At 41.0% G+C, this 144,179-nt stretch overlaps 1 long non-coding RNA gene across 1 annotated transcript; it reads left to right on the top strand.

Moving 5' to 3' along the window:
* Positions 1-79,805: 79,805 nt before the first annotated feature.
* LOC122549576 (uncharacterized) lies at positions 79,806-129,153 on the top strand. Its single transcript, XR_015756840.1, has 5 exons — positions 79,806-79,992; positions 80,440-80,625; positions 82,602-82,741; positions 97,739-97,856; positions 127,998-129,153. It is a non-coding gene; the product is annotated as an uncharacterized LOC122549576 (long non-coding RNA).
* The last annotated feature ends 15,026 nt before the right edge of the window (positions 129,154-144,179 follow it).

Genomic DNA, 144,179 nt, shown 5'->3' with positions numbered 1-144,179 from the left:
GTCACCTTCAAGAATTAACAATATTGTTCATTTTCTCTGGCATTTAATATACTTTGCAACAAATTTTAATAATGAAATATTGTACTACTTCCTTTCAGAAGTTACTCTGTGTCAGGTTCACAATCAGAGTTTGTGTCTGATGCAGCAATTGCTAACAACATTGTTGTCACAAAGCTTTATCTAGTTGGTCCACATTATATGATGAAAAGGTGTTCTTTTTCACAAATTCCTGTTGTTGGATCAGGATTAAATTTGGCTAAGAAGACAACTGATCTAGAGTGAAGTAATGCTCCCTTTCACCGATGAATGACAACCCCTTATGTATTACAAAGTGCTGCTCAACATTCATACATTTTTTCCCCCTCGTATTGAAAATCTGCTACTTGTTGCATTACTTGCTGGCTACTATTCAGGGTTTATATTTGTATTGATACAATACACATTCCTTCATTGAAAATTACAAAAGCCAAGAGAACATTCCAAAGGATTTCTGTGAAATGTTAGTTCTATTTTCAATGTTCAGTGCCAATTTGCAGCATTCAGTCTTTTTTTATTTTGTATCTGGCAATGGATAATTTCAGCTGTTTGAGCTTCCAATCAATTAGTACCAGGGTACATTGATCTTGACCCACTGTTCTTCAAGAATTCCTCTGTGTTCCTGCACAAATGTTCTGAAGAATGGATCCCTGCTGCTTCTCTTGCTTTGAGATTAACAACCTCCTTTATTCCCTGAGACAAGCCTATCCATTATCATTGCTTTCAATGCAGTACCAATCACACAATGTCCTCTGCGGGGAGTTTGCTTATTATAAGGATTCTTTAAAAAGCCTAGACTGATGCTAGTAGAATTTCAATTCAGTTTGGACTCAAATCTAGAAATGCTTGTTTTTAGCAGAGGAAGCTTAATTCTGCATCTATAGAGTTAAACACTAAACAATTTGATTGGATGACAAAAATAGTTAAGTCCTTTGGGGAAGAATGGAGGAACGGCTTGTTTGTATAATTTGAAACCACAAAAATATATATTACTGTTCAATCTGAGGCATGTTGGTGACTGAACAGCATTGTGGCTGCCTTGCATCACCCTCAGCTAAAACTGGAGTGAAGTAATTGCTATTGGCTATCAGATGTTGAACATCCATTATGCATACCTGTTATTTTCTATCAAAATAATCCTTAAAAATCTAAAACTGCATTTATCACTGTTCGCTACTTTAGGAGGTTATTTGACATGAATAATGTGTATGGTTCATATTTTAGATCAGAGTAATGAACTATCTCATTTGTATTTAATTACGTTCTGAAAAGTCCCAACTCTCCAGAAATGATGATAAGCATCCTTGAAAGATCGGATGCAAGCCAGCTGGAGGCCGGTGTGCTAATAGTACAGTTATGACATGACATATGACGCTTTATTGGACCCCACTATAAGCTCCACATGGGCAATTAGTTTATCTGTACCACCATATGCAGGTTGCCTTAATCCAGGAAGGCAGCCAAGGTGATGTGGCGTGGGGCAAAATTCATTGAGTTCCAGCCCTGATTGCTCCCCAAGCAGAGCTAAGCGAGCGGTGGGTGGAGGTGGGGGAGGTGCGGCTATTTGGGGTTAGGGGGCCAAGGAGCTGTCTATGTGATATGTATTCTTTGGCGAGGGTGATTAGCTGTGGCATGCAACAGCCTTGTGCTATTAAGACTATAGAGTCAAAGCGTCTACAGCCCAGAAACCGATCATTTGGTCCAAATTAACCATGCCGACCAAGCTTCCCAAGCTAAAGTAGTCCCACTTGCTTGTGTTTGACCCTTATCCCTCTAAACCTGACTTTTAAATGTTGTAACTGTCCTTCATTGACTACTTTTTCTACAGTGTATTCCACATACACACCACCTTCTGCGTAAAGGCATTTCCCTCATGTCCCTTTTAAATTTGCTCCTCTCACCTTAAAATTATACTGTCTAATTTTGAACTCCCCACCCTAAGGAAAAGTCCTTATCTGCACCCCTCATGATTTTATAAACCTCTATAAGGTCACCCCTCAACCTGCTATGCTCCAGTGAAAAAAGTCCCAGCCCTGGTGCTAGGTACATTAGTTAGAGGGAAATGGGTCTGGATGGGTTACTCTTCGGAGGGCCGGTGTGGACTGGTTGGACTGAAGGGTCTGTTTCCACACTGTAGGGAATTTAATCTGAGGAGCCAATTTAACCAGGCTTTCTTGAGTTAACAAAATAGTTATTAGATATTAAATTTAAAAGAACATTAAGGATGGAGGACGGGAAAAATTTCTGGCTGTAATAGCTGCTCCTTTTTTTGAGGTATTTTAGGTGCTGGAGGTGATTTCCTCGAGTACCAGGAGCAGCAATGACTGTTTTATATGCTGTTGCATTGTTTTGGAACTTTGGAAAAGAAAAGTCAAAACAACAGCAATTTTTAAAGGGAGAAGAACAGACAAAGGAAGCATGATGGTGAGGTTATTGCAGGAGAGAGAGAAAGAGAGAGAGAGAGAACCTGCACAGTTACTGCCTTTGCTGTTTTGAATTCATGTATCGCTGGACATCGGAGTGCATCTGGGAAAATTAACAAACAGTGAAATTCACAACTAATCTTGGAGGAACCTGTTTGGACGAAGTTCACAGCACAGAATCAGATCAGTTAATTGTTGTTTTAAGTCTGTCCAATAGAAAGGCTGCAGTAGTGATTGGAGTTGGTTCTTTCTTGATTATATGTTTTTGGAGATATGTCTCTTGATTAAACTTAAAATATAAGCCATAGCTATTAATTTAACCTGGGGCAGTGTTTTGTAGAGGAATAAGACGGTGTTATTTTCTGGGTTTGTAGATTGTGAAGGAGCAAAAATGGCCTTTGCAGTGATATGTACTTCTTGTCAGATGTGGGAGCTTAAAGAGAGTTTAAGGGTTACTGCGGATTATATCTGACATAAATGCTGTTGGACGCGAATCTTATCAGATCAAATGGATCTGTTGGAGAGACAGTTAGAAGCAATGAGGAATTTGCAACAGCAACAGTATGTGATGGATGACATTTATAGGAAGGGGGGGAAAGTCTCAGATACAGTCACATAGATGGGTTAACTCCAGGAAAAGTAAGAGAGGGGGACCTAGTGCAGGAGTGTTTTGTGGATATACCCATTTCAAACAGGGATGCTGTTTTGGAAAATGTAGGGGGTGATGGATTCTCAAGGGAACGTAGCACAAACAGCCAAGTTTCTGGTATTGAGACTGGCTGTAATGCAACGAGGGGTATGTCGGGTTCTAAGAGATCAGTTGTGTTCGGGGATTCTCTAATCCAAGGTACAGACAGACGTTTCTGTGGCCAGTCGCGAAAAATCAGAATGGTGTGTTGCTTCCCTGATGCCAGGATCAAGGATGTCTCAGAGAGGGTGCAGAATGTTCTCACGGGGGAGAGGGGCCAGCAGGAGGTCATTGTCTACATTGGAACCAACGACATAGGAAGGGAAAAGGTTGAGATTCTGAAGGGAGATTACAGAGAGTTAGGCAGAAATTTAAAAAGGAGGTCCTCAAGGGTAGTAATATCTGGATTACTCCCAGTGCTATGAGCTAGTGAGGGCAGGAATAGGAGGATAGAGCAGATGAATGGATGGCTGAGGAGCTGGTGTATGGGAGAAGGATTCAAATTTTTGGATCATTGTAATCTCTTTTGAGATAGAAGTGACCTGTACAAGAAGGATGGATTGCACCTAAATTGGAAGGGAACTAATATACTGGCAGGGAAATTTGCTAGAGCCCGCTCAGGAGGATTTAAACTAATAAGGTGGGACCCAGGGAGATAGTGAGGAAAGAGATCATCTGAGATGGGTACAGTTGAGAACAGAAGCGAGTCAAACAGTCAGGGCAGGCAGGGAAAAGGTTGGATTAAAAAATTAAACTGCATTTATTTCAATGCAAGGGGCCTAACAAGAAAGGCAGATGAACTCAGGGCATGGTTAGGAACATGGGACTGGGATATCATAGCAATTACAGAACTATGGCTCAGGGATGGGCAGGACTGGCAGCTTAATGTTCCAGGATACAAATGCGACAGGAAGGATAGAAAGGGAGGCAAGAGAGGAGGGGGAGTGGCATTTTTGATAAGGGATAGCATTACAGCTGTGCTGAGGGAGGATATTCCCAGAAATACATCCAGAGAAGTTATTTGGGTGGAACTGAGAAATAAGAAAGGGATGATCACCTTTTTGGGATTGTATTATAGACCCCCTAATAGTCAGAGGGAAATTGAGAAACATACTTGTAAGGAGATCTCAGCTATCTGTAAGAATAATAGGGTGGTTATGGTAGGGGATTTTAACTTTCCAAACATCGACTGGGACTGCCATAGTGTTAAAGGTTTAGATGTAGAGGAATGTGTACAAGACAATTTTCTGATTCAGTATGTGGATATACTTACTAGAGAAGGTGCAAAACTTGACCTACTCTTGGGAAATCAGACAGGGCAGGTGACTGAGGTGTCAGTGGGGGAGCACTTTGGTGTCAGCGACCATAATTCTATTAGATTTAAAATAGTGACAGGTGAGGTGCCAGAAGACTGGAGGTTGGCTAACGTGGTGCCACTGTTTAAGAAGGGTGGTAAAGACAAGCCAGAGAACTATAGACCAGTGAGCCTGACGTTGATGGTGGGCAAGTTGTTGGAGGGAATCCTGAGGGACAGGATATACATGTATTTGGAAAGGCAAGGACTGATTAGGGATAGTCAACATAGCTGTGTGCGTGGGAAATCATGTCTCATAAACTTGATTGAGTTTTTTGATGAAGTAACAAAGAGGATTGACGAGGGCAGAGCAGTAGATGTGATCTATATGGACTTCAGTAAGGCGTTCGACAAGGTTCCCCATGGGAGACTGATTAGCAAAGTTAGATCTCATGGAATACAGGGAGAACTAGCCATTTGGATACAGAACTGGCTCAAAGGTAGAAGATAAAGGATGGTGGTGGAGGGTTGTTTTTCAGACTGGAGGCCTGTGACCCGTGCTGGGTCCACTACCTTTTGTCATTTAAATAAATGATTTGGATGCGAGCTTAAGAGGTATAGTTAGTAAGTTTGCAGGTGCCACCAAAATTGGAGGTGTAGTGGTCAGTGAAGGAGGTTACCTCAGATTACAATAGGATCTTGACCAGATGGGCCACTGGGCTGAGAAGTTTGATTCAGATAAATGTGAGGTGCTGCATTTTGGGAAAGCAAATCTTAGCAGGACTTATACACTTAATGGTATGGTCCTAGGGAGTGTTGCTGAACAAAGAGACCTTGAAGTGCAGGTTCCTAGCTCCTTGATAGTGGAGTTGCAGGTAGATAGGATCATGAAGAAGGCGTTTGGTATGCCTTCCTTTATTAGTCAGAGTATTGAGTACAGGAGTTGGGAGGTCATGTTGTGGCTGTACAGGGCATTGGTGAGGCCACTGTTGGAAAGATGTTATGAAACTTGAAAGGGTTCAGAGAAAATTTATAAGGATGTTGCCAGGGTTGGAGGATTTGAGCTATAGGGAGACGCTAAACAGGCTGGGGCTGTTTTCCCTGGAGCATCGGAGGCTGAGGGGTGACCTTATAGAGGTTTACAAAATTATGAGGGGCATGGATTGGGTAAATAGGCAAAGTCTTTTCCCTGGGGTTGGGGAGTCCCGAACTAGAGGGCATAGATTTAGGGTGAGAGGGGAAAGATACAAAAGACACCTTCGGGCCAACTTTTTCACACAGAGGGTGGTACGGGTATGGAATGAGCTGCCAGAGGAAGTGGTGGAGGCTGGTACAATTGCAACATTTAAGAGGCATCTGGATGGGTATATGAATAGGAAGGGTTTGGAGTGATATGGGCCAGGTGCTGGCAGGTGGGACTAGATTGGGTTGGGATATCTGGTTGGCATGGACTAGTTGGACCGAAGGGTCTGTTTCATGCTGTATATCTCTATGACTCTATTCAAACTCTCCTGATAACTCAAACCCTCTCGTCACAGTAACACTTCAGTAAATGTTTTCTGAACCCTGTGCAATTTAATAATATCCTTCCTATAACAGGCAGCCAGAACTGTATACAGTACTCGAAAAGTGATCTCACCGACATCCCATAAAACCTAAACAAGGTGTTCCAACTCCCAGACTCAATGCTCTGAGCAATGAAGGCAAGCATTCTGAATGCCTTCTTCACCACCCTGCCTACCTGTGATGCAACCTTCAAAGAATTATGTACCTGAACCCCTAGATCCCTCTGTTTGATAATACTCCCCAGGGCCGTACCATTAACTGTATAAGTCCTGCCCTTGTTAGCTTTACCAAAATGCAATACTTTGCATTTATTCTAATTAAATTCCATTTGCCACTCCTCAGCCCACTTGCCCAATTGATCAAGAGCCATTTGTATCCTTAGATAACCTTCTTTGCTGTTGACTTTACCACCAATTTTGATGTTATCTGCAAGCTTACTGACCATACCTCTTAAATTCTCATCCAAATCATTTATATAGATGACAAACAACAGCAGGCCCAGCACTAATCCTGTGAACCATTGTTGGTCATAGGTCTCCAGTCCGAAAAACAACCCTCTACCACCACGCTCTGTCTCCTCCCATCAAGTCAATTTTGCATCCAATTGGCAAGCTCTCCCTGAATCCATGCTATCTATCTTTACTAATCAGTTTACTGTGCGGAAAACTATGTCAAAGGCTTTACTAAAGTCCATATCGACAACCTATCCCGCGCAGCCCTCATCAATGTTTTCTCCTCAAGAAAGCTCAATCAAGCTTGTGAGACACGATTTCCCATGCACAGAACCATGCTGTCAGTCCCTAATCAGTCCTCACCTCTCCAATGCATGTAAATCCTATCTCTCAGGATCCCCCTCCAACAACTTATGCCAGGCTCAAAGGTCTATACTTACCAGGCTTCTTCTCACAGCCTTTCTTTAATACAGGAATAATATTAGTCACCCTCCAGTCCTCCACACCTCACTGTGGCTATAGATAATACAAATATCTCTGCTCGGGATGTGCAATTTCTTCCCTAACTTCCCACAATGTAAAGATGTTCAGTAACCACCAAAGCAACAGGGTAAATTTTATTCTTCTTCACCCAATCCTTGCAGACTTTGCCAATATCTGACACTCCTTCATTCAGAGGAGTCAGAGATGTAAGTGAGATCTAACAGTGGAAAGGGACCCTCTACACAAATCACCTCCATTTACCACACTAATTTCAGGGTTTCTGCTCAAAACAAAGGAAGCAATGAAAACCTCACTGTAGTCAAATCTCTCAAAGCCACCATTGATGACCAGATCCACCCCCAGAATCAGCTGTGCCAACCCTGCCTACAACAATCATGAAAGACATATACAGGGTGAACAAAAAAGGTCTTTATATAAAGTTCAAAACTAGGAGGCATATTTTTAAGGTGAGAGGAGAAATATTTAAAAGGACCTGAGAGCCAACTTTTTCACACAGAGGATGGTTCATGTGTGGAATGAACTGCCAGAGGCAGTGGTAGATGCAGGTACAGATACAACATTTAAAAGACATTTGGAAGTGTATGTGAATAGGAAAGGTTGAGGAAATTATGGTCCAAAACCACGGAAGTGGGACTAGTTCAGCGTGGGAAACTTAGTCAGCGCAGATGAGATGGACTGAAGAGTCGGTTTCCATGCTGTATGACTCTATGACTCTATAAATGACATTAGCCAGTGTTTGACAACAAAAACATTCACTGGTCAACAAAAGCCCTAGTGTATGGAACAATATTTATCCTAACATCACTAAAATACCTCATCATGGTCACATTGTCATTTGTGGGATCTTGCTCAAAATTGGCTGTTTTGTTTCCTACACTATGACAATACTTCATTTAGTTGTAAAGTGCTCTGTGATGCCCTGAGGTCATGACTGATACAATGTGAATGAAAAGCATTTCATTTTCTAACAGAGGACACTGTGTATAAAGTGGGTGCCTTGGGGGCAGTTTGGAGGCACATAGGGGCATTCCTTTCTGATAGGGCTGGTCCACAACCCCTCAGGATCTGCTAGATCAAACAAATGCCATCAGGCCTCCATTCCTGCTGATGAGGGGCCCTCAAATCCAGAACCCAGCAAAATTAGCATTTCCAGCAGTCTTTCAATTGTGTCCTTTACGCTGATGGTAGGTTCTGCAACTATGTCAGCCATCCTTTTAAAGAGTTGACCTTGGTTTCCAACGCCTTCAGAAGAAACCTGCCTGGGTCTTGAGTGGCTCATCATATCACCACAGCCCAATAAGTCCTGATCCCAAGATAACAAGCATCAAGATAGGCACAGCACAGAAATGCACTATGATATGAATATATAACACGTAATGAATACAACACAGGAGCCATTTGGGCTATTGAGTATGTGCAGATCTCTATGTGAACAATTATATGCATAATTTAAATAGTTTTATAATTATAGAGTCCAGAGCTATGAACTATGCCTTGGTTTTTCAGTATACGAGGTTTAGAGGTCTGTTTGCAAAAGACTGTACATCTCCTTCTATATCACCCTCTGGTACTGTGATAGAACTAGGAAACAACCTGTTCTTGTGATAACTGCTGAATTTCTGAGATATTGGATACTTGTTACTTTAAATAAAAATTGTTACATTTATCATTTTCTCACCCTATGAGGGTATTAACCTTGCAAACAGCGTCATTCACCCTCAGTTTCTCCTAATTTTTCTTTTAGAAAGAACAAAAGACTTGCATTATGTAGCACGTTTCACAACCACCAGATGTTGCAAAGTTTTTCCGAGCCAGTGAAGTGTTTTTGAAGTGGTAACTAAATTTAGCACAGTTACCTTGCAGAAGATGCAATGTTAAAATGACCAGATCATCTGTTTACTTTCTATTAATTGATGACTGGGACACCGGGAAAAAACAGCCCCCTACTCTTCTCGAAACTTGAGCCATAGGTTCTTTAAGCTCACCTGAGAGGGAGCCAGGTTCTGAATTTACTCTCACATCGGTAAGTTGCTGCTTTCAACAGCATAGAACTTTCGTAATACTCTGGAACTAATGTGGACTGGGTTGGAAACAATGTTATTCAGAACATTTTTTTTATTTCTCTAATTTACTTTCTCTGAACAATTTGTACTTAAAATCTGTAATCTAGGTACCTATATACTTAAGACGGAGCCATAAGTGGTGACTTATAAATTTTCACTGTATACGTTTGAGCACAAGTGACAATAAAGTTAGTTTTAAGTTTGAGTGCCTGGTATTTTGTGCTCAAATTCTGGAAAGGGACTTGAACCCACAACTTTACATTCTGAAGAAGGATCACTGGACCCGCGACGTTAACTCTATTTTCTCTCCACAAATGCTGCCAGATCTACTGAGCTTTTCCAGCAATTGTTGCTGTTGTTTCCTGACTTAGGGGTGGGTATACTACCAACTGAGACATAGCTGCCACCTGAAAGCTGGTATCTGTGTGACCAATATCCACCAATGCCAGTATTGCCCAGCCAGCAGTAGATACAGAATGCAGTGTCAGGAAAGAGCAATCAGGGGTACACAATCTGGCGGACATCTCTACTTTTTGTTGTGTGAGGGCTTCAAGGCTGCAGTTACGTAGCTAGTTAAGATCACCTTCATCATAGAATCCATATAGTGTGGAAATAGGCCCTTCGGCCCATCAAGCCCACATCAACCTTCCGAAGGGTAACCCATCCAGACCCATTCCCCAAACCTATTACTCTACATTTACCCCTGACTAATGCATCTAACCTCCACATCCCTGAACACTATGGGCAATTTAGCACAGCTAATTCACCTAACCTGCACAAGTTTGGACTATGGGAGGAAACTGGAGCATCCAAAGGAAACCCAAGCAGACACGAGCAGAATGTGCAAACTCCACACAGACAGTCGCCTGAGTGTGGAATCAAACCCGGATCACTGGTGCTGTGAAACAGCGGTGCTAACCACTGAGCCACCATGCCATCCTCCTTATTCAGCAGAGACAAAGTGTTCAGCCTGGAACATTCAAGTCTATACTGATCACTCAAATACTTCCTTTAATTCAATTCTACAGTCTTCTTGTAGTTATTCTGTTGATTTAAAATGCTTTTTTGAAAGGACTTAATTTTACCTGAACATATTATTTGTGTTCTTGCTTCTTAGATACATAAGAAAACTCTCCTTTCCAACACAAAATCGATAACAAAAAAAAAGTTTCAAGGCACTTCCCATGTGACAAAGCTCTAATCTTTCTTGAAAAAGAAATTATCTAAACTGTTTTCAACAAAATGTATTATCCTCTCCCTCTCCTTATGCTTAACCTCTCCTGGCTCAAACGTTCAGTGAATGGGAGAGGGAGGGAGTGAAGAGCTTATTATTAACTGTGTAAGTACTGAAAACTTTTGGGATTGTTCAAATCACCTGGCAGCTTTGATGTTACATTTGGAGTCAGAATGCAACCATCAGCTCCCAGCAAAGAGTATTAGGCAGCCCAGGGGCAGCAAGTTAACCTTGTTGGCTTCATTAGGGCTAGTGACTTGGGAAAACCACTGTTGCTTTCAGTGAATCATTCAACTTTACCTTTGACTTGGCAGCTCATTATGAGATACCTGCACCTTGTGGGAGTCAGTGACACCTGCAGGCCACGAGGATCGATAAAAGCAACTTCAGATAACTGTTAGTTGATCGACTGATAATTTGGTCTATTATTGCCACTGTAAAAAAATCACTGTGAAAATCAGGAATGTGGGGGAGGGAGGAAGGGGGCTGAGGGATAAATAGGAAGGAGGGTGGTGGATTTGGGGGGGAAGGTGGCTGAGAAGGCAATAGGTAGATGCAAGTAGGGGGTGATGGTGATAGGCAGCTGTTCCGACCTATCACCATCAACCTCCCCCCATCTGCTTCTAGCTATCGCCTTCCCAACTACCTACCCCCCAACCCCACCCTCACTTGTATCTATCTCTTAGCAACCCCTACCCCACTCCAATACTCCTGATGAAGGACTTATGCCTGAAACGTCAACTCTCCTGCTTCCTCGGATGCTGCCTGACCTGCTGTGCTTTTCCGGCACCACACTTTTCAACTCTGATCTCCAGCATCTGCAGTCCTCACTTTCTCCAGACTGTGTCCAGAATCAAACTGCTCTAGTGACTATGCAGGTGTATAAAGATTTTTATGAATTAAGTATCCCAGCAGAATACTTTTCGACTCACAGTCTTTACGTATGTAGAACAAACAAACCCAAGGCATTGCCTACTTACACAAGATTATATTACATGCATTTGAGACACCAGGTGGATCCAATAACTGAACTGATCCCCACTGTACTTGGTGGTCTTTCCTCACTGGGCCTTGGCGACAGCTGCCCCAAGCTTTAGTGCATCCCTCAGCATGTAGTCCTGGATTTTGCAATATGCCAGTCTGCAACACTTGGTAAGGGTCAACTCCTTGCTCTGGAAGGCGAACAAGTTTTGGACAGACCAAAGAGCATCTTACACTAAATTAATGGTCCTCCAGGTACTGTCAATGTTTATCTGTGTGTGTTTTCTGGGAAGCAGACCATAGAGCAAAGAGTCCTGTGTCACGGAACTGCTCAGGACAAACCTTGACAAAAAACCATTGCATCTGTATTTCAACCTCCTTTGCAAAGGCAGATTCCAGTGGGAAATGTGTGACAGTCTCAATCCTACCGCCCTGCAGCTGCTTCGAGAGCAGCGTGCAGTGGTGCAGAGATTCTGGGCATACATGAAGGATATCTCAGCACCAGCCAACTAGTGTCTTGGTACTTGATGGGAAATTCTGGTGATGAACAGTCTGCCAAATGACTTTGACAGTCTGCTCAGGGAACAACTTGATGGAATCCACCCTCTCCTTTTCCCGCAGTGTCTCAAGAATGCTATGTGCTGATCACTTCCTGATGGACTCGTGGTCAAAGGTGTTTCTCTTAGCAAATTTTCCCACAAAGGACAGGTGATAGGGAACAGTCCAACTACTGTGGCCAGTCCCATCCTTTGCCACACACAGGGAGAACCTCAGTATGTAGTGACATTTGGTGTTTGCATATTGAGAGTCTACACACAGCTTGATACAGTCAGACATGAAGGTGGTCATCAGGATGAGGACAGCTTGGGGTACATCCCCCCCCACCCCCACCTCCGTATCCAAAGTTTTGTATATGGTGTCTCTGTGGACACAGTCCATTCAGATGAAGTGGAAAATGGTTCGGGTGATACAATAGCACAAGTTCAGGGAATGGGCCAGACCTGTTCCATGTACAATAACAGAGGAGTGTCTCATACCTGATGACCAGGTTTTCACCTGCATGGAGAGGGAATGGTGCTCCCAAAAGACCAGTTTCTGCCTTACCTTGGCAATGTGCTCCTCCCAATTGTTTGCCCACGCCACACCCCTCTGATTACTTTCAGGTAATCTGTCCTGATGGTGTAGGGGATAAAGGATTGGGTCAGCCCAGTTCCCAAAGAACATGGCCTTGTACTTGCCTTGATATACCTTGTCTCCTGAGGCCAGTTCAAACTGATCAAGATGCTCATGAGTCTGCACACTGACGGTGGATCTGAACAGAAAATGGTGCCATCATTCATCTACAGGGAGGTTTTGACCTACTGGCCTCTGCTGCCTAGCATAGTCAGACCTCTCAGGCCCGCATCCTTCCTGATGGACTTGGCAAAAGGTTTTATACAACACACGAACATAGCAGGAGAGAGTGGGTGGCCCTACCTGACTCCAGATCTGATTGGGAACCTTTCTGATTCCCACCCATTGATTGAGACTGTGTAAAGATATTGGATGTAGAGCAGTTGGATCCAATTACGGATTCTCTCCTCAAAGCCCATTTTGGAGAGCACATCCCACATGTCAGTGTGCGATATCCTGTCAAAGGCCTTCTCCCGCTCCAGGCTGATGAGGCAGGCATCCACCCCCTCTTTCTTGCACAGATGCGACCGTTTCCCTGAAGGCCATGAGGATCTCAGAGATCATCCTGCCCAATAGAGCACAGTTTTGCTTGGGGTGAATCAGTGATCCCACAGATAGCGTGGTCTTGCAGTCATTCCGTCCTCTATCATGGAGGTCTTAGACAACTGCACATGGGAGAGACTGGATCAGCCATTATCACCGGATGAGCTGACCAAAGCCCTTGAGTCCTTATAAAAGAATAAAACTCTCAGAAATGACAGCTTACTGGCCAAGTTGTATTCAGCTCTGTGGGACTTGATTGGCCAGGACCTGCTGGAGGTGCATGTTTCTGGCAGGTATCATGAGAGAATCCATGAGAAACAGTGTTATCACCCTCTTATATCAGTAGAAGGGATCGAGGGAGAAAATTAGAAATTGGCAACCAATTTCACTGCTGAATACAGATTATAAAATCTTGTCTAAGGTTACTGAAATCCATATAGATCACATCTACTGCTCTGCCCTCATCAATCTTCTTTGTTATTTCATCAAAAAACTCAATCAAGTTTGTGAGACATGATTTCCCACACACAAAGCCATGTTGACTATCCCTAATCAGTCCTTGCCTTTCCAAATACATGTACATCCTGTCCCTCAGGATTCCCTCCAACAACTTGCCCACCACCGAGGTCAGGCTCACTGGTCTATAGTTCCCTGGCTTGTCCTTACCACCCTTCTTAAACAGTGGCACCACGTTTGCCAACCTCCAGTCTTCCGGCACCTTACCTGTGACTATCGATGATACAAATATCTCAGCAAGAGGACCAGCAATCACTTCTCTAGTTTCCCATAGAGTTCTCAGGTACACCTGATCAGGTCCTGGGGATTTAATCCACCTTTAACCATTTCAAGACATCCAGCAGTTCCTCCTCTGTAATCTGGACATTTTGTAAGATGTCACCATTTATTTCCCTACAGTCTATATCTTCCATATCCTTTTCCACAGTAAATACTGATGCAAAATATTCATTTAGGATCTCCCCCATTTTCTGTGACTCCACACAAAGGCCGATTGCTGATCTTTGAGGGGCCCTATTCTCTCCCTAGTTACCCTTTTGTCCTTAATATATTTGTAAAACCCCTTTGGATTCTCCTTAATTCTATTTGCAAAAGCTATCTCATGTCCCCATTTTGCCCTCCTGATTTCCCTCTTAAGTATACTCCTACTTTCTTTATACTCTTCTAAGGATTCACTCGAACTATCCTGTCTATACCTGACATATGCTTCCTTCTTTTTCTTAACCAAACCCTCAATTTCTTTAGTCATCCAGCATTCCCTACACCTACCAGCCTTCCCTTTCACCCTGACAGGAATATACTTTCTCTGGATTCTTGTTATCTCATTTCTGAAGGCTTCCCATTTTCCAGCCATCCCTTTACCTGTGAACATCTGCCTCCAATCATCTTTTGAAAGTTCTTGCCTAATACCGTCAAAATTGGCCTTTCTCCAATTTAGAACTTCAACTTTTAGATCTGGTCTATCCTTTTCCATCACTATTTTAAAATGAATAGAATTATGGTCACTGGCCCCAAAGTGCTCTCCCACTGACACCTCAGTCACCTGCCCTGCCTTATTTCTCAAGAGTAGGTCAAGTTTTGCACCTTCTCTAGTAGGTAGGTCCACATACTGAATCAGAAAATTGTCTTGTACACACTTAAGAAATTCCTCTCCATCTAAACCTTTAACACTATGGCAGTCCCAGTTTATGTTTGGAAAGTTAAAATCCCCTACCATAACCACCATATTATTCTCACAGATAGCTGGGATCTGCTTACAAGTTTGTTTCTCAATTTCCCTCTGACTATTACAGGGTCTATAATACAATCCCAATAAGGTGATCATCCCTTTCTTATTTCTCAGTTCCACCCAAATAACTTCCCTGGATGTATTTCCGGGAATATCCTCCCTTAGCACAGCTGTAATGCTATCCCTTATCAAGGTTCCCCATGGGAGACTGATTAGCAAGGTTAGATCTCATGGAATACAGGGAGAACTAACCATTTAGATACAGAACTGGCTCAAAGGTAGAAGACAGAGGGTGGTGGTGGAGGGGGTTGTTTTTCAGACTGGAGGCCTGTGACCAGTGGAGTGCCACAAGGATAGGTGCTGGGCCCTCTACTTTTTGTCATTTACATAAATGATTTGGATGCGAGCATGAGTTACAGTTAGTAAGTTTGCAGATGACACCAAAATTGGAGGTGTAGTGGACAGCGAAGAGGGTTACCTCAGATTACAACAGGATCTTGACCAGATGGGCCCATGGGCTGAGAAGTGGCAGATGGAGTTTAATTCAGATAAATGCGAGGTGCTGCATTTTGGGAAAGCAAATCTTAGCAGGACTTATACACTTAATGGTAAGGTCCAAGGGAGTGTTGCTGAACAAAGAGACCTTGGAGTGCAGGTTCATAGCTCCTTGAAAGTGGAATCACAGGTAGATAGGATAGTGAAGAAGGCATTTGGTATGCTTTCCTTTATTGGTCAGAGTATTGAGTACAGGAGTTGGGAGGTCATGTTGCGGCTGTACAGGACATTGGTTAGGCCACTGTTGGAATATTTCATGCAATTCTGGTTTCCTTCCTATCGGAAAGATGTTGTGAAACTTGAAAGGGTTCAGAAAAGATTTACAAGGATGTTGCCAGGGTTGGAGGATCTGAGCTACAGGGAGAGGCTGAACAGGCTGGGGCTGTTTTCCCTGGAGCGTTGGAGGCTGAGGAGTGACGTTATAGAGGTTTACAAAATTATGAGGGGCATGGATAGGATAAATAGGCAAAGTCTTTTCCCTGGGGTTAGGGAGTCCAGAACTAGAGGGCATAGGTTTAGGGTGAGAGGGGAAAGTTATAAAAGAGACCTAAGGGGCAACTTTTTCACGCAGAGGGTGGCACATGTATGGAATGAGCTGCCAGAGGATGTGGTGGAGGCTGGTACAATTGCAACATTTAAGAGGCATTTGGATGGGTATATGAATAGGAAGGGTTTGGAGGGATATGGGCCGGGTGCTGGCAGGTGGGACTAGATTGGGTTGGGATATCTGGTCGGCATGGATGGGTTGGACCAAAGGGTCTGTTTCCATGCTGTACATCTCTATGTCTCTATGACTCTATCACCAATCGGGTCAGGTCTGCCGAGTTAGCAATCTATCTGTGTTTTAGCAGCCACAAGCCTGCTAGAAGGGTATTCAAAACTTTGAAAGATTTTTGGTGAATAAATCATGAAAGATTATTTCTGGTGCTTGACAAACTAGTAACAAGAAGACAAAGATGAAGAAAGCAAAAGGAAACCAGAATTTAGAGTCTCTTGAAACAGAGAATATAGCATTTCTTAAAAGTGATAAAGCAAAAAGAAGTTCCGATGATGGAAATGAGAGACAGCAATGGGAAATGCTGTAAATACAGAGGTGATTAGGCAATAAAGGTGGTGAGAAAGAAAAATAGATGTTTCAGCCATGGGCTTTTTTTGTAAAAAACTAATTTGAAGAAAACAATTTATAGAGCCATAGAGTCAAACAGCGTGGAAACAGCCCATTCGGTCCAACTAGTCCATGCCAATCATGTTTCCAAACTAAACTAGCCCCACTTGCCTGTGTTTGGACCATATCCCTCCAAACCTTTCCTAGTCATGTACTTATCCAAATGTCTTTTAAATGTTGTAACTGTAGATGCATCCATCACTTCTTCTGGCAGTTTATTCCACACACTAACCACTCTCTGTGTAAAACATTGTCCCATTTAAAACTTTCTTCTCCCTCCTTAAAAATATGCCCCTAGTTTTGAACTCCCCCACCCTAGGGAAAAGACTATTGCTATTTACCTTATTTATCTATGTCCATCAATGATTTTATAAACCCTATAAGGTCAGCCACCCAAGCTCTAGTGAAAAAGGTCACAGCCTATCAAACTTATTTTTATAACTCAAATCCTCCATTTACCAGAAACATCCTGATAAATCTGTACTGAACCGTCTCCAATTTAATAACATCCACCCTATCGCAGGGCGACCAGAACTGCACATGTTATCATCGAACTATAAAACTATAAAATTTTATATCCAATTGGCAAGCTCATCCTGAATCCCATGTGATCTAACTTTACTAATTAGTCTACCTTGCAGAACCTTGTCAAAGGCTTTGCTAAAGTCCATATAAACAATGTCCTCCACTCTGCCTTCATCAATCTTTTTGGTTACTTGCTCAAAAAACTCAATCAAGTTTGTGAGACACAATTTCCCTTGCATAAGATCATGCTGATTATCCCGAATCAATAGTGTACAAAGAGAAAGAATTTAAAATTAAAGTTGATGACTCCAACAGAAGAGTTAACAAATGAATGGACTGAATGGACTTCAACAGTGCTGCAATTTCTATGTTTGCAGAAACAGAAAATCAATTTAAAATCAAAAATTAAACTACACATATAAAACCATTGCATATAATGTGCATATATACATGACACACCAGAGTATGTAATGCCATAGAGGTAGCTTTAATCATCAGAGTGGCATGTCAAATTGTTCTTGTGGACTAATATGTTAAATGACTCTGATATGAAGATGGCCATAACACAAGTATAAAAAGTGTCTGTTGGTGAGGGGTCCCGTTTACTAATGCTTGAAGGATGTTGATGGTGTTGGCAATCTACCCTCAAAAAGTGATGTATTCCTTTTATTAATGGCTTATTGTCTATGAAGTGCCCAGTGTTCTGCTTCTGAGCAGTTTTCAAGAGTTGGGTGATAGTTAACTGTTCTGGGTTTCTGGATGAAAGTTGTGTACTTTAAATCCTTGCCTGAGGTTATGCATGAGTTTTGTTTTCTGGATCACCTCAGGCTTGTCATTTTCCTGTCATCAATCATAGAATATACAGCTTTAGGGGAGGTGGAAAACATATCCAGGCAATCAAAGCTGGCTCAGTCTAACCATGATTTGAATGCTATCATTGTGTTGCATGCAATACTTAATTGTGTGCCACTCTGCCTTATCACCTACTGTTATTGAGAGATTGCATGGCCTTTTCATGAAATCTTTTAAATTAATCCACATGCTAATTATAAGCTGATTATAATTGCTGAGTTTACCTTTTAAAACTTCTTGGCTGGCTTAATTTATTTGCGTTATTGATGTGCACTTTTTTTTCATCCACATTGAAATGGACACATCTGATTACTATTCACAGACATTTTATTAATGATGAAATATAGAGATCAGCTGAACGTATGATTTCTGGCTCACTTTGAAACAAAGTTATGTGCTATATGTATCGAGGAAGGCTCTGCAGTAAATGGGTCCCAGATGCAATGTCCTTCTGAACTTGCTTTGTAATCTGGGTTTAGAATATGTTGACAGCTTTCATGAGAGCGCTTCATGCAGTTGGGAAAAAAAAATTAAAGCTGTTTATGTAAGTTTTAGGCACTTCACAGCAAACCTTCAGCAGTTCTCCCAACTCAGCTTCACTGAGGGACATGGGTATGATCGATGGAAGCACGGTGTGGCCACATTGTTACAGAAGGGAAACCTGGAAATCCCGGCAATGTGGAGGCTATGCTGAATTTCGTGGAAAAATCTCCTTTGTTTCCTCATTGGCAGACAGCAGGGTGGAAAGAGTGACTGGCTGTCAAGAGAGAATGTCTGCGCTGGAATGCTGCAGCCGAGAGGTAGAGAAGTGATACTGAAGGAGAGGAAGAGGGCAGGCTCACAGAATCACAGAATTATTACAGCATGAAGGGAGCAATTTGACTCATCCTGTCTGCACCAGTTCTTTGAATTGTGCATCTCAGTCAGTGCCTTGCCCTGCTTACTGCCCATGCTGCTGCATATTCTTCCTTTACAAGTGGCTCTCCAACTTACATTTGAATGCCCCAGAAGAGCCCTGCAGAGGGTAATGGACTTATTAACCATGCCTACATTCTCATCCAAATTGTTTATATATATGAACAACAGTGGATCCAGCACCAATCCTTGCGACACCATGCTGGTCACAGGCCCTCGGTCTGAAAAACAACCCCTTACCACCACCCTCTTTCTCCTACTGTCAAGCCAGTTTTGTATCCAGTTGACAAGCTTTCCCTGGATTCCATATGATCTAACCTAATTAACTAGTTTATCATGTGGTACCTTGTCAAAGGTCTTGCCAAAGTCAATGTAGACGTCTACTGCACTGTCCTCATCTCGCTTCTTGATAACCTCTTCAAAACCTTAATCAAATGTGTGAGACACAAACTCCCACTTATAAAGTCATGCTGCCTATCCCTATTCTGTCTTGCCTTTCCAAGTGCATGTAAATCCTATCTCCCAGAATCTCCTCCAAAAACTAACACACCACTGATGTCAGACTCACCAGTCTATAGCTCCCTGACTTTTCCTTGCAGCCTTTCTTAAACAATGACTCAACATAAGCCATCCTGCAAGTCTTCTGGCATCTCACTTGTGGCTGTCAATGATACAAATATCTCCGCCATGGGCTCGAAGATAGTGGGCATAGTGGGGAAGAGTATCTAAAAGTGCAATGGGATCTCGATTGGCTGGGCTGGTGGGTCGAGAACAGGCAGATGGATTTTGATTAGGATGGATGCGGGGTATTGCATTTTGGCAGGTTGGGTTGGGGTGAGACTTGCATTGTTGATGGTGAGTGTTGTCAAACAGGGAGACCTAGGATTTCAAGTGTTGGGTTCCTTTGGGATGGTGTTACAGGTGAACAGGGTAGTGGAGAGGGTAAGCACTGCCGCCTCACAGCGCCAGAGACCCGGGTTCAATTCCCGCCTCAGGCGACTGACTGCGTGTCTGCGTGAGTTTCCTCCAGGTGCTCCGGTTTCCTCCCACAGTCCAAAGATGTGCAGGTCAGGTGAATTGGCCATGCTAAATTGCCTGTAGTGTTAGGTGAAAGGGTAAATGTAGGGGTATGGGTGGGTTGTGCTTCGGGGGGTCGGTGTGGACTTGTTGGGCCGAAGGGTCTGTTTCCACACTGTAAGTAATCTAATCTAATTGGCGTGTCTGCTTTCATCAATATTAAGTACAGAAGTTGGAATGCTAAGTTGCTGCTGTGTGGGACTTTGATGGGGCTGCAGTTCTGGTCGCTCTACTAGAGGAAGGATGTTACTGAGACTAGAGTGTTTGAGTTAATAAGGAGAGGCTGACTAGAATGGGACCTTTCTTTCCAGGAGTGTAGGATGCTTAGGGTTGATCTTTTAGAGATTTGTGCAATAGTGAAGGGCTTGGATGGATGAATGGCTGTGAGTCCTTTCCCTGGGTGGGGGAGTCCAAAACTGGAGGTCATGGGTTTGGGGTGAGAGGGAAAGATTTTAAATGAACCTAAGGGGTGGCTTTTCCATACCGAGGGTGGTGCATGTATGAGGCTGGCAGAGAAGGTGCTGATGGCGGGTACACTTACATTTGGAAGACATTCGGTAAGGTACATGGATGGGAAAGATTTAAAGGGATATGGGCCAAATGCAGGCAAATGGGAATAGTTCAGTTTAGGAAACCTGGGTGGCAAGGATGAGTTGGGCCAAAGGGCCTGCTTCCGTACTGTATACCTCTATGACTCTATGACTGTACAACCCGCCTCCACCGCCTCTCAGGCACTGTAATCCTGACCTTAACCACTTGCTTTGTGCATAAACTTTTCCTCATCACTTTTGACTCTATTTTACTAATCACTTTAAATCTGTGTCCTTTTGTCTGCAATCTATTCATGCATTGGAAAATTTTCTTCTTATTTACTCTGTCTAGGCCTCCCGTGGTTTTGATTCTTTCCATCAGAACTTCTCTCAGTCATCATTTCTCCAAGAAAACTGTGCTAATGTCTCAAATCTACCTTCAAAATGGAAATACCGCATCCCTGGAACCATTCTTGTAAACATTGTCAGCATTCTCTCCAGTGCTTCCACTTCCTTTCAAAAGTGCAGTGCTGAGAACGGGATATAATGCTAGTTTTTTAATACAAGTTTAACATATCCTCCTTGCTTTTATACTCTATCCACGTACGAACATAGTGCACAATATCGTATGTTTCATTAACTGTTCTTTCATCCTGTCTTTCCACTTGTACATCAAATTCCTTCTGCTCTTCCATCCTCTTTGGAACTGTCTCCTTTAGTTTATATTACCTCTCCACCAAAATGCATCACCCTACATTTCTCCACATTGAACTTCATCTGTTACCACTGCCATCCTTACAGTTTACAATGCTTCCAAATTTCATATCAATGACTCTATTAGATCTAAATCATTATTATATATCAGAAAATGCAAGGATGCCAATAGCAACTCGTGGGGAATCCATGATAAACCTTTCTCCAAGCCCCAAAAGATCTGTTAACTTTTACTCTCTGTCTCTGGTCATTCAGCTAAATCCGTGTCCATGTTGCTACTATCCCTTTTATTCCATAATCTCTAACTCTGCTCTCAATTTTATTATCAAATTCAAATTATCAAATTTTATTATCAAAACCACTGTATCAAATGCCTTCTGGGAAATCCATGTCCACCATATTAACAGTATTATCTTGATCAATCCTCTATATTATGCATCAAAAAAAAATGAAGTAATTCAGTTAAACATGCTTTTCCCTTAAGAAATCTAGGTATTTGTTCATTTGTCTGTTAGTTTTGTCTGGGATATTGTTTCTAGAAATTTTCCACAGTTACTTTGCTAATTTTTGAACCCTTTTTGAACAAAAGCATAACATTTTCAAGTTTGCAATAACCTGGCACCACTCCTGAATCTAATGAAGATGAAAAGTTAATGCTAGTTCCTCCACAGTTTCTATCCGCACTTCCCTCAGTATCCTGAATGCAACCCATCTGATCCTGCCTCCTTGTCAACTTTAAGCAAACACAACCCTTGTCAATACCTTCTCCTTATCAATCTTCAACTCTTCTAGTCACTAAATGCCTTCCTCTTTCACTATTGCTTATGTAGCATCCTAGGCAAAGATAGATGAAAGGTCTCGATATCTCGAACATGACCTTTGTCAAAAATCAACACTTTTTTTTCCTTAATTAAGCCTACTTTATCTAAGCTAATATGTTACTACTTGTAATATGCCTGTAGAAGATTTTGATATTCACTTTTAAATTCATTGTCTCTTTTCATACCGCCTTTGCCTTTTCACCATCTCTTTGAAATTTCCATATTAAATCCGGTTCTTAATTGTATTTTTTACCTCATATTTGTCTTTTCTTCTTTATGGCACGACCTACCTCTTTTGCCATCCAGGGAGCCAGCAGCCATTACCTTTAAAAATTGTTCCAATTTGAGGCACAGTCTCATTCACGTGTTTCTAAAACTGAACCACGAGATTTGGTTAATTGCCTATTCCCTGGCAAACATTCACTAAAATTGAAAGTGGGTGTATTTGGAGGAATGTTGGGATCAGATTTCAAAGTATGTAATGTCAATGTATCCTCTTCTCCTATAAATCACCTGCATGTCCTGGAAGGTTAAGATTAACCCATATTTGGTTCCACAAGAGAAGCTGTCACTTAAGTAAGGTGCTTGCCACAGCCAGAAATCAAGCATCAAACAAGAGTACAGACAGCACTGCCTGCCAAGGTCACCATGACTCTTAATTCTTATGCTACAGAATCCTTCCAGGCTGCAGTAGGCAATATTAATGGCATCTCAGTTTGCTGTTTGTGGTAACTGAAACTCTCTACATCAAGAGAAAACCTGTGTGTTCTTAGACAGTCACCTAGAATGTAACACAAAATTGTAAGAAAAAGCAGCCAGAGTAGGTTATTCAGCCCTCTGAGTCTGCTTGGCTATTCAACAAGATAATGGCTGATTTTCTATCTCAACTCCACCATCCCTCACAATTCACACATCCCCTACTGCTTGTTAAATATTAGGCTGCTATCTTGAATATACTTATAACTGAGCATCCTATAACAGAGCTGTCTGCCTTGGTGTAGAGCTTCCTCCCACCATCAAAATCATCCCTTCCCTACCCTGAGAAGTGCTGATCATGTGCAAAAATCACTTTTGTGAATAGGTAACATGGATTTCACCTGTATTAGTAACAACTCCTGAAGATTATTAGTAGTCCACCTCCACAACACATCATTGCATTTCTAGCTGTTCTAGCTGCTGTTGGTCTGGGCATATATCCCATTACAGACATTAGGCTGCCTGGCATATGTATGAGCCCAACCCCATAAAACCAAACAGCTCTCCATGTGTTCAGTTGGGGCTGCACTTTGTAGAGTTTGCAAATGGAGCGAAGAAAGTCAACCCTTCATACTGGAGCTTCAAGTGGCTGCATTTCACCATCATGGCTGTAACAAAGGGTTGGGCATAGCAACAGAATTATGAGACAATAAGGTCTGGCTGAAAATTTGCCCTATATATATGTCTGATCCATAAAATAGAATCAGTAAACTCATCAAACAGCAATAAGAATCATGAAATCAGTATTTATTTACAGAATGAATGAAAACAGGAAAACAAAGTGTATATTTTATAAACTAATATTATGCATGATTCAGTTTACATAATGAGGAAAATATACGTTAAGTGTGATATTGGTTTAGAAAATTTGCATTGCACTTTGAAACTTGGGTTTGAATCAAGCCTGGTCTAATGGCACGACAATCTTCATTCTCTGGCACTTTGTGAAATGTGTGCTGGCCAGTTAAGCAATTACAAAGGACTGTGATTAATTAGAAATTCTTTTGTTGTTCTCTGATGATTTTTTTTGAGAGTTGTTAAAAGAATGAGTCCTGATTGACATTAGAGCAGGCTGTTTGGGACTTTGGGTCTGCTATTTGGAATAAATTAATCTCTACCTCTTCATTGACTCCAGGCTATTTTAGATAAAGAGCTGTAAACCACATTTGCAGAAGTAAAACAAAACTAGGAATTACAACTAAGTTACTTACAAGGTGCACAATGGTACTTTTGGTAAAGACACAGGCTAAGATGGCTTCAAAGCTAATTTAGTTCTAACTTAGTATTCTGCTGAGGTGGCAGTAGGTAACTTGGCTTCAGCATTCTTGATTAGGAAAGGATAAAGGAGTTCCGTCTTATGATTGCTATTCCATGAGTCCTCTTAACAGATTAATTTAAATATGTAAGAGGAATGATGCTGGACTGGTTCCTGTTTAATTCTGGAGATATGGACCTTTCTGGCAAGGTGGAGATTAATTTTGCATGCCATGATGACTCAGTGGTTAGCTACTTCAAAGCACTAGGGATCCAGGTTTGATTCTTCCCTCAGGTGACTGTCCATGTGGAGTTCGCACATTCTCCCAGTGTCTGCTTGCATGGCTTTGGGATGCTCCAGTTTCCTCCCACTGTCCAAAGATGCGCAGGTTGGGTGGATTGGTCATACTAAATTACCCACAATGTGCAGTCCAGATGGAATAGCCGTGGAAAATGCAACGGTACAGGGATAGGGTAGGGGGGTAGGTCTGAGTGGGATGCTCTTCGGGGGGTCAGTATGGACTTGATGGACTGAATGGCCTGCTTCCATATTGTGGGGATGCTATGACAACAGTGTATCATTAAGTGCCCCAGTGAAGCTGGTATTGGATCTTCACCACATGGACTGCAGGAGTTTAAGCTCTCACAGTTGGCTAGGGATTTCCAGAGTTTTGACTCAAGTTGATGAAAGAACATTGGTGATATATACTAGTGTATGAGTTGACCCGGCAGTTAAGACAATCCTTCTCTGCCTCAAATGTTCATGCATTTGCACATGCTCAGCATATAGATTCAACTACCATTTGTAGTCAGCTTCAATTTTTCACCCATAAATGCTTGTTTTACTTATCAGTACCTTAATAACAGAGCACAAGGAATTAAGATACTGATATGGGTCATATTGCAAAGTGACATACCTACCCTTTGCATTGTTTGCTGATTGCATTTCATGATGGTGATCACATACATACCCTGTTCAGCAGTTCACTTTTACACTCAGCTCACAAAGCAACCCCTGATTCTGGAGGGATATTTGAGCCTTGAAAAGTTGACTTACATATTGACGTGCACAGGTATTCTAATTTGATCAGTGGCTGCTGGAAGCCAAACCCTTGCCTTTGCTTCTGACCCACCCCCACTTCTCCCTGTAGCCATCAGAAGTCATGCTCTCCATCTTAAATCACTTGTCATACAGCTTGGGCTTCCACAGTCCTGGGAGTCCTTCTGGCAGCTGCCTCAGTTGATTGTCTGGCACTGCCAAATGCTATTGGCTTCTGATTAGCTGACAGCTCTCAATTTGGTGGGACTTCCATCTCCAGGGTCTTCACTGCAAAGGCCTGCAGGTAACCTCTCTAACATCTGATTGCCATTATATTGGTGGAGTTTTGTCTTAAAGAGCTGACACAGGTCTTTTACCCTGATTTCCAGATGACTGATGTGACTTCCCCACCTCTGCCACCGCATTCCGTCTGATGCTTCAGTTACATCAAGTGATTTGTCTGCTTTGATCCTTGCTGGCATCTTGCAGTCCATCATAACTCGGGCAAAGGTGTGGTACCAATGTGATATAGAGTCACCAATCAGCCAAACTAGGTGGTCATGTCAAATCTCTTTGTCTAAAGGAATGAGCCAGTTGGAATTTTAACCACCAGTTCACTGCTTGCCCTGAACCAGGAGGTGGCGGGGTCAAGTTCCATTTCAGAAAACTGAGCACAAAACCTGGGCTGACCTTTCAGTGCAGGATGTTGCACTGTTGGAAGTTCTTTCACAGGACTCTTCAAGCTCTGTGCTTCTCTGACTGCACTCTGGATTGGACATGTGAGTCCAACGACATAGTTTTGAAGAAGGGACTTTGTCTCAGTGCCATGAGCAATATTTATTTCTCAGACAACATCATTAAAACAGTTTATCTGATCAATACTGTTTGTGGGTGCTTGCTGTGTAAACTGTTTCCTACATGATAACATTAAATGCATTTCAAAAGTAGTCAAGTGGCTGTAAAGAACTAGATAAGTGCAAACTGTTTCTTTGCCTTGGTTCAATTAGAACTTATTATAAATATCAAAAGTATGCTGTCATTGTCCTGAGCTGAGGAGTTTGGCCAGAAGCAAAACAATCAACTGTACCCTGCTTCAAGTTGAATTAGAGAAGTTGAGGTCCTTAAAATGAATGACTGTGAAATTCTTCACAGTCCATTGGCTCTCTTGTCTGTACTCCTTTAGTGTGAAGCTTTGAATATGGAATAACAGTGTAGACTGAATATGAGAAGCGAAGAAAGTGCCCGAGAGTTTGATATCAATTATCAAGGATAGCAGTAATATCACTGGACTATTAATCCAGCGGCCCATGTTAATGTTTTGGGAAAGGGATTCAAATCCAACCATAGCAGAAGGTGAAACTTGAATTTACTAAAAAACTGGAATTAAAAGCTAGTTTAAATTTAATCATTGCCAAATGTCATAAAAACCTTTGTGGTTCACTAATGTTCTTTGAAGAAGAAAATCTGACACTGTTACTTGGTCAGGCCTACAAGACCCACAACAATGTGGTTGATTATTAACTACCCTCTAAAATGGCTGACAAGCCACTCATTTAAAGAGTAATCAACAATGACTTCCCATCCCGGGCAAGAATTTTTAAAAAATTACCGCTTGATGGTGACACATAGAAGTGGAATCCCTTTCATCCCTGGGTTGAGGTTCGACCTTCAGACAAGCAATGTGTAAGTCCACCAATGTGTGGGCACGGCGTGACATCCCTGAACTAAATTTCCCAGCCATGGATGAGTAGCTCCACTGCTTTGGGGAAGCTTGGGAAAGTTAAATGATAAGGAAATAAACCTAGACAAAAATATTTGGACTAGCCCCCAAAGGCAGATTGCCTTTCCAATATGTAATTGTTTTTTAGTAACTTCTGCAATCAAACATAGCTTGAAACGTTTGACTGGTTTGATTGCAGAACATTTACACAACAAAGAGTTGACCACCAGGCACAAACCATCATTGTATGAGATGGAAGGTTGCCATTATTCTACCCTCATGGTTCATAGAGTCATAGAGTCATAGAGATGGACAGTAAGGAAATAGACCCTTCGGTTCAACCTGTCCATGTATATCCTAAATTAATCTAGCCCCATTTGCCAGGACTTGGCCCATATCCTTCTAAACTCTTTCTATTCATGTTACCATCCAGATGCCTTTTAAATGTTGGAATTGCATCAGCCTCCACCTTGTCTGGCAGTTCATTCCATATACGCATTACCCTCTGAATAAAAAAGTTCCCCCTTGGGTCCTTTTTATATCTTTACCCTCTCATCTTAACCTTTGCCCTCTAGTTTTGAAATCCCCCAACCCCAGAGAAAAATACATGTCTATTTATCCTATCCATGCCCCTCATGATTTTGTAAACCTCTATAAGGTCACTCCCCAGCCTCCGACACGCCATGGATAATAGCTCCAAACTCTTTAGCCTCTCTCTGTAGCTGCTGTTCTCCAACCCTGGAAACATCCATATAAATCTTTTCTGAACCCTTTAAAGTTTAACAACATTTTTCTTACAGCAGGGAGACCAGAGTTGAATACAGTGCTTCAAAGTGGTCTAACTAATGTCCTCTACTGTCACAATATGACATCCCAAATCCCATAATCAATGAACTAACCAATGAAAATAAGCATTCCAAATGATGGCTTCCGATTTAAATACATGAGATTTTCATGAACTAAAGGGATTCATAAGAGGACAATTACTGACCTAAAATAACTGCTGCGATCAGCTGAGCATAGAATGAGGCAAGTAATGGCCTAGTGATATTATCACTGAACTGTTAATCCAAAGAGGAGAAAGTGAGGTCTGCAGATGCTGGAGATCAGAGCTGAAAATGTGTTGCTGGAAAAGCGCAGCAGGTCAGGCAGCATCCAGGGAACAGGAGAATTGACGTTTCGGGCATAAGCCCTGAAGAAGGGCTTATGCCCGAAATGTTGATTCTCCTGTTCCCTGGATGCTGCCTGACCTGCTGCGCTTTTCCAGCAACACATTTTCAGCTGTTAATCCAAAGAACCAGACAATGTTCCAGGGACATGTCTTCCATGGCAGATGGTGGAATTTGAATTCAATAGATATCTGGAACTAAGAATCTAATGACTACTATAAATCCATTACCAATTGTCAGGAAAACCTATCTGGTTCACTAATGTCCTTTAGGGAAGGAGATCTGCTGTCCTTACCTGGTCTGGCCTATATGTGACTCCTGACCCGCAGCAAAGTGGTTGACTCTCAACTGTCCTCTGGGCAATTATGGATGGGCAATTAATGCTGCCTAGCCAGTGAGTTTTCATCCTTTTTCAGAATAAAGATAAAGAGTCCAGGGAACCTGTATGAAATTGACATAACCAGCTGCATGGAACTTCCCATTTCATCCAAAAAGAGTGAAACCAGAAATATGAATCAGTGTCAAGAAATTTACAACTTACTTAATTAGCACTTGTGTGGCAATCACGCACATTGAGAGATGACGGGTTGGCTGATGAGTATTCAACTTGGAAAAAAAATGGACCTCAACTTTGGAGGAGACAAATGACCATATTTATTTTTTGTGCTTGGCAGAACAAAGACAGAAGGAAAAATTGAGTTGAATTAGATTAGATTTTAGATTACATTACAGTGTGGAAACAGGCCCTTGGGCCCAACAAGTCCACACCGACCCGCCGAAGCGCAACCCACCCATACCTCTACATTTACCCCTTACCTAACACTACGGGCAATTTAGCATGGCCAATTCACCTAACCTGCACATCTTTGGACTGTGGGAGGAAACCGGAACACCCAGAGGAAACCCACGCAGACACGGGGAGAACATGCAAACTCCACACAGTCAGTCGCCTGAGGTGGGAATTGAACCCGGGTCTCAGGCGCTGTGAGGCAGCAGTGCTAACCACTGTGCCACAACAGAATCTGGGAGGCTTTATCTCTCTCTTCCCCAGGTCTCATCACTTTTTGTACAAAGTACTTAGTTCAAAATGTCTACCAGACACCATCTCCAACTCTCCAACTTGGCACCATTCTCTTGAATTGTCTCAGCTGTCCATCTTCCTTCTCACTTATCCGGTCTACTCTCCACTCCGACCTAACACCATCAGCTCCCCCCCCCCACCTGCATCTACCTATTGTCTTCCCAGCTACCTCCCACCCCCACCTCCACTTGCTTTTCTATTTGTCTCTCAGCCCCCTTCCCACCCCCTCCCCCCACCCCCACCCCCACCCCCCACCACATACCTAAAGAAGGGTTTATGTCCGAAACATCAATTCTCCTGTTCCTTGGATACTGCCTGACCTGCTGTGCTTTTCCAGCACCACAAAGTTCGACTCTCAAACTCCCCCCTTTTAAACTTATTACCTGTGATTGTGTGTGCTTGTTGTTATGTTTTATAGGGTTTCTTTTCTCAGTGTTAGCAGGTAATAAAATTCCTACACCTTCTCTGAAGAAATCCTTAGAACTGGCTTGTTAATTTTGACATAGCTAACAAAAGTTAATTGAATTGGGATAACTGAATGCTAAAAATAAATTATTTGTTGCAGTTGACCTGATGGGGGTTAAAAGATTGGAGCAAAATTACCCTTTCTTGCCTGAGAATCACAGAATTATTACAATGCAGAAGGAGATATTCAGTTAAAAATCACACAACACCAGGTTATAGTCCAACAGGTTTAATTGGAAGCACTAGCTTTCGGAGCGCCGCTCCTTCATCAGGTGGTTGTGTTTTCAATTAAACCTGTTGGACTATAACCTGGTGTTGTGTGATTTTTAACTTTGTACACCCCAGTCCATCCCAGGCATCTCCAAATCATGGAGATATTCAAGCCATCATACCTGTGCTGGATTGTTATCTAGTGTTAACATCCCTGCACGCTATTAATATCCAAAAATCATTAAATGCCTTCTTGAATGCCTCAATTGAACCTACCCCCAGTACGTTTTTACAGTGCATTTCATACCATAACAACCTACATTAAATCCTCTGTATCTGCGAAATCACGAATTGCAAAAATAGTGGACCTAGCACCGATACCTGTGACACACCACTTGTCACAGGCCTCCAGTCTGAAAAGCAACCCTTCACCACCACCCTCTGTCTTCTACCTTTGAGCCAGTTCTGTTTTGTAATAGCAATTATCCCTGTATTCCATGTGATCTCACCTTGCAAACCAGTCTACCATGAGGAACTGTGTCAAGTGCCTTACTTAAATCTGCACAGATCACATCCACCACTCTGCCCTCATCAATTGTCTTTCTTACTTCTTAAAAAAACTCAATCAAGTTCGTAAGACACGATTTCCCATGCACAAAGCCATGTTGACGATCCCTAATTAGTCCTTGCCTTTCTAAATACATGTAAATCCTGTGCCTCAGGATTCCCACCAGCAACTTGGCCACCATTGATGTCAGGCTCACTGGTCTATCGTTCCCTGGCTTGTCTTTACCACCTTTCTTAAATAATGGCGCCATGTTAGCCAACTTCCTGTCTTCTGGCCCCTCACCTGTGACTATCGATGATACAAATATATCAGCAAATGGCCCATCAATCACTTCCCTAGCTTCTCACAGAGTTCTCGGGTGCACCTGATCAGGTCCCAGGGTTTTATCTAACTTTATGTGTTTTAAGACTTCCAGCACCTCTCCTCTGTAATATGGCCGTTTTCAAGATGTCGCTATTTATTTCCCCATGTTCTCTATCTACTATATTCTTCTCTATTTTAAACACTGATGCAAAATACTCATTTAGTACCTCCCTCATTTCCTGCGGTTCCACACATAGGTGGCCTTGCTGATCTTTAAGGGGCCCTATTCTTTCCCTAGTTACCCTTTTGTCCTTAATGTATTTGTAAAAACCCTTTGGATTCTCCTTAACCTTATTTCCCAAAACCATCTCATGTTCCCTTTCTGCCCCCCTGATTTCCCTCTTGAGTACTGTATACTCCCACTGCATTTATACTTTTCTAGGGAATCACTTGATTTCTACAATCTATACCTGACAGACTGACAGATGCTCCCTTCTTATTCATAACCAAAATCTCAATTCCTCATTCTTATTTATTTTACAAGTGGTACATACTTCATCTTACCTACTCTGACCAGCCTGCTCATGATTTTACAAACCTCAATCAGATATACTCTTAGCCTTCTTTTCACCAAGGAGAACAGTTCTAATCTCTTCCTCGTGGCTGCAGTTTTTCATACCTGGAACCATTCTAGTAAATTGTTTCTGTACTCTCTCCAATGCATTTGCATCTTTCCTGTAATATGGCAACCGCAACTGTACACAATAATCCAATTAAGGTCTAACAAGTGTCTTGTCTAAGTTCACTATCACCACCTGCTCTTGTATTCTATGCTCCTATTAATAAAGCTGAGAACAACGTATGCCCTCTTTATTGCTCTTTTCTATCTGTCCTGCCACCCTCAATGATCTGTGCTCCTGTACCCCCTTTCTCTTCATTGAATCTCACCTGCTACACATACATCCACCCCACTAACTCGTCAATTCTGGAGTCACCTGGCTGTAATGCTATATAGAATGTCCTGGCTGTCAACAGTTACCAGATTTGACAAAATATGCAGTAGTCCGTACAGAACGGGGGATATTTTCCACAAACCTGCCAATGTTTCCAGTGGGAGTGGTGGAAACCATTTGCTTGGGTGTTTGTTGATTTTTGAATGATTTCTCAGGGGATTCCATCAATCTTCCGCGAAAGACATGATTAGAGATTGGAAGGATCCCTGTTGGAAATCCAAATAAATCAAACCATCTCTACAAACTTCATATTCTGAGATCATTACTTTGTAATTGCATCCGAGTATCCATCAATCTCTCTGCAGAACATCTATTTTTCTGTAATAAATGAAAACTATAGCTGCTGCAGCTGACTGTGCTCTCCAGTGCATGGTTCAAACTAGTTATTATTCTTTCCATTATCCTTTCACTGGTAGTGCTGATGGAATCAGCAGTCTAGCTCTTATCTGAATCAATAATGTGTCTGCCCGCAATAGGCTGATGTTACAGGAGAGACTGATAACACTGTCTTTATTGTTGATTCAGCACTTGGATGAGCTGAAGTGAGATTTTTTGTTGGGGGTTGGACGGGAAGAAAGCTTTCTGCTAATCACTGAGCTAGCAACATAATAAATACAGCAGTGAGGTTTTCTCTGTTTCTATGTGTGCAAAATCATAAACACAATATAAACAAGAAACTTTCCAAGTCCTTTTTAAATGGTCAACTGATTCAATCCTTCCTCTATATTTATCATGTGGGTGTCACATAGCAACTAGATGAAACCTTCATTCAAAGTATGCTTTGGAGAACTTGTGTTGAAATGATTGTGATACCACAGTGTGCCTGGGGTTTGTAACTTTGTATAAACTATAAGCCAGAGTGAGATCTTACTTAGCTAATATAGAGAGATGACATCTCCATTCTGACTATATACCTGTGTTTCCAGAAGGTGATTCTCCCAGTGAGTTCACACACTGTATTAACATAAATGAAATAAACACATAAAACTGTGGATGCTGGATATCTGAAACATGAACTGAGAGCGCTGGAGAAACACAGCAGCAGATCTGACAGCATCTGTTAAAAGAAAGACAGTTACTGTTTCTGAAGTTCAGAAGATAGATCACTGGACCCAAAATGTTAACTGTACCTTTTCTACCAGACCTGCTGAGTCCATCAAGCAAATTCTGTTAGTGTTTCAAATTCAGTGACTCCTTGTCAGAACTGGCCATAGCTGGGAAAAGGTAGTATTTATGCTGCTGATGGGGTGGAGGTTGAAGGAGGGTGAAGTGAATAGGGTACATGGAGACAGAACACAGGAGGAGAGAGAGAGAGAGAGAGAGACAAGGGATCGGCAAACAAGACAATAGCTAATGATAAAGCAGAGGGAGAAAGAGATAAATACTAGGTAGGGTGGGAGCAAGAAGTGTGATGAGTTGAATGTGGGTTGGCTGTGTAAGGAGCAATCCATAGGAGCACAGAACCTTAGTGGAGGGGAACCAACATGGAGGAGGGAGATCACATTCTGAAAATATTCAACTCAATGTTGAGTTCTGAAGGCTACAAGGTCCCTAAGGAGAAGATGAGGTGTTATTCCTTTGCTTACAAAAAGCATTGCTGGAGCACTGCAGCAAGTCTGAGACAGAAATCTTGACATGGGAATCCAGTGGTGTGTTGAGGTAACAGGCAATAAGAAGATCACGGCCATTTTTACAGACTGGTCAGGTTCTGAGGGAGGGCCACCGGAGCCCAAAACGTTAACTTTGATTTCTCTTCACAGATGCTTCCAGACCAGTGAATACAGTAGATTAGATTGAATGAAGATTAGATTAGACAAACACTGCATCACCTCGAAGTTGTGTCAAGGACCTTGAATAGTGAGGAGGGAAGAGGTAAATGCACAGGTATTGCAGCTTCTGTAATTACTTTAAAATGGTGCCATGCCAGATAGGAGTGGAAGAGAAGTGGACCAGTGTATCCCAGAGGGAGTGGTCCCTGTGAAATGCTGACAAGGCAGGGGATATATGTCTGGTGGAGCCATCCCATTGGAGGTGGGGGCAATGGTGACTTATTGTCATAGAATCATACAGCCATACAGTATGGAAACAGACCAATTAGTTTATGCTGCTCTGTTCCCAAACTTATCTAATCCCACTTTACTCAATTCTGAGGAAGGCTCACTCGAAACATTAATTGAAACGTTAACTCTGATTTCTCTCCACAGATGCTGCCAAACCTGAGGTTTTCCAGCAATTTCTGTTTTTGTTTCCCACTTGTCTGTATTTGGCCCACACCCCTCCAAACATTTCTTATTCAGGTACTTATCCAAATTGTTTTTAAATGTTGTAACTGTATCTGCATCTATCAACTCCTCGGGCAATATATTCCATACATGAACCACTCTTTGTCTAACAAAGTTGCCCCTCATGTCATTTTTAAAACTTTCTCCTCACCTTGAAAATATGCCTCCCAGCTTTGAACTCCTCTACCCTATGGAAAAAGACCCTTGTCATTTAAGGTGGAACTGAGAAGTATGAAACGGATGATCACCTTATTGGGATTGTATTATAGTCAGTGGGAAAACGAGAAACAAATTTGTAACAAGATCGAAGGTTAACTTTAATTACGACTGCAATAGTATTAAGGGTTTAGATGGAGGGGAATTTCCTAAGTGTGTACAAGAAAATTTTCTGATTCATTATGTGGATGCACCTACTAGAGAAGGTGTAAAACTTGACCTACTCTTGGGAAATAAGGCAAGGCAAGTGACTGAGGTGTCAGTGGGGTAGCATTTTGGGGCCAGTGACCATAATTCTATTAGATTTAAAATAGTGATGGAAAAGGATAGACCAGATCTAAAAGTTAGAGTTCTAAATTGGAGGAAGGCTAATTTTGATGGCATTAGGCAAGAATTTTCAAAAGTTGATTGGGAGTGGAAGTTTGCAGGTAAAGGGACAGCTGGAAAATGGGAAGCCCTCAAAAATGAGATAATGAGACTCCAGAAATGTATGTTCCTGTTAGGGTGAAGGCAAGGGTGGTAGGTGTATGGATGACTAGAGAAATTGTTTAAGTTAAGAATCACACAACACCAGGTTCTAGTCCAACAGGTTTATTAAGTGCTGCTCCTTCATCAGATGGCTGTTCCACATCATAGAGAAATTGAGGTTTTGGCTAAGAAAAAGAAGGAAGCATATGTCAGGTATAGATACAGAGATTGAGTGAATCCTCAGAAGAGTATGAAGGCAGTAGGAATATATATAAGAGGGAAATCAGGAGGACAGTAAGCGGACATGAGATGGCTTTGGTAAATAGGGTTACGGAGAATCCAAAGGGATTTTATAAATACATTAAGAACAAAAGGGTAATTAGGGAAACAATAGGGCCCCTTAAAGATCAGCAAGGCAACCTATGTGTTGAATTGCAGGAGGTGGGGGGAGATACTAAACAAGTATTTTGCATCAGTGTTTACTGTGGAGCAGGACGTGGAACATATATAATGTGGGGAAATAGATGGTGAAATTTTGAAAAATGTCCATATAACAGAGCAGGAGATGCTGGGTGTCTTAAAACAGAGAAAAGTCGATAAATCCCCAGGACCTTATTAGGTGTACCCTAGAACTCTGTGGGAAGCTGGGCCCCTTGCTGAGATATTTGTATTATCGATAGTCACAGGTGAGAAGACTGGAGGTTGGCTAACGTGGTACCACTATTTAAGAAAGGTGGTAAGGAAAAGCCAGGGAACTATAGATCGGTGAGACTGACATCGGTGGTGGGCAGATTGTTGGAGGGAATCCTGAGGAACAGGATTTACATGTATTTGGAAAGGGAAGGACTGATTAAGGATTGTCAACATGGCTTTGTGCGTGGGAAATCATGTATCACTAACTTGATTGAGAATTTTGAAGAAATAAGGAAGAAGATTGATGAGGACAGAGCAGTGGACGTGATCTCTGAACTTTAGTTAGGCATTCGACAAGGTTCCTCATGATAGACTGGTTAGTAAGGTTAGATCACATGGAATACAGGAAGAACTAGTTATTTAGATACAAAACTGGCTCAAAGATCGAAGACAGAAGGTGGTGGTGGAGGGTTGTTTTTCAGGCTGGAGGCTTGTGACCAGTGGTGTGCCACAGGATCTGTGCTGGGTCCACTGTTTTTTGTCATTTAGATAAATTATTTGGATGTGAACATTGGTTAATAAGTTTGCAGATGACACCAAAATTGGAGGTGTTAGTGGACAGTGGAGAAGGTTATCTCAGAGTACAACAGAATCTTGATCAAATGGGCCAATGAGCTGAGGAGTGGCAGACGGAGTTTAATTTAAATAAATGTGAGGTGCTACATTTAGGAAAGGCAAATCAGAGCAAGACTTATATACTGAATGGTAAGATGCTGGGGAGTGTTGCTGAGAAAAGGGACCTTGGAGTGCAGGTTCGTAGTTCTTTGAAAGTGGAATCACAGAAAGATAGGATAGTGAAGAAGGTGTTTGATCTGCTTTCCTTTATTGGTCAGAGCATTGATAAAAGAGTTAGGAGATCATGTTGTGGCTGTACAGGATATTGGTTAGGCCACTTTTGGAATATTGTGTGCAATCGCGACCTCCCTGCTATGGGAAGGATGTTGTGATTCAGAACCATCCTCATTTGCCTTTCTATTTTTAGTGCTACTTAGGAAACTCCCACCTTCTCTCTCTACTAATTTAAAGGCTCCCAAAATAGAACCAGCATATCTTCCCACCAGAGTCCTTATCCAGTATAAGTGAAACCCATCCTTTTTGAGCAGGTCTTTTCTTCCCCAGAAAAAATCCCAATGATCCCAAACTCTGAATCATCCAAAAATCACCTTGCACATCTTTTTAGTCATTGATTTATCTGCCTTATCTTTTGATTCCCGCTCTCCTGAGAACGTAACACCAAGAATAAACCAGAGAATACCTTTGAGATTCTGCTTTTTAACCTTCTACCTAACCTCTTATGTTTGCTCTGCAAAGCCTTTATCCTTTCCCTAATGATGTCATTACTAATAATGTAAACAACAACTTCTCACACTCCCCTTTAATAATCGACTTCAACAGTTTTGATATGTCCTTACCAGGTCCCTTTTCTCAGCAACACTCCCCAGCATCTTACCATTCAGTATATAAGTCTTGCTCTGATTTGCCTTTCCTAAATGTAGCACCTCACATTTATTTAAATTAAAGTCCGTCTGCCACTCCTCAGCTCATTGGCCCATTTAATCAAGATTCTGTTGTACTCTGAGATAACCTTCTCCACTGTCCACTAACACCTCCAATTTTGGTGTCATCTGCAAACTTATTAAGGCACCAGGATGGCAATACGATATCCTAGATTCAAACTTATGGTTGCAGAATCTCCTGTACTGTGTCTGATGGAAAAGTCCCTTTTAACAAATATTCTTTCAAATCTTGACAAACTCCACTTAACATAAAGTTCATTCTTAGGACCCTATCGCTGGTCTGGGAGGGAAAGTATGTGTGAGGGCATGAGTACAGGAAATGGGTAGGTTACGGCTGAGAGCTTTGCGTACCACTGTGGTGGTGAATCTCTGGTTAAGGGAAAAGGTGGACATTTCTGAGCTCCTCTTTCCCCATCCTTCCTCTCTCTCTCTCTCTCTCACACACACACACACACATTGGCATCATTGGAACACATGCAATGGAGACAGAAAATCAGAGAGAATGGAATAGAGTCTTCATAGGAGGCATACTCTAAGGGTGTATAGAGTTGAAAATGTGTTGCTGGAAAAGCGTAGCAGGTCAGGCAGCATCCAAGGAACAGGAGAATCTTCAGGAATGAAGATTCTCCTGTTCCTTGGATGCTGCCTGACCTGCTGCGCTTTTCCAGCAACACATTTTCAGCTCTGATCTCCAGCATCTGCAGTCCTCACTTTCTCCTCTAAGGGTGTATAGCCAAAGTAACTGTGGGATTAATGTATTTGTAGTGGATAGTGGTGGCCAGCTTATCCCAGAAATGGAAACAAAGCTGTTGAGAAAGGGAAGGGAGGTGTCAGAGATGGCCCAGGTGAAGGTGAGGGCAGAGTGGAAATTAGAAGCAAAATTGATAAATCCAATTCTAATTAGCATCAATGAGGTCATCAATGTACCGTGGGTGGGTCCTGAGGAGGACTGGAACAAGGATGTTCCATGTACCCCACAAAGAAACAGGCATAGCTAGGGCCCATGCAGGTACAGATAGCCAAACCTTTGACCTGAAGTAAGTGAGAAGAATTAAAGTTGAGGTTGTTCAAAGTGAGGACAAACTTAGTCAGGCAGAGGAGGATAATGGTGGATGTGCAATTCCTCTACACATCCATCTTTCATCAAGATGGTCTGAGGGCTCTTCATTTCTTACATAAATTTCTTACATTTCTTACTCCCTGCCAGAACAATGCTAGGGAGCATGGGTCTTCACTTTCCACCCCACCAACCTCAATTTCAGAATGTGATTACCTTCTTCCATGTTGGTTACACTCCACCACACGCCTAGATCCTGTGTTATATAGTAAACGTCAAACCCATTTTCAAATATTCGTATTTCTTGTCAGCACCCCACCTAGTATTTATCTCTTTTTTCTCACAGTTTATCATTAGCTATTGTTTTGTTCCTTCTATCTCTCTTATTCTGGGCTCCATCTCCACACACGTCCCAGCATCTACAAAAGTATCATCCTTGCCAGTTTTGAAGAATCATATTTGACCCAAAATGTTAACTTTGTTTTTCTCTCTACAGATGCTGCTGGACTTGCTGAGTTTCTCCATTGATTAAAATAAATGATCCACCCTTCAATACACTGACTTAAAGGTTGTTGGTTTACTTCAGGAGCTAGGAATTTCCTCAGTTCATGAAAACACATGCATAAAATTTGAGGACAAACTTTCTAGCAAAATCTCCTGGAATATCATATTCCTTAATAGAGTCAGAAATTCTATTTGCTAATAGGCTCATGAATTTTTTTTAAAAATCCAGACATGGCAACTCCTGGAATGATTTTCATTTTACTTAAGAGATAATTAACAAACCATTCTTGACAAACATTCATCCGGGTGACTTCAGAATACATGTAAATCAATGAGTTCACTCAAATCAGAAGCAACTTTGAAATAGAAAACCCACAGAACCTGTTCTGTCATTCAATTAAATCAAGTTTTATCAACAATTTATATCTTAAATCTATCAAGCCACCTAGATTCCACACTGAAAAGATGTTTTAACAGAAGATAAAATGAATAAGAGTATTTTACTGAATATCAACTTTGTAGCTGTTTACCATATTGTTTGCTGTCCTATAATTCTGCTCCTCTCCTTCAAATGAGTGGTGAGGTAAAGAGTTTGAGCAGGGGGTGTGGACAGCAGCGGTTAGAATACCCTGGCATCTTTGTGATATTGGTTACATTAATCTTTTGTCATGAGGTAGAAAATAATTTTATGCCATTGTACGCTCACTCCTATGGAGAAATCTGCTAACGTGCCATTTTACAGGAGAACCAGTAAATTGCAATAAATGTTATTCTTGTTTGCCAGTCAGACCCAAGAGCTGAACCCAGGGAGCAAGATCAGGATATTTATTTTTAACCATTTATAGATCTTTCTACTTAATCCAATATTTCTCCCATTTCTATGTTGCACATCTCAAATCCGGTTTCATTCACTTCATCGATTTAAAAGAATTGTGTTTGAACATCTCAATCATTCCATGTGTCATACACAGATTTGTATTACTTTTCAAGCCACAGAGGACATATAACAGGAAAATGTGAAGGAACTATTAATATTTCACCAATGTGGACAGCCTCATATCTCACATGAGACCAAATGCCAATGCTTGATGATATATGATGGTAAAATAATAAAACTCAAATGCATTTTATTTACAGAATGGTAGATTGCAGCTGTGTTGGACAAATGAAAGTGTAACATTAAGCTGAGACTTCGAGACCTGGACCTTGAAGGTTTTATGCTCTGGTGTTACACTTCAATATATTTGGAAATGATTATTTGTTGGCAATTTGTCAAATAGCAGATGATAGTGAATCAGCTGCCAATTTAAAAGCTCATCTCATTTTCACCTCCATTGATGTTAAGAAATGACCAGTTGTAGAAAATGCAAAACAGACCTGTCCATTTACAATGTTACGACTGCATTCCTGCCAAGGTTTCCCAAGTCATTCCAGGTCCAGATGGGATACACTGCACTGCTAATTTGCTGGGCGAGGAGGTACAAACTGTCTCCCCTTCTTTATTTACTCATCTCCTTGATTAGTAGCAACGAGATGAATTTAAAAAAGAATCCCTTCCTTTGCAGATACCTTTCCCCCAAACCCAAACTGACTTATATTTTAAAAGGAACTAATTTACACAGGCTTCCTTGAACTATCAAGAAGAGTGAGTTTATTAGTTATTTAACATGAAAAGAATTTGTAAAGTAACACACATGCACAAATGTTAGCAATAAGAGGTGAGTTTAATGAGTTAAAAGCAAATAAAGAACAAGGTTATTCTGATTAGTTCAAAGTTTGTGCGAAGATTTGTAGCTCGGGTGCTCGTTGCTGTGGTTCTGTTCGCCGAGCTGGAATTTTTTGTTGCAAACGTTTCGTCTCCTGGCTAGGCGACATCATCAGTGCTTGGGAGCCTCCTGCGAAGCGCTTCTTTGATGTTTCCTCCGGTGTTTATAGTGGTCTGTTCCTGCCGCTTCCGGTTGTCAGTTTCAGCTGTCCGCTGTAGTGGTTGGTATATTTTAAATACCCATCAACAAACACATCGACCTGGACCCAATACCCATCAACAAACACATCGACCTGGACCCAATATACCAACCACTACAACGGACAGCTGAAACTGACAACCGGAAGCAGCAGGGACAGACCACTATAAACACCGGAGGAAACATCAAAGAAGCGCTTGGCAGGAGGCTCCCAAGCTCTGATTAGTATATGAAATGATCATGAACACAAAAATACCAATGTTATGACTGTTATTATGATGTACTAGTAACATGGACATTTGGAGTTGAAGTAATAATTTTTAAGAATCTTGGTTTTGTTCCTTTGACTTTTATTTTAAACTGTTTTGCAGTACTCGCAGTAATAAAGGGTGGCCTTTAGTTATTCTGCTAACTAGTTGACTTCTAGAGTGACAGAAACTCTACCTGCAATGCAAAAATATCTAGAGGATGGTTGTTCAACTGTGACCTTCACAGCATGCCTACACTCATTCACAGGATGACATACTTGGGAACATTTAGTCCCACTAATACACTCGAGTAAAATTGAAACTTATTTCTATCGTTGTGCATTCTTCAAAAGAAGAAAAAGCCAAACGTTTGTCTGCAGGTTGTAACACGAGTGATCCCAGTCCAGTCTGTTTGAAGTTGATTTGACACCTTTAAGTGTTATACCCATTGGTGCCACACAGCATTTCTCGATGCCTGAAGTTATCTCGCCTGTGTCAGCAGTCCACAAGTTAATAAAACACTTTTTGGAATTAAGAGTTAAAAATGTCTGCAGCATGTTGGAGTTCCAATCCATAATTGAGACAGTGGTCACCTACTTTTCATCTGAAGATAACAATTAAAGTGATCCACAAAAGCTTCTCTGTCTCAAATGAATTCTCTTGTCCATCTTATCTCTTTAGTTGGAAAGGGCACATTAATTTGAAAAAAATCTATTTTTAATGCAAGACAGTGAATTATTATTTCAGAATTAAGTGGTTAAAAACAAAATCGTTAATAGTAATGCTCAGGTTGGTGTGTTTATATGAGATTCCTCTCAAAACCATTTTAAAGAAGGTGCAAATTCAAAACTCCTTGTTAAAACAATGGCTGAGATATTTCATCAAAGCATATCCCAAACTAATATCATGGAATACATTTTCATCTTCGTTTGTCTCCCTAACATGTTCAAATATTTTTTTTTCAGGAACTCAACTGTAATGCATTAATTTATAAAGCAACTTACAAATGTTATGTTCCCGTCATCATCACTTTGTCTGTTGAAAAGCTGCTTACTTCACACATAATTTCACACACACTTTTACTTTTCAGGTGAAGTCTGGAAATCTGGACCTGAAACATGATTTGTGAAAGGGAAATCTATTCGAGTTCATTGAGTAATGTGCTGTGGATAAGGGAAACCTGTGGATATACTGTATGTAGATTAGATTAGATTACTTACAGTGTGGAAACAGGCCCTTCGGCCCAACAAGTCCACACCGACCCGCCGAAGCGCAACCCACCCATACCCCTACATCCACCCCTTTAACCTAACACTACGGGCAATTTAGCATGGCCAATTCACCTGACCCGCACATCTTTGGACTGTGGGAGGAAACCGGAGCACCCGGAGGAAACCCACGCAGACACGGGGAGAGCACCCGGAGGAAACCCGGAGGATTCCTAGAAGGCATTTCATAAGTTGCAACATCAAAGGTAATTGTGGAAAGAAAAGCTCATGGTATAGAGTGGGCAGCATATGGATATAGATAGAAGATTGATTGGCTAATAGGAAGCTGTATCAAATAAGTATCGCTAAATTGAATGCACATGAATGGGATTTAAATCCATAACCTTTGATTCAGAAGTACCAGTTGACATTTGAGGAAGAAGCAGTTAAGAATCTAACAAAGGCAGATAATGGAGTAGGGAGGACAACAACTTGAACCAGATGTTGTGGCAACTTTCTGCTGCAATGCCTTCTCATTGTAATCTATTGAGAGAATTATTATCATGAATGAAATAACGACATCTACATCACGTTTACTGTAAAAATAGCCTCAAGGCACTTCATTGAACTGTAGAAAAGAAACCAGATGCCAAATCATGGAAGCATATGTTAATAGAGGTGACCACAAGGGTGGTTGGAGAAAGTCACTTCTGTTCTACTTTTAAAATTATTGCTTACATCCTCTTCAAGATCTTTGCTGCTATCCTTCCAAAACCATTATCATAAACTTCATCTAGTGCTATAAATGGTATCCAACTCAGAGTCATTAGTATTGTGTGATTTATAACTTGTCACATTGTTTATGAAGCCAGTGCTTTGTATATCCCAGTTCTGATCTCTTGAATGTCCCTGATTTCACTCACTACACCATCAGCGGTCATACTTGCAAATCCCAGAGAACTCAGTTCTGGAATTCCCTCCTTAAATAATTCCATCTTTTTAACATGCCCTGCCTCCTCCTTTAAGATTACCCTTATAACTTTTTGACCACCTCTCACAATACCTCCCATGTAGCTTGGTGTCAAATTTGTTTAGTAATTCAATGATGCTGTCTTCAAATATCAAAGGTGTTATGGAAATGCAATCTGCTATTTTTATAGTTTCTAGTGCATTTCACAAGACCAAGTGATTGGGAAGCGGAGGGACGAAGCGATTAGCCTTAAATGACATGTAGCAAAAAAAGTGTCTACCATCTATAGTGTAAAAGAAAAAGTTTGAAGACAGTGAAGATAAACAAAAGAAAATGTAAAATGTTAGAAGAGATTAGGACAAGCGAACAAAAACCTGGTGAAAGATATTAATTTTGAGGAGATTTTCAAGAGGTATTGAGAATGTTTACATTGAGAAGATCATTTCAGACTGCAGAACCTGTAGGCAGCTGAAAGCTTTGTTATCAACAATGGGAAAAAAACAATGGATATATTTACACTGTGCTGAGACAGAGGAACAATAATTGCAGAAGAGTAGGTTGCTGGCTTGAAGGAGGTTGTAGAAAAAGGTTCCAGAAACACATTGTAGGGATTTGCAGATTTACATTTACTGTACTAGCAAAAGGGAGCTTATATATTTCAGTGAGAACAAAGTTGATGGATGAACTGGATAAGTTCATCTTAGTTTTGGACAAATATAAATTTTAACGAATAGTGAAGATAAGAGGCTAGGAAGGAATGTGTTGAAGTAGTCAAATTGGGAACTGCAGAAATGCTTTGGAGGATTTCAACAATGAGAATAGAACAAAGTAAGGCAGTTCTAGGGAAGTAAATAATTTTTCAGATGGTGAAAAAGTAGTGTTTGAAACTGAGTTCAATGCTGATCAAAACACTAAGATTGCAAACTTTTTGATTCAACTTTAGAGTGGCTTATGAGGGGAATGGAGTTTTTGGCAAAACAGCAGAGTCTGTACTGAGGACTGATGATGAAGGCTTTCATCTTTCCAATGTTGAAAAGCAGAAGGTTATACCTGCAGCAAGATCAGACACAGGAGATGTCTAACATGGTTGAAGGGGGCATCAAGAGAGATTGTAGAAAGGTGAAGCTGGGTGGTGTTGGTGGACAATGGAACCTGACCTCTATTTCTGAAGATGCTGCTGTCAATGGGCAGCTTGTTTGATGAGATTCTACATAGGGCCATGATTGAAATTCCCGTTTGCTTAAGAGAAAGGAAACAATTTCTGGGGTTATAGGGCTGTACATGTTTATATGTATTACAGCCACGCGATCGCAGTCACACAAACCTGGAATGCAACAAAGAAAAGGTGTTGGAAGAACACTGCATAACAACAGTGTAGAATGTCATAATAAAGCTAAGAGAATGAGAACAAATCCTGCATCATATTTTCAGTTAAGGAAGATAATCTTAAGGAGCACAGGAAGGTAAAGAAGGTGGAGATAGGTTAATCCTCAGAAGTGAGGAAAAACAAATTTTTTAAGGTGATGATGCTTTTGTATGGAGAAATAGATGTCTAAAAGAAAGGCAACCCATAACATTGACCTCTAACAAAGGAGTTTGCAACAAGTTCTTTTTGAATGTACACATACTGTTGCTGTATCAGATGACCCACAGCAATATTCTCCAAATTGTCATTTGAAGGAAACCAGAATGTCATGTTCCAGATTGTTGTAAACATGACCCCATCTGAAGAGGTGCTTGTATCTGACATCTAACTGTGTTGTTTGGTAAAACTCCCAGAGGTATTTCAGTTTTAGTTTAGTTTGGGCTAACACCTGCCAAAGAAAACACAGAGCAATCTGCAAGTCAGGATCTGTGGATTGTAGCAGATGTAATCAAACATTTCCTGGTGGTTAAAGCATGTTTTTTTATTGGATAGCTTCTTTAAGAGGTTCCAGTAGCATGGGCAATGGCAACAAACATGATATGATCTACCCTTCACTTCAAATTTCACCACTCACATTGTCAAAGTGTTCCATTGTTATTGCTTATTTACATTTTTTTCAAAATCAGGGATGATTGAATAATCCAATTAAGTAGTACAAAAATGACTGAGTTACCATAATTCGGAGATGCCGGTGTTGGACTGGGGTGTACAAAGTTAAAAATCACATAACACCAGGTTATAGTCCAACAGGTTTAATTGGAAGCACACTAGCTTTCGGAGCGACGGTCCACAATCACCTGATGAAGGAGCGTCGCTCCGAAAGCTAGTGTGCTTCCAATTAAACCTGTTGGACTATAACCTGGTGTTGTGTGATTTTTAACTGAGTTACCATAAGTAGACTACCTGCAGTTTTGAGGGTTCGTTAGTTCACATATAGAGTGATGCCAACAGTATGGATTCAATTCCCATACCAGATAAAGTCAACATGAAAGATGCTCCACCTCAACCCCTCCCCTTGTTTGAGGTGTGGTGATCCTTACCACACCAGCTGTGATTCTCTCTCTCTAATGAGAAAGCAACACTATGGTCTGGTATTACTACCTTTTATTTGCAGCAGTACAGATTATGTCAAATGGTATGTTTTTCTGGAAATTGTTATTGATCAACAAATGTAAAGCTTTTTTTTTTCAAAAAGTCTAGTTAAGAAGAGATTCTAAAATTGCCCTAAGCTGAGAAAAAAAATACAAGGGTCTTTGTTCCTCAATGCCCTAAACCTGTGATCAAATCTGGTTATGTGAAGTGAAAGTAAAACGTGTCCAAGGATCAAAGATTGTTTATCTTCAGTTCTCATCAGAATAAGTTAGGTAAGCTGTGAACATCAGTGAGACCTCATTGTTGCCCCACTTCCAGGACTTTATTAATTTTGCCACATCCCAAGACCTAGAAGTGCTTAGGAAGGAGCAGGTGGTGAGGATGGGCCCATAGAAATTTACAGTGTTTTTTTTTGGAATCATGTGCTCCAGTCTGAAGTATTTTTTAACTCCACAGAATACTAAGCATGTTTTGGTGTTTCTGGACCCTTTTTGTCTCCTGTGACCCTTTTAAAAAACAGCAGGCAAGATGACTCGAGACTATTGCGATTTTAATGAGGTCACTCAGCTGGACCTCATATAATATGAATTCCCTAACTGGATCTGTTAATTTGACATATAAAATGGGAGTATCAGAGATGGTATCTGACACTGAATGAGGCAGTACTGAAGTCAGGGACTGCCCATGTGTAAATAAAGGGTGACTTGGTGACAGATACTGGCCTCTGTGGAGTTGTTTGAGTGGTGATAGGAGGAAAGCACGATCCTGAAGAAACCCTCTCACAACAATTGTCTTTGAGTTGGGGTAAGCATTTCTCACATCATGCATTTATTAGGGAAGCTTGACTCATTTGACCTTGCTGTCTAAGAATGTATTTTTCTTGGGCAAATGACGTTTTGGAAGATGGAATTTATTTTTCTCCGTAGAATCCCTACAGTGTGGAAACAAGCCATTTTGCCCAACAAGTCCACACCAACCCTCCAAAAAGTAACCCACCCAGACTCATTCCCCTACCCTATTTACCCCTGACTAATGTACCTAACCTACACATCTGTGAACACTATGGGCAATTTAGCATGGTCAATTTACCTAACCTGCACATCTTTGGACTGTGGGAGGAAACTGGAGCACCAGAGGTAACCCGTGCAGATACGGGAAGAATGTGCAAACTCCACACAGAAGCTGGAATCGAACCTGGGTACCTGGTATTGCGAGGCAGCAGTGCTAACCACTCAGCCACCATACTACCCAAAAAAAAGCTACAAGTAATTCTCCTCACAGCCTGCGGAGCTGCAGCTTTTTCTATTATTGGGAGCCAAACCTTCCCTGAGGCACTAGATACTAAAACCTTTCAAGAATTGACTGACATAATTATGGAATATTACACCACCAAGCCTCCTCTAATTCTGAGATCATTTTTACTTAGCAATTTGAGAACCATGGGAAACAATATCAGGATTTTTGACTAGGATAAGACAGCTGGCAGAAGCCTGTGACTTTGGTATAACCCTTTAAGAGATACTTAGAGGCCATCTGGTATGTGGAATTAATGATAAAGTTATGCAAAAAAACTCCTACTTGTATTTTTTGACAGTGTTCTATTCCTCCTTCAACAGAGGATGGTGAATGGAGGGCAGCAAGTTGTTACTGACGATTGTCTGGTACCTCCAGAGCAAGAGAGACATTTTTTTGCACACCTCTTTGCAGATGAGAGGATTCTCTGCTGGCCTGTGTCCACACAAGCCATAGTCATCTCACAAAGAGCCAATTAAAACATTGTCAAGCCACTGTTGTCCTGGTTCAGAACTCATCTATTTTGTGATGTCTGTTCTCCCTGTTTCAGGGGAAAGCGATACTGTATGCAACTCACCATGCGCTCCATGATTTTTTTAAAAAACTGTAGGCATTCCTTTGCACAGTTTTCACATTCTTCAAATAGGTGCTACAGCTGGCTTTGTGATTTGAAAATGTGGCAAATGGAGCATATGAGTTAGAGGATATACCGATGAAAGTGGATACTCTCATCAGTCTGACTGAGCTTGGGAAACACCACTTGAGTGAAAGCAATTGCATAGCTTCATTCAGGACATACCCTGAACAGAAAAATAACAGCAAAACTCCAAAACAAAGCTAAACCTCGACCAAGTGGTTAAGATTTTCCTCAGGGTCCTGGTCAGCAAGTCATTGTAATTGTTGCCAGTGTGAAGCATTGAGACAGCTAGACTTTAATTGAATAAGATAACTCATAAGCTGATAGCCAGGATGAAATCCAGGAGAGTGCCCACCCTGGAAAGTTCACTGACATCTGGCTTGGAACAGTTAAATTATTTAGCAACATCAAAATCAAAATCAATCAAGATAAATATCTAGTTAATTGGTCAACTGACCCTAATAGAGGTCAATATTGTTGCCACCATATCAGTGATCGCAGAACCAATCTTTAATAAAACTTGCTCTGGACTCCAATCTGGGAACCTTTACAGATTGAGGGTATAACTTTGATTCTGGTCTCTTATGTAAAGCAGCTGGTTCAGTTACCAGTGATTGTCGTAAAAGGCTCCGATCCAACTGGATGGGGTGAAATTGGTTGTGAGAGATTCACCTAGATTGGCTCAGCATTTTTCAATTTGAAAATGACTGCCTGAAGTGAAGTCTTAAGTAAATACCCAGAAGTCCTCCAGGAAAGTCTTGGAACTATCAGAGGAGCCAAGGCAACCTTGCATGTTGACCAGGAAGCAATTCTATGATTCTGTGAGGCTTGCCCAGGTCTTTTGCCTTTTGGGCAAAATTAGCGGCAGAAATCAGAAGGTTGGAAAGTGAAGGAATTATCAATCAGTTCAAATTGCAGAATGGGCAGCACTGGTTGTACTGATTTTGAAGCCTGATGAGTCAATTCACATTTGTGGGGATTTTAAACAAAGCATAAACAGCTTTTCACAGCTGGATAAATATCCGATCTCTCAGCGAAAGGATCTATAACTGGCAGGAGCCATGCGTACTTGTAATTGCAGTTAGATGAGGACTCTCAGAAGTATGATACAATTAATACCCCTAACGGCTGTACCAACATACAAGACTGCCATTTGGGCTATCATCGGCCTGTTCAATTCTTTCAGTGGACGATGGACAACATTTTGAAGGTTTACCTCAGGTCACCATTTACCTAGATGACATCCTAATAACAGGGAAAACTAATAAGGAACTCTTAGAGAACTTGGATATAATCCTAAGACATTTTTCCAAGACATATTCACACCTAAGAAGGGAAAAATGTGTGTTCCAGGCACCCCAAGTGACCTACATGGGCTACAGATTTAACAAGTTACACCCATTGGAAGACAAAGTGAGGGTGATCAAAAGTGTCCTGGCTCCCAATGTGTCCAGGAGCTTAGGTCATTTCTTGGGCTAGTAAATTGTTATGAAAAGTTTGTACATAACCTAGCAAACATCTTGCACCTTTGCATCAACTTCTAAAAAAGGGTCAACTTTGGAAATGGTCGCATAATCAAGTCCTACCTTTCAATGAAGTAAAGAAACCGCTAAGGTGTTGACACATTATCATCCCAAGAAAGATCAGGTGATGCCTGATGATGCCTATGATGCCTCCCTGAATGGCATTGAGGTGGTATTAGCTCATAGGTGCCCCAATGGAGAGGAATCCCCAACAACGTATGCGTCCAGGATCTTTGATAATGCAGAGTCCAGATAGCAAAAGAAGGATTGCTAATCATATTTGGAGTCAGGAATTTCTACCAAAACCTTTATGGATCAAAATTTGTGATAACAATGGACCACAAACCCCTACTTGCTCTGCTTTAAAGAGAACAAGGCAGTGCTGCCCATAGCTCCGGGCTACGTTCAGCAGTGGGTTGTAGTACTAAGTGTTTATATTTACAAGTTAGAACACTGTCTGGGAGGACAAATAGTGAATGCAGATGAATTGTGCCACCACCCATTAGTAGATCCACCACCAGTGGTACCCCCAGTGGAAGAATCTGAAATGATATGAAATTTTCTGGGCACAATCCCAGTCATAGCTGATAATATCAGACATTGGATGCAGAAAGATCCAGTCCTTTCTAAACTGAAACAACTAGTGGGAATGGGGGAAACCAAAGGGCCATCACAACTGGAATTGAATCGTTTTTGGATCCGGAGAGACCAATTCATGGTTCAGCATATTGCTATGGGGAGCAGGAGTGATTGTCCTGAGCAAAGGTCACAGCCAAATACTGGCTGAACTCCACAAGGGTCATCCAGAGGTTTCCAAAATGAAGATGTTGATGAGAAGTTACATCTGGTGGTCAGGATTGGATGCAGACATAGCCGTGTTGATAGGACAGTGCCCAGAATGCCAACAAGGGCAAACATTACGGCCAGCAGCTCCCCCACATCTGTAAGAATGGCTGGATAAATCTTGGACTCAGTTACACATTGACTGTGTAGGTCCTTTCATGAGCTCAATGTTCTTAGTCCTTATGGATACCCACTCAAAGTGGTTGGACATGCATCGAGTCCTTTTGTCAAATATAGGGATGACAATAGAAAAATTGCGCGCATCTTTTTCATATGTCATCCTGAAAGTGGTGGTCATAGGTAACTGGTCATTGTTAACCAGAAGAAAATTTTGGTATTTCCTAAATTCAAATGGGAATCGATAAATAAGGACAGCTCCATATCACCCATCATCCAATGTCCTGACAGAAAGAGCAGTCCAAACATTGAGGGCTGGCTTGAAGAAACAGCCTATAGAGTCATTAGACAGCAAGCTGTCATAGTTCCCATTTGACTATAGGACCATCCAACATGCACCTGTAAGAATAACTAATGGGTAGAAGACCATGCATCCGATTAACTCTGACCTTCTCAGAATTCAGGGGGAGGGTGAAATAGTAGCAGGAAGGCCAATGCTGGACACAAAACTCCACCAAGTGAGAGAGATAGTTTGATATAGGGAACAACGTTTGGTGTAAAAATCATGGAATCGTGGGTAAGCGGCATGGTCAACACAAGGTCAGGATCAGTGATGTATAAAGTTTGGGTTGGTACAATGGTCCTGCAAAAGGACCATACGAAAGCTGCAGATTTACAAACAGTTGCAAAACATGCCCTGCCTCTTGGAACAGTAAGAAAGACTGCTGGAACCCAATGGTGGGTCAGCCCCTCCGTCAAGTGTTGATGAATCCTCAGAATCAGAGATGGACATGATGGATGTAGTCCACTGCTTCAATGCCTTTGCCACTAGAAACAAAAAATGAAATTTGACAGAGGTGTTCTGAAAACAGGAGGTGAGCTCCCGTGTGTTACACACACACACACACATGTTAGATGCTGAGTTGGAGAAATCTGACCTGCTGCTTAAATGGTCCTGGAGACTCTCCAAGAAAAAAGACCGACGTATGTCCTCAGTGGGGGAGAGATTGCAACGAGGTCAGCCAACTGAACCCTGTAAAATATGAGTTCCCTGAGGGGCTGTTAATCTGGTCTAATCAAAGTGGAGTGTCAGAGATCCTGTCACTCTGGTACCTGACACTCAGTGAGGTGGTACTAAAGTCAAAGATTGTACAAATAACAGGTGACTTGGTGATGGATACCGATCTCTGTGAAGTTTTTTCAGAGACCAAAAGATACTTTGCAGGTCTCATGTTTAAACAGATTGTGGAGTCCAAGTCAAAATGAATGCAGGAACATATTTTCCTTGTTGAAATGAGGCCAATGAAAATTTTGGTTAAAGCTTCTAATTGCAATCCCAAATACTTCTCCCTACCTGCTTGGAGTCTCTAATCTCATCTACCATGACCTCTGATCTGTGGGCAGTGACCTGGTGCTTCAGGTCTACCTATCCAGTAACCCCTCATTCTGGCTAGCTGCTGTGGTTAGGAAGGAGAGAAAAAGTATTTATCAAACCTGGAAAGACCTGAGGAAACATGTCAACCTCCAACCTCAATCCAACTCTCTCTGCTTTCTCCCAGGTAAAAGTCCAGTCTACAGTATGTAAACTGGGCGTCTAAAACCAGAAGTAAAAGGCAAATTTAAATCATGCCTGGAAAACAAATTAAAGATTAGGAAGGACATATGGATTTAATAAAATCATAAAATCGAGCCATGTTCCTTGTGGGAGCTTTATATTGGTGCTTTTTGCTTACTTAGTATAGTTATGTTAACAGTTGGAGTAATGCATGTTGAGGAATAGGTTTGTTCTTGGATATGGGCTCCTGTGGGTCAAGGAAACAAGTGGGTACATTGTGCTGGTTACCCAACTGTTTGGGATTCCTAATTATAGTCATATGTTTGATGAGAAAATCCAGCACAGATTCAACAAGGTGTTCCCTTACCTTTGCTCAGTATTTCCAGAATTAAAATTGTGAATTTTAGAAATTCAGCTGACCTGCACATCTTTGGACTGTGGGAGGAACCCGGGGGAAACCCACGCAGACAACGTGCAAACTCCACACAGTCAGTCGCCTGAGGCGGGTATTGAACCCGGGTCTCTGGTGCTGTGCGGCAGCAGTGCTGACCACCGTGCCACCCACAAATGGATGTTGAGGACTAGGCTTGTTCTTGGATATGGGCTCCTGTGGGTCAAGGAAACAAGTGGGTGCATTGTGCCAGAATTCCAGAGTTCCAGAGTTTTGACTCAATGACACAGAAAGAACAGCGATATATTTTCAAGTGAGAAATGTGTGTGGGTTGGAGGAGAACTTTCAGTTTGTGGTGTTCCCATGTATCTGCTGCACTTGTCCTTCTAGATAGTAGCCATTCTACATACTATCTATATCTCTTCAAAAAGCAATTGATATGTTGATCAAAGGCTCAGAATTATAAACAACACTTTAAATCCAGACCTTTTTCAAAGAATGAAAGTTCTTTATCATTCATGATAGATAATTCCATCTAAAATACACCAGACTTAATTCTGTCTCTGGTTTGGGAACATAACAATGGTTGGCTGTAACTAAAATAAATATAAGAATTAAGGTCATAGATCAGTAAAAAAGGACACTGAAAATAACAAACTGTATATAAAGCTAATATTAAATGATAATATTACATTTAATGCAATTTATAAATTCTAAAGAAGAATGCCAGAGGTGCATAGTTTCTTATCAAAATTGCACAAATTAAATTTGGCTTCAAGTTTTGGCTAATATACAACAAACATATAAATCTTCCAGGAATTAGCATTATTGGGCAGCATTATAGATTCCATATTTTTTGTCTTTTTAATAGTATTCATTGTTGCTTTTAAGAATGGTAATCTGGCAAAGTTTCATTAGTTCAATTGAAAATAGAATCAAAGTTTTAACAAACCGGATTTACCAGTCCTCCACCTGTCAGTAATCTGACTGAATATGATGAAAAAAGACTAAGAAAAGTTCAATTCTGAACCATTCGATAATCCCGTTGGTGTACACTATTCAGTTTCTTAGGAAACTTAGGAAATTAGACAATTTTGATATCAAACAATTCAAAACATTTCTAATAGTGCTTATGGGACATAGCAAATTGGTGGAATTATTTAATTTTAACCTGGAGGAATGGCCAGTTTTCTGGGTGGGGCCTGATTAGAGCAAAATGAATCATTTTGAGCCAGCAAAAACCGTGCAGGCAAAGGAATGTAAATGGTTCTGGGTATCAGTAACTTGGATCTACGATAGACAGCCGTTCTAATGTCAAGAGACTGCAGCTGTAAGGAGCAGGGAGATTTTAATAAAACATGTTAAAGGGAGAGGCTGAATAGGCTGGGGCTATTTTCCCTGGAGTGTTGGAGGCTGAGGTTTATAGAGGTTTATAAAATCATGAGGGGCATGCATAGTGTGAATAGGCAAAATCTTACCACAGGTCAAGAGGCCATAACTAGGGGGCTTAAGTTTAAGGTGAGAGGAGAAAGATTTAAAAGAGAATCAAGGGTCAAGTTTTTCATACAGAGGGTGGTGCGTGTATGGAATGAGCTGCCAGAGGAAGTGGTGGAGGCTGATACAATTACAACATTTAAAAGGCATCTGGATGGGTACGTGAATGGGAAGGGTTTAGAGAGTTATGGTCTAATGCTAAAAAATGGGACTAGATTAATATAGGATATCTGGTCAGCATGGAGGAGTTGATCTAAAGGGTCTGTTTCTGTGCTGTACATCTCTATGACTCTATGTTCAGAAATCACTAAATGTTTGTGGGCAGGTACAAAAGTAATTTAAAGACTATCAGAACATTAGATTTTAAATCGAGGAGACCAAAATTCGAGGAGAGAGAGGAGATGCCACATTTGGTTAGACCATTTCTGAAGTCTGTCCTATATTTTGGGTACTGCTTCCCAGGAGTGATAAATGTGCCCAGGAGGGGGTGCTACACATATGCACTAGAATGATACAAGGGCTAAAAGAGGTAAATTGCGCAGACAGGTTACAAAGGACTGTGCATTCTTCCTTGAGTGTAGAAGATGGAGGAGTAATCAAATTACGGTGTTGAAAATTATTGAAGGATTTTATGGAGTGGATGGAGTGAAACTATTTCATCCAGTTGGCAGTGCAGACCTAGGGGTCATAACCTTAAAATTAGAGTTAGATGGGTGATGTTAAGAAACAATTCTTTACACAAAGGGTAAAAAAGGTTGATACTGAGGATTAATGAAAATGTCAAAGTGACTGATTGTTAATTTTATTTTGTAAGAAGGAATATTGAGAGGTAAATGGACTTAAAAAAGAGGTCACCATGTAATGCCAGAACAGGTTCAAAAGACTGAATGGGACAGCTACTTTTCTTGTATTCATATACTATAGTCTTCAAAAGACAATCAGCTAATTTTTAAAAAAGTCAGATAAAGTAATGATAATCACTGGGCAAAAAGGAAACTCAACTGTGAGATTCCAACCAGAAGGCTACGATGTCTGAACGACTGAGAATACTGTCTAGTCGGGTCTAATTGTTACTAACACACATGGATCTTGCGATGAAAAGATAGCAAAGTCTTGAGAATGCAAATTAGCATATTCCAGGCATGAGCTTTACCAGGAAAAGAACATCTCCTGAAAGTGGGTCTTTGCTGTTGAATCATTGCACCTTTCTACTTGTGAATAATTTGGAGGCTAATTAACTGTCTGAGAGGATTGATGCATAAGCCCCTTCTTGTAACCATCTTTTTATCAGCTAGTCATTAGCAGTATCACTAGTTTTTGCACTTTTACAGCAAAGTTAATATTATCCTCAGCTGGGTGTTCAAGTCAATGTTGGCTGGAATTTTACAGAAGTGACATCAAAATTTACCACTTGCTGAGTGTTTAAGAATCACAGAATTGTTATGGAGCAGAAGGGGACTGCACTGCTTCTATTACCCAGTGCCAATTGCCTTTCTTTACAACATATCCCTGCATACCATATCTGTCTGAATAATCTTCTAATGTCCTCTTGGATGCTTCAATTGAATCTGCTTGCATCACATTTCTAGGCACTGCATGCCATCTGCTACTACTTGCTGTGTTAGAAAAGATCTTTCTCACATTGCCCTTGCTTCATTGACACATTATTTTAAATCTATGCCCTCACTTTCGTTTTCTCTTTTATGACCAGGAACAGCTTCTCCCTACTGACTCTGTCCAGACTGGTCATGATTTTGAAGGCCTCTAACAGATTTCTCCTCAGCCTTCTTCTCTCGAAAGAGAACAGTCCTAACTTCTTCAATCTACCCTCATAACTGAAGTTTCTCATTCCTGGAATCATTCTTCAAAATTGCTCTTGGATTCTCTCCAAAACATTCACATCTTTCATGTAATGTGGTGTCCACAACTGTACACAATACTCTAGCTGAGATCTAAGGCGTGTCTTGTACCAGATCAACATCACCTCCTTGCTCTTGTACTGTATGCCTCAATTAATAAAGTGGAGAGCAATATATGCTTTATTTATTGCTCTTTCCACCTGTCCTTCAATGATCTGAGCACATGTACGCCTAGGTCCCACTTCTCCTGTTCGTCCTTTAGAATTGTACCATCTATTTTGTATTGGCTTTCAATATTCTTCTGACTAAAGTGTATCATATCCCACTGCTCTGCCTTTAACCCCACTTAGCCACACACTGCATCATCTTGTCAATGTCTTTTTGGAGTTCCTCACTATTCTCCTTACCGTTTACATTCTTCCAAGTTTAGTGTTATCTGTAAACTTTGAAATTGTCCCCTGCACACCAACATCCAGATCATTAATATATATCCGCAAAAGCAAGGGGCCTAGTACCAACCTCAAGGGAATGCCGTTATAAACCTTCCTTCAGCTTGAAAAGTATCCATTGGCCATAATTCCTGTTTGCTATCACTCAGCCCATTCTGAACATTGCTAACAAACGACAATAGGGGCAGGATTTGCCTTACTGGCTTTGGGACGGCGACACTGGGATCTAGAAAGGGTAAAAGGCCAACATTTTGCTTGAAACAACCACCAGCCATTGATGTACCCTACTGGCCAATTGGTGATGGCACATGGCTTTTGCATTGGGCAGAGTTAATAGGAAATCTGGAAAATTCAATTCAGCTTCTGATTATAACTGACTTGTTGCTATTTAATCCCCTTAATTTGTTACCCGTGCTTGTGGGCATCTATTTCTGCAGACAGTCCCCTACTCAAAGTTTGTGAGAAGATTTGTAGCTCGGGTGCTCGTTGCTGTGGTTCTGTTCGCCGAGCTGGAAGTTTTTGTTGCAAACGTTTCGTCCCCTGTCTAGGTGACATCCTCAGTGCTTGGGAGTCTCCTGTGAAGCGCTTCTGTGGTGTTTCCTCCGGCATTTATAGTGGCCTGTCCCTGCCACTTCCGGTTGCCAGTTTCAGCTGTCCGCTGTAGTGGCCGGTATATTGGAAATGGGAATCCTGCGCTAACCGCCTAAGCGCCACATACGAACAACTCCAGTTCCTGCATGAATGCTGAAAGAATCGAATCCTTCCACCATGTGTCAGATACAGACCACCAGTCAACAATCCACAAGCCAGAGACACAGCCAGACAGAACGGATTCAGGATGATCCAGGTAATGATTACAGATGCGCACAACAGACTTCACAGACACAGACAAGACATTGCGCGCCAAAAGTCGTTAATTTCAAAAACCACGAATCAGGAATGGGCCCGGACCATAGAACAGGCGGTCACCATAGGATAGAACAGGACTACACACCGCAAAAAAACAGCACTAAAAGAGAAAATGGCCAAACTAACACACAACAAAGAGGACACCACAACACACACCTGGGTTAAAAACCTCTCCCACAGACAGCTCACAGACACGGAAAGAACAATACTGGCCAAGGGACTCAACTACAACCACAGGGATGCCAAGACAGCAGACTTCCTAGCAGCACTAGAATGCACACTCAGGAACAATGGACTGACAGAAGAGACACAACAAACAGTGAGACAAAGTATCGTACCCCTGATAACAAGGAAAAGACAAACACATAACCTCAGCACCAAGGAGAGGGAAACACTAAAATCACTAAGAAACGATAAGAACATAATCATACTACCAGCAGACAAAGGCAGAATGACGGTCATCCTGGACAAAGCAGAATACATCCAAAAAGCACAACAACTACTTGCAGATACCAACACCTACCAAAAGAGAGAGTTTGACCCCACCCCACAGCTCACCAATAGGATAAACAACACACTGAGGAATCTACAAAAAAACAGACAGATAACTAGGTCGGACCTACAAAGAATGAAACCTGAAAGCAACAACACCCCCAGATTCTATGGACTACCTAAAGTGCACAAACCAGACATCCCACTCAGACCCATAGTATCACTACCAGGGACACCATCACACAAACTGGCTAAAGAACTACAGCAGAAACTGAAACACCTGATCAGTGGATCCAGACACTCTATACAATCAACACAGGAATTCTTGGACATCATCAGAAATATACACATAGACAAGGAAGAAACCATGGTCTCATTCGATGTAACGGCACTGTTCACCTCTATTGACAAAGCCCTAGCCAGAGAAACAATAGCCAACCTGCTGAACAGACATAACAGACAACAGGACGTTGAACCCATCAACAAAGACGGCATACTTAAACTACGGGACTTGTGCCTCAAAACACACTTCACATTCAACAACCAGATATACGAACAAATCAACGGAACACCCATGGGCTCACCGATCTCGGGACTCATAGCAGAAGCAGTAATGCAAAGGTTAGAACAAACAGTCTTACCACAAATTCAACCCAAACTCTGGGTCAGATACGTTGATGACACCTTTGTAATAATTAAAAACACGGATATAGAGAAAACACACCGGATCATCAACTCCACACTCACAGGAATCCGATTCACGAGACAGGAAGAAAAGGACAACCAACTCCCATTTCTAGACGTGAGGGTACAGAGAACACCAAACGGAGAATTCACCACTAAGGTACACAGGAAAGCCACACACACAGACCAAGTCCTGAACTATGAAAGCAACCACCCCAACACACACAAACGAAGTTGCATCAGGACACTATTCAAAAGGGCCACAACACAGTGCAGCACACCAGAACTGCAAAAAGAGGAAGAGGAACACCTATACAAGGTATTCGCCAAAAACGGATATCCTCGCAATTTCATCAGCAGATGCCTAAGGGAAAGACAACGGAACAAGGACATGCCGCAACCCAAAGGACTAGCCACACTACCATACATCAAGAACATCTCTGAAATGACAGCCAGACTACTGCGACCATTAGGACTTATAACAGCACACAAACCAACAGCCACTCTCAGACAACAACTCACCAGAACGAAAGACCCGATACCCAGCATGAGCAAAACTAATGTAGTGTACAAAATCCCATGCAAGGACTGCACAAAACACTATATAGGACAAACAGGAAGACAGCTAACGATCCGCATCCACGAACATCAACTAGCCACGAAATGACACGACCAGCTATCCCTAGTAGCCACACACGCAGACGACAAACAACATGAATTTGACTGGGACAACACTACCATTATAGGGCAAGCGAAACAAAGAACAGCCAGGGAATTCCTAGAAGCATGGCACTCATCCACAAACTCCATCAACAAACACATAGACCTGTACCCAATATACCGGCCACTACAGCGGACAGCTGAAACTGACAACCGGAAGCTGCAGGGACAGGCCACTATAAATGCCGGAGGAAACACCACAGAAGTGCTTCACAGGAGGCTCCCAAGCACTGAGGATGTCACCTAGACAGGGGACGATAACGTTTGCAACAAAAACTTCCAGCTCGGCGAACAGAACCACAGCAACAGTCCCCTACTACATACCATCTCAGGAAAAAGGCCTGGGAATGGGATAGTGCTAATAAACCAGCATGGCCACTGGTGGCAAGGACTTTCACTCCCATTTACTTGCTCCATTGGATGCTAAATCTCCTGATTCAGGAGAATGACATCTGATGATTTGAGATCACTTGCTCCTTAATCTGGACTAGAATGAATGTGTACATGGTGCTGGTAGAAAGATGGTAATTCTAATGGATGATGTCATCTTATCAGTAGACCTTCTCCCAGAATTTCCTTGGCCACCTATTTATACCATGTCATTGTTGTGTTGACTGCCAGACTCAGGAATTTCTGTCAGATCTGTTATTACCAATGATATGATGCCTACAACCAGCTAGGAATGTGGCACATTCTGATGTGCAGACTTGATGGATCAAAGTCTGACCTCCATCTCTCTACGTTCGTCTTTCACCACTTTATCAATTGAGGGTGATCCATTTTGTACATCAAGATCAATTCAGTGATAAGTCTGTAACTTTTAATTCAGATCTAAAAGTTGAAGTTCTAAATTGGAGAAAGGCCAATTTTGAATGTATTAGGCCTTTTGAATAGTGTCTTGATGCAACTTCGTGTGTGTGTATTGGGATGGTTGCTTTCATAGTTCAGGACTTGGTCTGTGTGTGTGGCTTTCCTGTGTACCTTAGTGGTGAATTCTCCGTTTGGTGTTCTCTGTACCCTCACGTCTAGAAATGGGAGTTGGTTGTCCTTTTCTTCCTGTCTCGTGAATCGGATTCCTGTGAGTATGGAGTTGATGATCCGGTGTGTTTTCTCTATATCCGTGTTTTTAATGATTACAAAGGTGTCATCAACGTATCTGACCCAGAGTTTGGGTTGAATTTGTGGTAAGACTGTTTATTCTAACCTTTGCATTACTGCTTCTGCTATGAGTCCCGAGATCGGTGAGCCCATGGGTGTTCCGTTGATTTGTTCGTATATCTGGTTGTTGAATGTGAAGTGTGTTGTGAGGCACAAGTCCAGTAGTTTAAGTATGCCGTCTTTGTTGATGGGTTCAACGTCCTGTTGTCTGTTATGTCTGTTCAGCAGGTTGGCTATTGTTTCTCTGGCTAGGGCTTTGTCAATAGAGGTGAACAGTGCCGTTACATCGAATGAGACCATGGTTTCTTCCTTGTCTATGTGTATATTTCTGATGATGTCCAAGAATTCCTGTGTTGATTGTATAGAGTGTCTGGATCGACTGATCAGGTGTTTCAGTTTCTGCTGTAGTTCTTTAGCCAGTTTGTGTGATGGTGTCCCTGGCAGTGATACATTTCAAGAACTTTTGAAAGCTAATTGGGGGCAGATGATCGCAGGTAAAGGGTCAGCTGGAAAATGGGAAGCCTTCAGAAATAAGATAACGAGAATCCAGAGAAAGAATATTCCTGTTAGGGTGAAAGGAAAGGCTGGTAGGTATAAGGAATGCTGGATGACTAAAGAAATTGACAGTTTGGTTAAGAAAAGGAAGGCAGCATATGTAAGGTATAGGCAGGATAGATCTAGTGAATCCTTAGAAGAGTATAAAGGCAGTAGGAGTATACTTAAGAGAGAAATCAGGAGGGCAAAAAGGGGACATGAGATAGCTTTGGCAAATAGAATTCAGGAGAATCCAAAAGGTTTTTACAAATACATTAAGGACAAAAATGTCACTAGGGAGTGAATAGGTCTCCTCAAAGATCAGCAAGGCGGCCTTTGTGTGAGGTGCAGAAAATATGGGAGATATTAAACGAGTATTTTTCCTTGCATCTTAGTTGAGACTAGACCCTGTACACTCTGCAATCCTCTGCTAAGGTTCAGTGAAGCTTTTCACAATGTTTTATACTGACAAGTGCAAATATATTGGAGCAGAATTCAATCAAAGTAAATTGCCACAGAGTTATAGCATTGATGAGTTCATTGCAAAACTTTGGCAAAGGAAGATCAAAGGCTGAAATGCAACCCTTTAAAGGACTTATTATTTGGTGCTGTACAATTTTTCCTTAATATAAAAATCAAGAGGGAGTATGGGAACAGTCTACACTTTGACATTTTATGGATAAAGCCTGGAAACAGTAACAAAACTATGGAAAATAGATTTTATCCAAGTTTATGTGAGAGGGATATATGTTGGTTGACTTAAATTATGTTTACTGTTTCAATTGAAAATTAATTTAGAAATAATAAATTGTTGATCTCAGATACAATCTCAGCTACAATTTTGTCAGCCTTGTCATTCCTATGTGTAGGCTTGTAGAATATGAAGGTGAGGTTCACCAATTCTATAATAGCATGTTACAGGCTACAGCATGACTGCTGCTTCTCCAATGCACATATCTTTCAAGCCAGACTTCCTTCCCACTGAGAGTTCTGGATACGGGAATCTACCTATAATGCTGGATACATTACTATGGAAACACTAGATTATTAAGTTTAAATTTCAGTATGGATTTTAATGCCATAGCTCATCTTCCTAAAAGACATTGGGAAAACCCTTATTTTTTCAGTACAAGGGAATGTTATGGGCTTGGGGGTGCAGGGGAGGTGCAAGGAGGGGTGTAAAGAGCTCCAGTCACTAGAAATGCAGTGGCAAAGAACAGCAAAGAAAAATCAAGAACTAAACATTTTGGAGGTGAGCTTACATTTTTTAATTGCTTTACCTTCCAGAGGCAAGTGAATTAAGGGAAATTTATGGCAGCGTAGTCTGTATATAACCTGAAACTCTTGTTCCTCATGCTATTGTACAAAATGGTGCGATGTAAAAGTGAAGGTATTTGTTTCGAATGTTTTATTTAAGCACAATGCATTCTTGTAACCATACAGGAAATCCTGACTGCATGATGCATGGATATATTCTGTGTCTGAGTATAAAGATGAAGCTTTCCCAGATATGCATGAATGTGAATTAAAACATGTGATAGAGAATGTTGTTTAATATCTGTTTGTTCTTTGTTAACTAAATTAAAGCTAATTCAATCAAAATAGAACCTTAATTTTAGGAAATAACATATTTCCAGGCAATTCAGTTAAGAAAAAAGCTTCTAATTCACATGTTTTTCAGATGGTTTGCAGATTCTTTACATGGATACTGATAAAAGACTATTGGCGTAATAGCCTTGGTACGCAGTCAAGCCAGCAATCCAAAAGTTCTAATTTTATTCATTCTAGATTTATTTCAAACATGGCACGTAACTGCCAGCTGAAAATAATTCAAGTAAGTTTCTTATTATTGTTTACTCATTTTCATCCCCTCAAATGGCTGTGATGCTTAATTGTACTGTAGATGGCAGCAAATACTTAGTGAGAGCTCAGAGGGCATATCCTGTTCCGTAAAATGCCAGCAGGCAGGTTGCGACCTTATGACCCCGAACTTTGCGCTTACAACACATACATGGTCAGTTTCTAAGTTTCCTGAAAGTTGGGGGCACGCGAAGGAGGGGGGTGGGTGCTGGGGAATGGTGGGGGTTGGTGAAGGGGGAGGGGATGGGGATGGTGGAATGATTACTAAAGATTTACTGGCAGTGTACTAGCACCACAACCACAGTGAAAAGCCTGTGACTGAGACTCATCATTAATCATTGCAATATTCTTATTGTATAAAGGCTACCGTCCAAAAGGATGTCTTGAAACACAAGAATTTAGTCATGTTATTTATCTTCATGTAGGCGAAAATATATTTAAAGAGGTGGCTCAGATATGCAATTTTCCTGACATGTTGTTTTGACAGGAGTTGGGACAGCTTGAAAATTCAGGGCTGTAAACATACCTACATCTATTAGGTCTTGTGACCTTGACTAACGTAAGGCAATGGATAAGAACATTTGCATTGAAATGTCCTCATATTCAAATGTTCTTCAATTTTCTCATTGCCGTATGACCTCTTCCATAAAGCAAACTGACTGTCAGAAACAACTCACTGAAGGAGGTGGCTCCACAAAAGATAAAGTTTAAGAATTCACAGCAATCTTCAGCCAGAAGTGCCGAGTGGATGATTCATCTCAGCCTTCTCCAGTAGTCCCAAGGATCACAGATACCAGTCTTCAGCCAATTTGATTCACTCTACAAGATATCAAGAGCTGTTGGAGGCACTAGCTACTGCAAAGATTTTGGGCCCGACAATATTCTGGATTTTGTTCTGAAGACTTGTGTTTCAGAACTTGCCTCTCTCCTAGCCAAGGTCTTCCAGTACAGTACATCACTGGAATCTGTCCAGCAATGTGGAAAATTGCCCAGGTATGCCCAGTACACGAAAAGCTGGATCAATGCATTACAGCCAATTCCTGCCACATCAGTCTACTCTTGATCATCAGTAAAGTGATAGAACATGTCATCAACCGTACTATCAAACAGCATTTACTTAGCAATGACCTGCTTAGAGATGCCTAGTTTGGGATCGTTCAGGGACACTCAGCTCTTGACTTTATTATGGCCTTGGTTCAAACATGAACAAAAGAGCTGAATTCTAGAGGTGAGATGAGAGTGACAGCCCTTGACATCTAGGCTGCATTCAACCAGGTGTGACATCAAAGGGACCAGTAAATACAGAATCAATGGGTTGAAGTCATACCTGGCATATAGGAAGATAGTTGTAGCTGTTCAAAGTTGGTCATGTCAGCTCCAGGACATCTCTGCAGGAGCTCCTCAGGGTAGTGTCCACGGCCCAATCATCTTCAGCTGCTTCATCAATGACCTTCCCTCCATCATAAGGTCTGAAGTGGAGATGTTCGCAGATGATTACACGATGTTCAGAATCATTCACGGCTCCTCAAGTACTGAAAACGTCCATGTTCAAATGCAAAAGGATGTAGACAATATCCAGCTAACAAGTGGTAAGTTAAATTTGCGTCACACAAATGCCAGACAATGACCAGCTCCAATAAGAGACAATCTAACTCCTGCCCCTTGACATTTAATAGTGTTACCATTACTGAATCTCCCACCATTATCTTCCTGGGAGTTACCATTGACCAGAAATTCAACTGGATTCACCATATAAACACAGTGGCTGCAAGAGCAGATTAAAGGCTATGAGTACTGAGGTGATCAACTCACCTCCTGACTTTCCAAAGCCTGTTCACATCTATGGGGCACAACTCAGGAGTGTGATGGAATCTTCTCCATTTGCCTGGATGTGTGCAGCCCCAACAACACTCAAGAAGGTTGACACCATCCAGGATAAAGCAACCCACTTGATTGGCACCAAATCCATAAGCATCCATTCCCTCTGCCCCCAATGCTCAGTAACAGCAGTGTGCATTATATACAAGATGCACTGCAGAAGTTCACCAAAGATCCTCAGACAGCACTTTCCAAACTCACAACCATTTCTACCTAGAAGGTCAAGGCAGCAGATACATGGGAACACCACCATCTGCAAGTTGCCTTCCAAGCCACTCACCATCCTCACCTGGAAATATATCACTGTTCCTTCAGTGTATCTGGGTCAAAGTTCTGGAATTCCCTCCCTAACAGAACTGTGGGTCAACCCACACCAGGTGGACTGCAGCAGTTCAAGAAGGCAGCTCATCACCACCTTCTGACAGCCAACAAGGATGGGCACAAAATGCTAACCAGCCAGCGACACCCACATCCCTCATCTGAATAAATAAAATAAATCTTAAGCTCACTTCAATAAAGACCTCATGTTAATATAGTGCTGCATTGAACACACAGCATATGGTGGAAGAGAGGACTCTGAAGTGATTGTTGCAGAGCTGTAAGAATACATGAATGTTGATAAGAGGACACAGGTATGCGCAGAGGTATGAGCTGCCAAAATGGAAAAATTTGAGGCCAACCACAGCTAAGACTCTGATCAAGAAAAGGTAGCTGCAGCTTTTCCCCTACCAGTTCCTGTTCAAATTATGGGTGATAAGCAAAACTGGAATTTCTTCCATGCACAATGGGAGAATTATGAATTAAGAACACATTTGTTGAGGAAAACCAGCGTAGTTATACGTGCTTACCCTTTTGCCGCTGTTGGAAAGAGACTGATTCAAAATATGCTCCACTTGTTATTTCTCGGAAGAGCAGACAAAAACACACAACAGAAATTTTCAAAGCTTTGAAAGTGTGAATGTTACATTTGAGCGGTGCATAGTCTATATTAGGCACCAAAGTATCAAAGAGCCCATTGATTAATATGTAACGTCATTAACTCAGCTGGCAGAAATCTATTGAATCTGTGCAATAAAGGGATGACCTAGTTAAAGACAGGATGTATTAGACATAGGGGACTCAGACATGAAAGCACGAAGCGAAAATTACACTCAGGAGAGCAGTTAACATGTACAGAAGTGCTGAGGTTGTGAGTCAGCAGCTAAAGCCTATTCATGGCAGATCAGACCAGGTCTTGCATTATGCTGACAGATATGCTGGGCACAAAGGGCAGAATAATTACAAAGGGCAGGTTGAAATTTCTGAAGAGCACCTTTTTTGCAAAGAATACAAACAAAGGCCTGTCCAGCATGGGGACAGCAGTGTTCTCACTGTAAAAAGCTGAATAATTTTTACTTAAAAGTGTCTGGTTAAAAAGCACACCAACCAAGTATGATTAGCCCATGGAAGACATTGGCTGAAGATTCTGTTGAACCACTGAACATCATGCAACAGGTTGGTTCAGGTAAGTTAATAGGTGAGACATAGTTTGTGACTGTTGGAATGAGAATGGCAGAACGTGACCATCAAGTCAACATAAAGTGTCAGATTAGCACTGGTGTATCATGCAATGCCATGATCTTCACCGATGTGGAGACTGGGGTAAGCAAAGTTAAAAATCACACAACACCAGGTTATATTCCAACAGGTTTATTTGGAAGTATTAGCTTCCACAGCGCTCCATCTGGTAACTAGTGGGGCAGGATCATAAGACACAGAATTTATAGCAAAAGATTACAGTGTTACACAATTAAAATGATATATTGAATAAACAGTAAACTAGGTTTGTTGAATATATCATCTTAATTGCATGACACTGTGATCTTTTGCTATAAATTCTATGTCTTTTGATCCTGCTCCACTAGTTACTTGATGCAAGAGCAGCACTCTGAAAGCTAGTACTTTCAAATAAACCTGTTGGACTACAACCTGGTGTTGTGTAATTTTTTAATTATGATCTTCACTGACCTGTGCTAAGTGGCTCAATATCGTAATCCAAAAATGAAGCACTCAAACTTAAGATTCAGATTATGTTGATGGCACCATATTTATGCCAAGAGAACAGATGACTCTGTGAGCCGATTTCAACAATGAACGAGGATTAGGAGTTCCAGATCATAGATGGAATGCAGGTGCTATTTACCTTATTTAGGGAAACTCTAAAGCTTGGACTGTTAACCCTCAATGTGCCAAAAGAGATTGGTAATGTGCTATAACGCACTCAGTCATTGACTGTAGAACAGGTAGTAGAGGAGAGCAACATTGTGATTACAGTGTTAGGTGTTGGATTTGTCAACTCTTTGGCAGAATGTTTGCCCAAATTGTCATTGGAGTGTGAGCCATTACACCACATCATTGCCAAGGACGCACAGTAGCATTAGGCCACAGAACAAGGAGTAGTCATAGAGTTCACTAAAATCAAGCAACTAATGAGGGCAATATCAGTGCTGAAATACCATAATGTAAGTGATGAAGTCACTTGCCAGTGTGATGCCAGAGAGACAGAACGTGGAGCAAACTGAATGCAGCAGGCATAATCTGCACTTTATGTGCACCTATGACTCAAACACAAATAGATTGATGCTAGTTTCAACTCAAGAAAGTGTGCCAGGCTTTTGTTTGTGAACATTTTCCCCCATACCTATTTGAAAGGAGCAAACATCAGTCAGGACAGACAATGAGCCACTTCAATGAATTTTCCTTAAGCTGTTACAATTTGCTTCAAAGCGTGTTACGCCAGTTACAGAGATACCATCAGGGTATGCCATCCAAGCAAGTGAAGCAGTTGTGCATTACAGACATGTTGTTAAAGGCACCATTCCCAATGAAACAATATAGAAGATGCAACAACATAGAGTGTGAAATCTTCCGGATTCAATGTGAAGCAACAGCTCATTATGTTCTGGAAGTCGTCAACCCAACAGAGACTGTAAATATAATGGGCAAACATCTTACTCAAATTAAACAAACTACCCAACAAGATGCAAATCTCCAAGAGTTGCAAGAAATAGTGATAACAAAATGGCTTGAGACCATCAAGCATACACTATTGTTATAAGGGTGTATTGGACAGAAAGATATGAATTGACAGCCCAGTTGTACAAAGGAAATGGAATAACGTTCCTGAAGGAATTATGAGTAGAGTGCATCGATGCAAGGCACCAATGAATTGAATCAAGTTTGGAGATGGCAAGAAATCTGCTCCCCTGGCCAAACATGAATAACAATATTGAGGACCACATCAGCCATTGCAATGAGCACCAAATTTAGATTAGATTCCCAACGATGTGGAAACAGGCCCTTCGGCACAACAAGTCCACACTGGCCCTCTGAAGAGTAACCCACCCAGACCCATTCCCCTCTGAATGATGCACCTAACACTATGACCAATTAGGCATGGCCAATCCACCTGACCTACACATCTTTGGATTGTGGGAGGAAACTGGAGCACCCAGAGGAAACCCACGCAGACACGGGGAGAATGTGAAAACTCCACACAGGCAGTCACCTGAGGCTGGAATCAAACCCAGGTCCCTGGTGCTGTGAGGCAGCAGTGCTAACCATTGAGCCACCATGCCAATTTACCAAGCTAAGGAACTGCTAATAACACACAACACCTCCCAGTCTAAGGATATAGGGCAGACCATTTAGTACTGAGATAAGGAGAAATTGCTTCACCCAGAGTGGTGAGCCTATGGAATTCTCTGCCTCAGAAAGCAGTTGAGACCACACTATTGAATGTCTTCAAGAAGGAGATAAATATAATTATTAGAGCTAAAGGGATCAAGAGGTATGCGGAGAAACCAGGAACAGGGTACTGAGTTGGATGATTAGCCATGAACATATTAAATGGCGGAGCAGCTTGAAGGACCAAATGGCCTGTTCCTGCTCCTGTTTTAAATGTTTCAATCACATCTCAGACACCAGTAGATAAAGCTGGGACTGGATCTCTTCGTTTCTCATAGGAATCGGTTATCGTGACACAGTACACTACTATTCTGACCATTAGGAGTTGGACCAATTGATTTCAATGACTACTGCTGAGTTTGTTGAATGCCTAAAAGTACACTCAGCATGTTAGGGCATTCCCAACACTGTCAAGCACTGACAATGACCCTCAGTTCGTCAGTGAAAAATTCAGACATTTCAAAAACTGTTGGGAACTTCAACATTAACACCATCCCCACACTTTTCCCAGTCAAATGGAAAGGCTCAGGCAGCAGTAAAAATTGCCAAAAGAATCATCATGATTTTGAGCAAATCCCACACAGATGTTCATAACTTAATCAATCTTTATATGGAAAAACAAATATCATAGAGTCATAATGGTTTACTGCCTAGATACAGATCATTTGACCTAACTTGTCCATGCTGCCCATTTTTCACAATTAGTCTAGTTCCATTTGCCTGTGTTTGGTCCTATCCTTCCATACCTACCCCATCCATGTACCTGTCCAAATGTTCTTAAATGACAAAATTGTGCTCACCTTAACCACTACCTCTGGCAGCCCCTTCCAGATGCTCACTACCTTTTGCGTGAAAATATTGCCCCTCTGCCTCTCTTTGTATCTCTCCCCTCTCACCTATGCCCTCTAGCTTTAGACTCCTCTACCATGGGAAAAGTTGTTGGCTTATCTATGCTTCTCGTGATTTTATCAGCCTCTATAAGGTCACCCCTCGGTCTCCTACGCTCCAGGGAAAAATGAGCCAGCCTATCCAACCTCCCTTTATACCTCAAACTTTCCAGTCCAAGTAACATCCAAGTAAATCTTTTCTACACTCTTTCTACTTCAGTAGTATTCTTTCTAAAGTAGGGCAAACAGAATTGCATGCAGCACTCCAAATGTGGCTTTACCAACGTCTTGTATAGCTGCAACAAAACATCCCAATTCCTATACTCAATGCTCTGACCAATGAAAGCAAGGATGCTGAAAGCCTTCTTCACCACCCTGTCTACCTGTGACTCAATTTCAAGAGCTATAAACCTGTACCCTGAGATCTCTTTGTTCTTTGAGGGCCCTATTGTTGACTGTGTAAATCCTGCCCTGGTTTGACCTATCAGAATGCAACATCTTGCATTTATCTAAATTAAACTCAATCTACATTCCTCAGCCCATTGGTTCAGTTGAAGGTCGCACTATGCACCCAGATAACCTTATTCATTGTGCACAATACCACCAAACTTGGTGTCTTGCACAAACATGCTAACATACCTCCTAAATTCTCATCTAAATCATTTATGTTAATGATGAATAACAGTGGACCCAGCATCAGTCCCTGTGGAACACCACTGATCACAAGCAATGTTTCATGAATCTGAATATGAAAATTGGTTCAATAAAAATACTAATCTCACACCACAATAAACAACTCTTCCATCAGCAACATAGATACTGAAACCAAGAGTAACAGCAGTGAAATACAAAATCAAGATGATATAGCAGAAAGTCAAATTCCATTTTGACAATACAGCCAAACCATTGGCAGAGCTGAACATTAGATGCCAATGAGGCACCTAGAGGAGTAATGCTGTTCCTGGCCAGTGGTAAATCTTTTTAAGAATGTTGACATAATCTTATCCTAGTCTATTCTAAACTTGATATACTACATGGGAGCTTTGTGCATGACCGACACATCCCAGGATTTAAAGTGAGCTGTAGTCCAAGTGGCCTCATTGCACCATGATCTTTATAGTTTAAGGTCCTCAACATACCTGAGGCGCAAAAATAGACTTCCAAAAATGGCTTTGTAACCAGTAAGTGGGACATTCCTCCAATTTTAGTCCCTGTCATATGTCCTCTTTCCAGGAGTGCAAGGTTAGATCTTTAATTTTGATGCATAATTACCTAAGCAGTTCAGTATTCACCTTGGGGATTAATGTATTAAGAGTACACAACCTTCCATTTATAAAATTTATAAAATTGTTCTCCAGATTGAGATAAAGAGTTATCTAGAATTGAAGTGTTAGCTTGCTCTCTCTTCATGGATGCTGCCTGACTGGTTGTGATTTCTAGCATTTTTTTGTTTTCAGCATAGATTCCAGAATCTGCAGTAATTTGCTCCTACTTTTGTATTTGATTTGCTTTTGCAAACTAGTTAGAAATGTTTTATGGTTAGACATTCTTTGAAGTTGTGTCTTGTACAATTAATTGTCTATTTTACTTGAAAAGTCTTTCTGCACGTCACAGTGATTTCTTCAGTCATGATGCAATTTGATGGATATGTCTCTTTTGTAGATGTGAGAAATAGTTCGACAACAGTTTGAAGGCCAGGCCTCTTTTAAAGCTGATCCCTTGTTGCTGTTATATGGTATCCTTCACATGACAATAATTCAAAAAGCTCCATCAGTGAATTACATTTTGTAGGTGCAGAGACTGAAATTAATTTCAATGAAAATTCTACATTTATTTTCTTGCAGTAATCTACTTGCCAATAAATTGAATTTATGCATTAACATTCATTGATTCAACAAAAAGGCTTGGTGATTATTAAAACTATAGAAATCCTCAATGAGTCACATAAAGCATCTAATTAAATGCACAATTTTTGAAGACACTATTTATGCAAAGATTAACATTCTTCAAAAGTTAAATATTCAAAAAGAACTAACTAAAATGTGATCATTCTGTTGTGATAAGGGATGTGTACTTGGTATGACAATAGAGAAGAGAGTTCAATGGTTGTCTTCTTTTCCATTCCTTGTTTGACTGCAAGAGGCCTTTGAAAAAGCATATAGTTGCCAAAAGGTCCAGGTTCAAGCCCCACCTGCCCCAGACATGTATCATAACATGTTTGAAAAGTTTGATTAAAACTGTCTACACTTGCAAAACAAATGAATATTAAACGTATGCACATTGTGATATTAAAGATGCAATTAGGTTGCCTTGATATTTCCTCAGTAAAAAAAGAAATGAAGACAGTTTTTATTAATAGTTGCTTAGCAGTACAGAGCATTGCTGTGAAATGAGACCTGCTGTAGAAGCTTTCTGTCTTACACTCATCAGGACAGAATTACAAGAACACCAAATCTAAAATGCAATAAAAATTTATTCAGCATGAGAAGAGGATGGTGAATAGTTGGGAAGAGGAATCTGATTACCATGAGAAATGCATCAGGGAAGAAATAGAGGCCAAACCTCTGTTTAAAATTTAAAATGATTGATCACCTTATTCACATAAGGAAGTAAACGCATTGGAGGCAGTTTAGAGAAGGTGTACCAGAATAGTACCTGGAGTGGGCAGATTATGTATGAGGAAAGGGTTGACAGGCTGGGCTTGTACCACTGGAATTTCGAAGAATAACAGGCAACTTGCTTAAACATAAAAGACCCTGAGGGGTCTTGACAGGGTAGATGTGGAGGGAAGGTTGCCTCTTATGGGAGAGAATCTAGAATGAAGGGGCATAGTTTAAAAATCAGAGCTAGCTTATTTAAAACAGAGGTGAGGGGAAATTATTCTCTCAGAGGTTTGAGAGTCTTTGGAACTTTGGAAGATGGTAGAAGCAGAGTTCTTGAAAATTTTAAAATCAGAGGTTGATAGCGTCTTGTTAAGCAAGAATTGAAAGGTTGCTAGAGGTAGGAGGGAAGGTGGATGGAACATTACAATGAGATCAGTCATGATTTATTTAACGGTGGAGCCGTCCCAAGGGACTGAGTGGCCTACTCCTGCTCCTTTTCATATATTTGTTTAAACCAGGCAAGTGGACAGATTTGTCAAGATATTGCCATAGGGAATCCACCAGGGAATGGCTGCTTTTATTTGTTTGGAAAAAGAGAAAATGTATGGACATGTTATTCAATGAGAACATATGTAGCTTCTAGCTCATATAATTGAGCAACACTGCTAGCTGTATTGAAAGTCTTATATTAATTGTTAGTGACACTGACCGGGTCAAAGTAACATAATAAATAAAGAACTTTGACTTTGACACACATACACCTGAAGTTCACAATTATACAAACAGATTACACATTGGAGGATGGATTAAGCTATTTTAGTGTCCAATAAAATTGAAAGATTTAACATCTCTTGAAAGTTGCAGACTTGGCATGCTTCAGGCTGAATCTGTTGGTCCTACTGCTTTAAAGATATGGATAAATGATCTATCTATGTTTCTGGATATAGTGGTTGCTGGGTTGAGCTTTTTTTTTGCCAAATCTCTGCATCGTCTGAGTAGAGAAAATCACCAGAGTTTGAAATTTGCAAGTTGTTCGGAGAGGGACAGGAAACACACTTAAACAGTTTTCTCCCTCACTGTTTCAGATGCTTGATTTAGTCTGCAGGTGCTTAAACACTCTATAGGTTGGTTGGCTTGTCACATAACCTTCCCTCGTCAACTGACTAGTGATCCATTGTGGTCTTGCCTACTCTATTTCAGTTCCAAGATTGTGTTCGAGTACATTCATTTCATTGTCACAGTCCTATTTGTTCAAGTGATTGTATCTAATAATGTGTCTCTACCCAGATGTGTACTCGGGTGATTGTCATAGAGCTTCCTTAATGTGTAGGAAAGTAATTAATTAGTCCCAAATCCTGTAAGACAATTGTTTTTGGTGTTGCTTTGTGGACAAGTTGTCTTCATTTCAGTGGAGTTGGAATTGAGAAGGTTTGGTGACACAAACATTCAGCCATCTTTGAATCTGATCTCAAATTACTGCAAAACCATTTTCATTTAAAAAACAATTGTGTTTCCAGCAAGTGATCGTAGAGGAATCACTAGAGCCAGGGAGGATTTCGGAGGACTGGAAAATAGCTAGTGTAACCCCCATCCTCCATTTAAGAAGGGAGGGAAACAAAAGACAGGAAATTATAGGCCAGTTAGCCTGACCTCGTCTGTCGGTAAGATGTTAGAATTTATTATTAAGGATGAGATTGTGGAATACTTGGTAATTTACAGAAAATAAGGCTTGAACAATATGGTTTAGTCAAGATGTAGCCATACTTGACAAATCTGTTAGATTTCTTTGAGGAGGTAATGAGCAAGTTCGAAAAAGGAGACCCAGTGGACATGATTTATTGGATTTTCAGAAGGTCTTTGACAAGGTGCCATACACGAGGTTGCTAAATAAGGTAAGAGCCCATGGTATTGGGGGCAAGGTACTGGCATGGGTACAGGATTTGCTGACTGACAGAAGGATGACAGTGAGGATAAAGGGGTCTTTTTCAGGATGAGAGCCAGTGAATGTTGGTGTTCTGCAGAGGTCAGTGTTGGGACCGTAACTATTTGATTTATGCATTAATGATCTGGATGAAGGACTTGAGGACATTTTTGCTAAGTTTACAGATAACACAAAGGTTGGTGGAGGGACAGGTAGTGAAGAGGGAAAAAGGAAGCTGCAGAATGACTTGGACAGACTAGGAGAGTGGGCGAAGAAGTGGGAGTTGGAATACAAAGTGGTGAAGTGGTGCCCTTTGGTAGGAAGAATAGAGCCATTGGCTATTCTCTAATTGGGGAAAGGCTTCAGAAGTATGAGGCACAAAGGGACTTGAATCTTAGCTCAGGATTCTCATGAGGTTAACGTGCAGGTTTAGTCGGCAGTTAGGAAGGCAAATTCAATGTTAGCATTCATTTTGAGAAGACTAGAATACAAGTGCAGGCATGTATTGCTGATGCTGTTTAATGTTTTGGTCAGACTGTATTTGGAATGTTGTGAAAAGTTTTGGACACTGCATCTATGGATGGATGTGCTGGCTTTGGAGGGGGTCAGAAGAGGTCTACAAGAATGATCCTGGGAATGAAGGGCTTGTCATATGAGGAGGGATAGAAGACTCTAGGTTTGTACTTGATGGAGTTTAGATAGAGGGGGGAGGGATTTCATTCAAACTTACAGAATGTTGTACTGAGAGGCCTGGATAAAATGGATGTGGAGAAGATGTTTCCACTAGTAAGAAACATTAGGACCCAAGGGCAGAGCTTACAGTAACTGAGGATTGAGATGAAGAGTAATTTCTTTATCCAAAAGGTGGTGAATCTGTGGATCATTACTGCAGCATTCTGTGGAGACCAAGTCATTGCGTGTATCTAAGATAGAGATAGGTAATTCTAAATTAGAAAGGGGGTCAAATGTTACTATTAGAAGGCAGGAGAATGGGGGTTGAGAAATATATCAACCAGATGAAGGGCAGAGCAGACTAGATGAGCCGAATGACCTATGTGTTCCTATATCTTATGGTCTTTTGGCCTTGTGGTGTAATGTTTCAGACAGATCTGAGCTGTAAATATTTATTATCTGTAGCATAAAATAGGCTGATATTGAATGACCATTTTGCACCCTTTCACAATGTGGCCATTAATGCACATCGATTGGAAAGAAAGTTGGGCTTGGTGCTAGTTCACTATGAGCCCATTTCTGTGACTTCTAAACTCTGCTAAATCGACCCCAGTGTTTAACAAGCTACCTTTTATCGAGAGTCAATTGTATTTTGGTAGCTTTTATGAAATGTTAAAACAAACCCTGCAACTCCATTCACACAATTTATAAGAAATGGGGAAGTCAAAATATGAAAGAACTGGCTAAATCATTATGAGCACACAAAGATCCCTGTCTGGTTGATTTTGAAATCTGTGAAACTGACCTGCAATTGGCATCTGCCAAGGCACTCACTGGAAAAGGGAAGAGGTGGCTTTTAGAAGTTCATTTATAATGGGATAATGACAGCTTGTTGGCAAAGGAATGCTTTTGAAGGTTACAAAACTGCTATGAGCCATTGAAAAACTGTCACATTATTACAAACAAGAGCAAAATGGGAAGAGGAGATGCTGCAAGGTTTCTTTCACTGGTGGTGTACAAATCTGTGAGGTTTTGTGCATTAGGCAGTTTGCCAAATAGCAAAAATGGTTTGTGAACGTTTTACTGAATTCAACCCACCATATAGGTGATGTAATGTCTGCTACACAATGGAATATGTAATGGAATTCACACCTTATGTCATTTAAAGTAATTTCTGCCGTGTGCTGGTATATTACATTACATTTTATGTAACGTGTTTAACTTGGGGAGCAGTGGGATAATACCAAAACCCAAATATTTCTGTCATAGGGCTGTACTTGCAAGATACAGACAAGATGGACTGAATGGCAACTTCCTGTGCTGTGACAATTCTGTGATACCGAGAGTTAAAGAGCTCCTACTTTCTCTCAATGCCAACCAAGGTGCAACTAATCAGTTCAATCTTCTCAGGCTGAAATTGATGTTCCCTTTCTAAGCTTACTTGCTTGCCCCCAGTCCTAATGAGTGCAAGATGAAAATCTTCAAGTTTGTGTCCTTTGTGACAACATTTAGGTTTGTAATGAATGGATAAAGTAAGAAAAGTAAGCATGCCAACTCTGTATTGCTGAAATAACCTGAGATATTTATTGTGGCATAAATCATTAAAATATAGGGAGTTGCATGACATTTGTCAGTCTGTGCAATCTCCCAAAACTGACTCTTCCATGATTGTCATAAATGTTCTGTAAGTGATTAGCATGATTTATCATAAAAAATTTGCAGAATTATCACTAATGAGGAGAGGTTTTAGAGATGTCCTCAAGCTGGGAGTGGTGAAGGGACCAAAGGAGACATTCAATGATTACAGAATAGTTAGAAAGTGGTTTGAGTAATAGCAGGTGATATCTAATAGATGAGATATATGGTGAATGGTATAGAATAAATAAACAGCACATATGCTCCTTGTGTGTCTAAACAACTATGTAGTCATTAAAGAGCCAGGAGTCTCAATATGCTTAGCGGCCAGATAACGGCTTGGCAGAGGCTCAGAGGTCTGTCAGACTAGGGTATAATAATGAGAAAATAAGCTCAGTTTCATCATGTCCTTTAAGGATACTACAAAAAACAAAGATTGGAGCATAATTTGGTTGCCATTGAGAATAAATTTACATGTCTTCAAAACTTTTAAGACTAGTAAAGAGGCCATTGCTTGTATTATCAGGTATTAGAATTTTTTTAAGCTAGTGGGATACAGAACTTTCAGCCCCTTTTAAACCAATGTATGCAAAATTACAAAGGATGATTGCTAGTGCTCAAGTAGTCACCTGGGTCTTGAGGTACAATACATTGACAAATATAAGCAGAAATATTGATGACTAATAAGATGTTGGACTGGTGTGGACAAAGTCAGAAGTCACACAACAACAAGTTACAGTTCAGTAGGTTTATTTGAAATCACATGCTTTTGGAGCACAGCCCCATCATCAGATGAAGTCCCCTGACGAAGGGCCTACACTCCGAAAGCTTGTCATAGTTACAGAGTCATAGAGATGTACTGCATGGAAACAGACCCTTTGGTCAAACTCATCCATGCTGATCAGGTATCCTAAATTAATCTAGTCCCATTTGTCAGCACTTGGTCCATATGCCTCTAAACCCTTCCTATTCATATACCCATCCAGATGCATTTAAATGTTGTAATTTTCCCAGCCTCCACCACTTCCTCTGGCACCATACATGCATTCCATACATGCACCACACTCTGCGTGAAAAAGTTGTTCCTTAGGTCACTTTTAAAACTTTCCCCTCTCACCTCAAATCTATGCCCTCTAGTTCTGGACTTCCCTACCCCAGAGAAAAGACCTTGTTTATTTAGCCTATCCATGCCCCTCATGATTTTATAAACCTCTATAAGATCACCTCAAGCTCCGATGCTCCAGGGAAAACAACCCCAGCCTATTCAGTTTCTCCCTATAGTTCAATACTTCCAACCCTGGCAACATCCTTGTATATCTTTTCTGAGCCCTTTCAAGTTTCACAACATCTTGTTTATAGGAGGGAGATCAGAATTGCACACAATATTCCAAAAGTAGCCTAACTAATGTCCTGTACAGCTGCAACATAACCTCCTGACTCATATACTCAATGCAATGAACAATAAAGGAAAGCATACCAAATCCCTTCTTCACTATTTTATCTACCTGTGACTCTACTTTCAAGGAACTATGAACCTGCACTCCAAAATCTCTTTGTTCAGCAACACTCCCCAGCACCTTACCATTAAGTGTATAGGTCCTGCTATGATTTGCCTTTCTGAAATGGAGCACTCATATTTATTTAAATTAAACTCCATCTGCCACTTCTTGACCCATTGGCCCATCTGATCAAGGTCCTGTTGCACTCTAACCTAATTTGTAGTCCGGTACACCTCCAGTTTTGGTATCATTTGCAAACTTACTAACTATACCTCCTATGTTCATATCCAGAACACTTCTATAAATGATGAAAAGCAGTGGAACCACTACCAATCCTTGTGGCACATCACTAGTCACAGGGCTTCAATCTGAAAAGCAACCCTCCACCACCACCCTCTGCCTTCTACCTTCAAGCCAGTTCTGTATCTAAATGGCTAGCTTTCCCTGTATTCTATGTGATCTAACCTTGCTAACCAGTCTACCATGAGGAACCTTTTCGGATGCCTTACTGAAGTCCATATAGATTACATTCTCTGCTCTGCCTCATCAATCCCCTTCATTCCTTCTTCAAAAACCTCAGTCAAGTTAGTGATACATGTTTTCCAACACACAAAGCCATATTGCCTATCCTGAATCAGTCCTTACCTTTCCAAATACATGTAAATCCTGTTCCTCAGGATTCCTTCCAAAAACCTGCACAGCACCGATGTCAGGCTCACCGGTCTATAGTTCCCTGGCATTTCCTTACAGCCTTTCTTAAATAATGGCACTACATTAGCCAACCTCTAGTCTTCCAGCACCTCACCTGTGACTATTGATGAGACAAATACCTCAGCAAGGGGCCCAGCAATCACTTCCCTAACTTCCCAGAGTTCCACAGTATACCTGATCAGGTCCTGGAGATTTATGCACCTGTATGGGTTTTAATACATCCAGTGCCTCCACCTCTGTAATTTGGTCATCTTTCAAGTTGTCACCACCTATTTCCTCACATTCTATACCTTCCATGTCCTTCTCCACAGTAAACACTGATGCAAAATACTCATTTAGTATTTTCCCTATCTCCTGTGGTTCCACACATAGGCTGCTTTCTGGTCTTTACAGGGCCCTATTCTCTCCCTAGTTACCCTTTTGTCCTTAATGTACTTATAAAATCTCTTTGGATTCTGCTTAACCCTATTTGCCAAAGCTATCTCATGTCCCCTTTTTGCCCTCCTGATTTACCTCTTAAGTATACTCCTACTGCGTTTATACCCTTTTAAGAGTTCACTCGATCTCTGCTGTCTAAATCTGATGTATGCTTTCTTCTTTTTCTTGATCGAAACCTCAATTTCTCTAGTCATCCAGCATTGTGATTTCAAACAAACCTGTTGGACTATAACCTGGTTTCATGTGACTTCTGTTTTTAAAACATAATACTGCTATTTATAGAAGAATTTTATGTTACATTATATAACGTCTAGCAATTCACATTATAACTGGTAACATAACTAATTAATTGCAGAATAGATAAAATAACTATATTGTTTCTCAATCAATGGCAATATAAATGAAGTGGTCATTTTAAGAGACATGCCCCTTTAAGTAACTCAACATGCAGATGTGCCAGATACCTGGATTATATCACAAAGCCTAAGGTAACTCTGCATGGTAACACCCTCAGCAAAGTTTGTGCCTAGAGTTTATTCTGTATGAATTAATTTAGCTGTAATAAAACATACCAGAGACCTTTCAGTGAATAGGATCCACATATTTCATTTCTATTATATTTAGATAGCACAGGTTCACACAGGGAAAACAATCTTAGAACATGTTTACAGAGTATAATTTTATTTAATTTCTTCACCACACTGTAGTTGTTTCATTTTTAACCCCCATATGCTGCAGCATGACAGATCATTGATAGGAAAGTTGACCTCTGTTTAAGGTGGTATCTGGGTTTGTAGGCTGTGGGGAAGAGAGAAACAGGGTATTTGGAAGTGAGAGCAAGGAGGGTGACCCTTAGCAGCCTCCAGTCCTTAATCTTTCACAAATTAGCACAGATCAAAGGACCCCTACATCCCACAAACTGACAGTCTGCCCGCAATAGTTTACCAGTTGGGTAGATTGACTCTTTCTCATTTTGCCTTGAGCTAAAATAATTGCAACCCAAGTGGGATGAAATGCATAAGTGGTCATTAAGTGGTCTCCATCGACGGTGGGGTGGGAAAAATGAGCTTGTGTTTTCCTACTCTGAATTAGTGTGGGGTTGGTCAAGTGACAGAGTTCTTATCTGTCACCATCTCATCAAATTCACTTCATTCCCCACCTCGAAGTCTCAAAGACTCTATCTGAGTTCTCTAGTTACAGGATCATTTTTTTCTAAAACTGGATTTATCATTAAACAATTCTTAAAAACCAAGTAAGATTTCCAGGAACCGATTGCAATATTAATTCTTACCACAATTTAGTCTGATGGGAATATTCCTATTACTGTTGATACTAGATCCAAAACTCAGGCAATTAAGTCAAATCAAATTGATACCATGTATATAAACTGGGATTCTATTATAATTCAAATACCAAAACAAACTTGAATTGAATGTTGACAGGCAGCTCATTGGGACAATCCAAGACAGAACAATATGAATTCTGTCTTAGTTACAATCACTTTATTCCCTGTTTTCTGAATAGGGGATTCAACTATTTCACTATGGGTGAGCATGAGTCATTGCCAGCTCATTTGTAGAGTAGGCCAGCAATGTACAAGATTACCTTGACTTATTGGGTTGTGTTGATTCTGAACTAAAATGCGTTTATAAGTGATCCATCTGCTCTTTGTCACAGTTCACTGCAAATAAGCAAATCTACAGTATTGCAGAAAATGTCTGTTGCCCAACTATTTGGTGTTAAATAATGTGACCATATTAAGAAAAGTGTAAATTCATTACATTAGAATCTAGTAGAATCCATGATGTTAACCTGTGTGCAATTCAATATTTGCTGCTTAGTTGTGATTTGACATCATTTAATACATAATATTTTGCATTATGGTTTTCTAAAGTTTCTGCTCTTGGCTTTAAATTCTAATTTTATAGTAAAAAGAAAGAAGACTTGCATTTATTCTTTTTGTAAATCACTGGATGTCTGAGAGCATCTTACAGCCAATGAAGTAGATGTAAAATGCTGTCATTGCATGTAGGACGTAATTTTAAAACGTACATGTCTGAGAGGGCTAGCAAATGACTAGAATCTCAGGATTATGTAAATTTTGTGAGATATTTTGTGCAAATCTTTATAAATTGTTGTATGAATAAATTTCTTCCTCAACGCAATGCAAGGAAGAAAAACTGAGAAGCCCAGAGTTGCTGCAGTTACCTTGTACTGACACCATCTATAATAGTACGAAAGCCAAAAAGAATAATATATTTATGGTCCCTTGATCAGAATGGACTGGGCCTGTGATGTCCCGATATTGGATTTTGGACCTTGTTCGAAGTAAATAAACTGTAGTGAAAGAATAGACGTCGGTGTCCTTCAAGTTAGTCAGTTAATCAAGAGGACGGCAACCGCTTTAACATTGGCTCCATTTTCAGGTGAGTATGTTTTTTAAATGTGTGGATTGTGGACTGCAGACATTCCTTTTAGCTTGCATTTAAAATTTTTATTTCTGAAACACAGCTGATCTGGCAGGTTGGTGCCGCTCAAATTTCCATGGGTCCCTTGCAATAGATGCTATAAGGCCGGTCAAAGCATACTTTGATGGCCGGTCTAAGACCTGTTTCTGCGCTGAACCCTTGCCCAGCTGCTGATAAAATTTGAAATGTTAACTCTGATTTTCCCGCTCCACAGATAGCGCCAGACCTGCTAAGTTTGTCCAGCATCCTCTGTGTTTATTGTTTCTATGATTGCCTACAACAATAAGAGAGATGGAAAAAAAAAACAAAAGACTGTGGGTACTGGAAATCAGAAACAAAAATAACAATTCTGTTCTGAAGAAGAGTCACTGGACCTGAAATATTAACTCTGCTTTCTCTCCACAGATGCTAGCCAACCTGCTACCTTTTCCCAGCAATTTCTTTTGTTGTATTAAGAGCAATGGCATGCTTTCAGTACATAATGGGTACTTACATGCTTCTTGCTAAATTGAGACATTGAAGAACATTTTCTCCTGTTCAGCTCTGGAGAAAAAAAGGAACATCAAATTTATATGGCGTAATATCTGCTCGGTTAGTATGAAATCTGATTCCTTAGCATCCCTGGATTTATATTCTATGCACATGATATTTAGAACTGCCATCCTGCAACTTTAAACCTGTGGAAAACATCATACAGAAAGCCCAATGCTATAAATACCTGGTTAAATTGAATGATGGTTTGTTTGAGGTAGATGATTTGAGATAATATTTTTATTTCCCTTCCTCCATCTAAATGAATTCAAGTCCCATCTCTGCAAATTCACCTTTCCCATTACCCCCTGAACTATTGGACTTATCCTTATTCACCGTATTGCCTTGAACACACAATTCTAGCCACAACCTTGAGGGGTCTTCCTATCTTTCAACCCCTCACCACAATTACAGACTAGACACCTGCACTGATAGCTCCATACAGCAATCAAAGTCCCACTCACTTCATTGACACTTAACTTCCAAGGGACTGATGTTACTTTATGTTCTTATTTACCTTTTGTTTAATAAGTTTACACACCCCTTTGAGTCTTCACCATCTCACAAATACTGAGATGTGACCTCTCTAAATCATCTGCGCCCTGTTCAGAACATCTGAGTGCAGGCTGGGACACAGGATTTAATGGGTTTGAATAGCTACGGTGGGGAAATGAATGATTGAATTTTCCTGCCCTCTAGTGGCAGGCCTGGAGGTGGGTAGACCAGATTGTGAGGGTTCCCTGACACATTCTTGGTGCTGGGGATGTAAATTGACAGATTGACAGTTTGCTGATTGTAGCTGGACATCAAACTTGCATTCTTAAAGGTGTTGGGTTGGCATGGGTTTTGGATTTTTTGGGGCAGCAGAGTGACTCCCTGCTGTATGCAGATTTTGTAAGTTTACTGGAAGCAAACCCCCCCCTCAATATCACCCCACCCCCACCCCTCCCCCATTCCCCATGCCCAGTTTAGGTGGTGGACCATAAGAGCTTGAGATCTAGGTTGCAACAAAAGCAATGGCAGCCCACAGTCTATCTATAATAAAAGTGTGAGCATAGAGGAAGCCAATTAGGAGAGCCCCTCTGTGACTGTTGCTCCATTTGGTCTTGTAATCAGAGTCCAGAAGCTTATGGAATAATCCTTCCTGATAAATTTGTGAACAATCAATACTTTTGGATAGTTACAAACTTGTGGTCTGATTATAGTGAGGTCCTCTAATGTCTTTTGAAACTCCAGAGTGAGAATTGTGCCTGATGAGAGTGCAGCATGAAACAAGAGGCTATTAAACCCTTTAAAGCCCCATTCTCCTTGGGCACAGATTGGTTTTAAATAAGCATACAAATTTCCCTGGATTCCTCTGCAGTTCCATTTTTTTCAAAGTCGTCCTCAGCATCTACGTCTTTAACCTTACCTCTTATTGCTGCTTTAATGTTCTATACCCAATTTTCATCTGAATCACACTTTGTAAAGCAAATGACCCCGGGACATTTTACTACGTTAAAGTCACTGGTACAAATATGAGCTGCTGTTCACTTTTACTAAAATTAAATGGAACCAGTAACCAAACATACAAATCTCATTGCAGTTGGTCAATGAATGGAGGTGAAACAGTCATGTAGACATGTGCCTGTTACAACATCGCTCTATAGCACATCTGCAATCTAATGCTGACAGTAAATTAATTGTTTATCAGAAGGTAATTGTTTTATACCTTGCATTAATCGCTTGTAGCTCAGGATGTTGTTGCTCTGACTTTGGACAAGTCCAGAAATGATAAATTAGGCTTCAACTGGGAGTAGCTAATGTTCCTAGCCATGACCTGCCTCCCATTCACATCAATTCTTTCACCAACATGATGCTACCACTTCACAGATTGTACAATAAAACCTTTGACCTCTTCTGATCTCTGCTGATCTCATCAAAAGCACCTCAGTTAACTCTGGTCTGATAAAAATCCCATCATTCACTTACGTCTTTTTCATGTTAAGTGTTTTACAATCCATTTTCATTCTTCCCTTTTTTTGTTTTATTATTAGGGTAAGAAATAAGCCAGAGCATTTTGACTTTAAGGTCAGGCTGAAAAGGACAGCAGTGCACAGATTAATGGATGGCTGAAAAGACACAAAGGTCCCTGCCATGACGAGAGACCTCAGCCTTGAGGTCGCTTAGCTCAAAGGTGGGTCAGGGTAATCTGCTGTAATGAACTAAGGGCTTAAGACTTTCTCTGAATTGGATAAAAGCGGCCTACCGCTGCATGTTTCTTTGGCTAAATGTTTTGCAGTTCCCACAGGGAAGAATGGTTTCTGAGGTAAATTGTTAACTGCTAATTGTGAGCAAAGCCGTATTAATTGGACATGCTTTTAAGTGGCTGTCTGAGGCATTGTATTTGTAAATAAGGAAAGAAAATCATATATCCTCGATCAATTTGCAGCTGGTTATGAAAATCTATAATCAACTTTTTATGATCTGCTCACAATGTTTAAAGTGAACCTTTGAAAATCTCCTGTTTGATTGAAGATGTTAAGAATGTTTGAAATCTGGTATCTCTGGCCTCGAGTGGAAGCCCAGCATGGTCTGGGTTGAAAGGATTATTATTCTGAACTCTAATTCCCTATTTTACTAACTTATTGCTGGACTTTTTTAAATTTCTTTTATCTTTCTAATTTTTTTCCCCCTAAAAACTTGTATTTAAAAATCTGTACCTGGGTACCTTGGTACCTAAGATGGCACCATAAGTAGCGACTTATAAACTTATAAACTTTTCACTGTATGCATGCTAATTCTAACTCTAATTCTAATTCTAACATGTGTTCACACACAAGGACAAGAGAGAATTGTCAAGGGGTTTAGTGTTTCACGGCTCTTGCTTCAACCCAATGAGATGGCAGAGGGCATACAATTAGGTTGGGTTACTTTACCACCACAGTAACTCTGGCACCACTATTAGATCCATTCTGTTGCCCAAAGCAACAGCATGACTTTTATCAGCAAAGGAACAGAACAAAAGTGCTCCTCGTCTGGGTTATGGCAAAGGTGTCTACATACGTGAATGCCGCCATAGAATTACTAAGCTTTGATTTTCTCTCACACCACATTACTGTACCTGGCTACCTGGCCAGATTAGATTAGATTAGATTCCCTACAGTATGCAAACAGGCCCTTCGGCTCAACAAGTCCACACTGACCCTCAGAAGAGTAACCCACCCAGACCCATTTCGTTCTGACTAATGCATCTAACACCGTGGGCAATTTGGCTAGGCCAATTCACCTTACCTGTACATCTTTTTGGATTGTGGGAGGAAACCGGAGCACCCGGAGGAAACCCACGCAGACACGGGGAGAATGTGCAAACTCCACACAGACAGCCGCCTAAGGCTGGGATCGAACCTGAGACACTGGTGCTGTGAGGCAGCAGTGCTAACCACTGAGCCATCGTGCTACCCAATATTGAAGTCTCAATCTAGTTGAGCTACATCAGGATGTCTGATTACTCCAAACCCTCCACCCCAGTCCACTTGCTAAACCTAAACATGATTAGACCTTGAAATTCATGGGACCTCCTCTGTCAGACCATGTGGTGTCTACTGGTTGGTCAGCAAAACATTAAAATTAACCCTCTTGAATGTTGATACCTTGTCCATAAACTTCATTTGAGGCATCTAGCTCCGGGCTTTCATATTAATTACTTTTGCTATAATCTGCCATAATACATAGATGGGGGACAGGTCTTACTCCATCTGACATCTGTGTCTGGCATGTGCTCTGCTAATCCCCATGTTCAAACATGGAGGGCCAGTAAGAAACACAAGGGAGAGGAGGAGTTTGACAGCAGTGAGGCAGATGAGCTGAAGTAGAGATGGTTGATGTAATAAATTAGTCTCTGTGATAGAACAGATATTTTGTCAGAACTCATATCAGTGTTAGTTCAAAGTTAGTTCAAAGTTGTGAAAGCTGTATCCATCTGACCAGAGGGAGGAATGGAGTTGGCACGCAGGGAATACAAATTGCAGCTGGAACCAATGACAATGGCTTGTATCTTTCCTCTGTTTAGTTGATGGAGATTTACGCTTATCCAATATCGAATGGCACAGACCAAGTGACAACTCTGAGTTAGTGGAGGGATTGAGAGTTAGGTTCATATCTGTGAGTTTGGTTGGCATGGCTCATATCCCCATTTAGTAATTGGTCCTTTCATGGTAGGATCTCAGAACCAATTGCATGTTAGAACAACAATGTTGATCATTTTTTTCTCATTGATTCAGTGATACCTATCAAGTATTTAGGTATGAGGCAAAACAAATCTGATATTTGCAATACCTTGACAGTATGCTATCCCAGCAAAACCAAAATGAGGAAATCACACTAATGTTTGATGCTGATGATGGATTCTACTTTGCATTGCCTCGCTGCTAACTTATTCCTTCTCTCCTCTTACTGCTCAAGCATTTCACTCTGCTTTAGGCCTTTACCACTGCTAAATGCTTGCTGAGAAAACGGTCCTCCTATTCTGTCATGGAACCTCAAGACCCTCATGTAATGGTGAATACTACTTCAGATATCATAAAAATAAAGTCAGGTATGGAGTATTCTTTTACTCGTTCATGGGATATCTGCATTTAATAACTGTCCCTAATTGCCTTAGTGAAGATGGTGGTGAAGGTGCGTTCTTGAACTGCTGAAGTTCTTTGGGTGTAGGGACATCCACAGGGAGGGAGTTGCAAGATTTTGACCCAGTGATAGATTGGTTCCACGTTAGGATGGTGTGTGACTTGCACAAGATGGTATGTTATGTTGACTGATCAGAGCTCCAAAGTACTGTGAATGCTATTTAACTTTTACTTCCAATTTTAAATTCCTTGTTTTAAGAGAACTAATATTGACAAAATGAGACTGCAGATGCAAAATCATGACTTGGATGTGCCAGTGTTGGACTGTGGTGGGCAAAGTTAAAAATTACACAACACCAGGTTATAGTCCAGCAGGTTTATTTGGAAACACTAGCATTTGGAGCTTTCACCTGATGAAGAAGCAGTGCTTCGAAAGCTAGTACTTCCAAATAAACCTGTTGAACTATAACCTGGTGTTGTGTAATTTTTAACGATGTAAAACCAGTCATTGTCTGGCAAAGACCTGTATGGGATTCATAGAATGTTACACCCATAAAATTTCAGAGAAATGTCAAACAGAGAGAGAAATGTAACAGGGACTGATAATGAGTGAGCTGACTACATCCTCCCTCAACAGAAAACCAACATTTTCAAACATTGTTTTTTGAGTTTTGCCCTTGTGAGAACATACAAAAAAAGAATTAAAGCTGAATACAAGCTGGCCTGTATGTGATGATGAGGGGAGGTGCGTTAATGGGAAGGTGTACTGGTGAACTGAAATGCCCACGTGTTCTAGCTTGGGTTTGAGCTCTAGTGTGCTGTGGCAGTCACAGACAAACAACCATCCAATAGCTTTGCATTGCAACTAAATGTATTCTTTCACTCTGAATGCTGTAAACAGTTAACCAGCCAGAAAGAAACAGGACAAGGAGGATACCCTTGCCCTGAGTACTGGTCACCCATGGACAGAAAGCCTTTAGCTAACTGAAAACCTGGAATCCAAAATTGACTATTCAATGATCAATGTTTCACTATGTACTCTTCATGAACAACTCTGAGAAACTGACCCTCATATTATATTCTTGGACTCAAAAGTATAATCTATGTGTATGTGTCATTATTACTTCTTGAATTTAATAACTAAAAGACACAACAAAAACCTAGTTAAATTGGCTCCTGTAAAATTTAAATTTGTTTGGTCTGAGAGAAAGCCATCAACCAGGGAAGGGCCTTTTTTGAAAATTGACCTTGCTGTAATCAATCAAGGGCATGGGTGAATAAAAAAAAGTGGCCAGTTTCTCACCATTAATGATTTGTTGTATCTGTCTGGAGACATGATAACTTGAGAAAGAACCCCAGGGATTTGGTGGTGACAGGTATTCCTATCCATCTTCTGCCTTTATCATGCTGGTGGCAGAAGTCATGAATTTGGAAGGTGCTGTTGATAGAAGCTTTCTGAGCTGCTGCAGTATATCTTGTAGATGATGCACACTGGCTAGACAATGTGTCAGTGTTGGAGGGAGTGAATTTTGAAGATATTGGGTGGAATGCCAGTCAAGTGGGCAATCAAGTTTGCCAAATGATAAACCAGGGAAGAATGTTTTTATCTGGAAGAATATGTCAAAACACATATTGGCACAAATGGAAGCAAACTCAAATCTGTAAGAGTTATGAACAAGAGGCAGCTACATAAAATCAAGGATTAGTTAGCAAAGCATTGGATTTTTAAATTCATTCAGTCATTGGATGTGAGCATGACTGGCCAGGCCAGCATTAAGTGCCCAGCGGCCATGGAGGAGTCAACCACATTGCTGTGGGTCTGCAGTCAGGTCACTCCATCAGTTGCCTTCCCTAAAGGATATCAGTGAACCAGATGGACCTTTCAACAATGGTTGCATCATTAGACGATTAATTTTAGGTTTTTATTAGATTCAAATTCATTTGAGGTCTGTTATGGCAGGATTTGAACCTGGGTCCCTGGAATATTACTTGGGTCTCTGGGTTAATAGTCAAGCACCTTTGTCTTCCCTTTCACGTGTGTGCTAGTGTGACGTTTTGATTATGTTGCAAGAGTATTTAATCACTTGCAGTTGAAATTTAGGTTGATAACATCAATGTACTAAACAACTTACACATCTTACATTGCTAAGTCTGTTATTTCTCAGTTAGTGCCAGTTACTATGTAATGCTTTACTATAAATGTGAAACCAACCACTCACTTCCCTCTGCTCCATGATCAATGCAAAGGGACTTTTGCAATTCCAGATTAAAAGAATTCCAGGTTGTGTAGAGCTCAGAGAGATGCATTACGAAGTGAAGTAGGCTGAATGAATCTTTTGGTGAAATCTTTGCCTGCTAGTTTTACAAGTTATGCACATAGTAATGTGGTTATGCTATTAGACTAATAATCTCGAGAACTGAACTGATTATCCACAAATTTAAACTCAAATCCCATCATAGTTCCTGGGGAGTATAAATTCAATTAACTAAATAAAACCTGGAATTTAAATTAACAAATGAATATCAGTAATTGATTTGATTTATTGTGTCACATGTACTGAGATATAGTGAAAATGATTGTATTGCTTGCTAACTAGACAATTCATACTTACATATGTACATTAAGATAAAAGGACAAAAGGCAGAATATGTTACAGCTACAGAGAAGGTACAGAGGAACATCAAGTCTAATATGCAGGAAGTCTGTTCATAAGTCAGATAACAGGAGGGAAGGAGGTATTCTTAAATCTGTTGGTACATGCCTGTAGGAGGAATTTTCTCATTTTGATACTAAGTCCACAAGTCGGAGAATTTCCGGAAGTGAATCACAGGGCCTACTTTGATTAGAGAGCTCGCTGGATTGTCTGGCAATCAGCCGGCTGATTGGCTACCAGTAGCTTTTTGCCAGAGCGAGGACCCTGGATGAGGATGACCCACTTGTCTAGAGGTGTTGGCCAATCATCATTGGTCAGCTCTGAACCCGGATAATGTGATGATGAAGGTCTTGTTTGTAACCAGGACAATGATATCTTCCCCCAGACTCCCAAGGTGGAAGGTTGTTGATGGAGAAAGTAAGCGTTGCTTGAGTAGGTGTTTCCGGGGTTCGAGTCATGGGGGGACAAGTGTTGTGAGGTTGGAAGGTGGCTCACAATAACTATTCCCACCTCCATTCCAGTCCCTTGGTTTTGCATAGATTAGCACAGATTGAGGGACCCCTCCCTGTCCATGCACTGCACCTTTGCCGACCACCAACCCCACCAAACTGACAGCTGCCCACATTTGGTAACCAGTGAGGTACACCAACATTTTTTTGTCTTGACTGGAGCTGAAAATTTGCTGTAAATGGTCATTATTTGACCACTTAGTGGGCGGCACGGTGGCACAGTGGTTAGCACAGCGCCTGAGACCTGGGTTCAATTCCCGCCTCAGGCGACTGACTGTGTGGAGTTTGCACGTTCTCCCCGTGTCTGCGTGGGTTTCCTCCGGGTGCTCCGGTTTCCTCCCACAGTCCAAAGATGTGCAGGTCAGGTGAATTGGCCATGCTAAATTGCCCGTAGTGTTAGGTAAGGGGTAAATGTAGGGGTATGGGTGGGTTGCACTTCGGCGGGTCGGTGTGGACTTGTTGGGCCGAAGGGCCTGTTTCCACACTGTAATGTAATCTAATCTAAAAAAAAATCTAATCACTGGAGTACCTCAATTGGTGACAGCACATTAGCTTAGGCCTTCTCACCCAGAACTTAATCATAGCAAGATGGGATGGCGATGGTGTTCTGATCCACCAAACTCCAACCTAATGGTACACATACCACCTCCATGCTTGCTGCCTGGACCCGAAAGATTGGGTCCTATGAAACCACCAAATTGTGACAAAAAATCCATCTGGTTCACTAAAGTAATTTCTGGAGGAAAGTCTGCCATCCCTTACTCAGGTTGGTCACAATGTACCCCTACAACTACAGCAATGTTGTTGATTCTAAATTACAGTCTGAAATAGTTAGTAGGGATGGGTAATAAATGCTGGCCTTGCCAGCATTGCCCTGATGCTGTAAATTGTGCATACAATAATGCAATCAATCACTGCTAATAACAGTATCCCAGCTGTAGTGACCTTGATTAGTATTGATTTTTAAGATATTTGCAGTATTGATCATAGTACTGGAAGTAGCAAATGGGTTGTAGGGTTATGAGACCATGTGGTCAGGCACCAGCTTCTGGCTGCACTTAAAATGTCACTACCTCAAAAAAGTATCCCATGGCATGGAAAGGCTTGTTTGAGACGGGAATGCTGGATGTCAAGCCAAGTGAAGGGACAGGAGAACGGTTCCTGTCTGTCATTAGCTTTATTCATTCATGTGACATGGACCTCACTGGCTGGGCTAGCATTTATTGCCCATCGCTAGTTGTCCGTGAGAAGGTGGTGGTGAGCTGCCTTCTTGAACTGCTGAAGTCCATGAGTTTTAGATACACCCACACTGCCATTAGGGAGGGATTCCAGAAATTTGACTCAGTGATAGTGAAGGAACAATGATATATTTCCAAATCAGGATGATTTGTAGCTTGGAAGAGGACTTGTTCTTCTAGGTGGTAGTAATTGTGGGTTTTAGTAGGTGCTTTCTAAGGAACCTTGGTGAATTTCTGTAGCATATTTTGAAGACAGCACAAACTACAACTATTGAATATCAGTAATGGAGGGAGTGAATATTTGTGGATATGGTGCCAATCTAGCAGGTACTTTGAGTTGGGTGGTGTCAGACTTATTGAGTGTTGTTGGAATTGTACACCTGCTGGAAAGTGGGAATTTTCTATTAGATATCTGTAATATGTTGGTTCACACCTTCATTTCTGATAATTAAGAGCCACTAGCAATTTGAGAATTGGCTCTGCATTATTCCTGCAGAATGAGTACGTACAAAATACCCTGGCCCAAGCAAAGCCATAGATCCTGTCATAGACATACAAAAAAAGTCAGATTTTTCCATTTCCTGCACCCACCATCCTGTGGTTTCTAACTTCCAATTTTATGCCAGTTCAGATGGGGGCTCATTGCAACTGGATTGAGACTTTCCAGATTCACTTCATGCAGGAAATCTACAGCTGTCTGGATGGAGAGAATTTCTTTCCATTAATTTGGGCTTGATTTGAACTCAGGTCATTGATTCAAGGCTGATACTTCACACACTGCACCATGTCAAACAAATTCCTGAACCTTCAAAGGCAGTTCTGTCAAATGTTTTTAAAGCTATAACTTACCCTTTGCAATATTACTGTCTGAATACTTAATGCAGTTATTTAACTTGCCTCTGTCTGTTGAAGTTACACAGTGTTCTATTTACTGCAGGTGCAGTAAATAATTAAGGATACAGCAACTCAGGATTTACAAAGGAAATAAATATTGGAAAAATTCCAATGCAGCTATTGATTAAGAATTTAAAAAGACTCAGCAGCAGGTCTCCGAGAGTCCTCTGGGGCTTACTAGATGAATTGCCTCAACTCAAGTGCCCTCACAACTGTACTGTGTACTTTCCCACAAATGCTCATTGATTAAACTGTAAAATAGGACACACATTATGATTTAGCAGTTCTCCAGCTGATGTTTTGCTCAGTGGAAAGTGAGTATTGGGTATGATGCTCAGTATGTTCCCATCCATTGTAGCAGGTAGAGATTTGTAGCTGGAGGGGATGGTGACATACAGACAACAGACCCAAATCTCTGGTGTATGCTCCTGGTGAATGAAGCTTTGTGCCAAGTGTACAAATTCCCCCAAACATTATAAAGGCAGAATGTCTCATTTTAGAGGAGCATAAACACTGTAAATACAATTACATTTGATGCACTTGAAAGAAGATTTAACCTTTGACATATATGATTTATTTGATTAAAATCCAAGTAGAAACAATTTCTGTACCACCTTTTTGAATTGGCTTGTTAGGTTTAATACTTTTCAGTTGGTGGTGCTACCAATAACAAATGTATTATGATGTTTTTAAGAAATATATTTGTTTGCTGTGTTTACAAAAATAATCACCATTCAAAATAAAATGGACTAAGGACCATCATAAGCAACATTTTGCAGTGCAGTTTGAACCCATTTGCAATGTCTAATGATAGTACAATCATCAAGAAAGTTGTCATTGTCTTTTCACAAAAGAGATCCACCCTTCTCAAGATAGCATTATTGAACTAATTCCTTCAAGAGAAGCATGTGACTATTCAGTGATTTCAATATAGAAAATGTCCCAAGGAGCTCTGCTGAGATTGAAAAGGTATAAATTGTGGGGGACAGGACCAAAATATTTTATAAAAAGAGTCAGATTTAAGCTGACTTTTAAATGTCAAAGGAACAGTGAGGTATTTGGGTTAGGAATTCCACAGAATAGAATTGAGGTAAGGTGAAATCTTGCAGACTGAGGGAAGGGAGGTACAGTCTGTTCTTCTATAACGCGGTAGTTGCGTTCTTGTACATCCTTGCATTATAGAAAATCGCACGGTAGAAATATAGGGGCCTATGGGAAAAACAGGGTTGGGGTGGGCCCCCAAAAATATCAGTAATAATTGAATCAAAAATAGTAGTTAGCTTAATACAAATGATAGCACGGTCTAAGTAAATGTTGAAATTAAATATTTTAATGGAATAATACAATAAATTTAACACTTTATTCATAACAAATATGGCAAGATTTGCAAAAAACAGGACTAAAAAATTACTAAGTACTGCACAAAAGGAGCAAGCTGACTGATCATGTGATGTTGACATGAGTTCAGTCCTCAGTACACCGTGACACCTAGTGCCATGGATGGAATTGAATAATAGCCACAGGAGTTTTTAAAAAACATCATTCCCCAATTCACCAACTGCATTACAGCCAAATCATGTTGCGAAAGACAGGATAACAATCCATATAGTAAAGACCAGTGTTGGAGAAGAAGGAGATTTGGGAAAGGACTTAAGACTCCTTCTTTAGAAATGCTGAGCTGTTTTCAATTCATTAGTCAAAGTGTTGGTGGAATTTTGGTCTGTGCGAATTGAATAAAATTTAAAAATGGATAAATAGAGTCATAGAGATGTGCAGCATGGAAGCAGACCTTACCTTGCTAACCAGTCTCTCATGGGGAACCTTGTTGGATGCCCTGCTGAAGACCATATAGATCATGTCTACTGCTCTGCCCTCATCAATCCTCTTTGTTACTTCACAAAACTCAATCAAGTTTGTGACACATGATTTCTCATGCACAAAGCCATGTTGACTATCCCTAATCAATCCTTGCCTTTTCAAATGCATGTACATCCTGTCCCTCAGGATTCCCTGCAACAACTTGCCCACCACCGACATCAGGCTCACTGGTCAATAGTTCCCTGGCTTGTCCTTACCACCCTTCTTAAACAGTGACACCATGTTAGCCAACCTCTAGTCTTCCAAAACCTCACCTGTGACTATCGATGATACAAAAACCTCAGCAAAAGGTCTAGCAATCACTTCCCCAGCTTCCCACAGAGTTTCAGGGTACACCTGATCTGGTCCTGGGGATTTATTCACTTTTATGTGATTCAAGATATCCAGCACATCCTCCTCAGTAATATGGACATTTTTCAATATGTCACCATCTATTTCTCTACATTCTATACCTTCCATGTCCTTTTCCCAAGTAAACACTGATGCAAAATACCTATTTGGTATCTCTCCCATCTCCTGTGGTTCCACACAAAGGCCGCCTTGCTGATTTTTGAGGGGCCCTATTGTCTCCCTAGTTACCCTTTTGTCCTTAATGTATTTGTAAAAACCCTTTGGATTTCCTTAACTCTATTTGCCAAAACTATTTCATGTCCACTTTTTGCCCTCCTGATTTCCCTCTTAAATATACTTCTACTCCCTTTATTCTCTTCTAAGGATTCATTCGATCTGTCTTGTCTATACCTGACATATGCTTCCTTCTTTTTCTTAACCAAACCCTCAATTTCTTTACTCATCCCACATTCCCTACACCTACCAGCCTTTCCTTCCACCCTAACAAGGATATATTGTCTCTGGACTCTCGTTAGCTCATTTCTGCAGGCTTCCCGTTTTCCAGCCATCCCTTTACCTGCATAAGACAAGTAATAACAGCATAAGCAAAAGCAAATTAAAAATAAAGAAATAAATAATTTGGGTGAATGCTTCTGTTAAATTTGTGAATTTCTGCCCTTAAGCATTTCTACTCACTTTACAATTTTTTTAAAAAGTAATTCTACTCAGGTAAATGAGTGATAAACAGGACACTACATGTATCATTATATTACATTCACACAAGAGCACTCACTCTGCAATGACTAGCCACTTTTACTTGTCTTTTAACTCACCTTTGAAAAGGGTGGTGCTGGAAAAGCATAGCAGGTCAAGCAGCATCCAAGGAACAAGAGAGTCGATGTTTCAGGTGAGGCCCCATCTATATTACCTTACCTGATATGGGGAAGGTTACACTACTGCAATCTTCATTGGATAAGTTTTTAAAAATGCAACAAAAATTAAATTCAGGGTAAACATTTTCTCATTGTTGAGGACATATTCTATATAATATTTCTAATGAAGCAAAAAAAATGAGCTGAACAATGCAACTTGAGTTAAAACAATGAATTAACCACTTTGTGGCACGGTGGCTCAGTGGTTAGTACTGCTACTGCACAGCACCAGGGACCTGGGTTCAATTCCAGCCTTGGGCGACTGTCTGTGTGGAGTCTGCACATTCTCCCTGTGTTACCACGGGTTTCCTCCCACAGTCCAAAGATGTGCAGGTTAGGTGGATTGGCCATGCTAAGTTGCCGATAGTGTTCAGGGATGCATAGGCTAGGGTGCATTAATCAGTGGTAAATGTAGAGTAATAGTTTTGGGTCGGATACTCTTCAGAGGGTCAGTGTGGACTTGTTGGGCTGAATGGCCTGCTTCCACACTGTAGGGATTTTATGTATTCTAGTCTATGGATTGTTCAGCTCTACTTCCAATATGTGGAGATACTGCGGCACCATGAGTAAGTGTGCCTACCTCTCCAACATAAACTGTCGGTTCCAGGACTTGCTAACCAAGGAAGGTGTGTTCATTACGTGGCTAAAAAAGGCTGAGTGCCAACACATGCATTGTTAAGAATGAGAGAGATTCCTGGTCAACTATCTGCTGGTAAGAACATTGCACTATTTACATGACTATTCATGACTCCTGAATACAACATGCTGTAAAAGTGCACGTTACCACAGCAACTTTAATTACATAAGACCATAAGATATAGGAGCAGAATTAGGCCATTTGGCCCATTGAGTCTTCTCCACCATTTGATCATGACTGATACGTTTTTCAAAGCTATTCTCTTGCCTTTTTTCCACAACTCTTGGTCCCCTTACCAATCAACAATCTATCTTTGACTTAAATAAACTCAAAGACTTGGCCTCCACAGCCTTCTGCAGCAATGAGTTCCACAGATTTACCACTATCTGGCTGAAGAAATTCCTCCTTTCAGTTTTAAAGGGTCATCCCTTCAGTCTATGGCTATGGCCTTGAGTCCTAGTCTCTCCTACTAGTACAAGCATCTCCACATCCACCCTATCCAGGCTTCTCAGTATTCTTTTCAATATGAGCTCCCTCATCATTCTTAACTCCATCAAATACAGACCCAGAGTCCTCAACTGCTCCTCATATGACAAGTCTTTCATCTCCAGGATCTATCTTGTCAAGTTATTCTGGACACGTTCCAATGCCAACATATATTTCCTTAGATACAGGGCCAAAACTGCTCACAATATTCCAAATATTGTCTGGGCAAAGCCTTATACAGCTTCAGCAGTGCATCTTTGCTACTGAATACTAGCCCACTTGAAGTGAATGCTAGCGTTGTATTTGCCTTCCTAACTGCGAAATGAATCTGCATGCTAATTTTAAGAGAAACCTGAACTAGGACACTACGCCTTTTGTATGTCAGGTTACCAATAGTCTACACCTCTAATATTGCTACCAAAGTGCATGATGTCACGCTTTTCCACATTGTATTCCATCTGTCACTTCTTTGCCCACCCTCTAAGCCTGTCCAATCCTTCTGCAGTGTTTCTGCTTGCTCAATACTACCTGTCCCTCCACTTATCCTCGTGTCATTTGCAAACTTAGCAACAATGCACTCAGTTCCTTCATCCTGATCATTAATGTATAATGTGAATAGTTTTGGTCCCAACACTATCCCCTACAGACTCCAAAATCACTGGCTGTCATACTGAAAAGGACTTCTTTATCCCCACTCGTTGCTTTCTGGCAGTCAATAAATCCTGTATCCATGCCGATACATTGCACCTAACACCATGAATCTTTTTCTTTTTAGGCAGTGTCCTGTGCAGGACCTTGTCTAAAGCTTTCTAGAAATCTGCATAGATCAGATCCACTGGCACTTCCTTGTCTAACTTTCTCATTACCTACTCAAAAAATTTGAACAGATTTATCACCCATGACCTCCCCTTGACAAACCTCTGCTGACTCAGTCCTATTTTACCATGCACTTGCAGTACTCTCCAGTCTCATTGTTAATAATAGATTTGAAAATCTTGCCAACAACCAAAGTCAGAGTAACCAGATTACAGTTTCCTATCTTCTGTCTCCCTCCTTTCATAAACAGGGGTGTTACATCAGCTATTTTCCAATTCTCTGGGACTCTCTCTGACCCCAGTGTTTCTTGAAAAGTCACAACCAATCCCTTTCCAAACTCCTCAGCTATCTCTTTCAGAACTCTGGGGTGTAGTCCGACAGGTCTGATTGATTTATCCTTCTTCAGACCTTTCAACATCCCCAGCACGTTCTCTTTAGTGATGGCCACTACACTCACCTCTGCTCCCTGACTCTCTTGAAGTTCTGGTATGTTGCCAATGTCTTCCACAATTAAAACAGATGCAATTTCTTCATTCTCCATTACTACTTCTCCAGCCTCAATTTCTAATGGTCCAATGTCCATTTTTTTCCTCCCTCTTACATTTTTTTCTCCCTGTTACTGCTTTTTTAAATTATCCTGTCTTTTTTTAAAGGCTTCCCAAACCTCTGGCTTCCCATTAATCTTCACCACAGTATATGCTTTTTGTTTGTTTTTATAGTATCCATGACTTCTCTTGCCAGCCATGATGTCTTATCCTCCCCTTAGCATATTTCTTCTTTGTTGGGATGAATTTCTGCTGTGCCTCTTGAATTACCCCCAGAAACTACTGCCATTGTTGCTGCACCAACTTCCCTGCCAGATTCCGCCTGAATTGCTGTGCTCTTCCAGCACCACTGATCCAGAATCTGGTTTCCAGCATCTGCAGTCATTGTTTTTACCTCGTTGATTTTATCCCCTTCTAATCAACTCTGGCCATCTTCTCCCTCATGTTTTTGTAGTCACTTTTATTCAATTGTAATACCATTACGTCTAATTCCAGTTTCTGCCTCCCAAACTGCAGAGTAAATTCTGTCATATTATGATCACCGTCCCCAGGAGTTCTTTCCCATTAAGCTCCCAAGTCAAATCTGCCTAATTACACATCACCAAATCCAGAATTGGCCATTCCCTAGTGGACTCTACCACAAGATGCTCCAAAAGCAATCATCTAATGGATATTCCACAAATTCCTTTGCTTGAGATCTGTTAACAACCTGATTTTCCCAGACCACCTGCATATTGAATTCCCCTAAGGTTGTTATAAAAGTGCCTTTTTTACATGCCTTTTCTATCTCCTGATTAATTTTCTTCTCCAGGCCTGTACACAACTCCCATTAGGGTCTTTTTTTATGCTTTTGCAGTTCCTCAACTCTACTTACATAGATGCTATGCTTTCCAACTTTATATCACTTCTTGTTATTGATTTAATTTCATTTCTTTCTAGCAAGGGAAGACTGCCCCCTGTCCATTTGCATGTCCTATAAATAGTATGTGCATCCTTGGATGTTTAATTCCCAGCCACCTCTCTGTGATTCCCACAACATTGTACCTGCCAATTTTAATCTGTAATACAAGCTCATTTACCTTGTTTCATATATTGCATACATTTAAGTACAACACCCTTAGTCCTGTATTGACTGTCCCCCCCTTCTCATAGGTGGCCCCTTATCTGTTGCATCTGAAGTTAGATTTCTGACAACTTTTATTCGTTCTGTCCTCTTACTTGTTCTGGAAACTTCAATAATCTCTGCTAAGCCCTGCTCCCTTTAAATTTTTCCAGAGCTTTCCGTGTGATTGTACCCACCCTTACTATTTAGTTTAAAGTTCTATCCACAGCCTGAATGAACTCAAATTTCCTGACTGAACTTTAGCCCAGCACCACCACTTTCAATATGAGCAACTTCTAGTCAGCAGTGGAGTGTAGGGATAATTGTAATAGCTTTGTTAAATTCCAATGAGGAGAGAAATGTCCAGAAATTTACAGTAGAAGAAGCAGAATAATGTCAAAAGTTGAGCTCATAACCCCTGATGTTAACCAGCTGGCTATTGTTCTAATGACAACAATGATCTTTTACCACTATGTTGTTGTCTCACAGAAATATTGCTGCTTTACATAATGATCTCTCTGTAATTTCTTGCTGCAATTGTACAGGGCCTTGGTGACATCACATCTGGAGGATTGGGTTCCTGATGACCAGGAGTCATAATCTAAGGATACAGGATGGCTATTTAGGATTCAGATGAGGAGAAATCTCTTCACCCAGAGAATGGTGAGTTGATGGAATTTCTGCCTCTGAAAGAGGTTGAGGCCAAGACATTGAATGTTTTCGAGGATGAGTTAGATATAGTTCTTAGGATTAAAGGGATCATATAGTAAGGGGAGAAAATGGGAGAGGATACTGAGTTGGCTGATCTGCTGTGATCATATTGAATAGCAGAGCAGGCTTGAAGGAATGAATGGTCTACTCCTGCTCCTACTTTTTTATGTTTCTACGATATGGCCTGATATTTCATCCCAAAAGTTTTCTTCTCATGGATTATTCTCCTGGACAAAAACAAAGGCTATTTTATTTTTACATTGCAATGTGCATTCCATTGTGGAATTTGCAAACATTCAAACTTTTATACCAGTGAATTGGCTCATTAGCAGCCTGAAAAGTGTCCGAGGACCAGTACTGCAGATGAATACTGGTCAGACTTTGAATATTCCCATGAACAGAATTGTTTTAAATGAAATCTTTTTGTTGAAAGATCATTTTGCTCCACTATTTTCGGTCTCATAAAGAGCTGCAAGAAAAATATATTTACACCTAAGTGGTGGAAAACATGGCCTGGTATACCATTCTGGCCTTCTGTCCAAACAGTGACTTTATGAGGAAATTACGTACAAATGTATGAATATACATAGTTGAAGCAGAAGAAGGCTAATTGGCCCCTCAAGTCTGCTCTACTATTCGGTAGATCATTGCAGATCTGATTGTGGCCTCTATTTCACATTCTCACCAGCCCTTGATAGCCATTAGCCCTTGTTAGTCAAAAATTGATCCGCCTTTGCCATGAAAATATTCAATGACCCTGCCTCTATTCTGAGTAAGAGTACCAAAAGCTCTTGATCCTCTGAGAGAAATGAGAGATCTTCATCTCTTATATTGCAATTTCTTATTTTTTAAAATTGTGACCCCTCATTCTAGATTGGCCAACCGGGCACCAAACCTCTGAGCAACCACCCTCTCATAGAGTTACAGAGCCATAGAGTCAAAAGGTATGGAAACAGATCTTTTGGTCCGACCATTTCATGCCGACCATGTTCCCAAACTAAACTAGTCCCACTTGACTGTGTTTGCTCCATATCCCTCCAAATCTTTCCTATTCATGTATTTATCCAAATAGTGACCCCAGGATCTTATAAAGATCATTTCAAAAAGAGCCCCTTTCATTCTTCTAAGTTCCGTTGGATACAGGCCCAATCTGTTCAACCATTGCTCATAAAATAACCATCATCATCTCAAAGAATTAGTCAAGCAAACCTTCTCTGAACTGCTTCCAATGCATTTGTTACCTTGTTTAGATTAGAAGGCCAAATCTATATACAGTATCTCAGACGTGGTGCTACCATTACCCGGTATAGCTCATGGAAGACATTCTTCTTTTATATTTCATTCCCCTTGCAATGAATGACAACAGCTGGAAATGTGTTGCTGGAAAAGCGCAGCAGGTCAGGCAGCATCCAGGGAACAGGAGAATCGACGTTTCGGGCATAAGCCCTTCTTCAGGAATGGGGAAGGTTTGTCCAGCAGGCTAAGATAAAAGGTAGGGAGGAGGGACTAGGGGGAGGGGCGTCGGAAATGTGATAGGTGGAAAGAGGTCAAGGTGAGGGTGATAGGTCAGACTGGGGTGGGGGCGGAGAGGTCGGGAAGAAGATTGCAGGTTAGGAAGGCGGTGCTGAATTCGATGGATTTGACTGAGACAGGGTGGGGGGAGGGGAAATGAGGAAACTGGTGAAATCCGAGTTCATCCCTTGTGGTTGGAGGGTTCCTAGGCGGAAGATGAGGCGTTCTTCCTCCTACCGTCGTTTTGTTGTGGTCTGACGATGGAGGAGTCCAAAGACCTGCATATCCTTGGTGGAGTGGGAGGGGGAATTGAAATGTTGAGTTACAGGGTGGTTGAGTTGGTTGGTCCAGGTGTCCCAGAGGTGTTCTCTGAAACGCTTCGCAAGTAGCCGGCCTGTCTCCCCAATATAGAGGAGGCCACATCGGGTGCAGAGGATGCAATAGATGATGTGTGTGGAGGTGCAGGTGAATCTGTGGCGGATATGGAAGTTTCCTTTGGGGCCTTGGAGGGAGGTGAGGGGGGAGGTGTGGGCACAAGTCTTGCACCTCCTGCGGTTGCAGGGGAAGGTGCCGGGAGTGGAGGTTGGGTTGGTGGGGGGTGTGGATCTGACGAGGGAGTCACGGAGGGAGTCCCCTTCCTCGACCTTTCTATTTCTATCTCAGGCGACCGAATCAACACGGACATCTACTACAAACCGACCGACTCCCACAGCTACCTGGACAACACCTCCTCCCATCCTGCCCCCTGTAAAAACGCCATCCCATTCTCCCAATTCCTTCGACTCCGCCGCATCTGCTCCCAGGAGGACCAGTTCCAAAAACGCACAACCCAGATGGCCTCCTTCTTCAAGGACCGCAATTTCCCCCCCCGACGTGGTCGACGATGCCCTCCACCGCATCTCTTCCACTTCCCGCTCCTCCGCCCTTGAGCCCTGCCCCTCCAACCGCCACCAGGACAGAACCCTACTGGTCCTCACCTACCACCCGACCAATCTCCACGTACAGCGCATCATCCGCCGTCATTTCCGCTACCTCCAAACGGACCCCACCACCAAGGATATATTTCCCTCCCCTCCCCTATCAGCATTCCGTAAAGACCACTCCCTCCGTGACTCCCTCATCAGATCCACACCCCCCACCAACCCAACCTCCACTCCCGGCACCTTCCCCTGCAACCGCAGGAGGTGCAAGACTTGTGCCCACACCTCCCCCCTCACCTCCCTCCAAGGCCCCAAAGGAAACTTCCATATCCGCCACAGATTCACCTGCACCTCCACACACATCATCTATTGCATCCTCTGCACCCGATGTGGCCTCCTCTACATTGGGGAGACAGGCCGGCTACTTGCGGAGCGTTTCAGAGAACACCTCTGGGACACCTGGACCAACCAACCCAACCACCCTGTAGCTCAACATTTCAATTCCCCCTCCCACTCCACCAAGGATATGCAGGTCTTTGGACTCCTCCATCGTCAGACCACAACAAAACGATGGTTGGAGGAAGAACGCCTCATCTTCCGCCTAGGAACCCTCCAACCACAAGGAATGAACTCGGATTTCACCAGTTTCCTCATTTCCCCTCCCCCCACCCTGTCTCAGTCAAATCCATCGAATTCAGCACCACCTTCCTAACCTGCAATCTTCTTCCCGACCTCTCCGCCCCCACCCCAGTCTGACCTATCACCCTCACCTTGACCTCTTTCCACCTATCACATTTCCGACACCCCTCCACCTAGTCCCTCCTCCCTACCTTTTATCTTAGCCTGCTGGACAAACTTTCCCCATTCCTGAAGAAGGGCTTATGCCCGAAACGTCGATTCTCCTGTTCCCTGGATGCTGCCTGACCTGCTGCGCTTTTCCAGCAACACATTTCCAGCTCTGATCTCCAGCATCTGCAGACCTCACTTTCTCCTCAATGAATGACAACATACCTACTTTGCATTAAATGCCTATAAGGGTAATATAAAATGACAAAAAGCTGCATATTTGAAATATATAGGGATCCAACAATTGTGTGCTATACTGAGTTAAGCCAATAGTAAATCAGAGCACACAATTGTCCAGTTGCTTTTAGAAGCTGCTTAACACCCTGAAATATTGCAATTTGGTTTCCTGTTTTAAGGGATTTACTTTTACAATGGCTATGATAGATCTCTGTCAAGGATCAAACTGTTCCTCCACACAGCTTCTGTAATGAGGAACACCACAGCATAACTTAATCATAACAATACGAGGAAAAGGGAAAAAAAATTCAACATCTGGGGACCAGGTTTAATATCCACTACATACTTACTGTCAGGAACAATCAGAGAAGATGGCATCCATGTGCTATTTGTAGCAAAACTATAAACACAAACTGCGCTCTCCTATTTACAATTCCACTAAACACCAAATAAGAAAATAATCTTTTCTCAAGTCTGTTTACGAGAAGACCCTTCTGTGCAGATTCGTTTTTCATTCACTTCAAACTGGTCATTTTTATAGATTTGAAGAGTTATTGTGGGCGCTGACTGTGTGTAAACAGCTAGACTGAGTGCACTGACAGCAATGTGAGGAAGTGAGAGTGTGGTGACCAGTAACAATATAATACAGATGTTGCAAATACTCTGTTTATTCTGGACATTCCTGTATTCATCAAAGAAAAAAAAAACAAGGCAAAAATGCTGAATCTCCAGCATTCCCTAACCTTTATTTAAGGTTAAGCTGCTTTCTAGGTTTTTCTTGCTATGACTCTACCTCTTCTATCTTTCTGGAACTTATTAGCTCAGAACATGTAGCTTCATAAGAAATGGCTGAGAATACCTTTCCTGAAATAATTTCAACAGTAATAAATACTGAATACATGATCACGCTGAATCTTCAGAGGGATTGTCCAGCTGCTTCCTCCAATAATCATGATATTGAGTTCAAAGATTTGATTTTCTCTGAGCTCGACTGACTTGATTAGATGTACAGTAGCTCAGATTTTTCACTTCAAATGGCAGAGGTCTAATTTGAAAACCGAAAACACGAGCTGCCACAAATGTGGGAATACAGCCAAATTCTCACTCTTCCCTGTGGTTCAGTGTTTTGAGTTGTTTGAACTATAGTTCAAGTTCAGTGAGACTGAGGTCAGGCCTGGTTCAGCCACAGCAGAAAGTCAGAGTGTCCCTGTGCTGGAAGAAACACTTGAGGTCTCTCACTGTCATAGAAAGGAATTTGTAGTCATGAAGGCTCTTGTCTTAGTTCCTGTAAATGAGCATTTATGGGTGAAGGGGTTAAGCCAGAGTTATTTGGTCACTGATTATGCACGGTACCCTGACTCCACAAACTGTTCCCACATATCCTTTTACCTCACTTCAGCACAGTCTGTCTTTGGTCAGCAGCACTATGCCATGTGGAGCTGTAATGATACACCATTCATTAGAATTGTGTTGAGGGGCCTACTGTAGAATTCACCCTTTCTTCAAGGCTAATCTCACCCTGAGCTTTTGATTTGTGCTGCATTCTTAAGGGATTACTGGTTTTCAGTTTCCAAGAAGAGGGAAAGAAGAAAAGACTGCTTCGAGAAGCCTTTTCTGAAAAGGCTTTACCCATGTTATATGGAATTTCAAAAAGGAAAACCTTATTGCATTTCTTTGATATTATTATAATCACAGAACCTCATAGTGTTTACTTGTTCTATTCTGTTCCTTCTGCTGTTATTAGTTCACCTCCTTCACAGTATGTCCTTGATAATTGCACACTACGAGCGATAGAAATATATAATAATGAAATTACCAGAGAATGAAGCAAAGTTTCTTTTGAAATATGATCATTATGCATCACAGATGATCCTGAATTTGGAAAGCATTTACTCTCAGTTTTAATGCTGGAGGTTGTCATAAAAAAGGTTTTATGTGATCTTTTTATTATTGCAGATAAGTAGGACATGCTATGGCATGGAGGTTGTCTATTTAGGCATTCAGCTTATTTTGAATCTATTTATTTGACATGTACTGTCCTCGCAATCACAGATTTCCTTTTCTTTCAGCTTGCTGATATTTTAAATTCAAACATTACCAACCTTACTTTGTAAGAGCTTGCAGGTTCTGGGTTGATAAGTCACAGTGACACTATATTCTATTTGAGTGTAGAACATCTAACCAGGAAGCAACACGATCACATAATTGGGTGCAATCTGTAAAGGATGTCAGCAATGATAGCCAGCCAACCAATTAGCCAACAAATCTGGGCAAGCAGAGCAACTAAACTTTAAGCATGTGGAAAATTGGGAGTAAAAATCAAAACTTTTAGAAAAAGAATGATGAAGTCCAAATCAAAATGAGAAATGGAAACAGCTTGTACTTATATAACACTATTCCCCTAGTAACATGTCTTATAACAAGAATGTTATCAAACAAAATTTGACATATGCCATATATTACACAGATGACCAAAAGCTTGATCAAGGAAGTAGGTTTTAAAGAACATGGACTGAAGAAAAGGCCATTTGGCCTTTCAAACTTATCCCCCCATCCAATGAGCTGAACTGAATTTTAATCCCATTTAGCTGCTTCAGCTCTATATTCTTTAGCTAGCAAAAAATTATCAGTCTCAGATTTAAAATGATTAATTGAGCTAGCATCAACTGTTATTTGTGGGAACATGTTCCATGCTCCCACTTTTTCACTGCCTCTGATTTGAAGGTTATGTGCCTCACTTAATGTTCTCCCAATAGTGAAGGATGTTTTTTCTTTGTATAGCCTTTCATGTTCCTTTTAGAATCCTAAATTTCTCAATACAGTTACCCTCTAACTTTCTGTATTCTATGGAAGATGAGCCTAGCTGATGTAACCTTCTCTCAAAATGTAATCCTTGAAGGCCTAGGAACAATTTACTAAATTTCAAGATTCTGGGAGGGAGATGGAGAAGTTTAAGGAGGGATTTCCAAAGTTTTAGTTCTGAGCACGTTGCTACTCGAGGTGGAGTGCTGAATCTTAAGGAGAGATGAAAGGCAAGAATTTGAGAAACCCAAGTATGTTAGACAACTGTAAGCAGTGACAAAGATAAAGAAGTTAGAGGCTATTTGAGATCAAGTATGAGAATTTTAAACTGGAGGTGCTAACATTATTTGAAAGCATGAAACGGATAAAAATGAATAAAATCATACACTCAACTTATTCTGTATATTATGTTCACTCGGATGCACTTGAAAAGTTTTGACTTCCTCTTACTCATTTCTAAGGCATTGTGGTAAAATGTAAAATAAATTCCAAGTAACACCATATGGAAGCATAAAATCACTAGAGTATGCAATCAGTGAGTAATGTCTGTTTATCTGCAGTCATGCATTTTCAAAAATCCGTACACAAGTTAGATCATGAACTCCATATTATAAGTAAATGTAAAAACATGCTATGAAAAATAGTTAACAATTCCAACTAGAATTCTAGATTTTGTTATTCTTTTATCCTGTGATTTTGGTTTCAAGACATCCTATTTGAGACGAAGGCAAAGTCACAATGGTCTTCAGGCTTAGTCCTCAATGTAACACATTTATTATACATTAATAACAAATACTGCTATAAATGGTAATCATAGATATGCCAGATTCTGATCTTATGATGGCATTAGATAAGGACTAATCCAGCTTCATGGTGCATTCATGTCTATTGCTCTCAAGGTTATCTCTCATTCTAGAGTGTCCTAACTTTGCCTACACGGTGATATTTATGCTCCGTGCTGTGTTTTTGTGTGATATCATCACCAAGTTGCTCCAGGGTCTTGAAGCTCTGACATAAAACACCCTTCTCCAAGCTCCTACCTCTGTCATGAATATTCATTAATGGGTTTTTAGAGGTTCTCAAATGAGCTTTTTTTTAGGTTACATCATTTGACAACATTTACTGTATATTTTTTATTAGTGATTTTGTTTGTTTTTTTGCTGGCTTTTTTTGTTTGTATCAAATATGTCTGCTGTGTTGTCATTCATGCAGATTTTACTCTGCATCTGAAGCACTGAATTTGACACCATTTGATCAGATTCCAATTTCACATCTTTTAAAGAATAAACTCAATAAACTCCTTGGTTATTCAATAAAACTTTGAATTTACTGTTCAAACCATTAAAATAATAAAGACTTCTGTAAAAAATAAAAGCAAATTACTGCAGATGCTGGAATCTGAAACCAAAAGAGAAAATGCTGGAAAATCTCAGCAGGTCTGGCAGCATCTGTAAGGAGAAAAAAGAGCTGACGTTTCGAGTCTAACTCACCCTTTATCAAAGGGTCAAAGGGAGCTTTGACAAAGGGTCAGTTAGATTCAAAATGTCAGCTCTTTTCTCTCCTTACAGATGCTGCCAGACCTGCTGAGATTTTCCAGCATTTTCTCTTTTCGTTAAAGACTTCTGTAACTTCACTGTCTGATATTTTGAAGAGCATTAATGATTTTTATTCCAGATATTTTCTCCTTTTTCAATCTTTTCTTTAATCTTGGACCTAAAGTTTGTTGTTGACTGAATAATCAAATCTGTTAACTCTCACCTTTGCTCCTCAGCCTTATTTTTTGGTTAGGAGTGAAACTTATTTATTCCATCTCAAGGGATCAAATTTGTTTTGCTTGTCCAATAATCAGATTCTCTATGTAGATACTCAATTTAGATTTAAACCTTTAGTTGCAAGTGGGCTTTTACTGTTCTTACTGCTATTCGAGATGTTGTTTCTCCTCTGGCTGCATTTACAGACACTGTGGAACAGACATGTTACTCCCAGCAAACGTGTGCATGGACATTAATGGATGCAGCCATGAATAGGGAGGGGAGTGGGGTTGGACCAGGGGATGGGGCAGGGATCAGGGATCAGGCTGGGGTGGTAGTGACATCAAAGTGGGTAGTGGGTAGTGGGTATGTCGGGTGGAGGGAGTAGATCAGATGGAGGATTTGGTTAGCTTGGTCTGGGTTGGTGATGCGGGGGGAGAAACAAATCTAGCAGGACAGCTTCAGTCCATTTTCTCCCTCCCTCCCCACTCATCCATTGTTTATCCATTATCTACCCCCTCAGCCCTGTCTGCGCTGTTCACCCTTCCACCATCCACCCATCCCTGATTCCATTTCAATATTGTGCCTATTGTGTGCACATGCAGAGTGTGGACTTTATGCACAACACTAAGATGTAAAGGATGTGGAACCATGCACATGCATACTTCTAGGTGATAAATACATTTCTGAATACATGCACAGTTTCCCTTCAGCTCCCGTGGCAGCAGACACTGCCTTACCATAATATTATTGGCCATGAATAGCTTTTTGGAGCTTACAGGGGAGGTAATAGCCTACTGGTATTGTCACTGAGCTGTTAATCCAGAGACCAGACAATGTTCTGGGGACCCGGTTCAAATCCTACCATGGTAGATAGTGGAATTTGAATTAAGTAAAAAATGAACTCTGGAATTAAGAGTCTAATGGTGACCATGGAACTGTTGTTGATTATCTGGTTCCTTATGTCCTTTAGGGAAGGACACTGCCATCCTTACCTGGTTTGGCCTACATGTGACTCTAGACTCACAGCAATGTGGTTGATTCTTAACTGCTGTCCGGGCAATTAGAGATTGGGCAATAAATACTGCTTGGTCAGTGACATCTCATCCCATGAATGAATAAAAAACAATGTACTGCTGGTTTCTCTGGAAGAGTCTTCTGTCCAGAGATGTTTTCTTTATTATAGCAGCTCTGTAGCTTTTTTTGGCTGCAACCTGGAGTCAAAACTTTGCTGACAATTTCTTGAAAAATTATTTTTTGAAATCTTCTCTTCTGCAAACAATCTCAAATTTGTTTACTGATCCTAAGTGCTGCCCCAATTTTCTATTCAGTGAAGCTTGTAGCTATCCCATCTTTTGTCATGTGGTTTGATGCCACACTATTAGTTTGGGCTGAAGAGAGACTGGGCATCATTGCAAGGTTGGTCCAGGGTCCTGATGCTCTTACTCAATCATTACAGGTAGTTATTCTATAACATGATGGTCATGTTCTTGTGTGACCGTGTGGTATATAAAAACCACACAAGAAAAATAGCACTTAAAATGTTGATGATGCAATCTTGTTATAGCCAACACACATTTTGAAAGTTCGTACTTTAGAAACAGTGTCTCCTATTTGTCAATTGCGTTACAGCCAATTCTCATGGACAAAACATATGTTATAGCAGAATGACCTGTACTGTATGGTTGACTAGTGGTTAAATATTATAATGCAACGTAGGATGTGTGAAGTAGCTACATGACTGGGGTGAGAATGTACTGAAGTGTCTGAAACATAAGCCAGGTAACTTTAAAACTACCCTTCCAAAGTCAAGCCAGTGCAAACAAATTAGATGACCAATTCTGTTACAGAAAATAGTACTGGTCGCCATTTTGTGAAACTGGGGAACCTGAATTAATTCCTGAAAGCACACATCAGGTGAAAGCTCAGATAAACTGTGGTAAAATTTAGATTGAGTCAGTCATGACTGTCCTCTTAAATTTGCTTTTGTATTCTGTAAGTAGAGGGCCTCTTCCTGCTCTGCTCCCCAATTCCTCACTGCCTTAATTATCAGTCTATTAAATAAATTTAAAAAATGCAGTTCTCAGGAAAGCAATGCAATTTTCATAGGTGCAATGTTGAAGAAGGAAAAGATACTTGGGAATCTTGTAGTTCTGCATGTAACCTATTATGTCAATAACAGTGTTAACATGGGAGCATTAAATTTGAGGGCTCCCAGATAGGTCGCACCTTCTGGTCCTGGAAGAGTTGAGGTAGGAGGCTGGAAGGGCGTTTCACCAAGCCAAGTGATGGAGATGGTCCCCAATGCCTTCCTGTCTCCGATAGAATTAAATTCTGGGTGAGCGGGTCCATGGTTGACTTCCCCGTGCTGTCATTCACTCAGGCCTTTCAGAGGTCAATTATGACCACTTAAGGGTCTCAGTTCACTGTTGCTGGGAGTAAGTCAGCTTCACGTGGGTCTGCTGACCAGTATCTTTCTGGAGGCAAGAAGACTATTGGCTGCTTGACTTAGGGGGGGGGGGTGGAGGTAGGCCACAATCAAAAGCAGTCAGTGTCTGATGAAAGCACGAACATAATGAAACAGGGGCTGGCCACTGAAGCCACCTATACCCTTGCCTCCGATTTGCTGCCTTCCTCTCCCCATCCACCGAGGCCCTGGAAACCCTTAACTGCACCCTCGTCAAAATATCACTAGCCCTACCCCCTGGATCCTTGCACTTCTGGTTTGCTTTCCCAGCAGCAACCGCAGCCTCTGCTTAGCTGGTCAGCCCTCTCAGTAGGGACTGCTGCTGCACAGGATGTGATTATGGATTGATGCCCATTGGAAGCCTCAAATTTGCCTGATTGGCAGAATGTTCACTGAGTTTTTCCCCACAAGATGCTGCATATCCCTTGTCAGCTCTTCAACTGGTGGGCAATGGAATATTTCATCCTCTCTGTGTATTATTTCTGTCAAATTTCTGAACCAAACTCTGGTGAAGAGTGGGGCAAAGAGTGGGTGGGTGTTGTGGGAAGTGGTGTAAAATGGAAAAGGCCTTGGTCAAAGTGAGAACTTTTAAGTGCTGACAGTTTTCTAAGCTTATTTGTTTTCATTTGGCACTGCTTACCATGAACACCATGGTGAAGAAACACAAGATGTTCACCCTGTATCAGCTGTGGCACCAGTGGATGATGGAAACAAGCTTTGCAAAGGCAATGGACTTGTGTTGGCAAGGATGTTGGGAGTCACAAAAGGTCTAAAAGGCAAACTGGCAGCAAGTGTCTTAAACATTTCTTTGCCCTTTTTATTGTTTATTTTTCTTCCTTCTCATCTTTGATGAATGAACTTTGACACCTTGATGTCAAGCGGACAGGTTGGACCACCTGACAGGACCATCCTCAAACTGTCTTTGGTTTCCTGCCAGAAAGTATTCAAAAACACACTTATTGTTTGTGGCTCATTGCAATGCTTTAATTGTTGCATCCAAAAATGGCTATTCAAATGGTGGAACTGTTTGCATGACCTATCCCCGTCCAGTATTTCCGGTCACCTACAAAAGTGATACCACAATGCTCTGAACTATCTACATTCAACACAGCTCAACTGGGAGTGGAATAGGCACAAAGCAAAATTCCTCACTCTGGCTCTAAGCATCTTGGTTACACATCTAAAGGTACAATATTGGTATTCGCCATTGACAGGAATCTCTTACCCAATCCAGCAGGATTCCCAAATGCCCAATGTAACGAGTAAGAAAATGCTTTTCTGTCTCCAAGCTCATGACAATGGGACACAGAAAATTCCTGTGCTCAATGCAGATTTGGACTTTTTTCCTTGTTCTCGTTGCTTTAAATTGACAGGTTTATCCAACAGAAATTGATGCTGATGTTCTTCCAGTTTTGGATAGACTAGGGTCAGGTCATGCCATGTTTGGGCCTTGGAGTGGCATTTATTTCTGTCTGTGACAGTCCGTTAATAATGAGCAACTGACTATTGAGTATGCTATATTTTTAGTTCTATGTTTAAATAGAAAAACATGACCACTTTGCATAACCTCCTATGCCTGTGCACTGTTTACATGAAAGGCAGTCAGATGTAATGCAGTTAATGCAAACATGTCAGTCAGGCACAGTCTCGAAATATACAAATATTGTTTTGAAGCAGCGTCTTGTGGAATCTGGTGAGTGTGTTCATATGAATGTCATCATGCCTCAGACATGCTGGAACTGCTTGACATTTGCTCTGCACGTGTGAAAATGGCCGTCAAACTCCTGAGCATGTTTGAAGCTTGTGGTTGCGTTTTGTTTCCTCAAAAGGACCTGGCTTTGACCTCTGGCTGCCTGACTGGTGGACTGGGCCAACTGTCTCTCTGATCCAGTGGTAAACTGTCCCTGTGTCCTTTAAACTAAAGAGGTGAGTGGCACGTAGCCAAATGGGTGTTGGGTCAATGCCTCAAAATTGAGGCAAGTGACTGAGAGCAGGATAAGTTGTTGGCTAATCGAGGGGAAGGGCAGGCAAGTTGAAAATGAGGGGAGAGAGGTCATGATTGTGGAAAGTGAAGGTACTGACATTACAGCGACTGCAATGATTTTTGTGGGTCTTTGAAGAGGAAAGTTAACAGAAATTGCTTACTTTGTCTATGCGCAGTCTCCATCCAGTTCTGTTCTAAAATGATCATCGGGAGATCTAATGCATTCCAGAACTACAATTTCCAAGTGTAATGTGGTCTGTCACCGGAAATAGATGCAAACATTGGGCTCCTGGTGGAAAGCCCCTTTCAGAATGGAGCCAGTCACCTTGCCTGTATGAATCGAAAATAAATGACTACTTTTCCCATCTTGAGATTGTTACTGTTTTACTGATGCTCACATGCCAGCCACAGATAGGACCTTGTATGTTAATGGCCAGCATAAAAGCAATTTATAGTTACCTAGATTCAGGTATTTCTGTCACTGAAGCCAACAGATCAGCAGTTAAGCAGTACCAATCCCAACATGATAGCAATAGAATAGCAACCAACATGTTAGCCCTTAGCACAGCAACTCATGTCAGCCTGTGACATCAAACACAAAATGACATGCAACGTGGTAAACCTAACAAACATAATAGCAGGCAGTATACCAACAATAGCACACAGAGGGTGAGCAGAAAATGATGGGGCCCACCACACATGAACCCACACACACCACTGCCTACATCAAATGACAGTAAACAATGTAATGTTTGTGTTCCACTGAATGGAAACCATATATACGTGGAAAGGGTGCTAGTGACAAAAACACATGTATTAAAATACTCCTTGAAATTCAGAGCCAAAGGTATTCTACTGTCTAATTACAGAATCACTGTGTAATCCAGTGGTGGTCGAGATCTTAGTTGAGGGAGGAGGTGGATATCCAAGTAGCAGACCGGAAGTAATTTTATCCAGACAAGGCTTCATTTACCGGAACCCTTGCCTGGCCCATAGCAGCAGCAGGATTTTGGGCTCTTGCAGGCACCATGCCCCACCCAAGGCTAAGATCGATGTAGAAACTACATGTAGAAACTACATGTAAGAAACTACTACCATTCATCCAGTCAAAGATTCACTTTGAAATTTAAAGCCAAGGAAGCAATTGTGGCCCAACTGACAAATTCAGAAAGGATGGCTGGCTTGAGAGGTGCCATCTCAGCCTGTGATTTAAAATTGGAGTAAACCAAATCAGGGCCTTTCCCCTCCAGGAATTGGGTGCTTCTCCCTGTTACACAACTGCATTTGCTTGATTTATGCTGGAAAGTGAGAGCCAAACTTGAGACCAGGTCTGTCACTTTCTTGGATCTGAATCAGAGCTGTTGCTATGAAGTCACCAATGCAACAACCAGAAAAATGTCATTAAATGCCAAACAGCCATAGATACAGTGAAACTTGCTGTTGATTGCTACTCCACTTATATATAGTCTCTTCCATGTCATGAATTCCTGATTAGAATCGGTCGAGAGTGGGTGGCATGGTGGGGAAGTCTATGATTACTTCCAAAAAGCTTCACATTTTCAAAAAAATGATACCTGTAAATGGTCAGGATGACCCACGACTTGTATATCTTTTTGAACCTCTGGATATGTTTCTGAGTCTTTCTCATTCTACTTCTCTGAGAGCCGAGATCTGAAACACAAAACCTGTGATGAACCACTGATGTTAAAACGTCGCTCATCCATCCAGTAGCACAGTGCACCCGAATGGTAACACTTTCTCTTTCTTACTTTGTAGTTATCTCAGTTTTAGTTCAGGTATGGTTTGTTTAAGCAAAAGAGTCTACTGTTCCCTATTGCTAAGGTGTTTTTGACCCCTCTTGTACTGTCACAGAACACCAGTATGCACAGTCTCTATCTGGAACTTGGATAAAATAGTGAGCTACATGTCATAGATTTGTCTCGCATGTGGAGTATCTTGATATTATCTGGACTGACATGGGGAGCCTCACTTGCAGGCTGAGATATTTGGAAGAAATCCAATTGCTACCTGACCATGACAGAACACCTTAAATAGTGTGCCACTGTGTCACTCCCTGGCCTTAGCTTTGTCTCATATTAGCATAAACCTGGCTAAAGACAATTCCATAGCTTCTTGCAGCACACAAACACAACATTCAGCTTGTCCTGCTTGTGTTCCAATTCTTTGCCAGATTCATCCCACTCTTTCCCCAAAGTCTTTCTTTTCAAGTACCCACCTTTACCTGTCATTACATTCATACAAAGATCACAACTGTGGTTTGTCGTGGTTCAAGTAATCAGTTATCGGTGCCTATTTTCTGATCACTAAAAGTGTAGCAATTCCTTTGTTACCAATTACATAATAAAACCATGGCTCAGGCAGCTGTTATTTGCAGTTCACAAAACAGCAGCTGCTTTCACTGATAGCTATTGCAAAGCACAGTTAGACCCTGAGAACTTGCATAAGACTGTGGTCTCTGGACTGACCGTTGAGTTATGCAGCTGAATGTGTGTATTTGAACATAGTATAAAACTCCTTGTCTGGGGAATTGTGGCTACTACCAGCACCCAATGGGCCCCTTCTGGTTTAGGCAATCTAACTTTAGGAGAATTGCAGGTTGATTTCTGAGAAAGCTGCTGACACTAGGAGGGACCATCTTTAAACTGACAAAACCGCTTCCTATAATACGTTAACAGAATTGGGGAGGGGGTTAGTGGTTGGGGTGAGGTCATGCTAGAGAGCTCAAGCTTTGGCAGAGAACCAAGACATTGACTGGGTCAGACAAGTACACATTGTTTTTCTTTCAGTGAAAGTTTCTGTCAGATATTTAGGGTAGGTTTTGTAAAGACCCCAATAGGAACTTCTGATGGGAATTCAGACTCAGAGGGTCCTTTAGGGAATTCCAACAGTTTCAAAGTTTTGTTTATTTTCCCTTCTCTCCTAAAGACAGTGAGTTATGCTTGTATGTGGTTTCCAGGGATGGTATCTCCTTCATCGGAGCCCAGTGAGCATGAGCAGCATGACTAAGCAAATTCCTGGCACTATACAGTGTTCAAACATGCACACATGAATATATGGATGGGCACAAATATGCCCTGAAATGGCAGTAGCAACTGGTTGCTTTTCCTCCTCCCTAAATTAAATCAAAGTAGCTACATATGGTTCTTCTACCGCAACTGCAGATGTGAAAGCAGAAAAAAGCAAGAAAAAAGCTATTGAAGCTTGGTCAGTTGAAAATTTCAATACTGGTAATTCATTGAGTTTCTATGGAATAGATGGGTTTAAGCCAAAGATCATCCATAATCTTAATGAATAGTGGAACAGATCCAAGGGACTGATCCCATTCCTATGCTAACTATAAGGCACAGAATTGTGAGTGAAGTTTGAGTCTAAGTTCCAACGAATGATGTAGTTTTTGAGCTCTGACCCCAATGTACTCTTCAAAAAAGTTACAATGTGACATCAAGTTTACCATTAAGTCATTTTGGATGTTTAATGACTAGCTTATAAGACCATGTGATTAGATGACAGTGAATTTCATAATAGAAACTTCATAAAACCAATAAATAAACATGTAATTCATTGAAATTGACTAGGATTCACACAGTGTTGGAAATCACATTGGTTACTCTATCCTAATGTTCCTAGATGTCCTTACACCCTTGCAAAGAACATTGGATTCATTTGCAATTTATACAGTGGAACCTCGAATATTCGAACAACATGGGCGGGGAGTATTTTGTTTGGATAATCAAATGTTCAGATAATTGAATGCCGGAAAACACAGTTTAGCTAAGCATCGGGACCTTGCGATCTTGTTCAGATAGTCCAAACTTTGGATATTTGACGTTCAGCTAATCAAGGTTCCTCTGTATTTTCTATCTGAGATTAGTTATTGCATTTTCTGACTTTGCAAAAGAAGGATAATTGTTTGAAGTGGTGCTTTAATTCTGGGGAGTCACTGGAAGTAACCCATTGGAAGTATGGTTCTATGATTTTTCATCCATTGTAATAAGTGGTCCCTGTATTCCCAATATAATTCCTGTGGGCAAGGCTATACAGCATTAAATAGATATATAATTGTAAGGATCTCCCAGCAAATAAGAACATAATGTACTCATGAGAGTTTAGAAGAATGAGAGGTCTTGCAGAAACATATACAATCCTGAAGATACTTGAGTTAGACTTTTGAAAGACAAGGGAGTCGAGGGTTATAGGAAGCAGATAGGGAAAGTGGGGATGAGGCCATAACCTGATCAGCCATGATCTCATTGAATGACTGCAAGGCCCAGGAGAGATTGTGTTAATCACTGAGACCTTTGTGAGGATGGGAGAAAGTTAGGAAGCTTTCCCCCTCTCACAATATGCTTCTATAGGGGACGCCCCACTCTTGAACAATGTTCCAATTTTCAAGATCTGGTTGCCCTGGAGTAAGAAGCTAAGATAGCACAGCTAAGGTGTGTTCTGAGTCATGTCTGCCCTTGGTCACTCTCTCACCGTCCTGCACAAGCATGCATTGTGTTTAGAGCTCGCATTGCCCCAGTGGTGATTGAAATCTCTTCACCCAGGCTTGGGAATTTTTAAGCTTCATGTTTTCCACAGAGAAATGTTTGAATATCACAGACTCCGAAGTTGTACTCAGGTCCTGTTCCTTGTCTTCTCATTTGGACTTGCTGAGATGAGTTGACAGACTTTGAGGGCTGCAGTTGGCAGCAAATGTAAAGCTGCCTGAAAGCCCCAGTCAATCAGTTGAAGTATTTCTACAGTGAGAAAGATTTTTATAATCCATATACTGTTGCTTGATCATTCAGTACTGTCACTCTTTGGAGTACATGAAAATATAAAAGGCATAATCAGATTGTCAGGGAACATCTCTGACAATGCTTTCTAGAGTTGGAATGAAATTATGTTTTTTTTGCGCAGAAGACATGAAACAGGCCAGCAGGCAGGACAACAACAGCATGTCAAAGATTTGACACCAATGTTTTTCTTCGTCATTCTCTTAGGTCATTTTCTTTGATGAGGGTGGGTGTTGAATTGACAGTCTGTGGGTGAGTTTTCTATGAAGAGAAGGAAAGGAGACTGTTAATTGTGAATGTGTTTTCATTCAATCACAAGATAGAGGCATTGGAGGCAAAGCCTTTACTTATTTCCCATCCTGTATGTGAAAGGTATTTTCACAGAGTCATTGTGAGACAGAAAAATAACAATAAACCTGTAATTCATTGATAATGACTAGGATTAACACAGTGTTGGAAATCACATTGGTTACTCTATCCTAATGTTCCTAGATGTCCTAACACCTTTGCAAAGAACATTGGATTCATTGGCAAATAGGATTGGCTCATGTGGTGTTGACGGGTTTTCTAGTGAAAACAGTAACATTCTGAATATTACTAAGTGTCTCTGCTAGTATCAGGAGAAGAAAATGAAACCAATCCTGTTGATAGTGACCAGACCAGGCAAGAATGACTAGTTTCTTTCCCTCAATGATAATGGTGAAGCTGTTGAGTTTTTATGGCAGTCCAAAATCTTCATTGTCTTTATCTCTAGATTTTGAATTGGGAATTTAAAATTCTCAAGTTTCAAGATTAAATTTGAATTCCTGTCCTTGTGCAGATAAATATTGCACATTATTGCAGTTAAAATGTTGATACTAATTGCTGGGACATTTCCATATTTAAGCATTGGTGTGAAGCCAGGACTCATGCACCAATAGATTATGCCACTGATAGTTCAAGATGTTCTCATTTGTGCTTGTGAATTGTTGTATATGATGCTTGTGAAATGACATTTTGCTGTTTCTGGTTAGAGATTGCATAGGACCAGGTTGAGAGAAACAAAATTGGTGACATAGACATTTTCTAATCATCCTGTTCAGTGATATAATGACACACCTCTGGAACAGGTAGGGTTGTACCTAAGCCTCCTTGCTCAGGGGTGTTACCAATGCCCCACAAGAACTCCAAAGAGTTAGTTGTATAGATATTTTCCAATCAACATGTTCAGAAATGCTATTAAACACTTGTGGAACAGTTGGGGTGTGAACCCTGGCCTACAGGTTAAGAGATAGGGACACTACTACTGCATCACAGGGTTGGTTGAATAATATGAATGACCAGACTGTGTTCAACTGTCTGACAAAGCTCTGGCTGTTATGTCTATTATGCTGAAACTTATCTTTCAATGGGCTATATAAATAGAAGAGTAGAGTAAAAAAATTGAGGTTTTGACAATCCTATATAAAGTTATTCATCCAATTCTGGGTACTGAAATAATGTGAGTGTTCGAGTGGGCTGTGTGTGGTAAGGAGTCCGGAAATAGGAGATGCACTGGGTCACGTGATTTCTCTCTCTGGCCTTGAATGACCCTATGACCTAATTCTGCTCTGAAGTCTTTTGCCTATAAGAATAAAAGTTGCAACTAACCAAATTGTTCTCAGCAGCGTAGACCAAACAGTGAGCTGCTATGAAGTCAATGGAGATCCATATTACTACAGTCCTGACTGAATTATACAGCATTTCACCTCTCAGTTCGCTTTTTACAGAACTTATGCAAAAACTTTTGTTTTGATAGAGATGTCCGTGTATATGATATTGAAGCATACAGTGCAAGGAAATCTACTTGTTTCATCAGGAATGTGCTAACTAGATGTAAAATGGGAATTGAAGATCAAGTAAGTTTCATGCTTTGAGGAAATTACCTGTTCCAATTCCAACTATAGACAAATTATTTTGTCTAAGTTTATTTTGACAACATCATTGCTTTTCGATTTATCATTTTGCCAAATTCCTGATTGATCCATTTCTAAAAACGATTTCCTTGCAAGATTTGAGTGATATAATCTGTTTCTGAGTCTGCTCAGAATAGAACAACATCAGGATCAAATGTAAGTTAATTGCTTGAATTAGTGGGTGATGGATTTGCTTATAGATCTGTACCTTTAAGGATAGTAGTACAGTCTTTGTTCAAACACTCAACTTTCACGTTTGGAAGTTGGTTCAAGACTGAAACAGATTGATGAGATTAAAGTGCCCTCCCTTGGTCACTGCATGGGCTCTACCATAAATATGTTTGTATATTCTCAATGCAATCCTTCAAAGTGATCTGCAGTCTAAGACTATTCCAATATGCTAATTTGGCACTCTAAATTGACAACAATATGAAAATCAAAGGCTGATTGGCATGGAGGTTGGTAGTGTCCTTCTGTGTTTAGTAAGGAACAAAGAACAAAGTAAAAAGGAAAGATAACAAAGAACAGTACAGCACAGGAATGGGTCCTTCAGCCCACAAGACTGCACCAATACATGACGCCCTTCTGAACTAAAAACCTTTTGCCTCTGTGTTGTCCTTAGCCCGCAAATTCCTGCCTATTCATATATCTTATGATGCCTCTTAAATGTTGCTATTGTATCTGCTTCCACTACCACCTCTGGCAGTGCGTTTTAGGCATTTATCATCCTCTGTGTAAAAGACCTGCCTCTCGCATCTCCTTTGAACTTATCTCCTTTAAACTTAAACTTATGTCTCCTTATAATTGACATTTCTACCCTGGGTAAAAGACTCTGACTATTCATTCTCTCCATGCCTGTCATGATTTTGCAAGTTTCTATCAGGTCACCATTCACCCTTTGACGTTCAAATAAAAACAGACCAAGTTGGCCCAATCTCTCCTCATTGCTAATACCCTCAAGGGTAACATCTTGGTAAACCATTTCTGCACCTTCTCCAAAACCTTCCCATCTTTCTGGTATTGTGGCGCCCAGAACTGTACACAATATTCTAAATATGGATTAACTGAAGTTCTGTACAGTTGCAACATTTCTTGTGAATTGTTGTATTGTATGCCCTTACCAATGAAGGCAAGCATGCCATATGCCTTCTTGACCACCAAATCCACTTGTGTTGCCACAGTTGTGGACCTGTACACCTGGACTCCTCTGTATATCAATATTACTAAGAGTCAGTTATGACAAAGGGTCAGTTAGACTCGAAACGTCAGCTCTTTTTTCTCCTTACAGATGCTGCCAGACCTGCTGAGATTTTCCAGCATTTTCTCTTTTGGTTTCAGATTCCAGCATCCACAGTAATTTGCTTTTACTAAGAGTTCTGCCATTTACTGTATATTTCCCTCTTACATTAGATCTCTCAAAATGCACTTGAACGATACGAGCATAGGGTGGAATCTCCCTAGGCCCTGAATGACAAGGGCTGGGGCGAGACCATGGGAGAATTTTATGAGAAGATGAGTGAGCTCTTTCTCGATGTAGGGAGCAACAAGTCTCATTTTCTAATGATGTTCCAGATGTCAAGATGAGATTATCAATCATGAGCAGCAAGAGGACTATTAAAAGGGATTACTGCTCATTATCACCCTTATTATTATTTAACCATACCTCATTAATGTTGAGGTTCCTATTTTACCACTAGCAGGAGAGAAACAAGATCCTGAAAAATTCTGCTCTGAAAGTCTGAGCGGGTACCTGGCTCGCTGTTGTTCATCCAGTTGTCCATCTCGGACAATGGGCACCGACATCTCAGGGCGTGCTCGATGGGGCAGCAGCTGCACTCACCCCACGTCAATGGACACTGGCATCCAACATATGCCAATGTCTCTGGGCCATCAAGGCCTATCTCTGATCCACTTCCAGAAAGTTTCTGCTTTTCATTGCTGCACTTTGGGGTGCACTGGCAACCATCATCACAATAGTGCTGCAAGGATTGCAGGGAGCTGACAGATTGGACCAGGCTGCATCACACTTGCTCTCTTCACACTTATTCATTTAGTGTCTGCCAGGAAAGGTGGGGGGGGGGGGGGGGGGGGGGGGGGGGGTGGGGATGGGAGCGGGATCAGTTAGCTCAGCTGACTGAATGGTGGTTTGTGATGCCGAATAATGCCAACAGTATGGGTTCAATTCCTACACTGACTGAGGTTACCATGAAGGGCTCTCCTTCATCAACCTCTCTCCTTCTCTGAGTTGTGGTGACCCTCAAATAAACCACAATGAGACATCTCTGCCTCTAATCGGAGAGCAGCCCTAAGTACTGGTAGGACTATGGTGACTTTACCAAGATGATCATGACATCCCTGTATAATGTTTCAATCTTGTCTTGCTTTGTAGTATGGATACAAAGCCAGGAATCTTGCTGTGGTTGTCAGCATTCATGACTCAAGGGTGAGATAGGTTGCTGTATGGCATTCTGCCATGTTAATCTTACTATATGCCAACTGTGCATGTGCCCATTGAACTGCATGTTTCGATCAAATAGCCACGTCTAAAGTCTAAGGCCACTAAGTCTAAGCATTCAGTGAGCCCAAGGGAAACATCCCAGGAATCGAAATCAGTCCAGAGCACAGTCATTTGGTAGATTAGGGTAACCAGATTCAGGTACCTCTCCTTGTAGAAAGTGAGAAACTGAAAAAGGGGCTCCCGGCATCTGCCATACCTCTTTCTGCCCTACTGTGGTCTTCTTCTGTGAGGTCTGTGGAATGAGAGAAAGGGGGTGATTGTGTGAGATGAAAGCAAGTGGCTGTTAGCATCGGTGTAGATGGAGAAATGTGGTGAGGTGTGAGTGAGTGAATAAGTTGAAAACATATACAGACTAGGTGGGTGAGAGCGAGTAAGGGAAGACGTTGCAAGAAATGGTGAGAATTCTTGTGACATGGTGGCAATGTCCCTACCTCTGGACTGGGAGTCCTAGGTTCAAATCCATCCTGCTCCAGAGATATGTCATAATGTCACTTAAATATTAATTAGAAAACTTTGATATTACTAAGACTAGTAGAAAATGAGCCTTGGTGGAAGCTGTATACAATATCATTGATTGTGTGGGTTGGCATAGATAAAATAATGGCACTGGGCATTTCTCCAGACACCCAAGACCACATTGACTAGATAGCAAACTGGTATTATGGCCTCCTCTGCCATTCCTTTGGGAAGAGCACATCTTGCCTCTGCACCACTCCTTCCATCAGGATTCCAAGTCTTGCTCGCAAAGCAGGGTGCTAACTTCCCCCAACCTGGGACAAATGTCACAAACCATGCAGGGCATCTCGAGATGTTGTTTCATGTCTGGGTGTGTGATGGCACAATGCCAGGGATCTTGGCAGTAGTAAGTTCCTTTGGCCATAAATGCAGGATAGATAGTTTGTGAATAGTATTGGGACATGAAACTCATTAAACATTATACCACTGCAAAATATGGTAGGTTTCAGACCATTGGTTTGGAAATAAAAGCTACTGATTTAGCATAAGAGCTCTTAAAATATGGATATTGTTAATCAGCCTTTAGACATATTTTATATACCTCTGGAGCAAATAGGGACACTGTTGCTGTGCCACATGAATATAACATTTTTTTTACCTTTATTCAAGTGAATTCATTAACCGACTGAAAAGGGAAAGACGAATAAATAAGTAGATGAAAACCTATGTTCAAAAATGAGATTGCCATTTAAGTCTGTACATGTTCACCTTTTGATAATGATAACAAGAATCCCTCATTGGTGTAGAACAGAAGTATCTCAACTCCGCAACTGGTTTGCGGGTGCTTAAGCTAAATGAAGGAGAGTGCAGAAAGAATAAACCATCCAACTTCAGAGAGAATATTTGCTTTAAAAAACAGCAAGTAATTTTCCACATATGCTCAAATTTAGATAAAGTGACTTTTTAAATTATGATGGGAAATTAGATCTGAAGTTCTAGCATATGCACAATTAACTCTCCGATTAAATGCAAGATGGATTTCTGGATTCAACTGTACAATATTTACCATTTAAAGAACTAACAGAAAACAAATAGTAGTTTACCACTGTTAAAGTTTGGACTGGGAGTGGAGGCTATACCAAAGCGTGGCTCCAAGAGTTGTGATAACCATTCACAAGAATTGACAGTTCATGTTCAAGTCAGTTGAACACAGATGTAATCAGGCGTTGCAGGCACTTCCTGAAATGTATTTTGCTCTGAGCAAGCCCTGAGACTGTTCTGATTCTCAGAAGAAAAGTTAAATACATTGTGATATTAGACATATAGTTGTGGTTTAGCAAGCTGAGAAAGAGCAGCTTCACAAGCAATTCAAGATTCAACGGATGCTATGTGGTGGTTAGTCTTCTGGGAATACACAGGGAAACGTACAGGGAAATTGATACTGAAAATGGTTGACTAATGAGTAAAGCTTATCTGAAGATGCCTAGATGAGTTAAATTTAGTCATGAGATGTGATCCAGTGATTTGGTTCACTAACCTCAGATACCAAATATGTTGGGCACGAGACTGAATTGGATCCACATTAGTAAAACACACAACTGTTAGCTGGTTCAAGTAAAACTGGAGAGCCAGATGTAAAGATATTATCTATTGGCGACCACAGCTCTCACCTTATGACCACATTCTCATTCATACTTTAGATTTCACTGTAGAACACAAATAGAATTGAAAGGGAATTATAGTTCTATGAGAAAATGATAGTGCTTAATGAGACTGAAAACAGCACCAGAAGCACAATTCTAATTATCTGGTAAGGGTTTATCTGGAAATTTTAAGTTTCCATGGTGATTTGTTACTTGGAATGAGCTACTTTCATGTTTGAGTTTGTGTTTACAGAACAAGATGTGAAGGAACAAAGACTTGTTTGATTGAAAAATATACATTTTTATCATGAAATAGCATTGTAAACAGATTTAAACTGACACAAGGTGAAGGAATTTTGGCTTCTTGTGAATCACCAGGCATTGACCTACATGTTCCTGAGGTTTAATGCAAACTAGACATTCAGAGAATTGAAGACCATCCTTATACATGGAGTTAGAATAAGAAACCTGGAAAGCCAAATAAGCAACATCTACAATGTCCTTGTTTCTTTGGAGCCATACTAACTGACACAATCCTGTGTCTTATCCAGCTGAAGTTCAGGAGAGGAGATGTGAATATTGCTGAATGGAAACAAAGGGTGCAATTTTATCAATGGGGCACCATCCCTAATGGTACACCTTGAAGTCAGTGCCTTTTCTGCTCTCCTGCTTTTTCCCATTTCCCTGCCAATTTCAAGTAAAATAAAAGTGCTGGCAGCGTGAATGGGAATTATGGTGGTGGTGGAAGAAGCCTTTCTGTTAGAAACCACTATTAGCAGGCAATTTTGTAGCTTCAAATGCACCATAAAAGATCCTCTTGGTCAAACAGGGACTCACTGCAACAAGGGCGCCACTTTCCTGTTCAACTCCGCCACCTTTAATATAAAATGGTCTAGGTACTTCTTCACATTATGGGCCAAATCTTACTTCTTGGACTGAGTTGTTTTGACTTTCTTGGAGGGATTCCTGCTGTGAGGCTGTGAGGTTTCTCACCATATCTTATCAAACTCGTCTTATTAACTACCTAGCCCACCCCTATGCTGTCCCATGTCCAATTTCAGCTCAATTTTATCATATACTTTTCCTGGAGCATTTGCCACTCAGCGGATATCTCAGAATTAATCCATACCCCTTGCATCTGGGTCATCTTGAATTTCCTGTTACGTACCTGATCAGATGCTGTTAGTCTGCAGCTGCCCTGTCCTGACATTTGTCCCCAACATGGCAGACAGGAGAAATTGGTGCCCTGCTTTGCTGGCAGAGATCTAGAGCTCTGGTTTTGAATGTGGTGGTGTACAAATTGGATTACCTTTCCAGAAGGTAAGATTTCCACTCACAAGACCAGCAGTGGAGGGCTTGACAACACGTCATGATCTGAGGTTGCCACCCAGGTTAATGCAGCCTCAGCTGTCTCGAGAAATTTCCAGCACTGTAGAAAGAAGCTTGATGTATTTTTGCACTCTGCCCAGGTAAGTTCAACTATCTTCTCTCCAATATCTCACATTTACGCCATCACTGCTACTGTTCCTACCTCTCACTAAGGGTCAATCTCTATGACTCTCACTAATTACCTGGAACATCTTCCCTCACGCATTGTCACCTGCACCTGGACCCCTCAACAACTCTGCATGTCCTCTATGCCGCGTATTCTCTTGCTCAGGACACTTCTCCTGCTGTACCAAACATAACAGCTATGCCATACACATGTCCCTTCATACCTACCTCTCCCTGAGGGGCTGACTGACTATTTCCAAGCCTCTGCACTAGCACAGGAGGGTGCTCTTAAATTACAGTGCTGGGATCTCCAGACTGAAGGTTTCCCCAGGGACTTGACTGAGGCCTGCCAACAATCGGATATGCTTTCTTCATTTGCATCCGGACTAAACAACAATTCCACTCTCTAAACGCCCATGGATCCCTCTTCCATTCCTCATTCCCTCCTCCCATTTCTTGCCTATCCATTTACCCACCTTGCCCCATTGAACTCTCCTTGCTAGTCCCAAGACTTGGTGCAAGCCTCCATTCTCCTCCTACCCTCTCTTGTTTCTGGTATTTAATAATGAAAACTATTAGCCCCAGACACAATTGCTTAAAACCTAACTCTTGTATACTACCTTAAAATGAATGTCAACCTAATTCTTATGTGCTGTTGATCTTATCTTCAAAATGAGACATGATGTAAAAAAGTCTCTTTGTTACTGAGAATTTATGACATGCTATTATAACCACAAAACTTATGCTCAACATCATGCTCAATCTCTACATCTTAATCTACTGTGGGGAAATCAAAATTCCACATTTGACTTAATTCACTCACTTTACACACCATATTTCTGGTATAAAATCCCAAGACCTCTAAGAGTTACATGGTCTATCTGTGAGAAGCTGAGTGATTGGTTTGGCTGATGTCACCAACCATGTGCTGTGAGATTCTGATACCATAAAGGTTTTTATGCAGGGGTGATCTTCATAGCCATGGTAAGAGCTATCCCTGTAATGGAAGATTCCTTGAGACTAATCCATGGAGATGATATATGCTCAGGACAGTTCTCCTTGAAAAGATTGCAAGTTGAAGGCTGATATAGTCTGACACATTCAGGTCAAACTCTCTGAAAATGTGTCAAAGAAGGGTATGCATACAATAACTGCTGTGTAAACACATTTTTCTATTTATCAAATCTTTATTCTCTGAGGTGACTGAATAGTCCAATTCTGGAGCCGCAGACTCTGCTTCAGATAGGGTTGGAGGTGTTTGACGAGGTGAGTGGCTAGAACCTCTAAATTCTGAAACCATGCTAGACTTACGTTAAACCTTCAGAAAATAGTTCTTGTCATACTTCAAGATTACACCTATGCTGAAACCTTACACATTTTGTTGGTGATTGAATGTTACAATTCATTCAGCAAGTCCAGGTTGCAACCTGTATTTTTACATGCATGTTGTACTCTGGGACTATGAATAATGATGGATGAGGTTTTGACTTCCTTTCTATAATGTGGCAGCCCAGGAATCTGATTGTCTCTGCCACTGGTGTGCGTTGGAAGGGTAGTCAGGTTGCTACTCAGTTGGTTTGGTTGCATTATGAATGCATCTACCTTGGTCATCAAATGTTCAAGTAGGTCTTGAACCCAGTTCTCTGGCTCAGAAGCGGGGATGCTCTAAGCTGTGATAACAAATCTCCTGCACATTTACTATTTAACTGTCCATGCAAGTTGTAACTGTGGTCATGTTGTCACTTGTAAAACAGGTCGCCTCCATGTCCACTTTGCATATGGTGCATCGTTTATTACTCACACACAACCTGGGACACAGAATGAATACTTGGGTGTCACTCTATTTAATATTCTGACCTAGTAAATGTTGTGAAGCAGATAGCAAATGTGAAGAAAAGGGGGATTTCTGGAAGTTTTTATTACTCAAGTACACTCTTCAAAAATAAATCCTTGCTGTCTGCCTGGTGGTGAGCTGCCACCTTGAACCACTGCTGCCCTTGTCCTTCTAGATGGATGTGGTTGTGAAGTCACATGATGCTGTCTTAGGAGCTTTGGTGAATTTCTGCAGTGCATTTTGTAGATCGCACACACTGCTGCTACTGACCTGCAGTGTGGAGGGATGAATGTTTGTGCATATGATATCCATCGAATGGACTGCTTTGCCCTGGGTGATGTAAGGTTTCTTGAAGTGTTGCTCGAGCTGCACTCATCCAGGTCAGTATGAGTATCTTACCACATTCCTGACTCAAGATTGTCAAATAATTAAACATCCATGGGACTGCCTCAGAAATGAATAATCGCCTGCATTTATCCTGTGTTGCTGATAATCAGTAGCCTGCACAGTGATGGAATGGATTGTTTTACAGGATGCTTCCTGGGTATCATCAATATTAGCCTAGATTTGCAAGATTTTGACAATGTAGAAGAAACAAAAAAATGCATGCATCCATTATGCTGATTTTAACCCACTATACACCTAACCTACATATCATTTAAACTTCTCCCAGAAAAATAGCTTTAATTGTCTCTATAACACATCTGAACTAATCTTTACAATCACTCACTCTTGCAATTTCTTCTCAAATCTATTGTTCTTTGTGTGTAAGTACAAGGGAATGTTATAAACAAGAACAGGTAAGCAGAATAATACAGTAAAGGCATTTTTTCAAAGCTAAAGTTTTGACCCAGAAGCTGAAAGTTGTTTAAGCTGAAAGAGTGCTCTTTGTTACCCTGTAAGTTTGTTTAAACAAGCCAAGTATTAATGGCTGTTGGGAATTGTTAAACTCGTAGGAGGTCATTCCTCCCCACCAGAGGTGACTAGGATCAAACATATGTTAAAGTTTAGTGTCAAAAAACCCCAAATCAAGTAAGTAAGATACTAACTGAAGTATTTTAGCATTTGAAGAAGCACATATTTAGATTACTTACAGTGTGGAAACAGGTCCTTCCGCCCAACAAGTCCACACTGACCCGTCACCCACCCAGACCCATTCCCCTACATTTACCACTTCACCTAACACTACGGTCAATTTAGCATGGCCAATTCACCTAACCTGCACATTTTTGGATTGTGGGAGGAAACTGGAGCACCCAGAGGAAACCCACACAGACATGGGGAGAATGTGCAAACTCCACACAGAGAGGCGGGAATTGAACCCGGGTCTCTGGCGCTGTGAGGCAGCAGTGCTAACCACAAACGTAAACAAGCTACATAGATGTTGATATTTTATTGCAGTAATAATTAAATCATACGTTCATAGAATTGATTTGGCTCCCTAGTAAGGACAAAGAAAATTCCATTAAATCTTTCTATGTGCCACTTCTTTAGTTAATAGGAGAGAAGGTCCAGTCCTTCCAAGACTTCTGACTCTTCAAAAAGAGGATGCATTGCAGCTTTCAGGAGGGATGTTAAAGAAGGAATGAGAGAATGGGTAATTTAGAGGATAAGACTTCAGATTCACGTAAACATTCTGCTTCTTATTCCTTTTGAATGGTTCGCAGCACAGTTGCTCAGTGGTTAGCACTGCTGCCTCACAGCACCAGGGTCCCAGGTTTGATTCCAGCCTCAGGTGACTGTCTGTGTGGAGTTTGCACATTCTCCCTGTGTCTACGTGGGCTTCCTCTGGGTGCTCCGGTTTCCTCCCACAGTCCAAAGATGTGCAGGTTAAGTGAATTGGCTATGGTAAATTGCCCATAGTGTTAGGTGCATTAGTCAGAAGGAAATGGCTCTGGGTGGGTTACTCTTCTGTGTGGACTGGTTGGGTTGAAGGGCCTGTTTCCACACTGTAGGGAATCTAATCTAATCACTACAGCTCCAGGTACATCATGGAGAGAGACCTTATCATAACAGAGGCTCCAAGGGCAATCTGTAATTTTTGCTGTCAATAGTCAGTTTGCACTCATGTGACGTTTCGTTGTCAGATTAAAGAGTATCACCCCAGCTTTCAAGCAAGTCGTTCAAGAAAACAGTGAATTAGGTCTGCTTTTCCACCAATTAGTAACCTACAATGCTAATGCTTATGATATATGGTGACTGTATTTTTGGTAGCAGGATATGTGCTTTGTGTAAAATGTAGTATTCAAAATCAGTGTCCTTATCATCTTGAAGATTCTTGAGTTGTATGTTCTAGTATGGAAAACTGGTGGATATATGTAATTTCCTCCACTGCTAATCGAGTCATAGAGTCATATAGCACGGAAACAGACCCTTCAGTCTAACCAGTCTATGTCGAACATAATCCGAAAGTAAACAAGTCCCACCTATCTGCTCTTGGCTCATATCCCTGAAAACCTATCCTGTTCATGTATCTATCAAAAAGTCTTTTAAATGTTGTAATTGTTCATGCATCCACCACTGTCCCAGGAAGTTTATTCCACATGCGTACCACCCTCCATGTAAAAAAAATTGCCTCTTACGTGTTCTTTAAATCTCTCTCCTCTCACTTTAAAAATGTGCTTTCTGGTCTTGAAATCCCCCATCCTAGGGAAAAGACAGCCACTATTAATTTTATCTATACGTTGCATTATTTTATAAACTTCTATCAGATTGCCTCTCAAAATCCTAGACTCCAGTGAATAAGTCCCAACCTATCCAGCCTTTCTTTAAACTCAAACCTTCCATACCTGGCAACATCCTGGTAAATCTGTTCGGAACCCTCTTCAGCTTAATAATATCCTTTCTATCACTGGACGACCAGAACTTGTCACAGTTTTCCAGAAGAGGCTTCACCAATGTTCTGTACAATCTGACATCCATTTATTGATTTGTTGTTCTTCTTATGCCTCCACAGAAGTGGGAAGTCCATGAGAGGTCATGCTGGACTGCAACTGATATCTGCACTCGGAAAGGTAAACACCGCTGAAGCTGGAGATCATGAGTGTGTGTCAAATTGGAGGTGTTGTCGAAAGGCACCAGAGAGATGTATGAGAAAGAAAACCATTACAGACATCAGTGTGGAGAGGAACGTGTCCATATGGATGCTGCAACTGTGCCTATTTCATCCCTCCAGCTCCATGTTAGCACTATGGACAATGGTCTTTGATGCCCATCTGACCTCACACTGTGATGACACCTCTGCTGACCTGTTAAGATCTTGACACTGTGTGAAGCTTCTTAACCCTCCATAAAATCTCATTGTTGCCAATAATTAAGAGCTGGTTGCCTTTGAAATACTTTGATTATCTGACTGGACAAAGATGGTGCAGCAGGCAGATCACATGCAGGAAAATCTCCACATGCAGAGACATATCTGGGAGTGAATTCAATTTGACCAGATCTGATTTTTCACATTCACATCCAGCCAATCCTTAAAGTTGGATTCATGAGTCTGAGAAAATTCCAGCCAATAATGCAGGGAAATTTCCCATGGGAAATCCACATAAAATTGAACATAAACACAGTTAGTTAGAGTCCTACAGCATGGAAATGGACCCTTTGGTCCAACTCTCCATGTGGACCAGATATCCTAATATAATCTAGTTCCATTTGCCACATTTGGTCCATATGTCTTTAAATCTTTCCTACTCCTGTATCCATTCAACTGCTTTTTAAATATTGTAATTGTACCAGCCTCCATCACTTCCTCTAACAGCTCATTTCATACATATACCACCCTCTGCATGAAAAAGTTGCTCCTTAGGTCCCTTTTAAATTTTTCCCCTCACTTTAAACCTATGCCCTCTAGTTTTGGACACCCCTATCCTGGGTAAAAGATATTGTTTATTTACCCTATCCATTATCCTCATGAATCTATAAACCTCTATGTAATTGAGGAAAAGAAGTAAAAGCAAAACAACGTGACCAAAGTAGATTGAAAAGTTACTTTATGTGAATATTTTCAATGAAATTGCTACCTTTTGTCAGTTACATAATGCCTGATATTGCTGGATTCCTATTTTGTATGGATATGATTGCTGCTGAATATTATTAAAGCAGAAATGATGTGAAATTGACCATTTGAAGGTAAGTCTCTGATTCTGACTGTGGTAGAGTAAATTGTTTGGCTGTCGACGTTCTCTTTTCCACTTCAATCCACTATTTCAATGGAATGCATATCATGTGGGTTTCAATGTGGGATCCTGCCCAAGCGGTGAAGATGGAAATACCCAACTTGGTGGCCCCAGGTCATAACTAGCTCCACCCATTCTGAAAATTAAAAGCAAAAGATGCTGGAAAAAACTAACAGGTTGGGCAGAATCTGCACTGAGAGAAATGACACCATCATATCAGATTGATGACTTTCTATCTGGTCAGCCATTTTGAGGGCATCTGCTAGAATGATGATGGTATTACCTAATGTCAGCTGTGGTATGCATGTTAGCCCTTTAGTATATAATCCCTCCAATTCTTCACCATGGTGCATATCAACACTGGATATCAAGAAATCACCAGTGTTCAAAAGCAAAATGCTGCAGAAGTTGGACATGTGAAATAAAAACAGAGATTGCAGAAGCTACTCAGCATCTCTGGAAAGATTTAACATTGCAGGTTGATGGCTACTGTCAGAACCAGAGCCAATGTTGTTAAGGCACAACCAGTCTCCTGGTGAGGTCCCTCAGTTTATCATGGTAAACTAAATTTTAAAGCTCCCGCTGGGGAAGGATGAATTGGCTCCCCTTCTTTGTTTGCCGAGCTCCTGGGTTGATCAAGACAAGATTAATTCAGAAAGGATCACTTCCAGATGAAATTAATTTAAGCTTTAAAATGTGTAATTCTAACCAGGCTTTCTTGAGTAAACAAAAGAGTGAGTTTATTGGTTGCTAATCACTAAAAGAAACAATACAATATATGTACACATTAATTAGAAACAATAAGTGAATCCAGAAAAAAGTCTAAAATGTATGGATCAGTCTCTGCTATCTGTGAAAAACTTGAGGGGACATTGTGACCATATTGGGTGATATCTATCATATTAGCACTGAGAGTTGAGCCATCAATTTTGAGATTTTTCACTTTTCATTTACTGAAATTTTATTTCCTTTGATGGGGTCTGGCATGCAGCAGTCAGAGCAAGATTCAGTCTTTTCCTTTCCACTAGCAGTGCAGGGGTGTTTAATTCTGCCATTCAAATGGGCTGCTGTGTCCTGGATGATATCCAACTTCTTGAATTTTGTTAGAGCTGCAGTCATCTAGTCAAGTGGAATATATTCTGTCTCAGAATTGTGCCTTGTAGATTGTAGACAGACTTTGGGGAGTCAGGAGCTAAGTTACTCATTGCAGGATTCCCAGCCTCTGCCTGCTCTTGACACCAAATGTTTATATGGCTAGCTCAGTTTAGTTTCTGATCAATTGCAACCTCCAGGATGTTGATGGTTGGGCATATTGAGTAAATGAAATAATATTGCACTCTTTACAGTACTATACAGTCAACATTGCTCCAATGATGTCACTTCATCATTTGTATTGCATTAAAATAAATCAAACAACGATTAGGTGAACAAGTTATACACCTGTTTTTACATTTGATTGAAAATGCTGAAGAAGTACCAAATAGTGGGTGCTCCTTGTTCATAGGTAAATCTATCTGTAATATTCTTGAAACAATTAATTTTCCTAGTCAGGTCATCCAATTACACAGAACATTTAACTGCAGCTGTTAAATATAACTGGTAATATGTTGACAAATCACATTTTTAACTACATAAAACCCCCGGTAACATCACAGTAATAGATTAGATTAGATTAGATTACATTACAGTGTGGAAACAGGCCCTTCGGCCCAACAAGTCCACACTGACCCGCCGAAGCGCAACCCACCCATACCCCTACATTTACCCCTTACCTAACACTACGGGCAATTTAGCATGGCCAATTCACCTGACCTGCACATCTTTGTGACAATGGGAGGAAACTGGAGCACCCGGAGGAAACCCACGCAGACACGGGGAGAATGCGCAAACTCCACACAGTCAGTTGCCTGAGGCGGGAATTGAACCCAGGTCTCAGGCGCTGTGAGGCAGCAGTGCTAACCACTGTGCCACCGTGCTGCCCAATGTTTAACACGAGATTAATAAATCGCATTTTCACCGACCCCAGGCTGAGGCATTAGAAGGCCAAAATTGTTCAGATCCTAGATTGATCTAGATTGTAATTTCTTCTTGTATCACAGGTGCAGTCAATGAGATGATCTCATCTGGGCTTTGTTGCATTTTATTTTCGAGGGGCTCTTTTTCCAAGTACTGATTTAGAAATAGTTACAAATGCACTCAAAACTTTAGCAACATTCTATAAAAATAACACAAGATGATGTTCACTTTCATTGAGACTGGAAGCATGCAGGGTGTGTCAAATGTACCAAATGTACATAAATGATAAAATCCACCCAAAATCAGGATGATAAAAATACTAGCAGTGTGGACATTTTGTTACTGGCAAAAATGTGACTTATTCGTTTCAGTTGGTTTGACAGGATGGGTCAGTAACCAGAGGACACAGATTTAAGATAATTTGCAAAGGGAGTGGAACAAAGAGATTTTTTTCACATACAGCCAATTGTTACAGTCTAGAAGGCACTGCCTGAAAGGGGGGACCTAGTTGAACCACGTTTAAAAATGTCAATACAGATATTATGGTTTGAGTAGTCTCTTTTTGTGCTGTTAGCTTCAATGATTCTATAATCAGACATTTGCTGGGATTTCAGCTGCTCGCTACTTTAGCTATACATACTGCCTAGTTCCACAGAATAAGCACTATTTACTTAGTAAGGAGTAGGTATAAACACTTCAAACAAGTAGGAGCTTGCCAGAACACTGATAGGGAATTGTTTAATTGATTCTTGGTTGTGATGACTTATTTGATTAATATTTGCTTAACAGTCATTTGATTATACGGTTACAATTGAAACTAGACGTTACAGGACTGTGTAGAAAATTTAACTTAAATGTATGTAGAATGACTTCCAACAGTATTCAAAGGTTAAGGCTACCGCTTGTACCACAATTTGAAAGTGAGTTCTAGGAATGAAGTAAACTAATACATGTTCACAATTTGCCTTGCAATTTAACAGCGAGGAACTCCTCTTCATAAAACAAAGGTTTTTGCTTGAAAAGCCTTATTTTAATTGTTTTGAAATGTGGCCTTTTTCTCTTTATTTGAATGAATTGCGACAGTTATTTCTTGCAGTCAAATAAGTGTGAGAGTGCAACAGACCCAAAATGACACTGTAGAGATATACAGCTTCCTGCATTCCCATTGTTTTAAATAGCACAGCCTCAAAGGCTGTGATTAAAGTTGACATCTTTTGACGATGTCCAAAACTGGCCAGAGGTCAGAGAAAGGGCAGGATGCGAGAGGGAAAGAGAAGGAAAGGATTAGAGTTGAACAATGTGTCATTAGAAGTTATGGTGATTAATGCCTCCATATTCACTGTTATTGAAAAACTGGACTTCCATTTAAAAAAAAATCATTCTTATGATGACTATTTTTACTCATCATCCATTGCATTGTTCTAGATAGGCACACCAGGCTTAAAGCACATCATAACTTTTAAGGCCTCAAATCTCAGTTAATTTGACAGCCGATCAAGTAAATTGCCCGTACTGGTTCGGAACCCAATACCTGGATGAAGTCCTGGTCCTGACCTTGAGGCTGAACCGCTGTGACTATGTTTTCAAAAATAAGTGAGCTGATTGGGCATGACGTGAGGTGATCTCAAATGCCTCCAGGAAGTGGGGTATGCCTGCCTACCAACATCAAAGCCAGGCAGTAGCCATGTTGGGATTGGTGCTGCCTTGCCAAGTAGACAACAACTTGTGAATTAGCTAGGAGGACAAAGGTTATGCAAAGCAGCCATAGACACCAAGATGAGATACATCCCTCAACGTGGTGCCAACTGACCCCATGAATTTCATAGCAATGCAGATATGAAAACAAGATGCATTTCACCCTGTGACAATGTACAGCTAAACGTTTGGTTTCATCCAGAAAACAAATGGAAAATCCCATCCTGTTTGAGACAGATTTCTTAATGAATTCATTAAGTAAGTTAAACAGCAGTTAATTGGTGGTGAGGGAAGTTTCCATTTACCTGTGAGGCAAGCACTTTTAAAAATTGTAGATAGCCCCAGAAGTAGAGGATTTTAGAGCTACCCTTTCTGAATGCAATTTTCATGTTATGTCCGCATTTATATATGCCACCACCAGCAAGTGATAATACAGCCTGAGATATACAGGGTGAAATGGGTTCCATTCTGCAGTAGCATGTAGGAATGCAACTAGGGTGTCCAAAATCAAACCATGGTTTGTAAAAGGGCATTTCTTAAAGATAATTGATGAAAGTAACACACGACGAATATACATGAGTACCTGATTTTTAAAAAAGTCCGAGTTCACAATTTGTCCCATTTATGCAAATATTCACTGAGTTAATTTTCAATGTATTAGGAATGATGCCTGCTAAAGTGTTCTTAAATAGGAATTACTTTAAAAATTGTGCATCTAATTTGCGATGAAGAAAACATTAAGCATTTTGGAAGTTTGTTGTGGCGATCAGCCAGATACATTTTATGACTGAACCAGTAACAACCGAGGCTGACTTACCAGATGCTTAGGTCCTGCCTGAACATTGTTCTTTTCATCCCAGAGTTTTACAGCTTTTCCCTTAGAGATGTCACGTCACAGTAGCCAACTGTCCTCAGCTTTGTACACCCCAGTACAACACCGGCATCTCCAAATCAGTCCTCAATCTTTACATGCTCAACTTGGGTCAATTCAGATATGTCCTGACTTGATGGAATTGGTTCTATTGCAACCAATGAACAGACAGATGAAGTAATAACTGCTCTAGGATGACAGTGAGTAAAACTTTGTCTATATTAGCCATGTCTATATTTTAAAAAAAATCACACTCTCTGGCCATAAGGCTTGGGTGATAAGCTTAGATGTTACCTGCATGGTATGTAAATATTACTTAACGTTCCTATAGTATAAAGCTAAATAAATGTAGTAGAACATTCCTTTAGACAGAGAAAAAGCATTATGATTGGTGAACAAACCATTATATATCAGCAAATCAGTCTTTTCTGATTGGCATCTTTGGGGAACAGTCTTTGAGGTATAATAAAACAGCAACAGATTATGCAAAATGCCTTCAGTTTCACTAATTCTAACACTTCTTTAATTTCTTATGCCTTTGAAGCAATGCATTTCTGAACAATTATATCAATTTGTACACTAACCAGACTGAATAATTATAATTTTATACAATTGTTTAATATACCTACTTTCAATCAAAATTGCTGTGATTATAAATACGCCTTCCTAGTGTTACCAACTGATCTACATCTATCAGCATCACAGTAAATTGCTCCAGGAGTTCTTTGATAATCAGAACTCTGGTGGTTTCAAGGAGAGAATCCTTCCAATTTAAGAGGTTGTTTTCGTGCATTCATAAAATACTGAGAAACTTTTCACTGCTGCAGACATGTTCAATAAAGAAGAGTGGTTCTAACATCTTGTCACAGATTCTGGAACCACTCTCTACCCCAACTCTAGTCCATTTCCAGCTACCTGCAATGTCGTTTCAAGATAAAGAATCATTCAGCCAGAAAGCTGATTGATGTTTCCATATATAATTTGTGTGCAATCAGAGGAAGAGTGAAACCAACCCAATTTTATTCATGCCTCCTCAAACTTGATTTGCATTTTAGCTGATTATAAATAGATTGAAAAGTGAAATTTTAGGAGCAATCATGGTTTTGGAGAGCAACTGTCAGTGATAAGTATTCAAGTTTAAAAACAACATTAAAACTCTAAAAGGAGAAAAACACTATGACATTCACATCAATATAACTATTTTTGCTATCCTTCTCACCAAGTTTTGCATTTTTCTTTGAAATTACACTTGGGGAAAAATCTCACAGTGTGTGCCAGCAGGTCAATTTGACATTTACGTGCAGATTGAGACCCCTGCTGTAAGGTAACACTTGGTCTTTCTTGATAGCACAATACCGTTGAAATAATTATTTGTCCCAAACTCTTCCCATTCTTTGTTAGAATCTGTGGGAAGGTGATAGGAGGAAACTATGGCTGTGGCTTGAAGCTTTTGTTACTGCTTCGTAAATTTTCCGCCTTTTGTTGATATGAAATGGTTCAATGTACAGCAAAGAAATCCTTATGAAGTAAGACATTTTCACATCTGTGCACGTATTGGCACACTACCACAATGATCTTCCACATCATGCACAAACATGTCTCCTCTGCCCACCTCCCCCACACATAATCTGTCACCATTATTCTCCTGCATCTCCCAATAAAGCTTGAAGTTTAATCATTCAGCCTGCATGCTTCAGATAGTTGAGCATTAGAGATTGAATGTGAACTGAAAATAGATTCATTATTTCCTTTAGCTGTGGTCTTCTACTTCATTTATCATTTTAAAAAGCAAAGAGGTTTACCTGCATGTGAATGATGGCCTTGTATGGGGTAGGCGGTCTAAAATACTCTTTTTCTTCCAATTGAACCTTTTCTTATTGCACTGTTGTGAGCAGGATGAATAGTTTCTCCTGTGAGCTAAGCCTCCCTGAGAACAAGCAGAAAGATCACAGGGTCCATTTCTTAGTAATTATTCTGCTGAATAAATAAGAACTCCATGGTGTTTCACAAACATGCACGAAGAAGCATGTTAAAGGGTTAACGCCTTCACTTCCACTTGATAGAGCAGTGCATTTCAATTAGTTCAGCTAATCTCTTCATTCGATAGCTTAACCTGCCATGGGTGGTAAGCAGCAGTGGGATCAAGGGTTTAATAGCAGTATGATCGGAAGACATTCCATAATTAATTCAGTCACAATGCTGGCAACTGTTCATCCACATGCATGGCCACTCAGTAGCCTGGGAAGGTCTTCACACATCAGTAATGGCAGAAGCGAACAGCTGATGGATACACAAGTCAACACATCACAGCCAATGTCATGACAGAGCACTTACAGTGGATGCCTTAAATAGGAGTTTTGTTGCTGTTGATCCCTTGAGGTTTGATATCTCTGATAACTTTGGTGACGCATTGTTTATAAATATTTCCTTAATAGCTCTTGCTATTCAATGCCCAATGAACACAATGTGAACATTAAAAAAAAGAACTGTGAACGTTGGAGATCTGAAACAAAAACAGAAATTGCTCAAGAAACTTAGAGGGTCTGGCAACATTTGTGGAGAGAAAACAGAGTAAAAGTTTTGAGAACAAAAAAGAGATCTGTTTTTGGGACATGAACATTAATGGGTTAATAACATTCAAATGCTGGTTCATTGAGTAACTGGTTGACTTGCCATTTCACCTGCAGCAACAAAAATGTTTGCACTTACTTAGCACCATAACACATTGAGAAGTGCTTTACAAAGGACTAATCAAAGGAAAATGGACATAGTTTCAACACCCATGGTGTTCTGCAGGGATCGGTCTGGGACCTCTGCTCTTTGTGATTTTTATAGATGTCTTGGATGAGGAAGCGGGTCGTTTAGTAAGTTTGCCAATAACATGAAGGTTGGTAGAGTGGATAGCTGGAGACTTTTTCCCATGGCGGAAATGTCTATCACTAGAGGGCATAATTTTAAGGTGATTGGAGGAAGATTTAGGGGAGATGCCAGAGGTAGATTCTTTACACAGAGAATAGTGGGTGTGTGGAATGCACTGCCAACAGTAGTGATAGTCAGACTCATTCGGGACATTTAAGCAACTCTTGGATAGTCATATGGAAGGTACTATGAAGGGTATGTAGGTTAGTTTGATCATAGAGTAAGATAAAGAGTCAGCACAACATCGAGGGCTGAAGGGCCTGCACTGAGCTGTACTGTTCTATGTTCTATCTGCTTTCTGAAAAAAACAGAAATCATTTCACCCTTTCATGACTATTCTTCAGGTAAAAGTTATATCTAATCCCTCCTCTCCATTCAAACATGAAAATGGTCACTTGCATAGTGATCGACTATTGACATTCACGGAATCATATTTAAGGATGACTTCGACCTTCAATCAATGACTGGAGAAAATTGGAGTAGCACAACAGCTTGAAATGAGCTTTTTGTAGTTTTATTGTTATTCATTCTTTGAGAAATGGCTTGGCTTCAATCTTGTACAATTGGAGCTTGTGGTAGTAAAGGTCAACTTTAGTAGAAGTCAACTAAACTGGATAGAAATGGATTTTACTTATTTTCCAGGTTGTTCTCAGGCTCTTTCATATTGAGTTAAACACATTGGAAACCAACCAACTGAGTATGGGTAGCAATAAGAAGACTAAAATTTGCCTTGGTAACAGAGTTAGATTGGAGAAGAAATACCAGGAATCCTGTTCTTCATCACTACTCAGCATCCGCTACTGAAATGATATCCATTAAGCATTAGACAAAGACAGGACTAGACTTGCCAAAGTTCACTTGAGCACGAATGAAAAGTGCTCAGCATGGGCAAAATGCTAAGGGATGGCTGATCACTTCCGGTCTGAAGTTGAACAAGTCCAACGTTAATTTATTTTATTCATTCATGGAATGAGGATGTTACTGGCTAGGCCAGCACTTATTGCCCATCAGTAACTGCCCAGAGGGCAGTTAAAGATCAACCACATCACTTGTAGGCCAGACTAAGTAAGGATACCAGTTTCCTTCATTAAAAGACATTAGTGAACCAGAAGGGTTATTCCCTACAATCAACAATCATTAATTGTCATTAGGCTCTTAATTCCAGATTTTCATTGAATTCAAATTCCACTGTCTGCTACGGCAGGATTCAAGCCCAGGACATAATTTGTGCCTCTGGGTTAACAGCCCCGTGATAATACCACTAGGCCATTGTCTCCCCCGCAACATTCAAAAAGCCACTTATAGCTGATAATATGGTAAGGCAGTGTCTGCTGCCATTGGTGCTGCAGGGAAACTGTGCATGTATTCCGAAATGTATTTATCACTCAGAAATATGTATGCGCACGTTTCCATACTCTTTACATTGTAGTATTGTGTATAAAGTCCACATTGTGCATGTGCACACAACAGGTGCAATATTGAAATGGGATCAGGCAAGGCTAGTGGGATAGAAGGTGAACAGCACGGACAGGGCTGAGAGGATAGAGAATGGATGGGGCAGGTAAACAATGGGTGGGGTGGGAAGGGAGAAAAGAAACTGGACTGGAGCTGTCCTGCCTGGATCTGTTTCTCTCCCCGCATCACCATCCCAGACCAAGCTAACCAAATCCCCCACCCGACATATCCCAACTATCCTACATGATGTCTCCACCTCCCCAGCCTGATCCCTGCCCCATCCCCGGTCCAATCCCAATTCCCTCCCTGTTCGTGGCTGCATCCATTAATGTACATGCACATACTTGCTGGGAGTAACATGTATGTTGCACAGTGTTTGTAAATGCAGCCATGGGAGAAACAACATCTCAAATAGCAGTAAGAACAGTAAAAGCTCACTTGCAACTAAAGGGTTAAATCTAAATTAAATACCTCTATAGAGAATCTGATTATTGGACAAGCAAAGCAACTTTGATCCTTTTAGGGATGGAATAAATAAGTTTTGCTCCCAACCAAAAAAAAACATGCTGAGGAGCAAAGTTCAGAGTTAACAGATTTATGGAGTACAGGATCAAAGAAAAGATTGATCAAGGAGAAAATATCTGGAATAAAAATCATTAATGCTCTTCTAAGTATCAGACAATGAAGTTACAGATTATTTGTTGTTAATGACCTTATCAACAGCACACATTACCTCATTAATATGTAGTTTTCTATCAAACTGTCTTCTGTCTATGAATTAGGTGCAGAGAATTCTCAGACATGGAAATCAGTGCTGCTACCTGGTGACTTCATCTCAGTGCATGCTCTGAAGGGCATCAGGCATCAATTTCTCAGAGTATGCTCAGTGGCACCAGCCACGCACACACCCCACAACCACTGACAATGGCACCTGACATGTGCCAGTCTCTATGAACCCCCATGGCATATCTCCAATCTATTTCCAGTACATTGCTGCACATATATACTGCCCTCAGGACACAAAAATACTTATCACAGTAGTGCTGCAGCAAGGAAACTTTGTGCTCAGGAACATGCATCCAGCTCATAGATTGGACCAGACTACATCTCTGGCCTGTACACTTGCTCTATTAGTGCTCACTCATATTAATACTACCTGGGTGCTCACAGCCTTGTCTGTTTGCACCTTACCTCTCAGCCAGAGATACCAGGCTCACAGAACTGCTGTGCCATTTAGCACAGGCACAAAGCAAGGAAGCTTGTCATGGTTGATAGTAGGCATAGAATCACAGAATCCCTACTGTGCAGAAAGAGACCATTCAGCTCATCAACCCTCCGTAGAGCACCCTACCCAAACTCAGCACCCCCCATCCTATCTCCATTACCCAACACTTCCCGTGGCTAATCCTGACTGCACATCCCTGGACACTTGGGGAAATTTAGCAGAGCCAATCCACCTGACCTGCACACCTTTGGAAACTGGAACACCTGGTGGAACCCCACACAGACATGGGATCAACATGCAAATTCTGCACAGTCATCCAAGGCTGGAATTGAACCTGGGTCGCCAGTGCTGTTCAGCAGCAGTGCTAACTACTGAGCTACCCTGCCACTCACAAGCAAAGCAAGGTAGCTAGCCTTTAGTCAGTGGGTCCTGGTACAGGAAGTCAAGTGCAACTTCGGATACCACTCCAGGGTCAGTCATCTGTTTGGGTTGTCAGAGCTGGGATGCTCTTCTTGTAAAGGGTAGGGAACTGAATGTTGGGCTGTCCATCACCCTTCTTGCCTTTTTCTATGACATTATGGGCTGAAGATAATATGCAGGGTTGGAGTGTCAGGTGAGTTTGTGGTTGAGAGTGAGTAAGGAAAGGTGCTGCAGTAATGAGAATGGTGAAGCATGAGCTTTAGGAGGAGGAGGGGACAGTAACAGAGGTAGAGTGAACATGAGATATCAGAGGTAAAATAGTGACTGTTACCCTGATAGCATGAAGAAACTCACTGAACTTCTTCCTCCAGTGTTCTGTATTCCTCTATCTGGCTGAGACTGCACGGGCATATTGTTGAAACCTTGGACCAAGTTCGGGCTCAAGTCCTTCACTGTCGAGGGAAAAAGGATGTCCCTCCGGTCTAGGAAGACCTCCATGTCCCGACTTGCAAACAGGCACCTATTTTCCCCTCTCTACCATATCCAGAGCATGCCAAGGAACCATGGGGTCAGCTCCAGACTATCAATGCTTCTCTGAATACACAACAACCTCTTAAAGGTAGCATCGGCACCAGTGACTCCAGTCCATTCTGGGATAAAACAGGAATGGTAAACTGTTCTGGTTATAGTGAGTACAGGCATGTGGCTAGAAGCAATCAAAAAGATTGCCATAAAGCTGGCTAGGTAGTTAGTAGGGTGAGTCTAGTAAGACATGGCAAGAAAATTCTCGAGTTCTCTTGGAGAGAAACCCACCATGGAATGGGGAGAAGCTGACATTTAGCCAGAACATGTCAGATTTAGCAGGGCAGGTAACTGAAGTGTCAGTGGGGGAGCACTTTGGGGCCAGCGACCATAATTCTATTTGTTTTAAAATAGTGATGGAAAAGGATAGACCAGACCTAAAAGTCGAAGTTCTACATTGGAGAAAGGCCAATTTTGACAGTATTAGGCAAGAACCTTCGAAAGCTGATTGGAGGCAGATATTCGGAGGTAAAGGGACGGTTGGAAAATGGGAAGCCTTCAGAAATGAGATAACAAGAATCCAGAGAAAGTATATTCCTGTCAGGGTGAAAGGGAAGGCTGGTAGGTATAGGGAATGCTGGATGACTAAAGAAATTGAGGGTTTGGTTAAGAAAAAGAAGGAAGCATATGTCAGGTATAGACAGAATAGATCCTTTAGAAGAGTATAAAGGAAGTAGAAGTATACTTAAGAGGGAAATCAGGAGGGCAAAACGGGGACATGAGATAGCTTTGACAAATAGAATTAAAGAGAGTCCAAAGGGTTTTTACAAATATATTAAGGACAAAAGGGTAACTAGGGAGAGAATAGGGCCCCTCAAAGATCAGCAAGGCAGCCTTTGTGTGGAGCCACAGAAAATGGGGGAGATACTAAATGAATATTTTGCATCAGTATTCACTGTGGAAAAGGAAATGGAAGATATAGACTGTAGGGAAATAGATTGTGACATCTTGCAAAATGTCTAGATTACTGAGGAGGAATTGCTGGATGTCTTGAAACGGTTAAAAGTGAACAAATCCCCAGGACCTGATCAGGTGTACCCGAAAATTCTGTGGGAAGCTAGAGAAGTGATTGCTGGGCCTCTTGCTGAGATATTTGTATCATCAATAGTCACAGGTGAGGTGCCGGAAGACTGAAGGTTGGCAAACGTGGTGCCACTGTTTAAGAAGGGCGGTAAAGACAAGCGAGGGAACTATAGACCAGTGAGCCTGACCTCAGTGGTGGGCAAGTTGTTGGAGGGAATCCTGAGGGACAGGATGTACGTATATTTGGAAAGGCAAGGACTGATTAGGGATAGTCAACATGGCTTTGTGTGTGGGAAATCATGTCTCACAAACATGATCGAGTTTTTTGAAGAAGTAACAAAGAGGATTGATGAGGGCAGAGCAGTAGATGTGATCTATATGAACTTCAGTAAGGTGTTCATCAAGGTTCCCCATGGGAGACTGATTAGCAAGGTTAGATCTCATGGAATACAAGAAGAACTAGCCATTTGGATATAGAACTGGCTCAAAGGTAGAATACAGAGGGTGGTGGTGTAGGGTTGTTTTGCAAACTGGAGGCATTTAACCAGTGGAGTGCCACAAGGATTGGTGCCGGGTCCTCTACTTTTTGTCATTTACATAAATGATTTGGATGCGAGCATAAGAGTTACAGTTAGTAAGTTTGCAGATGACACCAAAATTGGAGGTGTAGTGAACAGCGAACAGGGTTACCTCTGATTACAACAGGATCTGGACCAGATGGGCCAATGGGCTGAGAAATGGCAGATGGAGTTTAATTCAGATAAATGCGAGGTGCTGCATTTTGGGAAAGCAAATCTTAGCGGAACTTATACACTTAATGGTAAAGTCGTAGGGAGTGTTGCTGAACAAAGAGACCTTGGAGTGCAGGTTCATAGCTCCTTGAAAGTGGAGTCGCAGGTAGATAGGATAGTGAAGAAGGCTTTTGGTATGTTTTCCTTTATTGGTCAGAATATTGAGTACAGAGGTTGGGAGACCATGTTGCGGCTGTAGAGGACATTGGTTAGGCCACTGTTGGAATATTGGATGCAATTCTGGTCTCCTTCCTATCGGAAAGATGTTGTGAAACTTGAAAGGGTTCAGAAAAGATTTACAAGGATGTTGCCAGGGTTGGAGGATCTAAGCTACAGGGAGAGGTTGAATAGTTTGGGGCTGTTTTCCCTGGAGCATCGGACCTGAGGGGTGACCTTATAGAGGTTTACAAAATCATGAAGGACATGGATAGAATAAATAGACAAAGCCCTTTCTCTGGGGTCGAGGAGTCCAGAACTAGAGGGCATAGGTTTAGGGTGAGAGGGGAAAGATATAAAAGAGACCTAAGGGGCAATCTTTTCACGCAGAGGGTGGTACGTGTATGGAATGAGCTGCCAGAGGATGTGGTGGAGGCTGGTACAATTGCAACATTTAAGAGGCATTTGGATGGGTACATGAATAGGAAGGGTTTGGAGGGATGTGGGCCGGGTGCTGGCAGGTGGGACTAGATTGGGTTGGGATATCTGATCGGCATGGACAGGTTGGACCAAAAGGTCTGTTTCCATGCTGTACATCTCTATGACTCTATGATTCTCTGTGTTCCACTCTCATACACTTAACTGAACATTTAAATGATCAATTTACTAAACTCCATGGTCTCTGAGTTCATCAAGAATTGTCACCTCTGTTCAGTCTGAGAAAAATGTTACCACATTAATTACAATGTTTGTTGAAAATAGCAGCCAATGTCAAGCGGAAATTAATGACTAATGGTCATCATTAGACTCCTAATTACAGGTTTTTATTGGATAGTAATTTTGCCACCTGTCCTAGTGGGATTTGTAACAAAGTCTCCAGAACATTACCTGGGTTAAACATCTAATATCACTAGACTATTGCCTCCAGGATCCCGAGCTTTACAAATAGGAACACAACGTGCAAAAAATAGTGATGTTATGATATACATCCTGTATAAAACACTGTTCTTCCTTAAGTAGATTATTGTGTTCGGGCTCTGAGCTTCGCACTTTAGGAAAAATAGGAAGGCATTAGTGTGCATACAAAAATTATAAGAACTGTTCCAGGGAAAAGGAACATCCATTATGTGGATAGATTGGAGAAGCTGGTGCTGTTTACCTTAGTAAGATGTGATTAAGGGCGATCTGATGGAGGTACTTAAAATCATGAGTGATCTGGACAGAGCAGATGGGGAGAAACTTGCTGTTGGCTGAAGAATCGAGAACCAGGGGACACTGATTTAAGTCGACAAAAAAGTAATAAATGAAAATTATTTATATAGAATGAGTGGTTAGCTTGTGAATGTACTGCCAAGAGTATGTTGGAGGTGGGTTCCTTTGTGACTTTTGGTAATTATCTGAAGAGAAAAGGTTTTACAGCATGATGGGGAAAAGTGGGGAATTGGGATAAGGGGAAAAGGTGGGGAATTGGGATAAGGTGAGCTGCTCATGGACAGGTCGGTAGAAGGGTTCCTTCTGAGCTGTAATTGTCTATGATTATACAAATGCATTGTGATTTTAACAATTAACCTACATTACTGCAGCGAGTGTTGTATCACCTTGCCTTAACGTACTTTGGTTCACTTTTGGTTCTATTCTTTAAGTGAACTTGTGTTTGATATTTTTGAGATTGGGAGGTTCAAAGCAAATATTTCAAAGTTTAATATCTATTGCTAATTAATGGTCTCACAGAGGCACTTCTTCTCAGCTATTCGCAGCACAGTAGTGCTTAATTAAAACAGATGATAATTAGAAGATCATCTGTGGGAAG

Source organism: Chiloscyllium plagiosum, unplaced genomic scaffold, assembly GCF_037043375.1.
Source record: "Chiloscyllium plagiosum isolate Xiang-an unplaced genomic scaffold, Cpla_swu_hap1 HiC_scaffold_4, whole genome shotgun sequence".
In the NCBI taxonomy this organism is placed as follows: Eukaryota; Metazoa; Chordata; class Chondrichthyes; order Orectolobiformes; family Hemiscylliidae; genus Chiloscyllium; species Chiloscyllium plagiosum.
The sequence above is the reverse complement of the archived record's forward strand: the minus strand, read 5'-3'. Positions and strand labels throughout refer to the sequence as shown.